The 106142-nt window shown below is 45.6% G+C and overlaps 1 protein-coding gene across 5 annotated transcripts; it reads left to right on the forward strand.

Annotated features, from left to right (window-relative positions):
- Positions 1–3131: 3131 nt before the first annotated feature.
- On the forward strand, positions 3132–94324 carry FAM163A (family with sequence similarity 163 member A). 5 transcript variants are annotated; one of them, XM_036836571.1, is made up of 5 exons: positions 3132–3227; positions 85776–85867; positions 89550–89570; positions 90387–90501; positions 91110–94324. In XM_036836571.1, exons 4-5 carry the CDS (start codon positions 90409–90411, stop codon positions 91518–91520), a joined length of 504 nt encoding a protein of 167 aa, XP_036692466.1. In that variant the 5' UTR covers positions 3132–3227; positions 85776–85867; positions 89550–89570; positions 90387–90408; the 3' UTR covers positions 91521–94324. The 5 variants fall into 5 exon arrangements, with proteins under 5 accessions (XP_036692466.1, XP_036692460.1, XP_036692476.1 ...); XM_036836565.1 differs by lacking the exon at positions 3132–3227 and adding an exon at positions 3356–3424; XM_036836574.1 differs by lacking the exon at positions 3132–3227 and adding an exon at positions 3688–3824.
- The last annotated feature ends 11818 nt before the right edge of the window (positions 94325–106142 follow it).

Raw genomic sequence — 106142 nt, forward strand, 5'->3', positions numbered from 1 at the left:
GGAACTAGAAGATCTAAAATGATTTTGAATAGGAAGAATAATGTGGGCAGAATCAGTCTGCCCAATTTCAAGATTTATTATATAGCTACAGTAATCAAGACCCATAATAGGAAAAACTGAAAAATCAGACCTTATCAAAATTTAAAACTTCCTCTGCAAAGGAAGAAAAGAAGTATTCATGTAAAGAGGATGAAAAGACAAGCTACAGACTGGGGAAAATATTTTCAAACCACACATGCACAAAAGGACTAGGAACTAGAATATATAAAGAACTCTCAAAACTCAACAGTAAAAAAACAAACAATCCATTTAGAAAATGGCCAAAAGATATAAACAGATATTTCACCAAAGAGAACATATAGATGGAAATATAGATGGCATATAAGTATGTGAAAAGATGTTCAACATCATTAGCCACTAGGGGAATGTAAATTAAAACCACCATGAGCTATCATTACAGATCTATCAAAATGGCTAAAATCTTAAAACCAGCGACAACACCAAAAGTTGGCAAGGACGTGGAGAAATGGGATCACTTATACATTGCTAGTGGAGTGGAAAAATGGTACAGCTACTCTGCAAAACAAGTTGGCAGTCTCTTAAAAAACTAAGCATGCAACTACCACACAATCTAGTGATCGCTCTCCTGGGTATTTATGTCAGCAATATGAAAACTTAACATTTACACAAAAACCTGTACATGAATGTTTACAGCAGCTTATTCATAATCTCTCAAAACTGGGGAAAAAAAACCCAGTGGTCTCTCAATGGGTGAATGGATAGTTAAGCAAGCCATGGTACATCCATACCACCCAATAAATAAACCTGGATGAATCTCCAAAGAATTACGCTGAGTAGGAAAAAAATCCAAAAGGTTATACACTGTATGATTTCATTTGTATAACATTTTTGAAATTACACAATTTTAGAAATGATAGACAAGTGGTTTCCAGGGGTTAGGGATGGGAAGGGGTGCCAAGGGGAAGCAGGTGTGGCTATAAAAGGGAAACCTGAGGGATTCTTGTGGTGAGTAAAGATCTGAAGAGGCGTTTCACAAAACAGAAAATTCGATTAGCCTATAAACACATGTAAAAGTGCACAACCTCATTAGTCATTAGGGATATAAAAAGAAGATCACAATTTTGATACCATTCCACAGCCATCAGATTGACAAAAATTAAGAAGTCTAACAATATTATGTTTTGGAAAGGATGTGGAACAGGTGGAACTATCATACATCTCTGGTGGGAGTGTAAACTTTATGACCACTTTGGAGAACAATCTGGCAATATCTGATAAAGTTAAATATAAGTATACCCTATAGCTTAGCAATTCCCCTCCAAGGTATATACACTAAAGAAGAGCTTGCCCTTGCACACCAGGAAATATATGTATATACAAGAATGTTATTAGCAATATTATTTGTAATAACCCCAACTACAACTACATGCAACAAAAATAGATGACCTCATAAACATAACCAAGTGAAAGAAGAGGCCAGACATACAACAAAATATTCATGCTACACTACTCCATTTACAGAAAGTTCAAAAACTACAGCGTTTAGAGATGTATAACAAGATGATAAAACTATAAAGATGTATAAGGAAATAATTACCATAAAGTTAGGATAGTTGTTGCTTTAGTGGGAAGGACTTGTGAAAGGGAATGGGATCTGGGTTGATGGCAATGAGCTGGGTGGTTATTACAAGGTTTAGTAAATCATGATTTCTTAGGCTGTATGTTGTCTTCATTTTCTCTGTGTATAACTGTTTATAACAAAATAACGCATCTCTTCATATTTCACTGCCTTGTCTTCAAGAAGAAATGAGGAGGGAAGAATGTAGGTGTGAGGTTTTGTGTGAGAAAAGGCAGCACAGGAAAATCTGAGGTCAAAATTTAAAACTTGTGAAGAGAGAGAGGGAATAAAAGTGGAGTCTTGAGGGAATGGCAAACCTGCTGGCATGATTAGGTGTGCCTATGGATGGGTTTTTTTTTTTTTTTAAGTGCTTTAGGAATAATAAGGTTTGCTCCAAGTACTAAATTTCTTACTCCCTTCCTTTACAACTAGGACCTGAGCTGAGGGACTATGGTTTTTCAGGTTTTGTTGTTGTTTGTTTGTTTGTTTTTCAAATTGATACTTCATTCACCTTTGCTTTGAATCCTCCAGACTATCCGGGGTATGAAGAGGAAAACATTTGATGTGGAGGAGAACCCTCCCTCCTTGAGCATTAACCTGGATGACTCCATCCCTCCCTCCTCCCCAGTCGTCAGTCCAACCAAGACTGGAGAGCAGGGTCAGGAGAAAGATAAACAGGCCAAAACAGGTAAAAGTTCCAAAAATTTGGAAGTTCTAGAAAGTGACAGAAAGATGAGTTTCCACCTCATCCTGTCAAGTTTTTCGAGCAGATCTTCTGAACTACTGATGTCAGACTATTTTTTGGGGTACAGCACATAAGCAACTTTAAAAACTTTAAAAAAACTTTACAAGAGGATGATTTAACAAGAAACCTAGAGCACCGTTAACGTTGTCTTCTTGTGTTGTGGGGTGGGGAAGAGCATTGCTTCTTCTTTCCTGCTTTTTCCTGCCAGATCTTGCCATCACAACTCTGATCTTACACTGACTCCCTGCCCCGCCACGAGGACCGGGTACCCCTCGACGGCGGGAACATCAGGTGTCACTGGACTTACAGGGACCACTGCGGGCCGGAAACAGATGAGCCTTTCAGGCGGCTCTCAAGGCAACGTCCAGTGGATAGCGACACACCCTGGTCCTTAAGACTCTCATTCTCCTGGGAGCTTCCGTGCTGGACCCAGTCTGTATGTAGCACGCCAAGTCCCCCGCGCGAGCGTTCCTAGAGCGCTCGACTCCAAGTTTACATTTTTTAGGCAAAAAGGCAGTGGAGCTAAGGGAAGCCTCTTTGGAAGGCAACAGCCTGCGCTGTTTTATCCCTTCCTTTCGCCCTGGAGCAGGCAGCCTCTCTCGCAGGGCATTCTCCCAGGACTGGGGCCAGCGCCAATCAGGACGCTCGGCACCTGCCCCCAGCCCCGGCACCTGGAGGGGCGACGAGGTTCTCGGCTCGGTGCAAAGCCAGTCCTCTGAGCGCCGGGGAGGGCGGAGGAGCCTCACGCGGGCCTCCCCAACCAGGGGCGCCCGGAAGGACGCGCGCAGACCCCGTGGGAACCGAACGCGGGAGTCGCCGCCGGAGCTGAGCCGCTCAGCTGAGGTAATGTGTAAGGCGCTGCTCCGCGCCGAGGTTCCCAGAAGGAGGGGGAGGGGAGAGGAGGGGAGGGGAAGGGAGCGGCGGGGGCGGGGGCGGGGGCGGGGCGGGGGAGGGGCGGGCCGAGGACCTCGCGGGGCGCCTGCCTTCGCGCGGGGATGTGTCGGGCCAGCGTGTACTTTCGAGGGCGCCTCTGCAGCCGGGTAAGCGCTCCCCGGGGCCGCCGCCCTCTGCCCACCCCTATCTTGGCCATGGCCGTGCCTGGCTGGCTCTGGGTCCGCGCTCGCCTCTCCTGCTCGGCCCCCGAGCCGTTCGCTCCGAGGGTGTGAGGGTGGACGTCTTGGGCCTCAAGGCCAGGCCGCGGGTCGCGCCGTCCCCGCCCCGGGGCGGGCCTTGCCGGGTCCCTGCCCCCGGCCGCACCGCTGCTGCTGCTGCTGCCGCCGCCGCCTCAGCGCCGCGTTGCCGACCTGCTCCCCGGCGCCTTCCGCCCGGCGGGACCCCACACGGACGCGGCTGCTGCGCCTCGGCGCCCGCGAGCTCCCGGGGACCATGCGGCTGCCCGGGCCCGCGACACGGCGGGCTGCAAGGGCTGGCCGGGCGCGAGTGAGTGAGCGGGGCGCCGGGCCGGGGCTGCTGACCCGGGGTGGGTGGGAGCGGTCGGACCGTGCGGCGGGGTGGGTCCGAGCGCGCGGGCGCCCCCGGGCCAGCCTTGCAATCTGGGCTGGGTGTGCTGGTGGTTTTCCTGAAGTTTTACAAAATAAGGCGGGCGGAGGTGCGTTCGCGGCGCCGGGTCGGCCTCTCAGGTCCAGGACCGCCGGGGGCTGACCGTCTGCCTCAGGGACAGAGAAACCGGACTCTCACCTGGGCCGCTGTCCGCTTCCTCCTGAGGCCCCGGGGCGGGCGTCCCGCACCCCATCCCCCAGGGCCGTGCGCTGACGGGCGGGCGCGGCGGGCTTGTCTTGAGGCGCCGGCCACATCGAAGCTCCGCTCAGCGGCCCGGAGGAGGGTTTGGCCGGGGTAGAGAGATCGGGAGGTGAGCGGAAAGCAGTGTTGGGGTGAAACCCGCATTCTGCTGCTCGAGTCCCCTTCACTCGGAGTCTGGCTGGGATGGGCGGGTGGAGTGCCCAGCGCGGCGCCCGGGAGACCGCCTGCAGGGGGGCTTCCTCGCTGCTCTGCGCCTCGGAAGGCAGCGAAGGAGGGCAGGGGTAGAGAGCTGTCTTCTCTGTCAGTGGCCCTGGGCTATTTACACCACCCGTGTTCTTGTGTCTCACGTGGGCATTGCTTTCCTCTGGTGGAATTGTGGGGCCCTGGAAGTTCGCTCTAACTAGTTTGATGGGGCGGGAATGTAGCCAACCCGCAGACTGGGGCCCCGCAGTCAGTTAAGGCACTTTCTCTCGTCCTTTCCAGTCTGCCCAGCTGCGGACCCTCCCCTAGCCCCAGGTCACGCTTGCGGCCTGGCTGGAGGACCCCGGTTGCGGGGAGGGTGGTTCTCACCGGCAGGCCTAGGGGTCCGATTCTGAGGAGGTAGCCGTGTAACTGTCAGGGGTCGACGTCTACGCAGTCTGGTATCTGTGCCCGGCCCGGCTCGCCCGTGTCTGAGGCAGACCCACGTTTTACACCTTGTGAGGGACTAACGATGGGGGACTTCAGATCCTGTATGTTCACTTTGCCTGCGGTTGGCTGAGATCTGGAGTCTTGCGGGGGAAAAGGCCACTTTCTTTCTGTAATAATGAAGTACTTGAAATTATGTTCAGATCTTGCCCGTTTCCTTCAAACTGGCAGAGGTGGACCAAGGGGAAGAAAGAGCAAAGGAACATTCTCTGAAAGCAATTATAATTTCTCAGACCTCTCCCAGGAGGTTCCAGCTCCCGTGCCTGAGAGGATCCAAACCCGCATATAGAATATAGAGATGGGGGTCGTGTTGGCACGCAGGGAGGAACTGAAATATGGCTTCCTGAGGTTCAGCCAGGGCATTCGATCAGCAGCAGCGCCCTCCCTCACTATCATAATTTCTGCCATCCTGGGGGATGAAATGAGACAGGACCATGTGTAAATGGGAAAAGCCTCAAGTTCTTTGGGAGGAGGGAGTGTTACATGCCTAGATAGAAGCCCTAGCACCACTGGCATTCCTGCCAAAACTAGAAATCTGCATTTAGTGACCTCATCAAAAATAGTGCTTGGGAAAGGAAAGATGGGCTCTGGTGCCGATGAGAGCAAGTCCTTCATGTTTTGCCCAAGGATCTCTGTTTTGCCTCTGACTTGCCCATCTGAAATTGGAAATGAGCTCTGCTTAGACCAGAGTGCCCTTAGTCTGAATACAAACATCATCTGGCAGCAGCGGAGGCTGGCACAGAAACAGCCCACCCCTCACCCAGAGGCCTTGGGTGGGATTTTAGTGAGCTCTCCTGCTAACTTTGGAAGGAGGGTGTGGTGACTTCAAGGAGGAGTTGGGAATCCTCTGGGTGGCCACTTAACAAAAGAGCCATTTGGCCCTGGCTGGGCTGTTCCAGGTCCTGTCAATTGTGAAAAGTGCCCTGAGGTTTAGAATCTGGCCTGATGATTATTAACACTAATGAAAGCTGCTACTATTTGTTAAGTACCTTCTATGTACCAGAGATAAAGCTTTGCAAAATCAGTATTATGATCCCCATATCTCATGTGAGGAGACTGAGTTTGGGAAAGGTTAAGTAATTTGCTAAGATTATAAAGCTAGTCAGTAGCAAAGCTGTGCCTGGAACCCAGGTCTGTCTCCTTCCACAGGGCAACTCTTCTCCCACTAAGAATAGACGCACATGTGGTAGCTGAAAATCTAGAACATTGTGAATAAAGACTGTTATTTGTAGGTCTGAGGGATGTTTGTGACCCCATTAGATTTCAGAGAAAGTGCTGGCCTAGTAAAACTGGATGCTGTTTTTTCCCAATAGGACTCAGGCATTTAATTCATACACAATGGATTAATTTCTTTAATATGTAAAGTGTAAGATGCAGTGACGTATTTATTTACCTTTCAGTTAGCAAACATCAAAAAGATTGATAAACTGTTGATGAGGTTCTGGAAAAATAGGCAGTTTCATATATTGCTGGTTGGAGAGTAAACTGGTACAACTCCTTTGGAGAGCATTTTAGAAAACTATATCAAAATTAGAAATGCCCATGCCATCTGACTCAGTGATTTCATTTTTAGGAATCTGATTTGCCATTGTTCTTGCATGTGGCCACAAAGACATGTGTATATTATAGCATTGTTTGAACTATGAAAGAACAACCTACATGCTCATCAAAGGGGGACTTGTGGTACTTCCAGATAGTTGAATACTGTTCTGTTCATCCATAAAAAAAGATTTAGGAAGCTTACTATATAACTGATATATGACAGTTTTCAAGATATAGGGCTGAGTGGAAAACATGCATAGGGTGTTTATAATATGCTATTCTTCGTGCTATAAAAGAGGAGGAAGAAGGAGCAGTCCAAGATATTTGCTTGCATTTGCATAACCATATACACAAAACCTAATAATACCTGTTGCTTCCAGGGAGAGTGGACCTGTAAACTCTTTTGTACATTTCTTAACATCTTTATTGGAGTATAATTGCTTTACAATGGTGCGTTAGTTTCTGCTGTATAACAGAGTGAATCAGCTATACATAAACATATATCCCCACAGCTCCTCCCTCTTGCGTCTCCCTCCCACCCTCCTCCCTATCCCACCCCTCTAGGTGGACACAAAGCACCGAGCTGATCTCCCTGTGCTATGCGGCTGCTTCCCACTAGCTATCTATTTTACATTTGGTAGTGTATATATGTCCATGCCACTCTCTCACTTCGTCTCAGCTTACCCTTCCCCCTCCCTGTGTTATCAAGTCCATTCTTTACGTCTGCATCTTTATTCCTGTCCTGCCCCTAGGTTCTTCAGAACCTTTTTTTTTTTTTTTAGATTCCATATATACGTGTTAGCATACAGTATTTGTTTTTCTCTTTCTGACTTACTTCACTCTGTATGACAGAGTAATATTCCATTATGTGCCACATCTTCTTTATCCATTCATCTGTCGGTGGACACTTAGGTTGCTTTCATGTCCTGGCTTTTGTAAATAGAGCTGCAATGAACACTGTGGTACATGACTGTTTAAGAGAGGACTGTAAGTTCCCTCTATGCCTACTTTCTGGAGAGGTTTTATCATAAATGGGTGTTGAATTTTGTCGAAAGCTTTTTCTGCATCTATTGAGATGATCATATGGTTTTTCTCCTTCAATTTGTTAATATGGTTTATCACTTGGATTGATTTGTGTATATTGAAGAATCCTTGCCTTCCTGGGATAAAACCCACTTGATCATGGTGTGTGATCCTTTTAATGTGCTGTTGGATTCTGTTTGCTAGTATTTTGTTGAGGATTTTTGCATCTATGTTCATCAGTGATATTGGTCTGTAGTTTTCTTTCTTTGTGACATCTTTGTCTGGTTTTGGTATCAGGGTGATGGTGGCCTTGTAGAATGAGTTTGGGAGTGTTCCTCCCTCTGCTATATTTTGGAAGAGTTTGAGAAGGATAGGTGTTAGCTCTGCTCTAAATGTTTGATAGAATTCGTCTGTGAAGCCATCTGGTCCTGGGCTTTTGTTTGTTGAAAGACTTTTAATCACAGTTTCAATTTCAGTGCTTGTGATTGGTCTGTTTATATTTTCTGTTTCTTCCTGGTTCAGTCTCGGGAGGTTGTGCTTTTCTAAGAAATTGTCCATTTCTTCCAGGTTGTCCATTTTATTGGCATATAGTTGCTTGTAGTAATCTCTCATGATCCTTTGTATTTCTGCAGTGTCAGTTGCTACTTCTTTTTCATTTCTAATTCTATTGATTTGAGTCTTCTCCCTTTTTTTCTTGATGAGTCTGGCTAATGGTGTATCAATTTTGTTTATCTTCTCAAAGAACCAGCTTTTAGTTTTATTGATCTTAGCTATGGTTTCCTTCATTTCTTTTTCATTTATTTCTGATCTGACCTTTATGATTTCTTTCCTTCTGCTAACTTTGGGGTTTTTTTGTTCTTTTTTCTCTAATTGCTTTGGGTGTAAGTTTAGGTTGTTTGAAATGTTTCTTGTTTCTTGAGGTAGGATTGTATTGTTATAAACTTCCCTCTTAGAACTGCTTTTGCTGCATCCCATAGGCTTTGGGTCATCGTGTTTTCATTGTCATTTGTTTCTAGGTATTTTTTGATTTCCTCTTTGATTTCTTCAGTGATCTCTTGGTTATTTAGTAGTGTATTGTTTAGCCTCCATGTGTTTGTATTTTTTACAGATTTTTTCCTGTAACTGATATCTAGTCTCATAGCGTTGTGGTCGGAAAAGATGCTTGATACGATTTCAGTTTTCTTAAATTTACCAAGGCTTGATTTGTGACCCAAGATATGATCTATCCTGAAGAATGTTCCATGAGCACTTGAGAAGAAAGTGTATTCTGTTGGTTTTGGATGGCGTGTCCTATAAATATCAATTAAGTCCATCTTGTTTAATGTATCATTTAAAGCTTGTGTTTCCTTATTTATTTTCATTTTGGTTGATCTGTCCATTGGTGAAAGTGGGGTGTTAAAGTCCCCTACTATGATTACGTTACTGTCGATTTACCCTTTTATGGTTGTTAGCATTTGCCTTATGTTTTGAGGTGCTCCTATGTTGGGTGCATATATATTTACAATTGTTATATCTTCTTCTTGGATTGATCCCTTGATCATTATGTAGTGTCCTTCTTTGTCTCTTGTAATAGTCTTTATTTTAAAGTCTATTTTATCTGATATGAGAATTGCTACTCCAGCTTTCTTTTGATTTCCAATTGCATGGAATATCTTTTTCCATCTCCTCACTTTCAGTCTGTACGTGTCCCTAAGTCTGAAGTGGGTCTCTTGTAGACAGCATATATACGGGTCTTGTTTTTGTATCCATTCAGCCAGTCTATGTCTTTTGGTTGGGGCATTTAATCCATTTACATTTAAGGTAGTTATTGATACGTGTTTTCCTGTTACCATTTTCTTAATTGTTTTGGGTTTGTTGTTGTAGGTCTTTTCCTTCTCTTTTGTTTCCTGCCTAGAGAAGTTCCTTTAGGATTTGTTGTAAAGCTGGTTTGGTGGTGCTGAATTCTCTTAGCTTTTGCTTGTCTGTAAAGGTTTTAATTTCTCTGTCGAATCTGAATGAGATCCTTGCTGGGTAGAGTAATCTTAGTTGCAGGTTTTTCCCCTTCATCACTTTAAATATGTCCTGCCACTCCCTTCTGGCTTGCAGAGTTTCTGCTGAAAGATCAGCTGTTAACCTTATGGGGATTCCCTTGTATGTTATTTTTTGCTTTACTGTTGTTGCTTTTAATATTTTTTCTTTGTATTTAATTTTTGATAGTTTGATGAATATGTGTCTTGGTGTGTTTCTCCTTGGATTTTTCCTGTATGGGACTCTCTGCGCTTCCTGGACTTGATTGACTATTTCCTTTCCCATATTAAGGAAGTTTTCAACTATAATCTTTTCAAATATTTTCTCAGTCCCTTTCTTTTTCTCTTCTTCTTCTGGGACCCCTATAATTCAAATGTTGGTGCGTTTAATGTTGTCCCAGAGGTCTCTGAGACTGTCCTCAATTCTTTTCAATCTTTTTTCTTTATTCTGCTCTGCAGTAGTTATTTCCACTATTTTATCTTCCAGGTCATTTACCCGTTCTTCTGCCTCAGTTATTCTGCTATTGATTCCTTCTAGAGAAGTTTTAATTTCATTTATTGTGTTGTTCATCATTGTTTGTTTGCTCTTTAGTTCTTCTAGTTCCTTGTTAAAGGTTTCTTGTATTTTCTCCATTCTATTTCCAAGATTTTCGATCATGTTTACTATCATTACTCTGAATTCTTTTTCAGGTAGACTGCCTATATCCTCTTCATTTGTTTGGTCTGGTCGGTTTTTACCTTGCTCCTTCATCTGCTGTGTATTTCTCTGTCTTCTCATTTTTCGTAACTTACTGTGTTTGGGGTCTCCTTTCTGCAGGCTGCAGGTTCGTAGTTCCCGTTGGTTTTGGTGTCTGCCCCCAGTGGGTAAGGTTGGTTCAGTGGGTTGTGTAGGCTTCCTGGTGGAGGGGACTGGTGCCTGTGTTCTGGTGGATGAGGCTGGATCATGTCTTTCTGTTGGGCAGGACCACGTCTGGTGGTGTGTTTTGGGGTGTCTGTGACCTTATTATGATTTTAGGCTGCCTCTCTGCTAATGGGTGGGGTTGTGTTCCTATTCTGCTAGTTGTTTGGCATAGGGTGTTCAGCACTGTAGCTTGCTGGTCATTGAGTGGAGTTGGATCCTAGTGTTGAGATGGAGATCTCAGAGAGAGCTTTCACCATTTGATATTACGTGGGGCCGGGAGGTTTCTGGTGGTCTAATGTCCTGAACTCGGCTTTCCCACCTCAGAGGCTCAGGCCTGACACCTGGCTGGACCACCAAGACTCTGTCAGTCACCCAGCTCAGAAGAAAAGGGAGAAAAAAGAAAGAAAGAAAGAAAAATAAAATAAAGTTATTGAAATAAAAAATTTAAAAAAATTATTAAAAATAAAAAAGTAATAAAAAAAATAAAGAAAGAAAGAGCAACCAAACCAAAGAACAAATCTACCAATGATAACAAGCGCTAAAAACTATATTAAAAAAAATAATGGACAGGCAGAACCATAGGACAAATTGTAAAAGCAAAGCTATACAGACAAAATCACACAAAGAAGCATACACATACACACTCACAAAAGAAGAAAAAGGGAAAACTATATATATATATATTAAAGAAAAAGGACGAGAGCAACCAAGTCAATAAACAAATCTACCAATGATAATAAGCTCTAAATACTAAACTAAGATAAACATAAAACCAGAAGCAAATTAGATGCAGAAAGCAAACCCCAAGTCTACAGTTGATCCCAAAGCCCACCTCCTCAATTTTGGGATGATTTGTTGTCTATTCAGGTATTCCAGAGATGCAGGGTACATCAGTTTGATTGTGGAGATTTAATCCACTGCTCCTGAGGCTGCATGGAGAGGTTTCCCTTTCTCTTCTTTGTTCGCACAGCTCCTGGGGTTCAGCTTTGGATTTGGCCCCCGCCTCTGCGTGTAGGTCACCTGAGGGCATCTGTTCCCTGCCCAGACAGGATGGGCTTAAAGTAGCAGCTGATCAGGGGGCTCTGGCTCACTCAGGCCGGGGGTAGGGAGGGGTACGGAATGCGGGGTGAGCCTGCAGCGGCAGAGGCTGGCATGAGGTTGCAACAGCCTGAGGCGAGCCGTGTGTTCTCCCGGGAACTTGTCCCTGCATCACGGGACCCTGGCAGTGGCGGGCTGCACAGGCTCCCAGGAGGGGAGGTGTGGGTATTGACCTGTGCTTGCACACAGGCTTCTTGGTGGCTGCAGCAGCAGCCTTAGCGTCTCATGCCCATCTCTGGGTTCCGCACTGATAGCTGCGGCTCGCGCCCATCTCTGGAGCTCATTTAGGCAGTGCTCTGAATCCCCTCTCCTCATGCACCCTGAAACAATGGTCTCTTGCCTCTTAGGCAGGTCCAGACTTTTTCCCAGACTCCCTCCCGGCTAGCTGTGGCTCACTAGCCCCCTTCAGGCTGTGTTCACGCAGCCAACCCCAGTCCTCTCTCTGGGATCTGACCTCCGAAGCCCGAGCCTCAGCTCCCAGCCCCCGCCGGCCCCGGCGGGTGAGCAGACAAGCCTCTCGGGCTGGTGAGTGCTGGTTGGCACCGAGCCTCTGTGCGGGAATCTCTCCGCTTTGCCCTCTGCACCCCTGTTGCTGTGCTCTCCTCCATGGCTCTGAACCTTCCCCCCCCCCGCCCATCCCCCCACTGTCTCTGCCAGTGAAGGGGCTTCCTAGCGTGTGGAAGCTTTTCCTCCTTCACAGCTCCTTCCCAGAGGTGCAGGTCCCATCCCTATTCTTTAGTCTCTGTTTTTCCTTTTTTCTTTTGCCCTACCCAGGTACGTGGGGAGTTTCTTGCCTTTTGGGAAGTCTGAGGTCTTCTGCCAGCGTTCAGTAGATGTTTTGTAGGAGCTGTTCCACATGTACATGTATTTTTGATGTATTTGTGGGGAGGAAGGTAATCTCGCATGTCTTACTCCTCCGCCATCTTGAAGCTATCCCCCATTAACTATTTTTAAAAAACCCTCTTTCCTTGCCCTGTGTCTGACATATTCCCTCAAGCTCTTCTCCAGCTGAACAGTGTGGGGCAATACTCCCCCTCAGGTTGCTTGAGAGGTTCCCTTTGGGATAAAAGCCAAAGGGCTGTGAGACCACACAGGGCTCATAGGCTCTGAACCATCTAAAATTCCTTTAAATTTAACTGTGCAAGTTTTCTTGGAAAGCTGGGGAGAGAGGTGTCTTTAGCCTCTCTGAGCTGGGTAGGCAAGATAGGATCCTCCAATCTTGAAAACAACATGAAGAAATAGACACTATCCTTCTTTTTACCACCCTACTGTTTCCCTGTACAGAATAAAGTGTCAGTGCCTGGACAGCACTAGGTAAGGGGGCAGGAGGAACATTGTGGTTGGGCATCAGAGAGGGCAGAAGAAGGTCTATTTCTGGTGTTGCATTTGGGCCTCAGAAAGGAGAGGAAGGGCAATACGCTTGAAAGAAAAGGTTTGAAAATTGCTCTGGGGTCTCTTGGGCTGTATTGCCCCAGAGGAGGAAGGAAGGTAGGTTATTGATGCAGTCGTCACCTGCATCAACCAGTATGTCCCTAGATGCCCCTTTGGCTGCTTCCCATCTGCACAGATGCCCAGTTCAGTTTTTCACCCCCCATGCAGCTTGGAAGCCAGCAGATGCACGAAGCGTATGGGGACAGGTATTAGGCACTGCCTTCCCTCCTTCAGGTAGGGCAGCTGTTGAATAGCAGAAGCAGTGGAAGAAAAACTTGCTTTTAATCACACGAGAAGGGGTCCTCCAGCACTGTTAGGTAGGAAGCCTTCATTGGGAGCTTTCTCTGTTCCCGTTACTCTGCTAAGCACTCTGCCTACATTATCTCATTTAACCACTTGATCAGGTACATGTGAGAACCCAGGCTGTTTGCCATCAAGCAACGACACCTTTATGCTCTCCTTTCAATGACTTTTCCGATCTCTGCACAGTAACCTGCAGCACAGGCACAGCGGCATCACAGAGGTGCTCGCATGCTCAGTTTGGGTTATAACAGCATGTGGCTGAGCTGGAACCTTTGCAGGCTGGATAGGTTTGTATAAGGCATGGTTCAGGGACAAAGCAGTCAGCGCTTTTGGTTTGGATTTCCATCTTTCTTGCTTCTGTCTCTGTGTGTGCATTAGGGCTGGGTTGAGTGGACTGCAAGTGTGATGTTCCCCAGGGACAGAGGGAGGAGGGGTTGTCCAGACACCAGTGGTGTGGAGGGCTGTGAGGATGTGCTCGGGAGGCCCGATGTCTGCCCCCAAGGAGGAAGATGAGCAGGGTGGCCCCTGAACGCCAGGTCTGTGCTGGGAGTCTGTCTGCTGTTTGAAACAAAACAGCCTGAGAACTGAGAGCCTTGCTCACTGCAAACCTTTCTTCTCCTATGCAGCTCACTGGCTAGGACTCACCTCTGACTCCCATTCCACTTAAAAAAAAAATAGCTTGAATTTTTCTCCAAATAAATTCTGGAGCACACAGGCAGGTGCTCCTTCTGTATGCTCTGTTGCCAGTAGAGGTGAGAGCAAGAAGCTAGACTGGGCTCTCAGCTAAGGCTGCCAGAACCTAGCCAGAAGCGGGAAAGCCAGATACCACAACTATTTTTTAAAAAGTCACCTTATGACACACACACAAATGATATTTACATACATACTAGTAGTAGATGATCAGCCTAACACACTTCAATTCAGAAAATGCCTATTGTTCAAGGCACTGGGAAGACAGAAAGATGAGCAAGGCCTGGTCCCTGGGTTTGAGTTGCCTGCAAGGCGGTGTGGGAGAGGAACAGTCATAACATCAGCAGGACTCTGCAGACTAAAGAAGTAAATGCCAAGTAGAGGTACAGGCAACGTGCGGTCACATGCAGAGGGGCTAAAGTGAATCAGGCTGGCCCCAGTAATTCTGGTAGATCATGAAGGTATTTTTGGAGGAGGTGATTTTTGAACTGAGCCTTGAAGGTTAAGTATGATTTTGATAGACAAGCTCAGGAGAAAGGGCAGATGTGGCTAAGAGAACAGCTTGGGCAAAGGCACAGGGTTACGATAGAATATGGAGTGTTTAAAGATATACTTGTATCAGTAAAATGTCATGATTTACCCAGCTTCTGCTACAGACATAATACATAGCATTTTTAGATACAGAATAAAACTTTCTCTCCCCATTAAGTAGGCAGTCACTATGATTTTTTTTGTGTGTGTGTGGTAAAATCAACAGGGCTTAATGATGGTTTAGATATTAGAAGTGAAGCTCACAAGGACTAGACCTGTAAAGTTATAATAGGTTTATATTGGATTCATTTTACTTTTAAAAATAACAGTGGATGGTATTTTCACATGTAAAATCTACGTTTCTGTTGTATCAAACCACTGTGTCACTGAGTTTTCCAGTTGGGAGGCAGCAGAGAATAGGAGGAGGAGTACTGAGGCTGAGGATTTAAGTTCTGTCTTCCTATTTTGTTCGGTCTTTTATTCACTCATGCATTTATTCCTGCATTCAACCAACATGATCCATGTGCCTGGGCCACGTGCTGGGCTCACTAGGGAGAGGGAGAGAAGGAAAAGCCACAGTCCCTGTACCCTCCAGGAACTTGCAGTACATGAAAGAGATCACAGGAGAAGGTGATAAATGCTATAGTAAAAATAGGGGCAAAGGGCAATGGGAAAACGTAATATTTTCTCAATAAATGCTGGTTGCTAGGGACTTACCTGGTGGCGTAGTGGTTAAGAATCCGCCTGCCAATTCAGGGGACACGGGTTCGAGCCCTGGTCTGGGAAGATCCCACATGCCTTGGAGCAACTAAGCCCGTGCACCACAACTACTGAGCCTGTGCTCTAGAGCCCACAAGCCACAACTACTGAGCCCATGTGCCACAACTACTGAAGCCCGCACACCTAGAGCCCCTGCTTGCTGCAACTAGAGAAAGCCCGCGTGCAGCAATGAAGACCCAACTCAGCCAAAAAAATTTTTAAATAAATAAATAATATTAAAAATAATTTTTAAAAAATGCCGGTTGCTATGAATAACCAATATGATAAATTGTACGAGACACCACCAAGAGAACAAATCAGAAAACTAAAAACTTTTCTTTGGATTTGGCCAGTAAGTCTCAAACACTTGTTCGTGTCATGAAACCCATGGGAATCATGGTGTTCTTTGGAGAACACCATGATATATTTATATATTAAAATGGATGAATTATAATTTTGAACTAAATCAGAGAGCATCCTATGCCAGATTCTACCACAGACATAGAAGAGTAGGTGTCACGTATCAAGAAAACTTTCTGAAACAAAATCTTTAAATTGAGAATGATCTGTCAGCTCATATTTTCCCCTAAGAATTGGGGAAAGACTGCCAGGTGTCTATTTTAGTGCAGGAAACCCTCAGTGCAGCTAGTAGAACATCAGGACTCCACAGGAGTACAGTTTTGGCAGTTTGAAGGTTGTTGACTTTAACAAGGGCAATTTCAGAGAAGTAATGAGGCCAGAAGCTAGTTAGAGTCAGGTTGAAAAGTGAGGATCGCATTTTCAAGATGTCAGCAAGTACTTATTGAGTATCACAGGGGATACAATGTTGAGGGGGACCAAAACCAAAACAGTCAAAGCCGCAGCCTTCATGGAGCTTGAAGTCGCTTGCGGGAAACAAATTTGTCGCAAGGGAAATGTAAAGTGACACTGTGAAAAAAGCTCTGAAGTAGAGAACATGGTACATTATAAGAGGGTTTAATGGGAGGTCTGGGGCCATCCAGGGAGCACCTGGGAAGTCATCCTGAGGGAGCGATGACTGAGCTGAAACCTGAAGAGTGAGCAGGAACGAAGGAGGTGAGGGGACTTTGGGAGCCGGGAGAGGATATTCCAGGAACGGGGAAGGTCCCTGGCTACAGGGAACATGGCATTTTGAGATGCCAAAGGCCTCTCAGTGGACTGAGGTGCAGAGAGTGAGAGGGAGAAACACACGAGATGAGCAGGAGAGGTAGAAAGGAGTTAGAACATGCAGAGTCTTATCAGCCACAGTAAGGATCTGATGTTGATTCTACAGCAGTGGGTAGTCACTGAAGTACTTAAGCAGGAGAGTGACATAGTCAGATTTTCCATTTCAAAGAGATCACATTGGTTGTATAGTGTGGACAGTCTATTTGAGGTGGTCAAGAGTGTATCCAGGGAGACCTATTAGGAGACTCACTTGATACTTCAAGTGAGTCCAGGTGAAAGATGACAGTTGTTTAGGCTTGGATGTGTATAGTGGAGATGGAAAGAAGTAGGCAGATTTGAGAGGTTTAGAGGATAAAATGGACGGGAAGTGATGGCTTGGATGTGAGAGTTGAGAAGGAAGTTTTGAGGATAAGTCCTAGGCTTCCAGCTTTGTGTGGTAGATGGTGGTACCATTCCCTGAGGCAGGAAATAATGAGGGAGAACAAGACTTTAGAGCAAACATCATGAGTTCAACCTCAGCCATGTTGTATTTGAGGAGCCTCTGAGCCATCTGAATGGGGAGATCAGGAGGGCAGGTGGATATATAGGCAGGAGTTTTGAGAAGTCTGGGCAGGAAATATGCCTCTGTAAGTCATCAACATCTAGGGGTAATTGAAGCCATGACATGGATGAAGCTGCCTATGGAGCAAGGATGGGCTTAGAAGAGAAGGCCTGGCACTAACTTCAAGTAGAGGAGGATGAGCCTGAAAAGTAACCAGAGAAGGATGATCCAGGGAGATAAGAGAAAAACCAGGAGGCGAAAACTTCATGAAAGCCAAGAGCAGAGGGTTTCCTGAAGAAGAGAAGAGAGAGCACAGGTGCTGCTGAGAGGTCAGTGAAAACAAGGACCAATAAAAGTCCATTGGCTTTCGCCACATGGAGATCACAAGTGATTTAAGCAAAAGCTTCAGTGATGTGATAGGCAAAAGTCAGATTGTAGTCGGTGGAGGAGAAAGTGGAAAGTGAGGAAATGGACACTGCATGTATAAATCTTTCCAGAGGTTTGGCTGTGATAGAGAGATAGGGTGGTTTAATTGTTTTAATGGGAGACAGCTGAGCACATTTAAATGCCAATGGAAAGGATCCAGTTGAATGGAGAAGTTATAGGTTAAAGGAAGGATAATTCACAATGTGAGGTTTCTAAGAAGATAGGAGGACAGCGTCAAACGTGCAGGTGGAGGGACTGGCCTTAGGGTGGAGAGGGACCACTCGTGGGGCTAACTGGAGAGGAGGAGGGCAGGGTTAGGGCGGATGTCAGTATGCTTGTAAGTGATGCTTGTAAGCGGTGGTGGCAAGATGAGGGTGTTGCCATCGATGAAGAAAAGGAAGGGTGAATAGAGGGGAGACAGGAGGAAGGGCATTATCTTAGAATGGGCATGGTGAGGACAGTGAAGAGAGAAGGGTGAAGAAGCTAGAGAAAGATGATATTGAAACACTTATTAGGTGTGTGACATTGAGCCCGTTTTCTTACCTGTAAGATGAGAATAATACCCATGATGCCTACTCTAAAGAGTTATGCCTGACACATAGAAAGTGATCAACAAATGCAGGCTCCGCTTTTAACTTTTATCCTCACCGTCAGTGGCTAGCTGTTGAACACATAATTGGTTTTAGTATGAAATAGTCATCAATACTCCCAGGAAGTTAGTAGCTAAGAAGTAGATGGACACCTCTCCATCTGCCACTTGTCTCATGTCCCATCTCTGAGGCACCAACCTCTTTTTTCTCCAAGCACTTGGAAGCTTTTCTACTACTTAAGCTGAGGGATTTGTACGTGGTGCTTAGCCAGGGCAGATTCTATTAGGGATTTAATCATACAGGCAGGGCACTGGGCCAGGGTGAAAAGAGAAGAGGTTCAATTAATTCAAGAGCCCAATCTCTTCTGACCTCATTCATATACGGAGGAACTCATTTCTTCATTCCTTTCATAATGTTAGTTGAAGACAACTTAGCATCAGGCCTGCATCCGGGGCTGAGATACAGAGATGAATAGGAATGGTTCCTACTCTCGTGGTATTAATCTGATCAGATAAATGTTGTAATGACTGTATCACATGCTAGGAGCATGGAAGAAGGAGACCCTGGCTGTGCCCAGACAAGGCAGGGAAGGCTTTCCAGAGCAGGTAGTGTTTGAGCTGGAACGTGAAGGTGAAAGTCTTTGCAGACAAGAAGGGAACATCTTTGCAGACAAGGAGGGAAGTCTCCTGGATCCTGCAGTCAGAGGGAGGCCCAGGAGGCTCAAGAAATGGCAGGAGGAACTGGAAACTGCATATAATCAGTGATGTCAGAGTAGGAAATGTTAGATTATGGAGAAGAAATGAGAGACTTGACAGAGCGTGGCATGCTGCCTCCCTGGCTAAGGACCTTGACTTGACCCTGTAGGAGATATGGAGCCACTGTAGATTTTTGAGTAGAGGCAGAGTGATGGGTCAGAAGACAGTGGTGGTAGTCTAAGTGAGGGTTGACCAGAGCACAGTTTCAGTGATATGGGTCGAAGCATGGCGATGGTAGTAGATGAGTAAAATGAAATTAAAAGCCATTGGTGTTAAGGAAGTCGTGGAAGTTTGAGGCTAGGGTGTTAGAGAGGTCATCTTTGTACATGTTGAAACTTTCTGGGATGATGGCAGAAGCTTAGGTGATGGGGAGACAATTGCTAAATCCTCAGTGAGTGAGGGAGCATCGGTTGTGGGGCAAGGGGTAGAGTGAAGAATACTCAAATAGCATGGACCTCAAAGGACTAAGGATTTTTGCTAGATAATGGAAATAAAACACTCTAGACTCTACTTCTGGAAAGCAGAATAGACTCATGAAAGACTGTTGCTTATGTCCAAGGTGAGGCAGCCACCATAAAACAGCACATATTTCCGAGATCTCAGGCCACTGAGGACTGCTTGAGGACACCATACAACATGACAGATGGGTACCCACAGATCTCAGAAATCAGCTGAGTCGTCCTGATAACTCCACAAGCCATGATGTTGTCCTTGGTGGAGTCCTTTTCCCAGTCAGTCAAAGAACCATTTCCAGCTTCTTTGCTGAGGTCTTGTCCTCTTACTATGGCAAAGGAGTTGGGCAAACAGCAGCCATCATCTCAGGCACTGGCTGTTCAACACCCGTTGTCTCTTGGCAGATGGGTCTCATTGCCGACTCACTTCTCTGTTGGTCATCCACTCTGTACCCAGTGCTGTTCTGGGCACACTGGAGGATTCAGAAAACTACCAGACATGGTCCATGGCCTCAAGGATCGCATTGTCTAATTAGAAAAGCTAGACTGGTACACCTGGAATAGTAAGAGGCAATAGTAAGAGGCCTTGTCCAGTTTAAGGGGTAGGTGGTTGGGTACAGACAGTCAGGAAAGGAGGTATGTGTATTCCTACTATCTAGTCAAGAGTTCAGGGGGATGGAAGAGAGAGCGTAAGGAATCTGAAAAGACCTTCAGATTTTTGGATGGGGGAAGGAGGCGTGGGAAGTGGTGGTGCCATTTGGAGAGACAGGAAGTACAATAGAAGAGATACTTGGAGGGGAGGTGAAGACCTCTGATTTGGAAATGGAGAGTTTGTAGGCTTATTTAGGTGGATGTGGGACTCATTCTTCTATGCTGATGCAATGGAAAGTTCTGAGCATGCATGAGGAATAAATGTCTTAACAAAAGGAAAAAAGAGTTAATGAGGCGCCAAATGAAGACAATGGCAATAAAAGGATGGAGAAAGCACATATTCTAGAAACAGTCAGGAGAAAAATGGGTAAGATTTGGTAATTGATCAGATGTTAGGGGACAGACTGGGATGACTCCAAGTTACTGGGCACGGGGACTGGGTGGATGGTGGTACCACTAATTAAGAGGAGGGAAAGCACTTTGCAGAGAAGAGCAGGTAAAATAATAAGGCCTGTTTTGGAACATTCGAATCGGAGATTACTGTGGGATAACTAAGTATACAGTGTCTAGGAGCCACTTGGTGGTGCAAGTCTGAAACTCAAGGAGTATTCAGCCCAGATATATAGCTTTGGGAATCATCCATAAACAGGTGAGTGCCTGAGGCAGGCATGGTGGAGCAAGGAGGGAACCTTGGCAAAAACTCATGTTTATGAGGGGAATGGTCTAGAGAGGGGTCCCCAACCCCCGGGCCTCGGACTGGTAGCGGTCCGTGGCCTGTTAGGAACCGGGCCGCGCAGCGGGCGAGCGGGTGAAGCTTCATCTGTGGCTCCCCATCGCTCCCCATCGCCCGCATTACCGCCTGCACCATCCCTCCTGCCCCCCCCACCCCCATGGAAAAATTGTCTTCCCGAAACTGGTCCCAGGTGCTAGAAAGGTTGGGGACCGCTGGTCTAGAGGAGACAGTCAAAGAAGGAATAGTCTGGATGGTGTGAGTTGAACCAGGAGAGGTAGGATCATGATGGTTGAAGAGGAGAAAAGTTAAGGACTAACGAGTGAGTAGTAGGAGTACTCACAAATAGCAGTGAGTAGTCAACAGTAGATTGTTTGGGAGGGGCAAGTGGGGCCATTGATGACCTACGTCAGAGCAATTTCAGAGTAGTGGTGGGAGTTGGGAACCAGTGAGTTCAGAATGAAGTTGTGAGAAAGTAGAGAAACAAATATTTGAGAAGTTTTGCCGCAAACAGGCAGAGACAGGCAGCAATAGCTGGATGAATATTATGAGGATGTGGAGACAGCAAGGGCAGATTTTTATTCCTAGTAGCTTTGTTGGGAAGAAGCAAGATTGTTGGGACAGTAACAAGCGGGGATGGTATCCTACAGGATACTGTAGTGTCCTGTAGTATCCTACAGGGGGATAGGAGAAGAAGCAATGGGTTGTTTTTAAGAGTGGAAGAAACTTGATCAGGCCCATGGGCTGAGGGGATAAAGCCAAGAGGACAAAAGGGGAAGGTCCAGGCAGAGAGAGTATTCAGTGGAGCCTGGACTGGGAGGAGAAGGAGGAGGTGGGATCTAGATCACGGGTAGGAGGCTGGACTGACCAACAGGAGGAGTCTTTCAGCCTTTGGATAGTCAGGAAAGAGGATGAGGGTTGGGGTCGGCCTGGATAAGATTTTGTGTTAGGCTGGGGATGGGGAAGAGAAGAGCAAGTGGTTCACCCTTGATGGAGTCAGTACCCTCCATGATGGAGACAAGGCTGTGTGCTGAGAGTGAAGAGCATGGGGGTCTGGTGGGAGCATGAGAAGGAGGGTGAAGGTTTAGAACAATCCCTAAGGGGAATGGAAGTACTATGGAGTAAAGGCTTCCGGTTATTAAGCCCAGACAACTGAACAATGATGATCACGTTGACAGAATTGGATTTGTTCAAGGGAAAATTGGGAGGAGAATGCTAAGGGTCTTTTGAGCATGTTAAATTCAGGGTGGTGGCAGGAAATCCACAAGAACAAGTCCTACGGGTGATGAGACTATCTCAGGGTACGTGACTACTAAAAGCCAGCATCCTCTCCAGCCTCCAGGCTCTGCCAGCAGAGCTGTTTAGCCCAGCCGCTGCACAGAATCTCCCCTCAGACAGAGGAAGTGGTGCAACCAGTGAGATGTTCAGTAACATGCTATGAGAGTGTCTCTGAGCACCAAGTGATATGGGCTCATAGATGTTGGTATTGCTATTGGATTCTTGATGCCTTGTTAACTGAAAGGTCATATGGGGAAAGATAGGTTGGGCGGGAATTCTTCTGGTAGCTTTTTTTTTTTCTTCTTCTGTCTCTATTAACAAAGCCTGAATCAGAGAACATGCTGCTCTCTCTGCCTTGGGAGAAAATGCTTATCTGGATGCCGGAGCTTTCCTCAATCCAGATCATCTTCCCAAATGATTCCCTACTGGCAGGCAAATGGTAACTGTATCTTCTGGATCTTTTAGAATCTAAAAGAAGGTATTTTACTACATACAATATTTGAGGACAAAAGGCTGCTGTTTCTCCGAAACAGGCTTTTAATGGTTTAGGAGAAAAACAACAGAAAAAAAAAGCGCTAATGTTTCCCCTAACCCTATCGCCCCTTCTCTCCACCCCATCTTCCTGTCTGCTCATGCTTCCACCAGTCTGCATGCCTCCTCTTACTAGGTGAGCTTGAGTAAGTGTGAAGGGTACAGGAATGTATGACTATGTAGATACTATAAATAGTTGCTCTAGTCCCTTTCCTTTCTTCAGCTCACTAGCTACTTCATTGGTGTTCCTGGCCTTTTGTCCACCCATCCATCTGACTTTTAGCAGGTATGTATTGGTAGGGCCATGCAGGTTATTACAATTTTTATATACTTTCCTATTGGATGGTAAATGGTCACTTTCTGGAGTTCTTTGAGTCTCCTACCCCTGGGGCTGCTCTAGCCCCTCGCTTAAGACTCCCAGATTTCCCCATTGTCCAGCAACCAGAAGGGTAATGCCTGGCACAGTGGGGGCCTCCTCTTCATAGCCTCAGTGCTGTGGTGGACATCAGTGCTGATTGGTCATGATGGGCCCTACCAGTTATTTTTCCATACTGAGGCTTACTGTGTATCAGATACCGGGCCAGGTGCTGGAGATACAACGGTAAACAAGGCAGGCAAAGCCCCTGCCTTTGTGAAACCCATAGTCTAGACCAATGTTTCTCAGCCTCATCACTTGATGAACTCAGGCCTGATAATCCTTTGTTGTGGGGCTGTCCTGTGCATTGTAGGGTGTTTAGCAGCACCCCTGGCCTCTACCTACTAGATGCTCGTAGCAACCTCTCCCCGCCCCCCGCCCCCCATCGTGACAACCAAAAATATGTCCAGATGTTGCCAAATGTCCCCTTGAGGGCAAAATACCGCCCCTTCCCCATTGAAAGGATAAAAAGTATTATCAAACAATTGATCACAAGGATAAAAATACAATGACCAAGTATAAAGATGCTCTGAAAAAAAATGAGCAGGTACCATGATAGAGAGTGAAAGGAGACTTACTTTAGGTTTGATTATGAAGCAAGGCCTCATTGATGAAGTAACACTTAAGCAGAGGCCCAGGGGAAGAGAAGGAGCCAGTCACATGAGGAATGAGGGGCTGAACAAAGGGCTTTTGCTGTTTGAAGACAAAAAAAAGGCCCTCGTTTACTGGGGCCTAGGGACCAAAGGGAAAAATGGTGCAAGATGAGTGTGGACAGGTAGACAGGGGCTAGATTATGCAGGGCCTTGTAAACCATGGTATTCTAAGAGTAATCCAAATACTTGTACCGTGTTTTAAGTAGGCAAGCAGTATGCACAGGTTGATGTTTGAAGAAGATCATCTGTCTGCTGAGTGGCAGCCAGTTGGGAAATGATTACAGCGGTCCAGGCAAGAGATTGAGGGTAGCCTGGGTCAGGGCAGTGGAGATGGAGAGATGTGGATGGATTTGGGATTTGCCTTGCTTGTTCCTGATGCCTCACACATTTTGGTCATATCCGAGGGTTGGCAGTACTGGTTTGGGGACTACCTTTACTTTATTCAGTAGCATTTATTGAGTGCCCACTGCATGCCCAATGAGTAAGACACTGATCCAGGCAGCTCAAAGTCTAGTAGGGAAACAAATACAATATGATGCCAGAGTGTGGAGGTGCCATGACTCTATAAGCATGAAGTGTTGTGGAAGTCTGTGGAGGGGAAGCTAACCCAGCCTGGGGGGAGGAGAAGAGTCAGGGGAGGACTGGAGGAGGTGGCACTTAAATTGATCTATAGAAAATAAGTTAACCAAGTGAAGTGGAGGAGAACAGGCATGCCAGGCCTAGCACAACCCAGCGGAGACCCAGAGGATGCAAAGAGCATGGCAGGGCAGAAGCATAAAAACCAGGGCAGGGGCAGATGAGAGAGGAGGCTGCAGGGGTCGGCAAGGGCCAGACCACGATGGCAAATGCAGCCTTTGGGTCTCAAGGGGCAACTGACAGCGAGGGGAAAACAGGAGCAGATGAGAGGTGTGGGGTCTCCAGCTCCCAGTCTTGTCTCCTCCAGTGCATCCCCCTCTTGCTACCAGAGGGTTCCCTCTGAGGTCTAGAACTACTTACGACCTCTCAGGGTTCCCCTCATCTTGTCTGTCCCACAAAGTTCCCCACAGTGGCTCCCAGTTGTCCTCATCGCACTCAGCTCCTGCCACACCAAGTGACACTTACCTTTGCAAACCCGCCACTCTCTTCCATGCCATGTGCCCTCTCTCATGCGGCTCCCTAACTCCCCCCCAAAAAAAAAACAGAAAGAGAAAGCACAAGATTGTCCTCACAGTTAAAGTAACTAGTATCGACAGAAATGTTTACTAATCAGGGATTTCTTTAGAAAACTAGCAGCCACTTAAAATGAAACATACTTTACACGAAAAGATTTACATGATCTGTAGCTAAATTATAAAGTGGCATGTACATAGTATAATCCAGTAATAAGCACGTGTGTATATGTGGGTGTGTGTACGAGAGTATAATAAAACGTTAACAGGGCTTATCTCCAAGTGAACAGTTACAGGTGATTTTAATTTTTATCTTTTGACTTACGTATTTTAAAAATTTTCTAATACACAATTATTACTTTTATGGTAAGAAACAAACAACGAACAAAGCTGCTCTAGAGATCTGGCTGGCAAAGTTCCCAAGAGTGACTGACCTCTGGCTGGCTACCCTGACTGCTCACTGTAGACACAGCAGTATTTTTCTCCAGGAGGACTGCAAGCAAGACTAATTCATTAAGTTCTTTCAGTCCTGAAGATGACAGGAGCCAGGAAAGCATAAAGTCTTGTTACTATGACAGCCGGTAGCCTTGATGTCTTTGTGTTTATTTATTAACAGGACTTTATGTATCCATCCTCCCACCAGTTCCAGGAGCTTCACAGCTGACTTTGATACAGATCACATTCTCAAAATGGTACAGCCCATCCGTCAGAAGAAAGACAAGGCCGGCTCACCGGAGAATTAAAACACCAAGAACACGGTCCTAGGAAGCAAAATGAACTTGAAAGATATTGACTAGGGCTGGTGAGGCGTTAGGAGAATAGCGTGTTGAGGAGCAAACTGGATTCTTGGGTCACTTTCTTGAAGCTAACAATTATTGAATGCCTTTATCGTGCAGGCATCGAGTGTAGTTCTGTATACACTTTTCTCCCTTTAAACTTTGCAACAGTTCTGTGAGGAATTACTCCCATTTTAGAGCTGTTGAAACTGAGACTCAGAGAGGATGAAGAATTAGTTAATAAGAGCTTAGGTTTTAACACAGCTATTTCTTCAACGAAACATACCTCCCCACACACACCCCTCCCTACTTAACGGATGTGGCCTAAAGGAAGGGAATTTTAAGGCTTGGAAGATGCCCTATTGATTTTGGCCTAGAAGTTACTCAGCATGGAGTAGATGCCAAATGCTCTTGTTGAATGACTGGTTGGATGGATGGATGGATGAACAAAGAAAGAATGATTTTTAAAAGGTCTTATAGGGCTTCCCTCGTGGCACAGTGGTTAAGAATCTGCCTGCCAATGCAAGGGACACGGGTTCAAGCCCTGGTCCGGGAAGATCCCACCTGCCGCGGAGCTTAGTAAGCCCACGCACCACAGCTACTGAGCCTGTGATCTAGAGCCCGCGAACCACAACTACTGAGCCCGCGCACCACAACTACTGAAGCCCACGCACCTAGAGCCCATGCTCTGCGACAAGAGAAGCCACCGCAGTGAGAAGCCTGTGCACCTCAACGAAGACCCAACGCAGCCCAAAAAGAAAAAAAAAGGGTCTTACAATCATACAAAGGCAGAGAGAAATAATCACATTAGAAACCTATCTCATAGACAGTTCTACAAACGGATGTGGCCAGGATTGTCTTTTCCCTACTAAAGACTTACAAGTGTATGCCTGTAATGGGAGTAAACATCAGGAGAGTCATTTTTCGAGTGCTGGAGAGAATTGGCATCATGCGGGGTATGTGGGTCAATCAGTCCTATCACAGTCTGGGGAGGAGAGGTGTTAGCTTGGTCGAGTTCCCATGCACAAAGCTTAGATGTCTCCTGTTCTCCTTTGCAAACTGGTTACCAAGGTCCTACCATGTCCTACCAGTTTGCCTGCATTGCTCTATTCTCGTGGTCCTGGGACACAAAGCAGCAAGGAGACCTAAACAGTGCTGCTTCCTGGGCTACTTGTGAGAGAAATGCTTTATTTCATTTTATTTTTGAAGGTTGTATCAAACTGACAGCTTTCTGTTGGCTCACATGAAGAGCAGTTTTTCTCCGTGTGTGCTGTCAACTTTAGGAATGCGGGAGATTGGTTATTGGGTCAGCAAATAGAAAATGAAGGAAGTGTTGGTTCACATCTCTTATCTCCTGAGTCATCTTCCTTGCTCTGCATAGAAGAGGTTCACATATTCCTTTTTCCAGCTCTGCCTTAGTCAGCCAGCAACAGGAATGAAGGCCATTGTGTCCAGACCACTGTGGGAGCCTAGAAGAGAAATACTTCGGGCAACGTGATGGTCCTTGTCTTCTAGGAGTTCACAGCTTCCTTGGAAAGAGAGTGTACACCAACTTTAGATCACAGAGCAGTGCCACTGAAGCAATGATGAAAAGTCTGTGAGTGAAGGGGCTGCAGAACACTGGACTGACTAGTTTCTTCTTATGAAAAAATGAGGGCAGTTTGGATGGACTCTACTTTTTCCTATTCTCTTTCTGCTTTAAGAATGTGTACTTCTTTAATCACAAGTCTAATGAGGTTAATCAGGGAAGACCCGAAGAAGCTAACTTCTGAGAAAGGGCATAGGACACTTGGAGAAATGCATCTCAGCCTGGGAGGAGACACATGGTCTCTGGTGGTAGGCTGTGGCAAGTCCCACTTTACAGATGTGGAAACTGAGGGCCAGACATCCCCCATACCCCCTGAAAGTGGCAGAGAAATCCTAATGCTTGGACCTGTGCAATGGCTGCAGGACAAATGCTTTCCCTTGTCTGAGAAGAAGAGGTACTTTCCCGGAGGCCTCAGCCAGGTGTGTGGAGGAGTCTGAATTCCTCTCCTTGATCTTCCCACAGACTTTTCCCCTGGTGCTTCCTCACCAGCCCCATCCAGTTTGGATTGGGGAACAGCTTTTCAAAATTATTTCTAAAAGATCACACACACACATACACACTGAGTGAACTCTTCCTTTGTATTTTATTCGGGAAATCATAAATGGCTCTCAGGCTAAATAGAAACCTGAACCAATCAAATGAGTTTTCCAGGGTCTCAAAAGAAACAAGATTCACAGAACTGGCTGGCAGTACTGCAGAAAATAGAGCTGATGGAGACCCCCACGTGGGTGTGGGGTGACCTTGACAAGGAAAATACTAGCTGGTATTTTTATCTGCCTTCTTTTTCTCAGGACATTGATGCTGTTGAATGCACCAGTAACAGGCTCCTGTTTGTTCTCATAACGTCTGGGCAGAAGGGATGGGGAAGACAGCGTATACTCATGTGCAGAGTAGGGAGGAGTAGTGAAACTGAGCCATAGATGGAGAACGAACCTTGTTTAAATTCCTGTGGACAGGATTTCGGGTTCCTCAACTAGAAACAGGTTACGCACACTCTGATTCAGTGCTCTAACAGCTCGAATTCTATAATCTCAAGTATTTCCTATTACATTTAATTTCCTTTCCTTCTATTTCTCTTCTGTTACTCTTCTGTGGGAGGTGAGGTATCAGGTATCGGTAAGGCAACCAACTTGCCCAAGACTCCCAGTTTTAGCACTGAAAGTCTCACATCCAGGGAACCCTCTCAGTCCCGGGCAAACCCAGATGGTTGGTCACTCTAAAGGTATGTCACTGCTTCAAAAGAAACTCCTGTGGAGCGAGATTGTTTCCCCAAGTTTCTTCTGGAGGTGGTCTCACATGGTAGCTAAAGTGTGGGCTCTGGGCACATGGCCAGGGTGCACATCCTGGCTCTGGCAGGCGTCCCTGCCAGACCTGGGGCAAGTCACTTGACCTCTCTGTGCCTCAGTTGCCTCATCTGTAAAATGGGGATAATGATCATCTGTACCTCAAGACGTTCCTATGTGAAACTATGTAAATCAGTACTTGTAAAGCACTTTTAAAAGTGACTGTTAGCTATAGTTATTATTTTGTTAATAAATTACAAAGGTCACAGGATCTCAGAATTGATGGGATGCCTTCTTAGATTTCATCTCAGTGACACCCAAATTTAAATGCACTTCACACATTGTAGTGAACCCATTCTGTGTCCACCTTCCCCCTTTTCTGTATCTCCCCACAGTGGTGACAGCTGCAGCTGGTGGAGGTTGGTTTGATCGGCCCCTGAGTGGATGCTACTCCACTTCACCTGGTGGCAGGGGTGTGATGGCTAAGTGTGGTACCTCTCAGATGTGAACGTGCACGCAAGTCACCTAGAGATCTTGTTTAAAGCTTGTTAAATGTGAATTCTGATTCAGCAGGTGTGGGTGAGGCCCAAGATTCTGTATTTCTTTTTTTTTTTTTTTTAAAGATTATTTTGATGTGGACCATTTTTAAAGTCTTTATTGAATTTGTTACAATACTGCTTCTGTTTTATGTTTTGGTTTTTTGGCCACGAGGCATGTGGGATCTTAGCTCCCCGACCAGGGATCGAACCCGCACCCACTGCATTGGAAGGCGAAGTCTTAACCACTGGACAGCCAGGGAAGTCCCAAGATTCTGTATTTCTAACAAGCTCCCAGGTGATGTTGCCGGTCCAAGGCCCACACTGTGAGACCAAGGCCACATCGTATGTCAGCCTGTGTGGGTCTGAGCAAAAGCCTGTGAAATTCATGCCCAACAAGTTCCTGAGATTAGAGAATTAGTCCTGGGGGCTGGGGTAGGAATTTTTGCTTATTTTCAGCATCAGAGCTGGTTCAAGACTATTGCTTTAATCTGACCTCCTCGCTCACTTGTGTCCATGGCTTTGCTCTCTTGAATGGTAGACAGAGGGGTGCAGTGCCCCACCAGTGCCCAGGAATCACACATGGTGAGTAGGGCTGCAGAAAGGTTCAGAGCTACTGGCCTGAAGAGACAGGAGCCCCCAAACCTAGGACTCTGGTGTCCCACCCCCTCAGTGACCTTGCCGGAGGGAGGTGTCTAACACTTCCTCAGCCACCTCAGAACATGAGTCCGGATCTTATACCTCTGCTTTGGATCGATGGACCCAGTTCTCCCAAACAATCTGAGTACCAAAATACGCATAAAGAGCAGACCCCTCACATTTGAGGAGTCTTTACTTCTTTTCCCAAACCTTGAGCAGGAGTTCTCTTGCCATCCATCTTCCCTCCGAGACCTTATCTGGCACCAAGATAATATCACCGTCTAGTGCAGTGAATCTGTTCTCTGCTCTCTGGCCTGTACAGATGCGGGAGGAAACTTTGCAAGAGAGGTCAAAGAAAAGGAGCTGGAAGACTAATTCTGCCTGCTGCTTCCTGGATTCCCTGAGGCCAGACTTGTGCTAATTTGAAAAATGGCCTTATGATGCTAAAGGCCTTAAATGGCCTTAAATGAGCGCTAAAAGCACTCTGCAGACCCTGGTGCCCTGGGGAGAGACTGGGGGACTCAGTCTTCCCAGCTCCCTTCCCTGCACGGCCCGCTCTCAGCGTCCGCGCACTTTTAATCTCCCACACGTCTGCCGAGTGTACTACACATTTGTATCTGTCACTTCAGATCCCCCCGCATGGCTGCTCCCGGCCAGCTGGGCTTTCTCCTTTCTTCCCAGAATGTTCCCCGAGGACAACCCAGCCCGTGATAAAGGCTTCCACTTTATTTTGTTTCTCTTACTTTGCTGAACCCCAGCCCCCAACTCCAACCGTACAGGACCTGCCCAGCCCCCTGGCGCCTCCTACCGGCAGCCTGCCTCCCGATGGATTTGGCGGAAGTTGAGAAGGTTCCGAATACAGCTTCCCTCCCACCCCATTTTCCCAAGTGGCTCCCTGAGGTAGTGGTGTTCTGAGGCGCCTCCCAACACAGATCAAACTAACAGCATCCTAGAACTGTATTATGCGCCTCCATTTCCTGTAACCAGAATAGACCTCAGAAGTTGTTTTTTTTTGTTTTTTATTGTGGTAAAAAAACATAACATAAAATTTACCGTCTTAGCCAGTTTTAAGTGTACAGTTCAGTAGTGTTGAGTATATTCACATTGTTGTGCAACAGATCTCTGTAGAACTTTTTCATCTTGCAAGACTCAAATTCTATACCCACTAAACACTAATTCCCCTTCTCCCTACCCCCAGCCCTTGACGACCACCTTTCTACTTTTTATGATTTTGACTACTTTGGATACTTCATAAGAGTGGAATCATGCAGTATTTGCCCTTTTGTGACTTGGCTTATTTCTCTTAGCATAATTTCCTTGAGGTTCATCCATGTTGTGGTATGTGAATGATTTCCTTTTTAAGGCTGCAAAATATTCCATTGGGTGTATCCACCATACTTTCTTTATCCGTTCATCTGTTGATAGACATTTGAGCTTCTTCCTCAGGTTTTTAACCCCTTATTTTGCAACTGGTCACCCACTTAAACTAAATGACTTGTCTAAGACCACACAGCCAATCAGATGTCAGTTTTTTTAGGATTTTATTGTTGTCTCCTGGGTTCCGGCATCAGCACTTGGGGAGCTCTGGTTCAACCTGAAGTTACTGGGATAGGCCCTCCAGGATTTTTGCAGGCTTCAGAGGCAAATGATGGCATCCAGGCAAGTCCTGATGACTGTGAGCCTATGAGAACATCCACCTTCGGCTTTGGTGTGGTCAAATGCCCTATGTGTATGGACACTGGATTTTTATGATATTAGGCAATTATTATTCATTTGTTTAGGGGTGCTAATGGTATTGTGTTATATGTTTCAAAAAGAACCGCTTTTAGAAATACGTACCAAAATGTTTATAAATTAACTGTGTGGTGCCTTCGGGTGTGCTGCAAAATAATCAGTAGAAGGCATGGCTGGAACAGGCTGGGGGCTCATTATACCATTCTCTCTACTTTTGTATATGTTTAAAGTTTTATCTAGTAAAAAGATTTTATTTATTAAAAAAATTTTTTTAATCTTACATTTGGTTAGGGTGACACATGCCCACTTTCCAGCAACTTAAATTATTGCTGAAATTGGAGCACTTTTGACAGTTATCAATGGTATATTATAGAGAATAAAGTACTGCCACCAATGGGCAAATAATGTAAAAACAAGCAAACAAACAAAAAACTCCCTGCAGGTTGTGGGGATGACACCAGCAAATAGGTGTGTAGCCCTTTGGCAGAGGGTCAGTGGCACGAAGGGCTCAGATTTCTCTACTGGAGCATCACAGGCTCTGGGCTCAGTTCTTTCATCCTGAACCTGGGGGGCTTCTCCACCAGACCCTCCTGTCAGCAGTCACCAGCTTCCTAGCTTTCAAATATTTGACCACAGTACGAAGCAAATATGTCAGTTTGTTGTTCATTTGTTTACATATTCATTCATCTGCCCATCCCCAATTCATCCCATTTTCTAACCACCCACATCCAAGCAACACTATCTGTGATTGAATTTGGCTTCTAAATATCTTGTATCTGCTCACTTTAACCCATAGCCATGGCCGCTACCCTAGTCCACCCCACTGTCATCCTTAGCTCTGTTATTCTAACACCTCTTAATTGCTCTCCTTATCACCACTCTTACCCTCTTCTACTCCTTTCCATCCATTCTTCTGATCTTTTCACTCATCCCTGCTTAATTAAAACCCAGAAGATCTTCCTACTGCCCTTGTGATGAAGTCCAAACTCTGGCGGTGCCTTACAGAGTCCTTGGGGACCTGACTCTCATTGCCTCTCCAGTCTCATTTCTCATCCCCACCCCGTCGTTCCCAGTGCCCCAGCCTCCCTGAAATTCTTTCATTTCCTCAAAACGCCATGCTCGTTCTCATTTCCAGGCCTTTGCACAAGCTGTTCTTTCTGCCTGGGATACTCTCCCTCCCCACCCCCTTCTCTGGGTAACTCTCATCCCACAGGTGTCAGCTAAATCTCACTGCCTCCTAGAAGTGTTCCTTGACCCAGTCAGTTGGTGTTCCAGCTCTGAGCTCATCACATAATTCTCTCATCGCAGCACTTAGACCCATTTGGAGGTGTTCTGTAAATATTTTTTGAATTGACAGAGTAAATTTGGTTTGAAAGAAAGGGAAAATATAAAAATGTATATTCCAACAAGCAGGTTTACAGTATCTCAGTCCTCAGATACCCCCTGATCTGTCAGTCAACCCACAAATATTCCCTGGTCACTGAAAGAAGTTTTCCAATTGCTGCTGAGTCCATTGTGCCGCCCTCTGCTGTAGGAACCTGCTTGTTCAATGGTGTGATCTCACCCTCTTCTGCCATTCATTCTGTTGAACTTGTCACTCCCCTCACTTCCACCCCACCACCATGCAGGACCAGCACGACACCTTCTGGCCACGCCCCCTTTCATCAGGGGAGCTGGGTGTTCCCAGCTAGTGGACGTTCCTGCCCAGATGCATCTCCTGTGCTTGCAGCCCCGCCACCTCTGCACCCACAGAGCCTCACCCAGCAGTGGGGTCCTCTCCTGCCCCTTAGATGCTCAGAATCCATCAGCCTTCACTCTAATATCTGGGCCTTTCTGTGCTGCTTCTACAAGAGCTGCTATCACTGTTAATCTCCCCTTTGCAAAGTTTCTGTCCTTCCCTCCTTCTCTCATCTTGTCTCTGAAGTGTCCCTCTGACCTGTACTTCCAACCCCATCCTCCCCTTCCTCGTCCAGGACCTTGTGCCACCATTGCCCCCTTTTTTCTAGTATCTAATCTGTCCCCCTCTTCCCTGTGTTCTTTCCTTCTGTCTACACCTGTGCTTGGACATCCATCTCTTATAAAATCCCCCCCACCCTTCTGACCCCCATAAGTTAACATCCTGGCTCTCTGCTCCCTCTTCTCACCAGAGGCATCTCACCACCTCTGTCATCACAGCTCCTCACCCCATATTGCCCCACCGCTGTCACCAAAGCCACCCGTGCCCATTTAGTCACAAATCCTAAGTGGTCTCCTTGACCTCTCTGCTGCCTTGGATGCCAATGACATCCTCTTCTCTCGGGCCCTCTCTTCAGGTTCCCTGGCACAGCATCAGCCTGCCTTGGCTTCTGTCCTTGTCCACACTTTGTGACTCATCTGCTGGCACATCCCCATCTTACCAACCTCTGAATGTAAGTTTTGTTGAGATTCTGACCTCGGCCTACACCAGCTACCCAGCTGCTCCGAAAGACCCCTCTAAGTGGACACAGTATCCAGGCCAAGCATCTCTCCTGCTCTTGTTTTGCATTTCAACTTGGCTGAATAAGGCTAAACTCAAACTGCTCTCCTCTAGATGGCAACTCTTCTGGACTTTCTCCTTCTGTCAGCAGTACTGTCATTCTCTGCTCCTCCAGGCTCAAAACCCACAGCCACCTTTGGCACCTTCCTCTGGCCACATCCACTCAGCCTCTGGGCCTGTCACTTATGCTCTCCCCAAGGTTCTCACATCTATCTCCTTTGAGTTTTTCCTACCCCGCCCTTAGTTTAAGTCTCACTGCCACTGGCAGAAACTGTTTGCCCCCTTTCCTCCTCCCCTAGGTCCTTTTATTCTGGCCTTTATGCCTCCAGTCCATTGTACACTCTGCTGCCAAGTCCATGCATGTGAAGATGTCGTTCTCAAGGTGCAGTCCTTGGACCAGCAGCTTCAGCATCGCATACTCTCAGGCTCCAGTCCAGTTTCTACTGGTTCAGAAACTCTCTGAGTGGGGCCCAGAAATCTGTGTGGGGTGATTCTGATGTATACAAACGTTGGAGAACCACTGACCTAAAACATAGCAATAGGCAAATTTCTCCTCTGCTGAAGAACCTAAACATTTTGTTTAGTTAGGACTCAGTTCAGCTGGATATAACTTTTAAAAGTGGCTTAAACAAGATAGAAATTTATATCTCTCTCACTTAAAAAATGTCGGGCCATGGATGGTGCAGGGATATAGCAGCTCCATGGTACCACCAAGAACCTAGCTTTCTATTTCAACTCCTGGAGCATGGCTGCAGTGGTCCAGGATGGCTGCTAGAGCTCTAGCTATCACATCTATCATTTTTGCTCCAATTCCAACATTTAGGGTTTGTTTGTTTTGGTTTTTTTTTTTTTTGCCACACCAAGCAATTCTCAGACACCAGCTAGGTGTCCTACAATTCGACCCAATTCTGACACTGTCTGTCCAGAGATAACATCAGATCCCACAGGGTAAGGGCTTAGTCTCACAAGACTGCCTCCCCCATTCTTCAGATGCCAATAGCAAGTCCAGGTTGTCACCTGTACTTCTGACTGATTGGCTGTAGGTTAGAGGTTCCAATGACCCCCTTCCTTGGGTTCGATTAATTTGCTACAGTGGCTCACAGAGCTCAGAGAAATGTTTTGCTTACTAGATCACCAATTTATCATAAAAGAATATAACTCAGGAAAGCCAGGTGTAAGAGATGCCTAAGGCAGTGTATGGGGAAAGGGCACAGAGCTTCCATGCCCTCTCCAAGTGCGCCACACTCCCCCAGTCGCCACATGTTCATCAACCCAGAAGCACTCCTAACTCTCTCCTTTTTGGGTTTTTATGGAGGCTTCATTTCATAGGCACGATTGATTAAATCATTGACCATTGCCGACTGAACTCAGTCTTCGGCCTCTCTCCCTTCCCAGGAAGTTGGAGGGTGGGACTGAAAGTTCCAATCCTCTAATCACAGGGTTGGTTCCCCTGGCAACCAGCCCCCATCCTGGGGGTTTTTGGTTTGGTTACGTAGGGGTTTTCCAAAAGTCACCCAATTAACAGAACCGAAGACACATTTATGCTCTCATCACTTAGGAAATCCCAAGGGTTTTAGGAGCTCTGTGCCAGGAATGGGACAATAATGCATTTCTTATTATAAATATCACAGTATCTCACATCCTAATACAGACCAAGAGGTTGGTTAAGCAAAAGAGCCAAAAGATGGACTCTTCCAGCTGAGTCAGCTCCCTTTAAGCAGCCACCTCAAAAGACCCAAATAACACTTCCACTTAAATCCAGTTGGTCAGAATTTGGTCACATGGCCATATTGGATACAAAAGAAGCTGGGAAATACAGTTTTTGTTCTGGGCGGCAAAATGCCCAGCTAAAAATTGAGGTTCTCTCAAAAAGTTACATACTGTATGATTCAATTTATATAAATTCTCAAAATGGCAGAATTACAGAAGTGGATAACAGATTAATGGTTGCCAGGGGTTGGAGAATGGGGAGGAAGGGAGTTGACTCTGGCTATCAAAGGGCCACAAGAGCCCATCCTTGTGATGGAGCAGTTCTGTGTCCTGACTGTGGTGGTGGTCACACGAATCTATACGTGTGATAAAATTGTATCGAGCTAAATATACATATGCAGACATGCATGTGTTCGTATAAAGCTGGTGAAATCTGAATCTGGATTGTATTAGTGTCAGTTTCCTGGTGTGATGCTGCACTATAGTTTTGCAGTGATCATTGGTGGAAACTAGGTGAAGGGCATATGGGATATCTCTTTATTATTTCTTATAAACTTTATATAAATCCACAATTATCTCAAAATTAAAAATTGAAGAAACAAAAAATATTGAGGTTCTATTTCTGATGAGAAAGGGGAGATGTTCTAAGCAACTAGCAGTTTCTGCCATAAACCTCACCCATTCTCCTGTTGTAATCAGTGCAAGCTTGTTAGCATAATCAAGACCTTAATAATCTAGCAGTAAGGAACCTCCCAAGCAACCCATACCTTATCACTGTAGGGGAGGGAAAACTCCCTGTACAGTCCTAGGTTCAATAGCTGGGTCTATGAAATCAATTGACAATATTCAGATTAACAGGATAAAACACATACAAATTTATTAATTTTTAATATTATGTGTATGGGGGCATCACAGGGGAAAAAAGATGACTATCCAAAACAGTGAGGGACTTCCCTGGTGGCGCAGTGGTTAAGAATCTGCCTGCCAATGCAGGGGACACGGGTTCAAGCCCTGGTCTGGGAAGATCCCACATGCCGTGGAGCAACTAAGCCCGTGCGCCACAACTACTGAGCCTGCGCTCTAGAGCCTGCGAGTCTCAACTACTGAGCTCACATGCCTAGAGCCTGTGCTCCGCAACAAAGAGAAGTCACCGCAATGAGAAGCCCACGCACCGCAATGAAGAGTAGTCCCTGCTCACTGCAACTAGAGAAGGCCTGCACGCAGCAACGAAGACCCAACACAGCCATAAATAAATAAATAAATAAATAAATAAATAAATAAATAAATAAATAAATAAATAAATAAATAAGAAAAAAAAAGGTTGTGAGATTTAAGAGCTTGTATATGGTCTTAACACGGGAAGGGGAGAGGGAATGTAGGAACTTAGGGGAGAGTAAATGATTTTTAGGAAGGATGAATGGGCCCTTAGGAGAATAGATGGAAGATATGACAGTTTGTGACAAAGTTTGTCTGCATGTGGTATTGACTTATAGTTTCCTCTCGTGATAGGAGTCAGTCTCTGTGAAGAAACTCTGGGGATTTATGACCACTGAGTTCCTTTTGGAGGAACTGTCCTTAGGCAGATAAGGGGAGTTAAGAGAAAGCCTCCATGCATTTGCTGTTTTTCAAGTGCCTTCAACTCAAAATAATCAATATGCCAAAGTGGCATTTTTTTAAATGGCATTTTAAAAAATTATAGTTGATTTACAATATATTAGTTTCAGGTTTACAACATAGTGATTCAATATTTTTATAGATTGTATTCCATTTAAAGTTATTATAAAATATTGGCTATAGTCCCTGTGATGTACAACATATCCTTGTAGCTTATTTATTTTATGCTTGGTAGTTTCTACCTGTTAATTCCCTATCCCTACCTTGCCCTTACCTCCTTCCCTCTCCCCTCTGGTAACCACTAGTTTGTTCTTGATATCTGTGAGTCTGTTTCTTGTTTGTTATATTTATTCCTTTGTTTTATTTTTTAGATTCCACATATAAGTGAAAACATACAGTATTTGTCTTTGTCTTATTTCAGTAAGCATAATACCCTCCAGGTTCATCTATATTGTTGCAAATGGCAAAATTTCATTCTTTTTTATGGCTAATATTCCATTGTATATATACACCACATCTCTATCGATTTATCTCTTGATGGACACTTAGGTTGCTTCCATATCTTGGCTATTGTAAATAATGCTGCTATGAACACTGGGTTGCATGTACCTTTTCAAATTAGTGTTTTTTTTTCTTCTTCAGATATATGCCCAGGGGTGGAATTGCTGGATCACATGTTAGTTCTATTTTTAGTCTTTTGAGGAACCTTCATAATGTTTTCCATAGTTTACATTCCCACCAACAGTGTACTAGCTTTCCGTTTTCTCTGCATCCTTGCTAACATTTGTTATTTGTGGTCTTTTTGACAGCAGCCATTCTGACAGGACAGGTGTGAGGTGGTATCTCATTGTGGTTCTGATTTCCATTTCCCTAATGATTAGTGATGTGATGTTGAGCATCTTTTCATGTGCCTGTTGGCCATCTGTATGTCTTCTTTGGAAAATTGTCTGTTTGGGTCTTCTGCCTATAATATAGCCAGGTTGTTTGGGTTTTTTATTTTTCATATTGAATTGTATGAGCTGTTTATATATTTTGGATATTAAACCTTCATTGGACATATCCTTTGCAAACATTTTCTCCCACTCAGTAGCTTGTCTTCTCATTTTGTTGGTGGTTTCTTTTGCTGTGCAAAAGCTTTTAAGTTTAATTAAGTCCCATTTGTTTATTTTTGCTTTTGTTTCCTTTGCTTGAGGAGACCAAGCCAAAATAATATTGCTACAATTTATGTCAAAGAGTGTTCCGCCTATGTTTTCTTTTAGGAGTTTTATGGTTTCTGACCTTGCATTTAGGTTTTTAATCCATTTTGAGTTTATTTTTGTATATGGTGTGAGGAAATGTTCTAATTTCATTATTTTACATGTAGCTGTCCAGTTTTCCCAGCACCACTTATTGAAGAGACTGTCTTTTCTCCATTGTATATTCTTGCCTCCTTTGTCATAGATTAATTGATCGTAAGTGCTTGGATTTATTTCTGGGTTCTCTATTCTGTTCCGTTGATCTATGTGTCTGTTTTTGGGCCAGTACCACACTGTTTTGATGACTGTAGCTTTGCAAAGTGGCATATTTTGGGGTGACATGTCCTGAACTCCGTCACCATGTCTATGTTGTTTGTGTTAAAGCATAAACCTCTAGAAGGCAGGCCCCAAGGGCATTTATGAAGCATTTATCTTTTCATTTACATGGCCCTGAATAGAGCCAATGAAACAGATATTTTTCTCCCCTTCAGGAGCTTCCATTCTGAGAAAGTACCAAGATTCTTAGGTGTGTTGCCAACCTAAAAGAGAATGAAAATGGCCGTTTTCCAATCAAAAGGGGCAGTGAGCAAAGAGGGACTTTCTTTAGATCCATATGTTGCTGTAGTGACTATAGTGAGAGCAGGAAGAACTGAAGCATATTTTAAAATGACTTTTAAAGAATTCCATCCTGTCATCTTTTTCCCTGTTCTGATGCTCTTTCCTGAAGGCATTACCCAGCACCAGCTGCTTTCTCACCCCTGGGCAGCTTTGCTGAACTTGACTGTGCCCCCACGGGAAGGAATTAAGCTGCTTGTTAGGAGCTACTGCTCAACCAGAATCCTGCCCAGAGGCTTCTCCCAACAGCTTTCTGAGCTGCTCCAAAAGGGGCAAAGAAGGTGCTGAGGAGGGAGTGAAGGAGGAGGGTACAGGACCTGGAATGGAGCCACACCATGGGAAAATGGTGCCTCGGTGGCAGAAAGATGCTGAAGAGAGAGAAGGGACAGACATCTGAAGAAAGAATAAAGGGATGTAGGCACAGACCTGGGAGAACGAGGAGGAAGGATGGAGTCAGGCAGAGCCAGCATTGAGGGGCCCGGAATGAGAACCTGGAGGCCTGCCTGGCAGAGCTGTCCTCGGCCCTGAGGGGCAAGCACGGTATGTGGCAGAGGCTGCCCGCTATGGAGAGGCCTTCTGGGCTATAGGTCAGGGCTTCCCAACCCTGAGCCACGGACTCCCAAGGGGGTTCAGGGATGGGCTTTGGCTATCCCATGAATTCCCTGAACTGGTAGACAGAATTCTGTGCATATATGCTTTTTCCTTTAGAAAGAGTGTCCATGGCTTACATCAGACTCTCAAAAAGATCCATATGCCCCTCAAAGCTGAGAATGCTAGTCAATAATGTAAAGGAAGGGAGCTTTGGAGGGAGGAGTGGTGAGGGAGTTGTAGGTAAGGGCCAGGTGGAACAGGGAAGTAGAAAAGCCTGTGAGAAAGTACTAAGCTGTGGCTTGTAGGCCAAGCTGGTACAGGCAACACTCATCCTCCCAGTTCCCTGTGAGGACAGATGTCCTGACCTACCCTCAGTCCAGGCAGAAGTCATGGCCAGGGCAGCAGGACAGCCTGCTGCCACTCCCAGGCCCTGGGCAGCCCCTCTTTATGCTGGCTCCTCCTGATCTAATCCTTTATCTCAGCTTAGTGAAGCCCTCAAGCTCAGGGAGAACTTCCCTGAGCCCCCAGACCTGTCTGTTCCACTGAAAGACACCCCCTAACCCCCACTGTGTTTCCTTGTCAAAGCCCCAGCACTTGTCACTGTGGCCAGTGTCTGTCGTTCCCTCTGTAGGGAGCCCTCCTCTCTTATTCACAGTTGTAGCCACCGCAATAGCCTGGCCTGGTGCCTGGTATATGATAGACATTCAATATTCAATAAATATTAATTGGGTGGATGGATGGATAAAAATATAAAAGAGTATGTTGCCTTACGGGTGAGGACATGACACCCAGGGAATAGTTTGAGGCCCCTCAGAAAAACAGCAGAGGCTGACCTTTAATCCAGCAGGGAAGAACAGGAGAAAGATGAGTCCAACTTTGTGAAGTAACTCCATTGAGGTAAAGCCTAATTCTACCTACAAGATATACCCCATGGGGTCCTTGGCAGGAAAGATTTATTCTCATTAATTCTTTGCTATAAATTCAAAAGCGGATGAGGCTGAATGAATTGATGGGGTGGGGAGACATTAGGGAAATAGTTACATTTGAGGGTGAGTGGAATAGCTGAGTCATGGATTCAAAACAAAAGCCTACTTATTTGTGGTCTAGTTAAGCAGTCCGCATTTTAGGAGTACTCATTGTGGGCCGGGTGCTGAAGAGATAAAAGCAGTATAAACCTGAGGCAGGACTCATGTGAAAGAGAAGGAACCTACAAGTTTACCACCCTCACATTCACTATCCCCTCAGCTCTGCCCTATAAGGAGGTGAGTGTTGGCCTTGGTGAAGCTCTCTCATTTCCACGAGGATGTCAGCCCTGCCCTCTGCTCAGTCAATTGTCAGGTTGTGAAATGGCCTTTAATTGGCAATGCTGATGATCTACCCTTCAAGTTTTTCTGTTTAATTTATTGAAGTGAAATTCACATAACATAAAATAACCATTTTGCAGTATAAAATTCAGTGGCATTTAGTACATTCACAGTATTGTGCAATCACCACTTCTATCTACTTCCACATTTCCATCACGCAAGTAATACCCAATAACCCACTAAGCAGTTTCTCCCCAGTCTGCACCCCGTCTCTATGGATTTGCCTATTTTGGAAATTTTATATAAATGGAATCATGCAATATGTGAACTTTTGTATCTGGCTTCGTTCACTTTACAGTGTTTTTGAGGTTCAGCCATATTGTAGCATGTATCAGAATGTCATTCCTTTTTATGGCTGAATAATATTCCATGTTATGTATATACCACAATTTTTTATCCATTCATCTGTTGATGAACATTTGGACTGTTTCCACTTTTTGGCCATTGTGAATAGTGCTGCTATGAACACATGTGCACTTGTATTTGTTTGAGTACCTGTTTTTATTTCTTCTGGGTATATACCTAGTAAAGGAAACCCTCTACGTTTTTACCCCAAAATTTAAAAATGAATTTAAATTCTGCTGGCAATTGCTTATCAAAAGCTCAGTGAAGAGAAATGTTACTCGTGACAGGTTTTTAAGCCTCAGTTTTTTGATGGAAAATCCTTTTGTCAAACAGCTGACCCCAACTCTAATAAAACTGAAAAGCAGAGATGCTCTGGGTGAGGCAGGTGAGGAGGTCAGAAGGCCTGTGAGATCAGCCTTCATACAGCACCACCCCCCTCATCCACTGCCCAAGACCCGAGGAAGCTCCCCAAACCTCCTAGGCTCTGGGCAGCAGCCGTCAGAACCGCTGCTCCAAAAACCCTAAGCCCCGGATCAAGCTCCCCTGTCAGAGAGCTGCAGATTTAAACACTGCCACCTTCAGGTACACTCCATTTCAGAGAGTTGTCCCTGGGTGTTAGGCCCTCAGACTGCCCTGGGAGATACAGTAAGAAGCTGCTTTTTTATATATGTAATGATGTAGTAACAAGTTTCCCCTATAGATCTCGTCCTCCCCTTTAAGAGGGTCCTTGGAAGAAACTCCTCTTAAGGCTTAGTGGAAACAAAAGCTGAGCTCCTCCTAACCTCTGATTTGTTTTAACTGACCCTATTTCCCTTTTTGCTTTGGTTGCTAAGAAGCTTAGAGTTAAATTTGCAGCCCACACATACCCAGCAATTCTGTGTATCGACTTTATGATTGGCCGGGCATTGTTATGCTACCCTCCTTGCTGTCTTTATTTAATTTTTACTCTACTGGATGGTATGCATTTCTGAAGCACCAATCCTTTTTGGGTTAAGGTAAAATATAAAGAATCATTTTTTCATCTTGGTAGTCATGAGTATAAATGTCCTCCCATCATTAGAACCCCAGGTGGCCTAGGTTAGATCGTGAGGCGGCCAGAACAGCCCCCTCACACCCTGCTGGCCCTGACTCCAAGGAGGAGACGCCCCCTGGGACAAATCAGGTGTAGGTGGGTGGGCCCAAGGCCTTACATCATCAGTTTCAGTTCAACCACCCCTGTGCACCTGCTTGTGACCAGCACTTTATGGAATAAAAGACAACATAAGGATGATCTCAGGCCACTAGGAACTCTAGAGGGCAAGACAGTGTGGGCATTAATGACTGTGGTTAGTGCACAGAAGTGGCGTGCATGCCCCAGGAGCAAGGGGAGAAGGAGATTTTTCTGACAATGGGATCTGAAAAAATGAAGATTTGTTCTGAGTTTTCAGACAAGTGGTGGTAGGAAGAATAGTAGCATTTCAGACAGCAAGAATCACTTGAGCAAAGACTTATAGGCAGATGTGGGGGGGAAGTACATAGATTAGTGTAGCTAGACACACAGGCTATAAACTCAAAGGCCTGCATGGGGTGTGCAGTTAACATACATGTATAAGGGGTGTGCATGTGCGTGCATGTGTGTGTGCGTGCGTGTGTGCGCGTGCACGCGCGTGTGTGTGTGTGGTAGTAAGTGCCAAGAGGCTCGTAGTGGAGCCAAGTACCACCCACCCCACCTCGTAACACAGTCCTTTCAAACGCTATGGGGCATCATGAACCAGCCCGTCAGACACATGTCTGATGGCTGCGTGACTCAGGCTGCAGGCTAGGGTCACAGGGTTTAGGAAGGAGGTTCATAAGGAGAGATTAGATGGACCCAGGAATTCAGGGAATGTTTAGGTTTTATCTTAGAAGCAGGAGGAGCCTTCAAAATATTTAGGCAGGAGAGCGATGTAGTTGTATTTTAGAAAGTAACTCACACTCAGCCATAAAAAGGAACGAAATTGGGTCATTTGTAGAGACATGGATGGACCTAGAGACTGTCATACAGAGTGAAGTAAGTCAGAAAGAAAGAAAACAAATATCGTATGTTAACACATATATGTGGAATCTAGAAAAATGGTACAGATGAACCAGTTTGCAAGGCATAAGTAGAGATACAGCTGTAGAGAACAAATGTATGGACACCAAGAGGGAGAAAGCAGCAGGGGGCGGGGGTGGTGGGATGAATTGGGAGATTGGGATTGACATATATACACTAATGTGTATAAACCAGATAACTAATAAGAATCTGCTGTATAAAAATAAATAAATAAAATTTAAAAAGAAAGAAACAAAACAGTGCTCTCAATATACACTCATGTGTTGAAAATGATAGAAAATATTAACAGTGATTATCCTAGATACTAAGAATCTGGGTGGTTTTTATTTTCCTTATACTTTTTGTCTTTACTCATTTTTATATGATTAGAAAAGGAGTCAATAAAAGTTATAGCAGGGGCTTCCCCGGTGGTGCAGTGGTTGAGAGTCTGCCTGCCAATGCAGGGGACACGGGTTCGAACCCTGGTCCGGGAGAATCCCACATGCCGCGGAGCAACTAGGCCCGTGAGCCACAATTACTGAGCCTGCGCGTCTGGAGCCTGTGCTCCGCAACAAGAGAGGCCGCGATAATGAGAGGCCCGCGCACCGCGATGAAGAGTGGCCCCCACTTGCTGCAACTAGAGAAAGCCCTCGCACAGAAACGAAGACCCAACACAGCCATAAATAACTAAATAAATAAAAACCCAAAAGTTAAAAAAAAAAAAATCTGACAATTGCATTAATAAATTCCCCTTTGGAGCTCCAGCTCATAGGACAGTGCCTAGCCTAGAATGGGTGCTCAATAAATATCTGTTAAAAAAAAAAGTTATATTTAAAATAAACATTTAAAATATTTTATATGGGCAGTAATCTGCGAGGGGTCATAAGGCTCTGAACCAGGACATTGGTAGCAGAAGTAGAAAGACGTGGGTGAATGTGAGGCTTTTTTGAAGTGGGAGTTAGCCTAGGCAGAGAGAGAGAAAGGTTGAACATGGGCTGGAGCAGTCAAGATCACACCTTTCCTTTGTGGTCAAGCAGCCCCTGGAGAGCCCAAGTGGCCCCCTGGCCCGTCAGTGTCCCTGCTCCCCTGCTACTTTAATGAGAATTAGTGAGGTTGGGGACTGTGGTGGCTCTTAGCTGGCACAGAGAGCTACTTCCTCCCAAAGGCCTTAAAAGCCCCAGTGGGACTTGGTTAGTGGGTCTCAGAGAAGAAGCCCAGGCAGTGACGAAATGATGTTTCAGCTAAATGAATAGACTGAAATGTTCCAGGGAACATGGTGCATTCCGGGCACTTGAGACTAAAAACTGAACACTAATGTGCATTCACATTTCCTGCTTGTCTGCGCCCACTGGTTTTTGCTGTCCACCTGTAGATAAACAAATTTATGTTGTTTTCAAGTGGAGGTCCCAAGGCCTTCATAATAACAGGTGGGGTTTTTAACTCTAGGAATCCATGTGAATGATAAAGTGGTAATATGTGGCCATGGCCTTGGTTAGAGGGCTGGCTTCACCTCTGGCTGGGGATCTCGGGAAAATCACCTCAGTAAACTGAGTTGCAGTTTATTTGTGTGTTAAATAGAATAATAATGCCATTCCTTGTGTCATAGGGTTGCTTGAGCTTTATAGTAGATGATGTGAACATGCTATATAAAGTATAAAGAGCCCTGTATGTGTGTGTGTGTGTGTGTGTGTGTGTGTAGTTACTGTTATGAATATTACTGTTTCTTCCCGGAAGAGATATGGTTGTTTTTACAAAGAGTACCTGCCCCTAAGAATGCCTGGCCATGACCCAAAGTCTCATGTTGGCTCCATCTCTGAAGCAAAACGCATGAGGGGCTGGGGCCAAGCAAGTTCATATGGATATTATGATACAAGCCATGACACACATGTTCAAAGTAGAGCCCTGTAGATGATGGAACAGAAGGGCCCAGGACTATGCGAATGTATATTTATGTTATGGGTAGACATCTCAAAGGTGACCGTAACTAGGAGGAGAATATAATCTGTAAATTCACGGTCACGCTTGTGTTCAGAAAGGAAATTATTTACTATTTGATCATGCCCTTTGCAAGCACATTAAGGAGTTGCTGATCTTGGATGCCTAGTGTGAAATGGAAAACTTTGACCATAAAACACACTTATGAAGATACAAGCAGTGTTATTTACCAATGACTATATTCAAGACAGTGTTATTTACCAATGACTATATTCAATGACTATATTCAAGACAACTTAATTAGCTTGAAGGAGTGACATCTAAATAAGCCAGATGCATGAGATGGGTGACTCTTCTTCTTTGCTGTGGCCATTAGTGGATACAGGGGTGGTAACCATGCATGTACTGTGTCAGTGGTTCTCCAAGCGTGGTCCCGGACCAGCAGCATCAGCATCACCTGGGAACTAATCAGAAATGCACGGTCTCAGGCCCCACCCCAGGCTTGCTGAATCAGAAACTCGGGGGCTGGGGCCAGCAATGCATTTTAACAAGCTGTCCAGGGGATTCTCATGTTGGCTAAAGGTTGCATGATTCCTGTACAGGTACTTGCCCCCCCTCCAAACAGTTGACATTAATTATCTTTGTGGTTTCTCATGTTTGCTTAAAATGCCTTATTCTAAATGCTAAAATAAGGTTCTTGACATTGGTTAAACTTCTAACACTAACTACTTATATCAGCTAGACTAGAACTATATTCCCAGACTTAAACCAAAGAACCAGGAGTGCAGTAGTGCGGGAACAGAGGGCACTTGTCCATCACAATGTGTGGCAGGAACCCAGGAACCTGCAGCATTTACGTGTTTGAGATCTCAGGAGTAAAAGCATCTGATGTGTCTCATGCAAAGGTCTCTTGGTACCCAGTTATGAAAAAATGTAGAGACGGGGAGGGGAGAAGTAGGTGTGCAGGATGGCTGTTAAATCCAGTGATTTAACTGATACAGAAAGTAGATTAGTGGTTTTCCAGGGCCTGGGGAAGAGAAGAGAATGGTATGGGGTTTCTTTTTGGGGTGACGAAAACGTTCTAGAATTAGAAAGTAGTGATGGTTGCACAACATTGTGACTATGCTAAAACACCGTTGAATTGTATAGTTTAAAATGGTTAAAATTTGAGTTTTGTTATGTGAATTTTATCTCAAAAAATGTTTTTGTTTTTTTAAATTTATTTTTGGCTGTGTTGGGTCTTTGTTGCTGCACGGGCTTTTCTCTAGTTGCGGTGAGCAGGGGCTACTCTTTGTTGGGGTGCGCAGGCTTCTCATTGTGGTGGCTTCTCTTGTTGCGGAGCACAGGCTCTAGGCGCACGGGCTTCAATAGTTGTGGCACGCGGGCTTCAGTAGTTGTGGCTCACGGGCTCTAGAGCTCTCTGTTAGTTGGCTGACTGCTCTGACCCCTGAGAAGGGGGTTCAAATGAGCAGGCACCTGGGGATTAACATGGTTGGACTGCGGTCCCTGAGGCAAGCGTACCTTTTCTTGGAATAAATCCTCACCTCTGGTTCGAGAGATTCCACTGGGATCATGGAGGGGAAAAGTGAATGCAGGTTAGAGAAAAATGACTTCTTGCTTTGAGAGCAAGTTGTTTCCAGTTCCCTGTGATGAGCACAAATCTGTTTATGCCATCAGAGGCAAAGCTTGGGAGGCCAGCTGCTGATCCTTGATGTGGAGAAGGCGCCTCTCCTGGGCTGACTCCTGCCAGCCGCAGACAGCCCCAGGGAACCTGGCGGGATGATCTCACGGTTCTGGGTCGAGCGAGCATCACGGACAAGGACCAGGCCCCTCTGCTCGCAGATATAATCAGCTTTGATGGGCAGAGGCTGAGGCATTTTTCCAATTAGGGCTGTTAGAGGATTCTGGCAGGGGCAGCAGTGGGCTTAATTTAACAGACCCGCACTCATTGAATTAGCCAGTGGAGAGGGGATGAGACGGGCGCTGGTGTGAGGGATGCTGGAGCAGAGACGGGGAAGGGACGATGGGGACCCGAAGGGTGGGTCAGCAGGGACACACAAGTAAGGCCTGGCCATGTGGTCAGGGGGCTGCCTTTCCATGCCTCCTCATTTGGCGAGGAAGCTCTGCAACCAGGTGTGGGGCGGAGCCTCTTCTGGTACCGATAGGGCTGCCTGGGAGTGCTCTGCTTGTGGGGAACTGGATTCTCAAAGGCCATTGCCAGGGTTCAGGACAGTGTCTTGTGCCCATCTGCCCTCCCAGGGACCTGCAGCTGCTGCTGTCTCCTCCCCCTTCCAGAACCTCCAGTTCTAGGCTGCCCCATCAGGCAGCCTCCTGTTTAGAGAACAAGGAACATGAGCACCATTCAGATCCTTAAAGGTCCTGAGTCCACACCTTCCTTTTGCAGAGGAGGAAACTGTTTCCTAGAGAAGTTTAGGAACTTGCCTGAGGCCACCTAGTTTATCAGAGGCAGTGGAGGGTTGCAATCCAGGCCTCCCTAAGTCTATCTTTCCTATCCCCCAACATTCCATTGAAATAATAGAAGAAATAGGAAGAGATAATCCTATTTTATATATGAGAAAAGCAGGGCACAGAAAGGTTTTAAAACTTGCCCAAGGTCACATAGGTATCAAGTATTAATATTAAGTAGCAAATCTAGAATCTGATCGTAAGTCTATATGAACCCTCAACCACTGTGAGGGACTGCCACATGCTTTGTACTTTTTTATACTTTCCAAATTTTCTACAATCGAGCATATAAAAAACCTAATTGTACTTCCTGATGGGCTAGGCTAGGTGGCTGTAAGGAACAGCCCTCTGATAATACTTCCCAACTCCAGAATTTGCTCAAACACTGGCCATTTTCACCCTCAAGGACACATTTGGAATAAAAGTCCCTAAGAAGAGATGTGCAAGTGAGCTTCCTTCCTCCTCTGGGCTTACTAAGGCCCGTCCATCTATGTAGGAGCCGGAGGTTGGCTCTGGTCTGCAGTGACCAGGCTGGAGGATTCCTGGAAGGCTGGGGCAGATCAGGGTTGGGCAGAGTTGGTTATATTTGAAGACAAGCCCGCTCTATACCCACCAGAACCTTGGGCCTTCCAGAACCTCCTGTCCTCTCCAAGAATGACCTGGCCACAACTACACTTACTTGTCCCTGTCCTCCCCTTGGGCCAGTGCCTCCTCTTTGAGAGTAGTGGCGGAAGAGGTGAGCATGGGATCCAAGCCACGCTGCTAAGTTCACAGCCCAGCTCGCTTCCCAGTGGAGTGACCTGGGCTGAAAGTTACTTTAATCTCTCTGAAATGCTTGTCTGAAAATAAAGACAATTTCGCATTATAGAATTTGTTGTGAGGATGAGCTAAATTTGCAGTTACCGCAGTGCCTGGCACATCGAGGCTATCCCTCTGCTGTAACCTTCCGCAGTTCCCTTCCTGTTCTGTGTCCAGCACTGCCCCAAATACCTACATACCCAAACCAGAGAAAACATGACATGGCATCGTCCCTTGAGGGGCTTATCATCTTGTGAAGGCAAAAACCCTGCACATATGAAACACAAACTTGGAAAGAAAAGTAGGCTAACATTTGCTGAATTCCTGTTATATGCAGAGAAAGAAAAAAGATACTGCATTGCTTTGATATAGAAGATAGCCCAGAATTGAGATACTCACAGTGTATGAGAGCTAGATGCTAGGGGTTTAGGACCTTCCTTCCAGTCACCTTTCCTTGTGATTATTGTATTTCACTGACTTAAGTGACCTGAATCCCCCCCATTCCTGTCCCTTCAATTCTGCCAAGCAAGCTGGACTCTTCTGTTGCTTGGCTACCAGGCAGGTGGTCTCAAATGTGGGAAGAAAAGCTGCCCAACCTTAGAAATAGGCCATGGACGTCACTGCGGGAGCACAAATAAATACAGAACGTGAAGGGATTATTCATTTAGAGCCCAGCTCCTCGAACATCTCCCTGCTGTGATTCACCAGATCAATTCAAGATGCCGTAATTCAGTGTGTCAGGGAGGCTGGGAAGAGAACAGATTCACCCTCTCCTGCTGTCCCCCCGTCCACATCCCCCTCCACTCGCCCCCAGCCCTCACCCCCGTCTCTGACCAGATTTGCTCCTCCCTTGCCTGGGATGTAAGTTACTACAGCTTGTTTCAAGAAAACCAATTAAGAAACCATACATTGCGGTGGACTCGAAAGGTCACTGCACAGGCTATAAATACAGGCGTTTCTAAACTGTGAATGGAAGTCTATCTGAAGCCCATTCTCTTCTCCACACCCACGTCTTCCAGCTGAGGCTTTCCTTTGATAAACGGAGAGCACATCCAGCCCGGGATCAGAAAGGCATTCCCTGGGTTTTCATTCTGCAGCCTGCCGTTTATAGTGTACCTGCGAATTCTGAACTCTGGTGGGACTGTAGGCCTTAGGCACCCCAGCCGGACTCCACGTTTTATTTTGTTTTTCTTCATAACAATCATTTCTTCACAATGCATAAAAGATATATGAGTTCAAGGTAAAAACTTAGAAAACACTGAAAAGCATAATGGGGGAATAAGAACCCATAATTCCACCCCTTAAAACAAATCTAACATTTTAGGATATATTATTCTAGCTTTTTTTCTCCCTAGGCTATATATATATCCATATTTGTTTTTCTTTACAAAAACATGTTTAAAGAGTATCATTTAGTGATACTGTTTTGGAGCCTGCTTACTCAGCAATATTTATGTTAATGTTATTTTTCCATAGTATTCTCTATGTTCCAGAATGTATTTAACTTTCTCCTGCTGTTAAGCATTTAGATTGCTTCCAGATTGTCCCTCATATATAATGCTGCAGTGAACATTACTGACTTAGAGTTTGCATATAGCCATAATTACTTCTTTTGGGTAAATATGCGAAGTGGAATTACTGGGCCCTTGATTTTTAAGACTGGTACATGTTGCCAAGTTGCCTTCTAGAAAGGTTGAACCTATTTCCGGTTCACCAGTGTATGCTTGTGACCATTTCCCCACACCCTTGCCAAAAACTGACTACTGTTATATATTTTTTAAATCTTGACCACTTTGTTGGGTTGAAAAAAAGATGTCATGTGGTTTTAATCTAAAAGCCACTTAGCATCTACTAACACATCACAGAGGCTCCCAGAACCACCAGGAACTTGACCTGGAGTGGATGCCCTTTCCTCCCACTCTTGGCTAGGCCTTCTGAGGTCCTCACCCTCAGGAGGGTGGCAGTGACGGCACTGGGGCCCCAGGTTCCCCCAGGGCAGATCCAGAGCCAGCACAACGGTCCCAGTCCTGATCATTCCACAGAAGAAGGACACTTCAGGGCCAGCCACCAACCTGGGCTGCAGGCCTGAGAGTCACGTACAAAGTGAAGCACAAATTTGGATGGGAACCTTACCTAGACTGTGGGCTCAGGCCCAGCGCCTGGCTTTTCTGCTTCCCCACCACAGCCTTCAGTTCAGCAACAAAGAGGGGTCTTGGGGCTCAGTCTCTTCAGCCACATGTGTGTGCAGCACATAACCACCTGCTAAGCCCTTTGACATAATTGTGTCATTTAATCCTCAAGACAACCCAGGAAGGAAGATACAAATATTATCCCCATTTACAAATGAAAATATCAAGGTTCAGAAAGATTGAGTAATTTTCCCAGGGTTGGAAGGAAAACCAGGATAAATCTAGACTTCAGACCCCAAATACTAAGCATTTCCAGCGTGACCTATAACATATCTGGCCCCTGGCATTTCTCAGCCCAGCAGTACTGTCCTCATCCTTACGTACTCTGTGTGAGTTTCAGGACCCAGGAACTCCTTCTCGAAGGTCCGGCTGTGGAACGTGCTGGCTGGGAAAGCCGGGTGCCTGAGCTGTCGCTGGCACCCCCTGCCAGTTCTGCCTGCACCCCGGCCACATCAGGCCAGCTGCCAGGAGAAGGGAGCGAGATCTCCTTAACCATCAGGGCTGTGGGAGGATTAAAGTCCATTAGGCAAACCTTGACATCCTTTGACTTACAAAGCAATATTATTAATAATGTTTGAAATGAGATTATTTCAGAAACATTAAGTGGTCATGGAACAAGTGGTATCAAACCCAAAGCAGAGTCTTCCAGTTCCTAAGCAATCTCTTTAGTCCAAGGCTCCTCTTAATTTGTAGTAAATACACCAAGCTATTTAGCTGTGCCATTAGGTCTTTGAGCAAGGAGAGCTCGTAAACATATCTATTCTTGAAACATGCTCGATCTAAAGTGAACATAAATGGCAGCTCGAGGTACCTGCATGCATGTATGCATTCATTCATTCAGCTGGTGTTTACAGAGCCCCTACCATGTGCCGGTCCCTAACCAGGCATGCAGGATTTGGAAATGAAAAGGCACAGCCCCCTGCACCGAGGGCTCCCTCCCCCAAATTCTTGTGCAGTTAAACGGATCTGTAATCCCTGAGAGCGGTGCTAATAGAAGACACACAGCACCTGCTACAGGCCTGGGGCGAAATCAGGAAACACTTCCCAGAGAAGCTTTGCAGGAGGAGTCGGGTGGAGGTGAGAGTGGGGTCTAGGCACACCACTCTATAGCTCCCCCAAAGCGCCAGGCTGTAGCCTGAGGGAGGCAGGGGAGGGATCAGATGTGTTTTAGGGAACTCGGCCTGGTGGCAGAGTGGAGAAGGGACTGGGAGGGGAATTACTGGGGACAGGAGCCCAGCGAGGAGCCCACTGCAGGGCCCAGGTGAGAGTGATGGGCGGCAGTGGACACTGGCCTGGCTGAGAGCAGCAGGGCTCAAACCCAGCTCCCCGTGGGAAGCCCCGTGGGAGCATTTAACCATACAGCTTCCACCTGCAGAATTCTGATTCCGTTGGTCTGGATGGAATCTGGGGACCTGGATGGTAACAAAACTCCCCAGATGATGCTAGTGCCAGCTTGGGAACTACTGGCCCATGTGTCCTCCAGCTTGGATATTCTAGGAGACGAGTTAATATATAGGCTTTGTAAGCTGTAAAATGTTATGCAAACATGAGTGATATGTTTCTCAGGATTTCCTGGGTGAAAGTAATTTTACCAAACACCACCTGATCACTTCTCTCAGTGTGTAATCAGTGGCAGGCTTGACCTTCAGTCTCTGACACTCTGCATCTGTTTCTCTGGTCCTCCAGCCTCTAATCATCCAGGCAAAACAGAATTCTTCTTCAGCCAAGGGAAACAAAAAGGGGATAATTTTGACAGTAAATAATCCTCTCTCTTTCCCACTACTCACTCACCTGTTCATATATTTGGGAAATCCAAATGATATTCCTCTGGTTTTAAATAAGACCATTTTATTCGCAGACTGCTCTTGTTAACCATCCAGAGTCCATTTGCCTCCTCCCGGGGGGCTTCCTTGACCTCAGCCTCACAGGCAAAGCCTGCTCTGGCCAAGACCTGCTCTTACACTGACCCTATTACCGTCTTGTACTGGCCAGAGCTTGCAAGATCTCTAATGGGCTGACTCCAGATAAACTCGTGGTGTGTGACACTTTGGGGCATGCAAATTTAGGTGCTGATCTTGGTCCTGCTTCTTACCAGTTGCATGGGTTTGGACAGGTAATTTAAATTTCTGAGCCTCAGTTTCACAACCTCTAGAATGGGGGAAATAAGACCTATATCCCAGGGATCTTATAAGATTGCAATGAAATGATGCATGTCATGTGCAGGGTATGGCATTGTGCAAGAATACTGAGTTGCCGAGCTGCACCTTTTGGGAGGAGAGATGTCACAAAAAGTGAAAGGGCTCAAGAAGTCTGCAAACAAGGCACTCTGGCTCTGTGAGTGCTTTCCCATGCAAGGCCTAACCCTCCAGCCTGCCTCACTTAGCAGGCTGTGTGCTCACCTGGCACAGAGAACTGCCCCTCTCTGGGCACTATGTTCAGGCCTCAGACCTTGTTGCCCTCCCATGTTCCCTAAAACAGTCTCCTTAGTTAGTACATATCAGCCTCCTACCTCCAGCCCCATGCTCATGCAGACAGCATGGTCTCCGTGTGGACACGTCTGTCACCAGACCCCCTTCTGTGAGCCCAAAGATGGTTCTGGTTAGTCATCAAATCAATTTAAAATAAGTGAAAATTTCTGGTTACTTCATCTCAAAATCTTCCAATGCATTCCTAGAAGAGATCAAATTCTTCTCTCTCCTCTTCTTCTACCATCCTCTTTTTTCTTTCTCCATCTTTTTCTCATTTTAAAATGTTGTTAAGTCCTGGCTTTGATCATCTAGCCAGGAGGAAGTTTGCTTTGAGATGTCCCTTAAAAGAGAAGGACAAAGAGTATCCTGGACCAGACCTGCAAGGACTAAAAATTTAATATTTGCAGAGTGATTTAAGCTTACAAAGTGCTGTCACATTATCTTAGTTGGTCCACACAACTGCCCTACGAGGAAGGTAAAGTCATTCTATAATAAAGTAGTATTACCACCCCCATTCTGCAGGATGAGAACACAGACTTGAAAACAATTAAGAGCCCTGTCCAGGGTCACACAACTAATAAATGGCACATACTGGATTTCAACCCAAGATACCTGACTGGCAGGATTCACAAATAGACCAATCTGGTTTGCACTGAAGACTCATTTCGGATGGTGGTGAAAAGGAGGACGAGGATTACATTTTGCAGGGCTGAACAGCCGAGTTCGTGTTTATGCAGTGGGCAATGGTGAGTCCCAGAATGTTTTAGAGGAGGGAAAGAACATGACCAAAAAATGATTTAGGAAGGTGAATGTAGCAGCACACAAAAAAGATGGAAGAAAAGATTAGTAGGAAAGGGGCAAACTATTTGATTTCTTGATTTTTAAAAAAAATTTATTGAAGTATATTTGAGTTACAATGTGTTAATTTCTGCTGTACAGCAAAGTGACTCAGTTACACATATATATATATTCTTTTTCATATTCTTTTCCATTATGGTTTATCACAGAATATTGAATATAGTTCCCTGTGCTATACAGTAAGACCTTGTTGTTTATCCATCCTATATATAATAGTTTGCATCTGCTAATCCCAAACTCCCAATCCTTCCCTCCCCCGTTCCCTCCCCCTTGGCAACCACAAGTCTGTTCTCTATGTCTGTGAGTCTGTTTATGTTTCATAGATATGTTCCTTTGTGGCGTATTTTAGATACCACATATAAGTGATATCATATGGTATTTGTCTTTCTCTTTCTGGCTTACTTTGCTTAGTATGATAATCTGTAGGTCCATCCATGTTGCTGCAAATGGGGGCAAACTATTTGAAATGTGACCCTCAACGCAGATGGTGGCAGTAGGCATAGAAAGGAAGAGACAGATTAAATGCAGGAGACAAGTAGAGGATGTCAGAGATAGTACCAAGGCGCCAAGCCTTGGCGTGGAAGGAATACCATCAACAGAAGTAGGAAGTATTATTAATAACAGCTGACATTTTTTTTGAGACGCTGTAATGTCCTAGCCACTGCAAAATTAAGAGCTTTTTGTGAATCTTTTCATTAAGTCCTCCTATTGGCCCTGAAACATAGCTAAAATTATCATCCCCATTTTAGAGATTTTAGAGATAGAAAATTGAGACCCAAAGTGATTACATGATTTGCTTAAGATTACAAAGCTAGTAAGCTGTGGACCAGTATTTCAACCCAAGTCTGGCTCACAGTCTCTAGAATCCACATTCTTAACCCAGCACTGAACAGCACTTTCAACCCACCTGCAGATAAAAGCTGGGATAAAGGGAGAGTTGGTTTGGTGAGCTAGGCAAACCTGGCCTCTGTAGCTGCTGTCACCCCTAAGAGACCAAGTTCACCCTTCCACTGATCTAGGTAGATGGCAGTCAGTTCTCATGGAAATTGGGATTTCTGTTTAAGATATTTGCTATAGAAAAGGTGTACTGTAGACTGGGGGGTGGGGTGGTGAGGGGAGAAGGCAACTTCAGTTCAGATTCTGGACAGACTTGGGAAGATAGTGGCCTTTGGAACATCAGAGAATAAGGAGAGGATGGAGCTAGAGATTATCATACTAAGTGAAGTAAGTCAGAAAGAGAAAGACAAATACCGTATTATATCACTTATATGTGGAATCTAAAATATTGCACAAATGAACCTTTCTACAAAACAGAAACAGACTCGTGGACATAGAGAACAGACTTGTGGTTGCCAAAGGCGAGAGGGGGAGGGAGAGGGATGTACTGGGAGTTTGGGGTTGGTAGATGCAAACTATTACATTTAGAATAGATAAACAACAAGGTCCTAATGTACATCACAGGGAACTATATTCAATATCCTGTGATAAACCATAATGGAAAAGAATATAAAGAAGAATCTATATATGTGTATAACTGAGTCACTTTGCTGTACAGCAGAGATTGTCACAGCATTGTAAATCAACTATACTTCAATAATAAAAAAAAGAAGAAAAGAATAAGGAGAGAGAAGAGATCAGTGGAAGAAAGTTGTGGGATAGAGGAGGAAAATTCCCCAAAGCCCAAAACATTCTTTTAAGTAAAGGACTTTGTATGGGCAGCCAGGCAGGGAGAAAAGAGCAAAAACAAAAGGAAATGAATTCATTTCCACCAGTTATTTTATCTGGGTTTCTCCAGCAATATTCCTTTTTAGGCCACTGCACCCAAAGTCTAACAGCCTAGTAAAGCTTCCCTAATGCCCAGCTCAGAATTATCCACTGTAGATGTCTTTGTCCCAGACAGAGGATTTTGGTCTTAAACTCAGATAATATAAACATCCAAAAGAAAGGAAAGACCCAAGGAACTTAACATCATGGAACTCTCATATTGGAAGTAGCCCTTAGACCCAGGCAAGAGAGGCCTCTGCCCTGGGTCTCCTTGGCCACACCCCTGCTCTGTGAGGACAAGTCTTTGGGGTCAAAAGGATGTGTCTGTGCCTTCTCTTTTAAACCATTCCTTTGCCCTGTCCAAACAGCCCTGAGCTGCTTCCAGGACCTGTTCAGACCTCTTCTCCCTTGGCTGTCCTTCCACGGGTACGCATACGTCTGTGCAGGGTGGCCAAGAGGCAATTCTTTGGGGATAGTGAATGGAGCCTGGACTTTTAGGCTGGAGTGTCCACACTCTGTGCACATGAGGTCCCTCATGCGTACAGGAGCAAGTCTGGAGTGGAAAGAGGAGGGGGGTGGGCTACAGGCTAACAACTAGGCCAGCTATCCCCATGCTGCCTCATTTCAGCATGGAGCTCCAAGTAGTCTTGGCATTCTAAAATTGAAACTGGATGTCCAGGTGTCCAAGTATATTTATCAAGGCAGGAGAGTAGGACACTTTTTATCTCACAGGTGCTAGCTTGATTTTTAACTTTGAGATATTTAGACATATGGTCTGTGGCCTCCATTTGTCATCTTGCCCTGGGCCCCACAGATGTTAGGAGGAAGAACTTGGATAAAAGAAACCATAAAAGTCATCTGCTTCAATCACCCAGCCAAGCTTGGGATCCCATTAAATGCTTAAACCCTCCAGTTATGATTGGCGTTGATCTCACTGCCCCCTGAGTCACTAGACTACTCTGTCTCAGCAGCTTCTCACTTCTAAAAAGTGCTCCTTTCTTTTGAGTGAAAGTCCATCTTCCTGTTCCGGAAATAACATTTAGTAGTACTAACTGAAGGCTTACTCTGCCAAGTAATAGGGTGCTGAGGTTAATGAGCTTCGGTGTCACATAGACCAGAATCCAAGCCCTGACTCTGCCGCTTACTAGATGTGTGCTTTGGGCGAGTTTCTTAATCTCTCTCACGTTCAGTTCCTTCATTTGTGAAATGGAAATAATAATTCCCACTTCAAAGGATTGTCCTGGTTAATAAATATCTATGATCGACACTATTCATTCCTTTTTTTAAGGTAAAATTAACATATAACATTATATTAGTTTCAGGTGTATAACATAATGATTCCATGTTTGTATACATTGCGAAATGATCACCACAGTAAGTCTGGTTAACATCCGTTACCACACATAGCTAGTGGGAACCTGCTGTACAGCTCAGGGAGCTCAGCTTGGTGCTCTGTGGTGGCCTAGATGGGTGGGATGGGGGAGGGTGGGAGGGAAGTCCAAGAGGGAGGGGATATATGTATACATATAGCTGATTCACTATGTTGTACAGCAGAAACTAACAACATTGTAAAGCAACTATACCCCAATTAAAAAAAAAAAAGATCCACTCTCTCTTAGCAACTTTTGAATATGCAATACAGTATTATTAACTGGTAGTCACCATGCTGTATGTTACATCCCCACAACTTATTTATTTTGTATCTGGAAGTATGTACCTTTTAACCACCTTTCCCCATTTCTCCCACCCCCCAACCCCTGCCACTGGCAACCACCAATCTGTTCTTTGTTTCTATGAGGACAGTATCCAGCCTTGATATCTTAGGAGAAGGTCCAGTCCCAGTGAGGAGGGACATAGTTAGTGCCAATAAATAGCGGCTTGCTTGTTATTGTTGCCTAGGTGCTCTTACACTTTTTCTCATGGGTGAGAAATTGATATTTGACCTAGAAGACCAGAGAAACAGTCTGCAGCACCACTTACTAGTTGTGTGACCTTAGAGGAGTCACCTGTTCTCCATGAGCCTCATTTACCTCATCAACGAAATGGAGTTGATGATGACTCCATCACCTCACAGAGCTCTTATATTAAAAAGCTCCTACCCAAACAGTCATTTTTCAGTTTTTCATTCTGTAAACATGCATGAAAGGTCTACTCTGTATTAGGTGCTGAAACAGGAAAGTGTGCCCCAGCTCCTGCCCTCAAGGGCCTTACACTCTAGTGAATGAGACAAAGAGATAATAATAATTTTTTAAAAAAGAATACAGTGTGATAAATGCTGGCAGCCTGATGGAGGGGACAACTGGCTCTGTCTCGGCAGGGTTTCACGGAGGAAGTTGCGCTTGAAAGAGGTGGAGGCAGTGGGGAGGGGAATATTATGAAAAAGAAAGCATGGAGTCACATCATTTAATGGAGCAGAAATACAGCATAAAAACAAGTCTTTCTTTTAAGAGACAGGTCTTCAGATATTTGACAAAAGTTATCATAGCTCTCCTCCCATCCTTTCTCCAACATCTTCTCTTACACAAGCTCAACAAGCCCAGTTTCTTCAACCATTGTTCCCTTGACTGGCTGTGAACATGGTCCATTCCCTATATGCCCCAATGGCAGGGAATACTTAAAGGTCTACATATATCACATAATCACCATAACCAGTTTATTAGCTATAGCATAATTAAAACCTTATTTTAAAGCCATTTATACTTTCCAAAATTCTAGGAGTCTGTAAGCTACACTACATATCCGGAGGCTCATCATCTATTCACATAGTGGTGTATGGGCTTGTCTCATGGACATAGAAAAATTATGTGTGTGAAGAGAGTATAAGGCATATAGAAAAGAGGAAAAGAATGTGTACACACTCATGCAGAGATTCTGTGGACTGCTGGCTTAATGCTATTAGGAGACAATGAAAACCTCAGTTCTAGATGGTGTCTTATTAAATCTCAAGGGATCTTGGTGGAATAGGTCAGAGACTAGGTCAGGTGTCATTTTTTAACTCTCTTAGGCTCAAAGGTCTTAGAATTGGCTTTGATGGAACTGGGTGCTTTTCCATGATTGTAAATTAAAAGGAAAAGCAAAATGAACAGAAGGAAAGTTCCCCTGGAAGGAAACAACAGCCCAGCCACAGGAGCTGGAGGCCCTGCTGCTGTCTTAAATATCACACTGGGCATCGGGCAGATGGCAGAGCCCCACCACAAGCTAGGTGGCTGTTTTTGGCCCCGGGCTGTCTGACTTAACACAGGTGTTCATTCTCACTGTTGAATATAGGGCATTATTTGTGTAAATGAAGTCCCCTTTAAAGCCCCATCTCTGGGTGAAAAGAGCCTGGTCCTTGAAGGATAGCTGGAAGGGTACACTGGCACCAGTCCTGTCAGTTTCATTCACAGTGGCCACAGCCAGCATCTCTCAAGGTAGCAGGAGGCCATTGTGGGACAAGATCTACCTAGGACAGTAGCTGTCCTTGCTCACACTCTCAGCCATCTTCTGCTTCTGTCTACCCCAATGGTAGTACTGTAGCTGCCTGCTCAGCCTGTCAGTTCAGGGCCTTGTCCTTGCTGTGGCCTACTAGGGAATTAAAGGAGGGAAGACACCTGGTTTCCATCATGAAAGAATTAGAACCTTGGGCAGTGGTTCTCACACTTCACTGTAAAAGGAAATACTTGAAATGAGGGTGACTATCCTGGTTTATGCCAGTTGTCCCAGCATAATTATTTACTCAAAAGTGTTCCAGTTTGGGCCATAAATTGAACAATCACCCTACTTAAATTCAGATAACCAGACCTCACCCACAGAGAGTGGTTTACTAGGTCTAGGGGTTGCCAGGAATCTGGATTTTAACCTAGCACACTCAGTGTTTCTGTCGCATGCTTTAAGAAATTCTCATAGTGAGGTAAAAGCGAGTAGAAACAGAAAGAAACTATTAAAACAGCCAGAAGACAATTAACAAAATGGCAACAAGTACATATTTATCAATAATTACTTTAAATGTAAATGGACTAAATTCTCCACTCAAAAGACATGGAATGGCTGAATATTTTTTTAAAAACAAGACTCATCTATATGCTGCCTCACTTTAGATGTGAGGACACGCACAGACTTAAAGTGAAGGAATGGAAAAAGATATTCCATGCAACTGGGAAACAAAAGAAAGCTGCAGTAGCTATACTTATATCAGACAAAATAGACTTTAAAACAAGACTATAATAAGAGACAAAGAAGGGCATTTATGACAGACATAATGATGTAGGGTCAATCCAACAGGTTGGTATAACATTTGTAAATATTTATACACCCAATGTAGGAACAACTGATATATAAAGCAGGTATTAACTGACCTAAAGGGAGAAATAGACAGCAATACAATAGGAGTCGGGGACTTTAATACCCCCACTTACATCAATGGATAGATCATCCAGACAGAAAATCAATAAGAAAACATCAGCTTTAAACAACATGTTAGAACAGTTGAGACTTAACAGATATTTACAGAACATTCCACCCAAAAGCAATAGAATATACATTCTTCTCAAGTGCACATGGAACATTTTCCAAGATAGGTCATGTTAGGCTACAAAACAAGTCTTAATAAATTTAAGATGATTGAAATCATATCAAGCATATTTTCCTACCACAATGGTATGAAATGAGAAATTAATTACAGAAATAAAACTGGAAAACTCATAAATATATGGCATTTAGACAGCATGCTACTGAACAACTGTTGGGTCAAAGAAGAAACCAAAAGATAAATTAAAAAATTACCTTGACACAAATGAAAATGGAAATGTAACATACCCAAATTTGTGGGATGCAACAAAAGCAGTTCTAAGAGGGAAGTTTATAGCAATAAATGCCTACCTCAAGAAACAAGAAAAGTCTTAAATAAACAGTGAAGGTTTACACCTCAAGAACCTAAAAAAAGAACAAATAAGGCCCAAAGTTAGTAGAAGGAGGGAAATAACAAAGATTAGAGCAGAAATAAATGAAACAGAGACTAAAGAGATAAGAGAAAAGATCAATGAAACTAAGAGCTGGTTCTTTGAAAAAAATCAAGAAAATTGACAAACCTTTAGCTAGATTCACAAAGAAAAAAAGAGAGAGGACTCAAATAAATAAATCAGACATGAAAGAGGAGATGTTACAACTGATACCCCAGAAATACAAAGGATCATGAGAGACCACTGTGAAATTATTGCCAACAAATTGGATGACCTAGAAGAAATGGATAAATTCCTAGAAATATACAACCTACCAAGACTGAATCATGATGAAACAGAAAATCTGAACGGACTAATTGCTAGTAAGAAGATTGAATCAGTAATCAAAAACCTCCTAACAAACAAAAGCCCAGACCAGACAGCTTCATTGGTGAATTCTTACAGTCAAAGAAGAATTGATACCAATCCTCTTCAAACTCTTCCAAAAAAAAAAAAAAAAAGAAGAGGAAGGAACTCTCCCATACTCATTTTATGAGGCCATCATTACCCATATACCCAAACCAGACAAGAATGCCACGAGAAAAAAAATTACAGGCCCTATCCCTAATGAATATAGATGTCCTCAACAAAATATTGACAAACTGAATTCAACATTTAAAGGATTTAATTAAAGTACATTAAAAGGGGCTTCCCTGGTGGCGCAGTGGTTGAGAATCTGCCTGCAAATGCAGGGGACACGGGTTCGAGCCTGGTCTGGGAAGATCCCACATGCCAAGGAGCAACTGGGCCCGTGAGCCACAACTACTGAGCCTGCGCATCTGGAGCTTGTGCTCCGCAACAAGAGAGGCCGCGATAGTGAGAGGCCCGTGCACCGCGATGAAGAGTGGCCCCCGCTTGCCGCAACTAGAGAAAGCCCTTGCACAGAAACGAAGACCCAACACAGCCAAAAATAAATAAATAAATAAATAAATAATAAAAATAAAGGAATTCCTTTTAAAAAAAAAAGTACATTAAAAGGATTATACACCATGATCAAGTGGGATTCAGAGATGCAAGGATAGTTCCAACATCTGCAAATCAGTCAATGTGATACACCACATTAACAAAATTAAGGATAAAACTCATATGATCACAATATCAATAGGTGCAGAACATTTGACAGACTTCACCATCCATTTATGATTTAAAACTCTCAACAAAGCAAGTACAGTGGGCACATACCTGAACATAATAAAAGGCCATATATGGTAAGCCCACAGCTAACATCATACTCAACGGTGTAAAGTTGAAATCCTTTCCTCTAAAATCAGGAACAAGATAAGAATGCCCACTCTTGCCACTTTTATTCAACATAGTATTGGAAGTCCTAGCCAGAGCAATTTGGTAAGAAAAAGAAATATAAGGCATCCAAATTGGAAGGGAAGAAGTAAAGCTCTCACTATCTGCAGATGACATGATATTATATATAGAAAACCCTAAAGATTCCATCAAAAAAAAAAACTGTTAGAACTAATAAATGAATTCAGTAAAGTTGTAGGATGCAAAATCAATACACAAAAATCTGTTGTGTTTCTGTACACTAATAACAAACTATCAGAAAGAGAAATGAAGAAAACAATCTCATTTATAATTGCTTCAAAAAGAATAAAATACTTAGGAATAAATTTAACCAAGGAGGTGAAAGACCTGTATATTAAAAACTACAAGACACTAATGAAAAAATTGAAGACACAAATAAATGGAAAGATATTTCATGCTCATAGAATGGAAGAATTAATATTGTTAATATGTCCATACTACCCAAAGTAATCTACACATTCAGTGCAATCCCTGTCAAAATTCCAGCAGCGTTTTCCACAGAAATAGAACAATCTTAAAATTTATATGGAACCACGAAAGACCCCAAATAGCCAAAGATATCTTAAGAAAGAAGAAAAAAGCTGGAGACATCATGTACTCTGATTTTAAACTATACTGCAAACCTGTAGTAATTAAAACAGCATGGTACTGGCATAAAAACAGACACATAGATCAATGGCACAGAATAGAGAGCCCAGGAAAAAACCCCACATATATATGGTCAATTAATTCACAACAAAGGAGACAAGAATATACAATGGAGAAAGGACAGTCTCTTCAATAAATGGTGTTGGGAAAATTGGACAACCACATGCAAAAAAAACCCAAAAAACAAAAACTGGACCACTATCATACAACATACACAAAAAATAACTCAAAATGGATTAAAGACAAATGTAAGACCTGAAACCACAAAACTCCTAAAGTAAATAGGCAGTAAACTCCTTGACATAGGTCTCAGTGATGATTTTTTTTGAATCTGACGCCAAAAGCAAAGGCAACAAAAGGAAAAATAAGTGGGACTACATCAAACTAAAAAGCTTCTGCACGGCAAAGAAAGCCACTAACAAAATGAAAGGACAACCTACTGAATGGGAGAAAATATTTTAAAATCATTTATCAGATAAGGGGCTAATATCCAAAATATATAAAGAACTTATACAACTCAATAGCAAAACAACAACAATCTGATTAAAAGATGGGCAGAAGATCTGAATAGACATTATTACAAGAAGACATACAGATGGCCAACAGATACATGAAAGTATGCTCAGCATCATTAATCGTCAGGGAAATGAAAATCAAAACCACAATGAGATATTACCTCACACCTGTTAGAATGGCTATTATCAAAAAACAAGAAATAACAAGTCTTGGTGAGGATGTGGAGAAACAGGAACACTTGTAGCCTGTTGGTGGGAATGTAAATTGGTGCAGCCACTATGGAAAATAGGATGGCGGTTCCTCAAAAAATTAAAAATAGAACTACCATATGAGCCAGCAATTCCAGTTTCTGGCTATTTATCCCAAAAAAGTGAAAACACTAACTTGAAAAGATATATGCACTCCTATGTTCATTGCAGCACTTTTTTTCAATAGCCAAGATATGGAAACAGGTGCTCATCAATGGATGAATGGATAAAGAAATTATGATAGATAGATAGAGAGGGGGAGAGAGAGAGAGGTTATTCATCTATAAAAAAGAATGAAATCTTGCCATTTGCCACATGGATGGACATTGAGGGCATTATTCTAAGTGAAATAAGTCAGACAGAGAAAGACAAATACCCTATGATTTCTCTTATATGTGGAATCTAAAACAAACAAAACCAAGCTCAGATTGGTGGTTGCCAGAGGTTGGGGACGGGAGGGTGGAGAAATAGGTAAACTGTTTTGTTCTGTTTTTTTAATTTAAATAAGTTGAATAATTTATAATTTAAATTCTGCAAAATTAATAATAAATAAACAAACAGTAATTCTTTGCTTTTACGAAGGGCTTATATTGTGCTTTTATACATGTGACTCTAACAAATATGAGTACCCACGATGTACAGAGCCCTTTCTAGGTGCTGTGGGAAATACAAGGTAAATAAGACAGTTCCCTTATTTATTTGGACAGGCATCAAAGGAATTTATATCTGGAAAGGAATTCAGACAGATACATGGGGGTAAACTCCAAGTAACAAGGAAATGCTGAAGGGGAACGTTTACACAACAATGTAACAGTGTAAGTAGGAAGGGCTTTACTATAAGGAAATGGGAAATGGGAATTTCAGAGAGGCTGAGTGACTTATCTAGTTTCATTGAACCAGGAATCAAACCTGGGCCCTCTAGCTCAGGTCTGGGCTCCTTCCCCACATACTCACCATGTGTAACCATGGGCACCATCCTGCAGCCCCAAAGAAAAGCATGCACATGGTAAACACTTGGTGAAGTGGCAAGAAGGGGACATGGGAGAGGGTTATCAGAGTGACCAGAATTACTGGAAAACATAAGAATTAATCTAAAGAGGATTTATAGAAAAGGGAGTTTATTAAAAATGTATTATAGGGCCTCCCTGGTGGCGCAGTGGTTGGGAATCCGCCTGCCAATGCAGGGGACACGGGTTCGAGCCCTGGTCTGGGAGGATCCCGCATGCCGCGGAGCAACTGGGCCCGTGAGCCACAATTACTGAGCCTGCGCGTCTGGAGCCTGTGCTCTGCAACGGGAGAGGCCGCGATAGTGAGAGGCCCGCGCACCGCGATGAAGAGTGGCCCCCGCTTGCCACAGCTAGAGAGAGCCCTCGCACAGAAACGAAGACCCAACACAGCCATAAATAAATAAATAAATAAATAAAATTTAAAAATAATAATAATAAAAAAAAAAAAAAAATGTATTATAAAACAACATTACAGAAAGTGATAAAAAATAAAGGAGAAAATCATCTATAATCCTCAACACAACTTCCACTCCCAGTCAAGAACTGTATAGACCATTTCTTTTTTCCTTTACATTCAATTTTTTGCCTGGTTGTTATCATATTTTACATGAATTTATGTCCAGGTTTGTCCACTTAAATGTTTTTCCATAATAGGATAAAGTCTTCATAATTATAACTTTATAATTATACAATGTGTCATTGAGTCCCTGTATTATGAATAAACTAATGATTTCTGTATCATTAGCTATTTACTTGTTCCCAATTTTTTCTGTTATAAATAACACTACAGTGAATCTTTTCTCTGATTCTTTTTCCTTATTTTGTATAATTTCCTTCTGAATATATTTCCAGAAATAGGAATATTGGATTAAACAAATGAATATTTTTTAGGTGTTAATCTCATACACACAAGTTTTAATACAAATGGAATCTTACTCTACCTCATTCTTTTTAACAACTACATGGTATTCCATTGAAGAATTGAAATTCATTTAACATTTCCTCTATTAATGGATATTTATCAAATTTTTGCAATTACAAGTATTACTACAAGGAATATACTTGTAACTGTGCACGTGTGTATTTCTATACAATGGGTTCCTTAGAAGTAGAATTGGTTGGGGCAAAGTGTATGTACCTTTCCGATTTTGGCACATACTATCAAATTGCTCTCAAATTGACTCTGCCAGCTTACACCCTTACCAACAGTGCATGAAAGGGCCAGTAACCCCCTACCTTCAACAGCACTGGATATTATCCAGTCTTTTATATTTTAGTCAATCAGATGGGCAAATAATGCTGCTTCATTGTTGTTTCAATTTATATTTCCTGATTACTAGGAAACAATAAGTTTACTGACTTCTGGGCTTGGAGGCTGTCCATCCCTCTTGATCACTGGGACACTGCTTTTCTTTTTTTTTTTTTTTTTTAATTAATTATTTATTTACTTATTTATGGCTGTGTTGGGTCTTTGTTTCTGTGTGAGGGCTTTCTCTAGTTGTGGCAAGTGGGGGCCACTCTTCATCGCGGTGCGCGGGCCTCTCACTATTGCGGCCTCTCTTGTTGCAGAGCACAGGCTCCAGACGCGCAGGCTCAGTAATTGTGGCTCACGGGCCCAGTTGCTCCGCGGCATGTGGGATCTTCCCAGACCAGGGCTCGAACCCGTGTCCCCTGCATTGGCAGGCAGATTCTCAACCACTGCGCCACCAGGGAAGCCCGACACTGCTTTTCTTATCCAACTTTAGTGTCCATCCTGGGAGTTTCTTGTGGTGAAATTCCTCCTCCAGAGAGCCTTAAACTTGAACTTTATCCTGCAGGCAAATGCCCAAGTCATCAGCTCAAACAGGCTGGCTTAGCTAGTTTGTCTGAAGGCCCAAGTTCAAAGCCCAAGTCTATCTCCTTTCCCAAGGTCCAATGCCTCTGGTATCTGGATTATGCCAGAGTTCTGGTAGGAAAACCTCTTGATTTGGATGTCCTTTCTGCCATCTGTTATGGGGTCATGCGTTCTTAGTGTTCACTATCAATCTGCTCCCAACATCTTCATCTCATCCAGAAATTCCCAGTTGGAGGCACAATGTTCTGGTTTTTCAGGACTGCTGTAAATGTATTTATTTTTTCATATGTCTTCTGTTTTTTCAGTGGGATGTTGGGAGGTAGGAAAGATAAATATAGACTTTGGTCAGCCATTTAAAACTAGAAGCCTTTGTTATATACATTTCTAAAATAAATATTGCCAAATATTTTCCCAAAGAGTTTTACAGATTTTCACCTAACAACATAGAGTATTAAACCCCAACTTGATCAACACTAGGTATTATAATTTCCCGTAATTTAGTAGAAAAAAGAAATATGTCTCAATTTGCATTTCTTTGACTGTTAGTGAGGTTGGATAATTCTATATATGTTTATTAATTCATTTCATCCTTTGTAAATCATCCATTTCTATACTTTGCCCATTTACCTATTTGGTCTTAATATATTCCTTTATTATCTAAATAAGTTCTCCTATTTATTGCAGGTACTTTCCCAATGTATTATTTACCTTTTAATTAATTTTTCTCCTGGGTTCCTTTACACGTAGAGTTTTAACTTTGAATATGGTTAGGTTTTTCTTTTGTGCCTATAACTTGGATGACCCACTTCATCAGCTTGGGGTACAAAAAAGTTCATAACTCTTATTTCTCCAACTAATTGTTCAACTCCTCAAATGTTCCTATTAGCAAAAAGTTCAATATCTCCCTCTTGAGACCACTTTATCCTCTCCCTCCAAACCCTAAGGATCTTATTCAGTCCAGAATAAGATCCAGGTACAAAAATGAGAAAGAAACTTAGAAATTCTGGTCAGTCTATTTGCGTTTGGTTGATGCTACATGGTGTACTATTGAATGCTAGCTCTGGCACTATCCAATGGACATATTTGTCCACGGCTGTGGCAAAGTCCTCCCTGCTGACATGGTCCCTGAACAGGCCATGCTGCCAGGTTAAATATCTCTTGGTTCTCATGCAGCCGTTGCTCCCCAAAGCCCCATGCTATGCCAAAGTAGCTGAATAAGAAGAGGCTTCTGGCCTGAGCCACATGACAAGTCAGAACCAGCCATCCCCCCGCAACTGTTAAGCCCTGTGTTAAGCCTGGATCACCTTCACAGGTACCCACTGCCCCCCCTGGAGTTCTTTACTTCCAGCAGATCTTGGTCAGGGCCACTCCCCAGGATTCCCTAACTTAAGATCTTAGGAAGGATTTGAAGTCTTGGGTTCTGTCCTCTCAGAAGGATCTTGGGATTCTTATACAAATTCATACACTTGTTTTTCAGCTCTGTGCCTACAAATGGTACAGTTTTCATCAAGCCACAAAAGCTTTGGGTCACCTTTCCTGGAGGTCAGTGAGTGCCTACTCATATTGGTCAAGTTACAGATAACAAAAGTCACTCTAGCTATTTAAAAAAATTTTTTTTCTAGTTGTCTTTATTTTTGTTTTATTTCATTTCAGCTATTTTAAGAGAAGTGTATTTAATACAGGAGATTAGGTGCTTACAAGTCATTGGAAGATCTCAGGGGCAGGCTCTAGGCTGAGCTCCTACAAATGACCCCTGGAACAATAGCACCTTATCAGGAAGCTGAGGGATCACAAAGCTAAGGCTATGGCTGATGGCCATAGGAACACATGGCCTTAGCTGTAATCCAGAGGTCAGGAAGCTGCCACCACAATGATTGGCTCCAGCGCCACACAGATCCTGCTAGATCCACCACTGCAAAAAATAGATGCCACTAGCCCTGCCTCCTGAGTCACTGAGACTTCTGCTAACCCTGCTACAGAAAACTCATTGTCTCAATAACCCTACTTGCCAGCAGAAGCAGCAGAAAAGCAGCTTCTGCTTTACTTCCACATTCCAGATCTCGTGTGAGTGCATCTGATTGGCCACCCTTAAATCACGTCCGGAACCCTAGCTGCAAGGGAGTCTGGAAAATGTCACTTTTAGAGTTCTAGCCTCTGCCATGTAGTAAGACAGGCAAGAGGAGGATGAGCAAGATGTACTCCAACCCACCATACCAATTGTTTATATTTACATGACAAAAAGAGGCTACCCAAGTGATTGAGTAGGAAAGAAAGAAAAGTCTGAGGCCCAGTGACTGCCCCTGTTTATGGACGTAGAAGCATCTGGCATAATTTTCAAAACCCCACATAACCCAGCAATACCTTGCACATCTAAACTTAACACCCTTCCCCTAAGGTTTTTAAAATGTCCTACCAGAAGGGATGATCCTTGAGTGGAATATTAGATGTGCATGGCTGGGGGAAAGTATTCTGAGAGGAAAGAAGGGTCTATCACCATAGCTGAGGCTCTGTCCCACACCTGCTGTGAATTTTACCATTGAATGAGGGGGCAAAGCCAGCCCAGTGAATCCAGCACCAATCAGTTCAAACCCAGAATGCCCTAATTAGATCTGGGGTTCTACATTTGATGATGGATTAGACAAATTAGAGTTCATTCTGAAGACAGAGAAAAGGATGATGAAGAGACTGGAGGCCATGATACTTGGGGAAAGGTAGAAGGAAATGAGAACATTTAGCCTGGGAAAAAAACCAGGGGAGATGTTCTGTCTTTTGTTCATTCAATCAGTAAGTGTTTACTGAGTCCTTTTTGCCCCAGGCACTCTGCTAAGCAGGTGCCATTCCTGCCAGCACTGGGCTTGCAGTTTAGCAAAGGAGATAGGCCCATCTCAAAACAATTAGAAATTATGCTACAAAGTGCTACAAAGGAGGGATCCATAAGGTACAGAATGAGGAAGTGAGAAGTCTGCCTAGAGGAGTCACGGGATGCCTAAAAGGGGCAGGAGGGGTTCTTGAGCTGATTCCTAAAGGAGTAATAAAAATTTGCCAAATACAGATACGGGTGGAGAGAAAGTGGCCTAAGATGAAGGAACAGTATATATAAGGATGAAGAGACATGAGAGAGGATGGCTTATCTGGGGGACAACATGCATTTCAGTATTACTGGAGCAAAAGTGCAAAGAGAGAATGCTAAAGACTAAGGATGCACTAGAAGGTAGGGACCGTGGCAGAGATGATTCTGCTCTACAAAATTCAGTCCTCCTTCTTCCTGGGCACTCGGCCCTTTACAGCTCCCAGTCTCCCTTGCACTTAGGCGTGGCCTGTGTCTGGACTCTGGCTAATGGCATGTGAGTGGAAGTGATGTGCACCACCCCCAGGTGTGGCCCGTGGAACTGCTCCTCCCGTGATCCTCCACTCGTCCTCTGTCTGATGGCTGGAGGCAAAGAGGCACAAAATGGGAGGATCCTGGGTCCCCTCATCACCACATGGAAGGCTACCTGCCCAATACCCAGGCCCCAGATTTGGGGGCTTCTCTTTTACAGCAGCTAGCTAAGCGTGGATGTACGGCATGCTATCTGTCTTGAGATGTTGAGAAGACAGTCTTTTTTTTAATTAATTTTTTATTTATTTATGGCTGTGTTGGGTCTTCATTTCTGTGCGAGGGCTTTCTCTAGTTGTGGCGAGCGGGGGCCACTCTTCATCGCGGTGCACGGGCCTCTCACTATCGCGGCCTCTCTCGTTGCGGAGCACAGGCTCCAGACGCGCAGGCTCAGTAATTGTGGCTCACGGGCCCAGTTGCTCCGCGGCATGTGGGATCTTCCCAGACCAGGGCTCGAACCCGCGTCCTCTGCATTGGCAGGCAGATTCTCAACCACTGCGCCACCAGGGAAGCCCAGAAGACTGTCTTTTGAAGAGCGAGGATCTATCAGAAATGACCCTTGAGGGCAAACCAGCTTGAACAGGTGAAAGTCACACAGAGGCAGCTTTCAGCTCATTTATTCCTTTATTGTTACCCAGGTGTCATCTTTCTGCCTCTCCCCCTTTCCCCCCTCACACCGTCTCCAGAAAGTTTAAGAAAACAAGGAAGCAGGCCGCATCCGACCACAAGTCCGCTGCAGGCATCAGCATGTCCGCACAGTATGCGCCTTCTCTTCCTCTCCCTGCCGCTCTCGGCAGCACTTTGGTTGTTCTACAGCTGGGAGTCGCTTGCTTTCTGATTGGATGCTGCGTCTGCTGCAGTAGCCTCCATGGAGCAGTGGGATAGAGAAATCACACTTGCTTTCAGTGGCCCATCTCTCCAACCTCATGCCCCCAAAACTTGTGCATGTGACAGTTTTGACTGGCAGGTTGGGAATAATTAGAGGGACGTATTCTGCAAGAAGGAAAAAAATTAATTGGATGTTGAGCCTGGCCAGTCCCATACCATCATCCAAGGGGACAGAAAGCAAGTTATCTCCCTTTTCCTCTTCCTCTTTCTCTCTTTCTCAGAGGGAACCATTCTTTGGTCCATGACCCACAGGATTTGATCGTCCCTTAGGATCTGCCCGCCTTGTCCCTCCAAGGCAATGCAAGGACACGGTATGCCAGCAGTCCATTTCCCAGCATCTGAGCTAGCTGATCTAGAATCACATCGGGCATCTGTGGGAGGGAGAGGCTTCACCAGCACAGGCCAGTCCAAGCTGGGCTTTGGCCCTCCAGGTCTGTCTGTCTGTGTCTCTCTGTCTCTGTCAGGTAATGTGACGTGCAGGGATGCCTACTGCAGTTCTCTAGAGGGTCGGTGTTGGTTCGAGCATGTGCGTGCACACACACATTCATATAGCATGTCTCCCAAGGTCAAATAATTCTCAGAGACAGTTCATTCTAAACCCAAATTAAGGAGAAATTTTCCTAAACACAGCATCACCCGTAAAGATTTCCCTGTCCACAGAAGAGAAATCGCTTTACAATATTACCCAGAGCAGCTTCGATTTGGGGCTGGATGTCCTCCCCTGAGGCCTCTGCACAGAGAAAGGAGGCAGCCCCACTCCACCCCTACCTCCCAAGGGGACTGTGTCCCACATACTCCCAGTCCCACCACCTGGGTAGTGGAGTTTGAAAAGGGACTGGCTCAGCTCTTCCTGCTGTTGATAAGAAGAAACTGAGAGGCTTCAGGCTTCAGTTGCTTTTCCTCTTTGCTCATTTACAGATGACACGGTTCAGTGCCCTTTCCAAGTGGGAAAGCTCTGGGGCAGAAGTTCACATTTTTCTCCTCATCTTAGTCCAGCCGCAACAATCTTCCCGGCCTTGGCTTCTTGTTATGAGGCCCGGAGCCCCTGCGTAAGAAGCTATGGCCCAAGAGCTAGGGGCAAAGGGGCTAGTGGCAGCAAGAAAGTCTGCACTCACTTGCCAGCCAGCAGAGCTCTGCCTGGAAGTAAAAACGGACCCATAAGCCAGAGCCCCAAGGAAGCCTTCTAGGGAGCAGGTTACATGGATGTTTTCAATGTGGGAAAATTCATCAAGATGCTTATTTATGGGACTTACCTGGTGGTCCACTAGGTAAGACTCTGAACTCCCAATGCAGGGGGTCCGGGTTCGATCCCTGGTCGGGGAACTAGATCCCGCATGCATGCCACAACTAAGAGTCTGCATGCCACAACTAAGAAGTCCGCATGCCGCAACTAAGAAGTCCGCATGCCGCAACTAAGAAGTCTGCATGCTGCAACGAAGATCCTGCATGCCGCAACTAAGACCCGGCACAGCCAAAATAAATAAATAAATAAATATATTTTTTAAAAAAATAAGCTTATTTATGATTTGTGTACTTTCTATATGTTACGCAGAAATGAAAAGTTAAAATACAGTCTTACATTATGGAAGCAACCTAAGTGTCCACCCACGGATGAATGGATAAAGATGTGGTATATATATACAATGGAATACTATTCAGCTAAAAAAAATGAAATTTTGCCATTTGCAACAACACGGATGGACTTGGAAGGTGTTATGCTAAGCGAAATAAGTCAGACAGAGAAAGACAAATACTGCATGATATCACTTATATGTGGAGTCTAAAAAATAAGACAAATTAGTGAATATAACAAAAAAGAAACAGACTCACAAATATAGAGAACAAACTAATGGTTACCAGTGGGGAGAGTGGAGGGGCAAGATAGGGGTAGGGGACTAAGGGGTACAAATTACTATGTATAAAATAGATAAGCTGCAAGAATATATAGTACAACACAGGGAATGTAGCCAGTATTTTATAATGACTATGATTGGAATGTAAGCTTTAAAAATTGTGAATCACTATGTTGTACACCTGAAACTTATATAATATTGTACATCAACTATAACTCAATAAGAAATATATCTTACCAGCCATTAAAATTTATGATGAATCAAGTTAATAAAAACAGTAGGGTATAGGAATAGTTGTAGGCTAATAGGTAAATAGAACTGAATGGGGATTTCAGAAATAGATCTGTACATAAATAGATCTGAAATTAATATGTACTAAAGTTGATAATTTAGCTCTAAGAAAATGGGCTCACCTGGCAGAATTGGCTCTCTATCTAAGAAAAGAAACCAACTAAAACAGAAACCCTAGGAGTATAAAAACAGATCCCCGCAAGATGAATAATTAAATTTTAAAAATGAAAAGTTCCTTACATAACCCTGTGTGCAAGAAAACTTCCTAAATAGCAAAGAAAAAGTGATGAAAGATTTAGCTCCCTAAAAGTTTAAAACTTTTACAGGGAACAGGAATTCATATTGGGAAAAATAGTTACAGTATTTATGACACTGCAAGTGTTAATATACCTAATTGGTAATAGTCAAAGAGATCGATAAGAAAAGCACAAAGTAACAAGTAGGAAAAATGTATGAAATTAAGAAGTGGTCATTCAAATAAGAGGAGAGTTTTTAAAAATATCCTCCTGATCCCCCTGGGTCAGAGACCCACATGCAGGCTGTGCCTTGGCTGTAGACTGGGGCTTATGTTGGCTGGTCCCAGAGGGGCTACTTACTAGGAACATCTTGAGGAACTGTTTATCATTCATGTTTCCTACCAAATCCCTATCTTCTTTGTGTCTTTCTGTTTAGGAAGTTCATAAATGCTAATCTCTCTGTCTCTTTTCAGCTTTACCTAAATTGGCATCCTCCCATCTCTGAGAGTTACTGGTAATTTCTACCGATCATTTTTCTTTGGACAAGTCATCCTCCTTTATGATGATAACCCTTGAAAGAACAGGAAAAGTTGCCTGTGGGCTCAGTCTCTTCAAGGTGTCTTATTTAAAGAAACTCACATCCAAAATGCAAAACATATGTGGAAAGCAGTTTAAACCATTATTTAAGATTTTGGGGAAGTCCCAATGGGATAAATTTCATTCATAATATACAAAAAAACTTAAAAAGTCTCTTTCCCATTTCCATCTCTCCCAATATCTCACGCACACGGCAGCCACCTCGAGTCTCCTCCCTGCAGTCTCTCCAGAATGTTTTTCAAGTACCTTTCATGCCAGCTCTTGAACTTCTCCTTTTCTCCTTTCATTGTCTAAGTGTATTCAGGTCAGGTCATATCAGTTCAAACAGCATGGTATCTCCCGACTTATCTTTTATTCTCCCCAGTCCAGGAGATGAGCTGGTAGGCAGAGTTTAGCAGAAAGCAGAGGATATAAACATTATATGTTTCCCTATTACACAATATGTTTTCCTATTGCACCAAAAAGTGTAAAGTTGCTCTCTTTTAACCTGTTTTTTGAGAAAGCATGGCTTATCTGGATCAGCCTATTCTGGAGGCTTCCCTGATGGGTAATCTGGCCACATGCAGTTTTCACCCGCTTCAGCCCTCAGGGGCCAGTGGATGAAATGGGACTCCTGTCTCCATCTTCACTTCTGGGGGGCAGTTGGAAACTCAATTTAGAATCAGCACAAGCCTCCCCACCGCATCTACAGGGTGCAAAGTGAGAGATTCAGCTGGAAGAGCCATCACAGGCCCCTCCCACGGCCAGAGAAATTAGAGCATGTAATGCAGATAGAATTACGATTCATCGAGATATAACTACTGTTTGCTTAGTTTTGCTCCCTCTGCACGACAATATATTGATAAGTAGGTCAATTTTTAGAAAAGTTTAACTTGGAACTTCACGAAGACACCCAAGGCATTAGTTGAGAATTAGCAAACCCAGAATGTGGAATAGGAACCATATATATTGTGGGATGCAGTTGACTTGAGTGTGTGTGTGTGTGTCAACTATTAAGAATAGGGGGCGGGGCTTCCCTGGTGGCGCAGTGGTTGAGAATCCGCCTGCCAATGCAGGGGACACGGGTTCGAGCCCTGGTCTGGGAAGATCCCACATGCCGCGGAGCGGCTGGGCCTGTGAGCCACAGTTGCTGAGCCTGCGCGTCTGGAGCCTGTGCTCCGCAACGAGAGAGGCCGCGATAGTGAGAGGCCCGCGCACCGCGATGAAGAGTGGCCCCCACTTGCCACAACTAGAGAAAGCCCTCACACAGAAACAAAGACCCAACACAGCCATAAATAAAATAAATTAAAAAAAAAAAAAATAGGGGGCGTATTTGGATGTGAATTTCCCATTCTGCTCACTAAGCCCACGGGGTTCTGCCGGGAGCTCTCCCGTGGTTTTCGTGGGGCCCCGCGCCCACCTGCACAGGTAGCAAAAGGTCTGCTGCCTGCATCACTTCATCACCTGCAAGTGGACTTTTGAGAGTCCTCCTCAGGGCCCTCTTGCCCATTTTAGAATGTTTTCATTGAAGTGATTAAGGATACTGAATAAATCCTGGTGCAATTGTTAAGGCCCCCAAACCCTGTAGCTGCCTTGTCACACCCTCATCCTGCCCTCAGCCTGGTTCCATCGGACCCGACTGGCAGGATGAATGGGCCAGGTCTCTGGGCTGGAGGACAGGAGAGGGGGCAGCTCAGTAATGCTTCCCACACCTCCCTGTACCACATGGGTTGACAGTTTTCCAATCTCCCTGCTACATTTGTTTGTGCCCTGTGAGATTTGCCTTAGATTTGGTCTAAATTTTCCTTGGTCTACTTTTATCCCATTACTTCAAATCCTGTCCCCTTGGAGCACGTTGAGCAAGCCTCCCCTTTCCTGCTACTCTGAGTTAGATGACTCTAGGGTCCTGTGACCAGTCCCTCACAGGCTAGCTCCCTCTGGCCCACTCATTAGCCTAATGCCTTGCCCCTCCTTATCTCCATCTGGCCTCAGAAATCAAACTTTCTGTCCCTTCAGTGGCCTGGGTTCTTATGTGGATCTCTTCCAGTCTCCTGACATCTTGCCAGCAAGGAGAAACAAACCCCATAGATGCTTCTGCCTTTCCTAACAAGCCTGTTCAGTAGTCATCAGGCTGGAGGCCTGCTGCCTGGGGATCTCAGAACACCTTCCAAACAATAGTAGAGATCAAATACAGATGGAGAGAAATCCAAGCGTGTGGTGCAGAACAACGCACCTCGTGGAAAGGAAAAGTGAACCCCTTCCCAACACACAGGCCATGGTGCCCCTGAGCCTCCTGCAAATGGTCAGGTCAGGAAATAGAACGTGGAGTCAGAACTGGGGTGGGACAGAGATGGGACCCATGGCACAGGGCACATGTTCCCTGCAGAGCTAGAACTATGCTAGTCATGGAAGAATGGTGTGGGCAGGGTGTCCCAGCTCTTCCCAAAATAGCTGTGTGACCTTGGCCAAGCCACTTGGCCTTTCTGAACTTTATGCTTTCTGTGAAATAAGAGAAATCAAAAAACTGCCATGCCTGAACATCAAACAAGATGAACATAAGAAAGCTATCAGCAGTAATGAACGTTGTTTTGAAAGGCAGAAAGGGAAAGAGAGCCAAGTCCAAGGTGAACAAAGCCCTTGATACTTTTACTGGCTTCTGCACCCATCTCTCTGAAGCAGAGAGAACAGACCCATGATCAGGAACCCTGACCCCAAGAGCTGCAGGGACAAGTGTCATCTGCACAAAATAGCCCACACCCATCTAAAATGACACATAATTTAGTCCCTCCGTGCCCTCTAGACTATTAGCACAGTGGGAGTTTGCAGGCAGAGAGCTCAGGGAAGGCTGCGAAGTGGGGCAGGTGGGGCTGGAGGTGCCTGTGAGATGCTCTGTGGCAGGGGCGGTGGGCAGTGGGCAGTGGGGGGAGTGGCGAGGAAGACTTCCCACAAACCTGGCGTGTGTCTATTCACTAGTCTCTTTGTTTGACAAACATGTATTGAGCATCTATTACGTTCTAGGGCTGGGGATTTGCTGGCAGACACAAAGCAGCGTGCTTACTGGGTTTTAGATCAAAGTCACACCCCCTCCCCAGCCTGAGGGGTCCGTAACCAGGTTCTTAGGCTCTGAAGGTTTGAGGGCTCCTACGCACATGCACCCACTGTTCTTCCATGATCGGCATGGTTTTTATTGGGGGACCACACAGGGCAGCCCATCTTTGGGACACCCTCGGCAGGGAGGAGGTGAGCTCAGCCTCACCTCTGACAGAGGCATCAAGGACACAGGCAGCACCTCTGGGGTGACCCTGGGCTTTGAGGAGCAGGGCTGTCTCCTCTTTGCTGTTTCTCTGCAGCAAATATTCGCTGAAAACCCCAAGCACTGGCTGAGCAGCTCTTCCTGCTCCAGGGAGTTTGCAGGCTCACGCACTGTGATAGGCTGATGGGGACTGCAGAGTCACCCCCAGGCCTTGCATCTGGGGGTCCTGGGGCCTGAGGACAGGCTGTGCCCACTACTGTTTACTAGTCTCCCATCCCGTGAGCTCCTTGAGAGCACTCTGCCTGTTCATCTTTGTGTCCCTGGAGCGGAGCTCAACGCCAGGCACTTACTTAGTGCTCAGTAAATAGCAGATAAAGAATAAGTGAGGGGAATAGCACAGTTTCCACGAGTATCATGCTGAGACAACAAGGTCCCAGCCAGAACACTAGTCAAGGTCATGATCAGGAGCCTTAGGGACACATTTAATCTGAGAGTTAGGTCTAGGCTAGAACAAAAGAGGAATGACCATCTATTTTCACATGCAATACCTCAGGCATAACTCATATATCAGCTGGGATCATGTGTTCTAAGGATCTAGATAGGACTTGCTCTAACCCTTGTTCCAGGGCTCATAGGAAGCCAAAATCTGTCCCAAGGGCCATCGTTCTCATGGTGACCTCTGGCTCTAAACTGCACACACCGAATTAGTTCTTGTTGTATCATCTGCGTTCCACGGATATGCACCCAGGTCTGAGCTCAGTGCCTTCACTGGATTGCCACAAACAAGGAAAATATCCCTCACATTTGTGAGTTACCAACAGTTTGTGAAGACAATACAAAAAACTTAGAGACCTCCCAAATCTTAAAAGGCTTTCTCACAAACTAACTGCTGGGGTTTTATCTGGCCAAGAGACTCAGCAGGGTCTGGGCCATTCTTTCTGGCTCCTCTCTCTTCCTCATGCTGCCCTCCCTGCTCTTCCTGCCACCCTACACCCCAATAAATTCTTCTCACTGTCTTATGCCGAGTGGTCCAGCTCTTACCAGGGTCTGCTCCCAAAACTTGGCATAGCCAATTCATCAAGGGATGAGTGAGCACAAAGGGCCATCTCTCCTGTTAGCAGCACAGAGGACTTCAGGGACCCTGAGTCCTTGGAACAACACCTACCCTCCTTAGAAGGCTGCAGCATTTTAAATAACGACACCCTTTCCCATAATCCTCACCCCGTAAGGGAAGATACATCATTTACCTTCGTTTTGTAGATGAACCTCAAGGAGATCATTAATTGTCCAAAATCGCCCAAGCAATGAGCGTAGAAAACAGAATTTAAACCAAAATCTTGGGACTCTTAGCCTCTTTCCACTACATGCAGCAGGTGAGACCAGAATGGAAGGCTGTGTGTTGGGACAGCACTCTGCATGCAAAGCAGCTTCCCCATTTGACCTGCCATCCCACTGTCTAGAATGTGCAGAACACCAGGCAGTGGGAATGGAGCTTTATGAAGACACAAGATTCCAAGTCTGTGCCCTTAAATGGTCTGGAATTTAAGAAGAAAGCAAAATACAGCCACTTGACACCAGTGTGTCAACAATACAGTTACCTGAGAACAAGTAGGAAGGTCAAATAGAAATGCGCAGCATTAAGTCAATCATGGAAGACCTCCTGGGGGTGGTGAGAGACCCCTTCTTTTTTGTTTGAGTTGGACCTCAGACATAGAAGGTTAAGTTAATTATACTCCTCAGTGTTACTTCTCAGGTAGTCTACATTATTATTCATCATTGGTCTTGGCAAGGCCCCTCTGCTCTATTATTTATTTTTTTCTCTTTTATTCTTATTCCTGTTCTCATTTTCCTCCTTCCACAGTCAGCCATTCTAGCATATTTAATGTGTATGCATTTTGGGGTATGTGTTTTCAGTTTTGTTTTGTTTATTGAGGTATAATTGACATATAACAGTGTATTAATTTCAGGTATACCACATAGTGATTCCGTATTTGTATACACTGCAAAGTGATCACCACAATAAGTCTAGTTATCATCTGTCACCACACATAGTTGCCAAAAAATGTTTTTCTTGTGATGATAACTTTTAAGATCTACTCTCGCAGCAACTTTCAAATATACAATAGAGTATTATTAACTATAGTCGCCATGCTGTACATTACTTCTCCATGACTTATTTATTTTATAACTGGTAGTTTGCATCTTTTGACCCCCCTTCGCCCATTTCTCCCACCTCCACTCCCACCCTCACCCCTACCGCTGGCAACCACCAACCTGTTCTCTGTATCTATGAACTTGGGGGTTTTTTTGTCTTTGTTGTTTTTGTTTTGGTATGTGTTTTTTGTTTGTTTGTTTGTTTGTTTGGTATGTGTTCTTGAAAATGTAAATTGTTGGTCTGTGTGCCTGTATTTTAAATTTATATAAGCAGTATTATACATCTTTATACATCTAATTCTGGGTTTTTGTTTTTTTTTTTCACTTAGCCTTCTGCTAAGATTTATCCTTGTTGCTCTGTGTTTCTATGGTCCACTTGGTCCATTGCTTTCAGCAGTTGCATTATCCTCTGAGGTGTGCATCTACCTGACTTTACCTCTCCACTCTCTAGTGATGATCACTGAGCTTGCTTCCAATTCCCTGCCGCCATAAAACACAGTGATGAACGTCTCCACACATGGCCCCTTATGAATATATTGAGAAATTTGGGGGATACAGACCCAGGAGCAGAGTTGCTGTTTCATGGGGTCTGAACTTAATGTGACCAAGTAGTGCCAGGTCTCTCCCTCAACAGTTGTCGTAACTACACTCCACCAGCAGTGCCCTTAAATTCCCACATCTGCTCCAACATGTGACATTATCCAGCATCCTAATTTTTGTCAGTCTACCAGTGTAGAGTGATAGCTCACTGTGGTTTCAATTTGCGTTTCCCAGATTACTAATGAGTTTGGGCATCTCTTCATTTTCTTGTTAGCCTTTTGGATTACCTTTTTTATAAACCACCTGTCTATTACCCGTTATTATATTGAGGGTCTCTTTTTTTCCCTTGATGATTTGCAGAGGTTCCTTGTATCTCTTAAAGAGGCCCCTTCTCAAACAGCACAGGCCTCTCTTTGCTGCTGTAGTACCTCATCTGGAGCAAAGGAACCGATGTGACCACCAACTCTTCCCACCCTCATCCCGGGGGTCAGGGCTTGGTGATGGCCATAAGTACAGTCAGAGTGAAAAGAGCCCCTTCCTCTGATTCCCTCTGCCAGCCATGCCTGAGCATTGATGTCCCACAAGACAGGGAACAAGGAAATAAACTGTTCCTCTTCTCCAGGGCTGCTAACCTGCTGTGTCAATTTCATGAGTTAATAAATGACTGGAGAAGGCTTAATTGCATCGGAGGAAATTGAGATCAGCCGGTGCTTAGGCCCCACTCAATTAACTTGTGCTCCTAAGGGGGCCAAGCAGGGTGCAGGGGGCAGCCAATCGTTAATTACATGTGCTAGGGCCAGCTACAGCAGGCGTTCTGCCACTGTTGGTCCAGGCAGTGAGGGAGGTGACCCTGCCTCTGGGCGCTGAAGTCACTGAGGGCAGGGGCCCTTCAGAGAGAACATAGACCCCTGGCCTTATGGGGAATGGGAAACCCATTTCCAACACATTCTATCAGGGTGGCTTTTAATGCTCCCCCAGCCCCGTTCTTCCCCTAGAAGAATGGCCTTAAGGTTCCACATCCTGACCTCTTTATTGGCTCCAACCCACCCAGAGACACCATGTACTTTTGGTTCTCCTCGCACTCCCTTCCTCCTCCTTCTGGCCTGCTTGGCCCGAGGACACAGAATCCAGAGACAGTCTTGTTATGGGCAGCAGATGATGCCACAAACTCTGCAAGGTCACCCATCTCCCCTGCTGCCTCCAGCCACCTCCCCTGCTGCCTCCAGCCACCTCCCCTGCTGCCTCCAGCCACCTCCCCTGCTGCCTCCAGCCTGAAATCCTCCCGAAGACCTTCATTCCTGCATCATTTCCCGAAAGGGCCAGATAGTAAGACTCAAACCTGTTAAAGACACAGATTCCGGGCCCCTCCCCTGGAGATGCTGCTTCAGTAGGTCTGGAGTCTCTGCTTTAACATGTGGCTCAGGTGATTGTTACCATCAAGCCAATTTGAGAAACCCTACTTCAGGGGACACCTTAGCTCCTGGGGAGACAAGTGCAGATGTTCTAGGAGGAGAGATAGCATCCTAATGGCAGGGCCCTGGACTGGGGCCAGGAGGCTTTGCTCCCAGCACCTCTCCAGCTCCATCTCTATCGTGTTGTGTGTGGTTAAGCAAGTCACTTGTCCTCTCTGAACTCGGTTTCTTCATCTAGAAAAGTAAAGATATTGGGCCAGATCTCTTAGAGTCCTTCTATTTCCATGGACCATTTTTGTATAAGTAACTGGTTTGTTAAACAAGCATATTGCATGGTTTATGCTCAAAAAGCAACTTTGATTTTTTTTCTTCTAGTATCCCTTTATTTTTTAATTTTAATTTTTTTAGTATACCCCTCCGTTTATTTAGGAACCTTTAAAAGTTTTTATAAAAGTAAAATTTTATAGATTTCTACATAAAGTCTCTGTATAGCTTGTGTTATGTATATACCTAGGACCTAATAATTTTATCATCATTTTATATGATGTCTTTAAAATTACATTTTCTTACTGTTTTTTGCTAGTGAAAAATGATAATAAGATGACTTAGAATGTTTCTTCTTTTTCTGTTATTGGAATGCTTTGTGTAAGATAGAATGATTTCTTTATTAAATGTTTGGTAGGTGTTTCTGGTGAAGCCCTCTGGGCCTAGGTGTTTTCTTTTTCTTCTTTTTTTTTGAAAGTCAATTTTTGATGATTTGATTCTTCACATTATAATATGTTTCGAGTAATTTACTTCTTGAGGAGATGTTAGTAGGTTACATTATTCCATAAATGCATTCATTTCATCTGTATTTTTAGATTATTGGCATAAGGTTGTTTTTAATACCCTTTAGTTTCCTTATGTTTGCAGCATATGTGGTAATATCCATTTTCATTTCTCCTAGTCTGTAGTTGTGTTTTCCCTCACTTTTATTGATCAGAATCTCTCTTAAGTTCTATCACTTTATTTTTAAAAAATTTTTATTGACATATAGTTGATTTACAATGTTGTGTTAGCTTCTGCTGTACAGCAAAGTTATACATACACACATATCCACTCTTTTTTTTTTTTTAATAAATTTATTTATTTATTTATTTTGGCTGCGTTGGGTTTTTGTTGCTGGGTGCGGGCTTTCTCTAGTTGCGGCGAGCGGGGGCTACTCTTCATTGCGGTGTGCAGGCTTCTCATTGCGGTGGCTTCTCTTGTTGTAGAGCATGGGCTCTAGGCATGCGGGCTTCAGTAGTTGTGGCACACGGGCTGTAGAGCTCAGGCTCAGTAGTTGTGGCGCACGGGCTCAGTTGCTCCACGGCATGTGGGAACTTCCCGGACCAGGGCTCAAACCCATGTCCCCTGCATTGGCAGGCGGATTCTTAACCACTGTGCCACCAGGGAAGTCCTGTCCACTCTTTTTTAGATTCTTATCCCATATGGGTCATTACAGAGTATGGAGTAAATTTCCCTGTGCTATACAGTAAGTCCTTATTATTTACCTATTTCATATATAGTAATGTGTATATGTCAATCCCAAATCTCCCAATTTATCCACCCCCCCTTATCCCCTGGTGACCATAAGTTTGTTTTCTACATTCGTGACTCTACTTCTGTTTTGTAAATAAGTTCATTTGTACCTTTTTTTTTTTAGATTCCACATATAAGTGATATCATACGATATTTGTCTTTCTATGTCTGACTGACTTCACTCAATATGACAATCTCTAGGTCCATCCATGTTGCTGCAAATGGCATTATTTTGTTCTTTTTTATGGCTGAGTAATATTCCATTGTATGTATGTACCACATCTTCTTTATCCATTCCTCTGTTGATGGACATTTAGGTTGCTTCCATGAGCTGGCTATTGTAAATAGTGCTGCAGTGAATATTGGGGTGCATGTATCTTTTTGAATTATGGTTTTCTCCAGGTATATGCCCAGGAGTGGGATTGCTGGGTCATATGGTAGTTCTGTTTTTAGTGTTTTAAGGAATTTCCATACTGTTCTCCATAGTGGATGTACCAATTTACATTCCTACCAACAGTGTAGGAGAGTTTCCTTTTCTCAGCACCATCTCCAGCATTTATCGTTTGTGAATTTTTTGATGATGGCTATTCTGACCAGTGTGAGGTGATACCTCATTGTAGTTTTGATTTGCATTTCTCTAATAATTAGTGATGTTGAGCATCTTATCATGTGCTTTTTGGCCATCTGTATGTCTTCTTTGGAGAAATGTCTATTTAGATCTTCCACCCATTTTTTTGATTGGGTTATTTTTCTTTTTATATTGAGCTGCATGAGCTGTTTGTATATTTTGGAGATTAATCCCTTGTTGGTCAATTCATTTGCAAATATTTTCTCCCATTCTGTGGGTTGTCTTTTCATTTTGTTTATGTTTTCCTTTGCTGTGCAAAAGCTTTTAATTAGGTCCCATTTGTTTATTTTTGTTTTTATTTTCATTACTGTAGGAGGTGGATCAAAAAAGATCTTGCTGCGCTTTATGTCAAAGAGTGTTCTGCCTATGTTTTCCTCTAAGAGTTTTATAGTAGCCAGCCTTACATTTAGATCTTTAATCCGTTTTGAGTTTATTTTTGTGTATGGTGTTAGGGAGTGTTCTAATTTCATTCTTTTACATGTAGCTGTCCAGTTTTCCCAGCACCACTTATTGAAGAGACTTTTTTCTCCACTGTATAGTCTTGACTCCTTTGTCATAGATTAGGTGACCATAGGTGCATGGGTTTGTCTCTGGACTTTCTATCCTGTTCCATTGATCTATATTTCTGTTTTTGTGCAAGTACCATACTGTTTTGATTACTGTAGCTTTGTAGTATAGTCTGAAGTCAGGGTGCCTGATTCCTCCAGCTCCATTTTTCTTCCTCAAGATTGCTTTGGCTATCCGGGGTTTTTCATGTTTCCATACAAATTGTAAAATTTTTTGTTCTAATTCTGTGAAAAATGCTATTGGTAATTTGATGGGGATTGCATTCAATCTGTAGATTGCTTTGGGTAGTATAGTCATTTTCACAATATTGGTTCTTCCAGTCCAAGGACATGATATATCTCTCCATATGTTTTTGTCATCTTTTATTTCTTTCATCAGTATCCTACAGTTTTCTGAGTACAGGTCTTTTGTCTCCTTAGGTAGGTTTATTCCTAGATATTTTATTCTTTTTGAGGCAGTGGTAAATGGAATTGTTTCCTTAATTTCTCTTTCTGATCTTTTGTTGTTAGTGTATAGGAATGCGAGAGATTTCTGTGTATTAATTTTGTATCCTGCAACTTTACTGAATCCATTGATGAGCTCTGGTAGTTTTCTGCTAGCATTTTTAGGATTCTCTATGTATAGTATCATGTCATGTGCAAACAGTGACAGTTTTACTTCTTCTTTTCCAATTTGGATTCCTTTTATTTCTTTTTCTTCTCTGATTGCCATGGCTAGGGCTTCCAAAACTATGTTGAATAAAAGTGGCGAGGGTAGACATCCTTGTCTTGTTCCTGATCTTAGAGGAAATGCTTTCAGTTTTTCACCATTGAGAATGATGTTTGCTGTGGGTTTGTCATATATGGCCTTTATTATGTTGAGATATGTTCCCTCTATGCCCACTTTCTGGAGAGTTCTTATCATAAATGGGTGTTGAATTTTGTCAAAAGCTTTTTCTGGATCTATTGAGATGATCATATGGTTTTTATTCTTCAATTTGTTAATGTGGTGTATCACATTGATTGATTTACATATATTGAAGAATCCTTGCATCCCTGGGATAAATCCCACTTGATCATGATGTATGATCCAAGTATCCCTTTACTTTAAAATGTATTTAGTGAGAGAAATCTGCCCCTGCCCCTAGATTAAAACTTGTGCCAGCCCCATTGCTTTTTTTAAAATTTATTTATTTAATTTATTTATTTTTGGCTGCATTGGGTCTTCGTTGCTGCACGCGGGCTTTCTCTAGTTGCAGCGAGCGGGGGCTACTCTTCGTTGCAGTGTGCGGGCTTCTCATTGCGGTGGCTTCTCTTTGTTGCAGAGCATGGGCTCTAGGCACACAGGCTTCAGTAGTTGTGGCTCACGGGCTCAGTAGTTGTGGCTCGCAGGCTCTAGAGCACAGGCTCAGTAGTTGTGGTGCCAGTCCTTGAGGCATGAAAATGTCTGTCCTTTGACCTCCAGCTTCTGGCTGAGGCAGAGAACCTGGAAGTGGTTGGCCCTGCCCTTGTGGAGAGTGGCTCAGTGCATCCCGTTAATGGTTGAGTTCCTTCCCCAATACAGATACACCCAGTGGGGCGCGTCCTCCTCAGGACAGTGAGCAGGGGCCCAGCGTCACCACCAGGGGATGTCCTTCCTCCCTCCACCCCACCCCCACCCCATTCCCAGTGTAGGGCCTAGACACTCCTCTAAATAATGTTGAGTGGGTAAAGAATTTTGGCTTGAAGGGACCCTCCAGTAATTAGACTACACTGGATTCCTCAGTAGGGTCTCATCTCCCCCTCCTCCATCAGCACATCAGCGTGAACTTACCCATCCAACTGTCTGGTTGGTGGGTTGGCCTGAGGAAGTCTGGATATTGGAGTAAGAGAAAGGAGTGATCAGCTCTGGGCGCTGGGAATACGGACAGGCCCAGGAAAGAATGGGGAAGGAGATGGGAAAGAGGTGTGTGGGGCCAGAGAGAGGGGGATCGGCCATGCAGCCAACAAGGACACATCCGCCAGGGGACAGGTCAGCATTCTCCAGTGGAGCATGAAAGAGGCAGCTGGACTCCCTTCCCCCATTGAGCCTCGCTTCCCAGAGCAGGGAGAGGCTCTTGTCCTGATGGTGCATTGGGCAAGGGTTCCGGACAGCGACACTGAGGGAAGGAAACAAGGACGGGATAGGATGTGGCCTTAGAGGTCTGACCTCAGGTTCTTAGGCTCGGGGACCTCAGACCAAGGCAGCCGTGGAGGTCAGGAAACAAGCCCCCTTGGGGATGTCCACTCCAGAGTCTTGGGGTCACAACCAGGTGCCAGTGTGTGTCCGTCTGTCCTCTCAGCCTCCCTTTCCAGCTCTCACTGACCTTCCCCTCTCTCCTCTGTCAGGGACTGACACCCTTGGCCATGACGTGCCCCCAGCTGCTGTCTGCTCAGGCACAGCCTGCGTGACTGGGCTGTCGCCGCTCCAGCTGTTTCACGTAAGTGTGAGGCACAGGAGAAGGTGCCCGGATGCTGGGTAGAGAGAGGTGTTGGTGGAGAGGGAGCTCCAGAAAGTCCTGGTCACAGAGGGCGGGCCCCGGGGCTCTGCAGTTGGCAACAGGTTTGTCCTCGTTGGCTGCCCTCAGCCCCTGAGTTGGTCGCTACTGAATCCATTCTGTTCAGAGCTCCTAGGCCCTGTGAGGGAACATAGGGACCTTGTTCTCAAGGCCTCAGGAAATTAATCAGGCAACTGGTGTGACAGAAACTCCACAGCACTGGCCCTTGGGTCCTGACTCAGACACTTGCTATTGTATGACTTTAGGCAAATCGTATAAAGGTCTGACTTTCCCTCCTGTGAGTGGGGTTTTTGTATGGTTCAAAGGAGGTGTGTTAGTTATCTTTCGCTGTATGACAAACTACCACAATTTAGCAGCTTGCAAGAACACACATCGATTATCTCACAGTTTCTGTGAGTTAGGAATCCAAGCATCGTCAGCTGGTTCACTGTTTCAGGGTTGGTCATGAGGCTGCATTTAAGGTGTCCACTGGGATTACAGTTTAATCTGAAAGCTCAACTGGGTAGGGATTCACTTCCACTCTCACTTATGTGGTCGTTCGGTTCCTTTTGGGCCATTGGATTGATGGCTTTAACACCCTGCTGTCCATTGGACTGAGGGCCAGAGGCCATCCTCAGTTCCTTGCTACATGGGCCTCCCCAGAATCCAACTTGCTGCATCAAAAGCAGCCAGGGCGAGAGCTGGCTCACAAGAGGGAAGTCAGAATCTTTGAGAAGCTACTCACAAAGTGACATCCCATCCCCTTTGCTGTATTCTGTTAGTTAGAGGCAAGTCACAGGTGGCACCCCTCCTCGAGGGGAGGGGAGTACACAAGGTATGACTGCCAGGGGAGAGGCTCATTTGGGGCCATCTTAGAACCTGCCCATCATAAATGGGGACAGAAATGGAAACACGTTGTAAACTGTACAATGAATGCTGTTTAGGTTCAGGGAGTTATCGTGATCATTTGCATCTAGTTGCAAAGAGAAAATAAGCACCCCTGAAATCATAGAGAGCCACTGGGTGTGGGAATTTAAATGCTAAGTTGCACCACCAGGACTGGGCCCTCTGGGAAGCTGGCTGGGACCTGGCTAGTTGACCACATGCACTTCACATGTGCCTTCTTGGTTTATGACTGTCAGGCCAGACTTAAGTGATCACAGAATGTCTGGGCCTTCCTTCTCCCCACAAATAACCATGTTTGAAGGATATCTTAGAGGTTACAAGGGGCCCTCACATACATGAATCTTTTTCCTGAGTTTTTTGGTAATCTCTCTTTTACCATGAGAAAGAAGGTCAGTTTCCAAGATGGGATGTCCGCTAAGCGGCACAGTTGGGCGCTGAATGGGCCTTCAGCCCTGTGGCTCTGCCTGCACTGCAGTGCTCCCCATTTCCAGGCCACTTCTGCTGTGCAGTCTTCATGGTACTGAAAGAGGGAGGCCAGGCATGGAAGGCAAAGAAGGGAGGGCACTGTTCTTGTATGGCTTCATAATTCCCCGTTCCCTAAAACAGCCTGGACACATCCCAGGGGACTAGGCCAAGACTTTCAGTAGGGTGGACCACTGCTGCCCCCTCCAACTTCAGGTCACTAGGCCTCTCTGTCTCCTGTGCAGCCCTCAGGGGTGAGCATGCAGGGGAAGCAGGGGAGGGTGGAGTGGTGTGGCTGTGATGGTGTGTAAGTCCTCCCAAGGCTGAGGTTCACCTGCCCGCCTCCAACAAATACCCCAGTGAACCCTGAAGCATGGCTCCCCGTGCATTTGGGCAAAGTCAAACTGGTCTTGAACAAGGATGCTCTGGTCTGCAGATCAGATGTGAGCGGAGAGATACAACTTGCTGCCCTCTGGTGGCAGATCAGCGTCATTACTGCCAGGCCTGTGAAAGAAACGCTGTATGGTGAGATGATTACCAAACTTTTAAGTACCCGCTGTGTGCCAGGCACTGTGTATAATGCTGCAGGAGGATAGGATACAGTATAAGATGCAACTCCTGATCCCAGAGGACTCATAATTTAGCACAGGAGTCAAGATGTTCCCACATGAAAGTTGACAAGCATCATACCAAGACAGGATTTGAAAAGTGGCACATGGAAAGGCATTACAGTAGAATTCCAGCAGGAGAGAGTGCATCACGATGAGGCAGTCAGGGAAGGCTTCTCAGAGCCTTGAAGGATGGGCAGAATTTAAATAGATGGAGAGAGTGAGAGCATGCTCTCCCCTACTGAAACCCTTCAGGAACCCCCATTGTCTTCAAGAGAGTTAAATCCCAATTCCTTGCCTGCCTTACAGCCTCTCCAGCTTCATTCCTACCCCCAGCCTTCCCAGATTCCTTACGGTTCCCGGAGCCTCTGTGTTCTTTCACACTCCTGGACCGTGCATTCTGACCTCTCCACCTGGTCTACCGGACAAGCCCCCATTCAGCCTTTAGGAGTCAGCTCAAATATAACATGTTCCATGGAACTTTTCCCCAAGTAGTTAGCTGCCCCTTCCTCTGTGTTCCCACAGCCCCTGGTCTGTGCATCTCTGGTTCATAAGGTATATTAAATGTCTTTTCATCACTTGGCTATATGCTTCTTAAGAACTGAGACTACCTGATGGGCAGAGGATTCATGCAGGGGGGACAATGGGCGGTGAGGGAGAAAAGATAATTGGTGGTGAGCATGCAGGGAAGTGGGAGAGGGCAAAGCCTCTGAAGCTCAGTCTAAAAGTCTGCGCCCAGATAAATGTGTCCTGCAAGCAGTGTGGTGCCACAAAGTCTCCAGAGTAAGAGGGGTGCAGGGGCATGACGAAGGGCTAACTGTGGGTGATGTGAAGGGTGCTCAGGGACAAAACCAGCAAGATCTGTTAGGAAACCTTTGCACCAGTGCAGGTATGCGGTGCAGAGTCATGATTGGTGTGAAGAACAGAATACTGGAAGAAGCCAAAGAAGAATTTGAGGATTTGAAAGTCTGGGCATCTAGGGGAACACGCCACAGCTTTGTCAAACTCTAATATGCCAGTAATCACCTGGGACCTTGTTAAAACACAGGTTCTGACTCATTAGGCCTGTGGTGGGGCCTGAGGTGCTACATTTCTAACCAGCTTCCAGGTGCTGCCAGGCTGTGGTCCACAGACCACCCTGTGAGCACTTTGAGTGATTTAGAAGCGGAGCCAGGTGCACACAGGGCTCCAGGAGCACAGTGGTGAGGGGCAGTTGGTGTCTTTGGGTGAAGACAGGTGCCCCTTCCCCAGGTGAGCACAGCAGGGTACCTGGCTTCCTGAGCAGCCGGCGTTCCAGCCTCACTTACCCTTCGAGTAACCAACAGCCTGCAAAACCCTTTGTGGCAGCCCTGGTGGAACCACTAACAGAGGGGTTGGAGGCGGGGAGCCCACTTGGAGAGAGGGTGATGACAGCCTGTCATAATTGGGTTCGAGGTGCCAGTGGGCATCTGAGGGACAAGTCTGTCCACTAGCAGCTGGAGACACAGCTGGAGCTGCAGATTTGGGACCTCTAGGCCTGTCGATGACAGAGCACATGGTGAGAGAGCAGGGTGAGGTGAGGTGGAGCTCAGGGATTAATCTAACCCTTGGGGCCTTTTTCAGGCTAACACTCTTCTAACATCATCTCCGTCCCTTTCATTGTCTTGCAGGTCACCGTTCCCTTTATGAACGTAAGTGCTCACGGTCATTCTGTCCTCAAGATGCCAAGTCTCCTCACACGTTCCTGCTCCGTTGACACAGCCCACCTTGGTCCCTGTGTGCCTTGGGGGTCGGGAGTCCCCGTTCAGTGGCCTGAAAGGGGAGTCGGCCCTCAGACAGCCTCACATCCGGAGCGCGCCTCCCTTTTACATACGGACGGCTGACATGGTGCCCAATGGGGGTGGAGGCGAGAGGCTCTCCTTTGCTCCCACATACTACAAGGAGGGGGGACCCCCATCCCTCCAAGTGGCAGCGCCCCAGAGTTACCCGGTGACATGGCCAGGCTCTGGCCGTGAGGTTATTTTTTTTTTCAAAAGGTTATTTTGAGGGTTAACTGAGATAACCAGGAGAGTGCTTAACACAGTGCCTCACACAGACTAAGGCCTCAGTGAACAGAAGTTGTTATTCTCTGTGTCTTGGCCCCGTGGGGTAGGGGAAGGGGTGAAGGTTAAGCCTGATGTGAACAGAGGGGAGAGGAGAGGGAGAAGAGAATTAAAGCAGAAAGACAGCAAGAACCTTTGAAAGTGGATGGAAACAGGGAGCAGAGTCACACCTTCAGTTAGCTCTGTGCCGCCTCTCTTCCCTTCTGCAGCTATAAGCCCCCCAGGTTAGGCTGGCCCAGGCCACAGCTACCCTCTGTCTTCAGGAAGCCCCTGGTGTTCCAGTGCCCAGGGCCCTCCCTGCTCTCGGGTCCCCCACGCCTTCAGCTGAGAGAGTTCCAGGAGGGCTCCCGGCCCCAGGCCCAGGGGGGGCAGCTGCCCCTCACCTCTCCGCACACGTCTTTGCAGAGTTTGATGGGGCGTCGGGCGGATGACAGCGGGAACGGTTGTGATCACTGGCGGAATCCTAGCTGCGGTCATTCTCCTCTGCATCATCGCCGTCCTGTGCTACTGTAGGCTCCAGGTCAGTCCCCTGGGCCTGTGGCCAGAGGCCACCAGCAAACCACTTCCCCGTCATGGGGGCAGAGCCTGGAGGCCCACTGCGGGCGTGACAAAGCCCAAAGCCGTGGAATGTGGGAGGCGTAAGTCAAGGGGGCTGGGAGTTGGGGGCGCTGTCAGAAGGGAGCTACATTCCCCTCACGCCCTGCACACTTCGGGCACCCAAGAGAGTGAGCTGGGAAAATACCGGGTCGCTGTGTTGTGTCTCCTGCGCGTCTGAGATTTCAGGAGTGGTGGGAAGGGCACCGTGTGGGGAGACTCTGAAAGCAGCTCCCTGCACCCCAGCCTGTGCTTAGTAGGATCTGTATGCCCCCCCCTCTCTGCCTCCCCGCCTCTCTCAGCCTCCGCCTGCGGTTAATGCGCTAGGAAGTAGGGGGAGGAAGAGGGAAAGAACTGGTCTTGCAGGGCTGGGAGGACATCGCTGTGGACCGTGGGCCTCTGGTGTTGAGTTTTCTCTCCAGGGCCAGCCGAGCGCCCGGCGCAGGGTCCCGAGCGGAGCAGGGCCGTGGGCACCTGTGCACACCCCGAGGGGGGCACTCAGCCCTCAGGCAGCCCTCCCCACTCTCCCCTCAGTATTACTGCTGCAAGAGGAGCGGAGCCGGGGATGCACGCGAGGAAGAGGAGGAGGAGCACGACCTGCCCGCACACCGCAGACGCCCCACCTGCAATGCCTGCAGCTCCCAGGCCCTGGACGGCCGAGGCGGCCTGGCGCCTCTCACCAGCGAGCCCTGCGGCCAGCCGTGCGGGGTGGCGGCCAGCCACTGCACCGCCTGCTCCCCATACAGCTCTCCCTTTTACATACGGACGGCTGACATGGTGCCCAACGGGGGCGGAGGCGAGAGGCTCTCCTTTGCTCCCACATACTACAAGGAGGGGACACCCCCATCCCTCCAAGTGGCAGCGCCCCAGAGTTACCCGGTGACGTGGCCAGGCTCTGGCCGTGAGGCCTTCACCAATCCAAGGGCTATTAGTACAGACGTGTAACCCCTTCCACCCCCGCCATGCACCAACGCTGCCGCCCCAGCAGGAGCGATGGGGACAGCGGACGACACCCCCCAGCACGGCCCACAAGGACTGTCTCAGTGTTTCTGGCTTTCCTTTCCCCACAGTGGAGGGCTCACCCGGATTCAGGCTATTGAGGGCATTGAGAACCAGGCCAGGGCCTGGCCCCGCGGCCCACAGGTGGCGGCCTGACAGGTCCTGTTGGCAGCTCAGCCAGTTTCTCTGTTGGGACTGTCCTCTGGCCAGTGCCGGCACTGCCACCACCCTCTCACTTCCCTCAGCCCCCTGGCTTTGCCGGACTCTGAGGAGAGGAGCGGGAGCACCGGGGGAAGCTAAGCAAAGGCTCCGGAGTCCTTGGGGGATGAAAGGAGAAAGGGGGTGTAGGGCAAAGGGAGAGGCCAGAGCTGAGGCATTGGCAGAACTCGAGAAGGGAGAGGAAGGGGTTAAAGGGACTCTTCAGGACTTGCTTGCTGACATGAATCCAAGAGCTAGTTCACAGTCTAGTTTTGTACTTCGCCCGTTCTAGAGACCGCACTCCCTGTAGCTGTTCCAACACGGGTATTGCTTCCTGAACACATCACATCTGCATCTGCCTCTGTCTTCACAGAACACGTCGACTGGACTTTAAAGGCTGTGGCATAAGGTTATTTGTGAGGAATGCACCCACAATGGATGTCTAGCCTTGTCTCCCCACAAATCCTCTTTCTCTGCCTCGGGAACCAGCTGCCCTGGCTGGAGAACCTTTTGCAAGTTTTGTTACTAGAGTTTGAGTAGCTTAGCAAAGGAAAGCCTGCTGATGGTCTCTGGGGCCCTGGTCCGCCACGCCGAGCGCTGTGCGTGGATGCAGCCCTGCGAGGACGTGTGCATTCCCAGGTGTGTGCACACAGGCCTGTCACCAACAGCGCACACCAGGACTTTGCCACCTTCAGGAGCCGCAGGGCAGAAGGGTCTCTGATGTACCAACTAGAAAGAAAAATCTGACTCCAGACAGCAGGAACGAAAGGTGATCAAGGTGGCGGCCAATCCCCACGGCAGCCGGCTGGCTGGTACAGGAAGAGCCTGCAGAGCCTCCCCTGGGATAATGCTGCCGCGTGGAAGCCACGGAAGCCCCTCCAGAGACCTGGTGTCCTCCCTGGGCATCCAGCCATGAGGCCACAGAGCAGGACCCCTTCGTTTCACCACGGATGGCAGCCCTCGCTCTGAGGATGGGAGGGACTTGACTTAGCAATCAGATTCCGTGCTGGCTGCCCTCCCTCGGCTGCCCCACCCCCCAGTCACAGGACAAGGGCCTGTTTATTGCTGTGTCACTCTAGCCCCCAGTCCAACTCCCAGTTATAACTCAGCTGTGGCCTTATGCTGCTTGAGTGAATGCATCTGATGAGTTTCCCAGTTGCCTCTGCAGTAAGGGGTGTCTGTCCCCCCACCTCCTAAGGGCATTAGTAACCCCCAGACTCTCTTGCGTCACCGAATGCTGCAGAGCGTGGGGCAGGGGGGGAGCTGGCCCCTCTGCTGAGATCTTGATTTTTGCATTTGCGACAGGGAGGATGAAGCTGGGGAAGGGGAAGAGAATTTGCCGCACCTTTTGCATCGCTCTGGGCACTGGTCACCTTGCATCTCAGTCTGTAATCGAGGCTCACAGGGTTGAGAATCAGAGGACCTGGCGTCTGGTCACACTTCGGTCACTCATTAGCTCTAGGACCAGTCTCTTATCTCCTCTGAGATTCCATTTTTTCCAGGGAAATGAGACTTGCCCAGGGGGACTCTGAGGACCCTTTAATGCTCCATGAAGCCAGCGCTCCCTGAAAAGTTCTGCCAGCCAGACCACTCTTCCTTGCCCCAGTCCTGGCAGGGGCTGGATGCACTTGCCGACTGCCTGATCCTGTGTGCAGGGATGTGTGTTAATGGATGAAAGACCACGGTAAAACACAGGATTCGCAGGCAAAACCATTTTAATTGTCAGTGGAAAGCAGACATGTTTGACCATCCTACTGAGTGACCTCAAATGATAACATTTCTCTGCTACCAGGAGACAGCTCTAGGTGGGGTAATGAGCTCTGTCTCAGAGCCGGGAGGGACCAGCTGAGGACAGCAGCTTTTCATGCCCGTCCCACTGCCAGCCCTTACTGGGCTAAGCACGCCCCCTTGACACGAGCTGCTGGGTCTGGGCGTCCTCGCCGCTTCCTGATGACCAGCCCCAGTGCCTTGCTTGCCGCCCTGGGATTCCACAGTCACACAACCACAGCAGGGGGCTGCCCCTCCTCACCCAGAAATTCCAGTACCGCCCACCTTGGGAGCAATCAAGATCCAGTCAACTCTCACCCGCTTCTTGGCCCTGATCTGTTGGGGTCCCTGAGTGAAAAGCATCTCGTGCAATCCCGTCTCCTCCTAGAGCTTTCCCAGCCTAAATCAACCCACATTTCAAAATCATGAGTTTGGGGCATTGGAGAGATGGTGGCCACGGCTCTCCCCACACAGCCCCACGTTGCTCAGGGCACAGGCTCAAGGTTGCCTGCCCGCCTCCCTGCAGCCACGAGGGCCCTGCCTGTGGAAGAGGAAGCTCACCCCACTCAACCACACTGTACTTTTTAGCTGCCGAGTCTGTGCTCTGGGACACTATTTGGACACTTTTCAAACTGCACCCTAAACAAGAAGAGGAGAGGCAGGGAACCCCCTGCTCTCTCCGCCTTTTCGCTCCACCTCCACTTCACTGCTCCTGCTACAGATTTCTTGCCCTGCATCTTTGATAACTTGGAGTCACAGCTAAGTGAATGTCAAAATAAAGGAGGAATTTGACATAGAAATCCCACAGGGTCCTCTGTTCTTTACCTGGGGAAGGGGCAGCTGGGCGTGGATTTAAGAGTGAATGCTCCTTCTTATCGCCCAGGATGTCCTTTTGCAGCACTGAGGTCTACCAGCTTCCTCTCCCTTCCTGCTTCCCTCTGCCATGTACACCGTGTCCTCCACCCGCCCCCACCCCCCATCCCTTTCCTTGCCTCAGTGAGAGCTCTCACCCAGGAAGGATGTGTCATTTGTTGGGAAAGGGGATTGAAGTGTAGCCACTGCTGTCCCTGAGGTGGAAGGAGCTCAGTCAATGACGCGGAGCCCTGGGGAGCAACCTGCCTCCACCCCACCCTCACTGTCCAGGCCCCTGGGGTCCCACCTGTAATTCGGGTCAAGGTCCCCGCTCTAAAGTCCGAGGAGGGAAGAGAAGAGATTTTGGGGACCAGCTGCTCAGCTCAGGCCCCAGCAGAGATGGGAGAAACGGGAGCAGTGTGGAGTGAGGACCAGAGAACCAGGACATAGGTTCCGAGTGAAAGGGAGGCTTCAGGGGGGATGAGGGTGAAGATGGGGCTGTGTGTGTGCCCATGAGTGAGTGTGGGAAAGAGACACTCTCCCCGTCTCCGGACCTCCACAGCTGGCTGGGCAGCCCGCAGCCTGGCCTGAGCCGTGCGGCACCCAGGCCCCCTGGAGTCAGAGCCCGGCAGGCCTTTCACCCTCAGCTGGGGGGGCAGCTGGCGGCAGCTCTGTCACCAGTTGTCCCCTGGAAACAAAAGCCCTGAGGCAAACCTCTCTCATCACTGCTGCACCTACCCCTGCCCTAAGCATCCCCCCGCCCCCCCAGTGGCCACGCCCATGCCAGCCTCTCACCCAGCGCCTCAGGCCATGCGGTGGGGTTACAGCCCTGCCCCAGCTCTTCTCTCTGACAGCCCCGAGCACACCCAGCCATTTTCTACCCTCGCGCTTAGAAGTGCTGCTCAGAGACTACTGATCATTTCCAGGGCAAGAAGACCAAACCATAAATATCTTCTTTATAAAAAAAAATATATATATTTATTTATTTATTTATTTATTCCGGCCGCGCCAGGTCTTAGTTGCGGCACACGGGCTCTTCACTGCGGCACGCGGACTCAGCTGCGGCATGCGTGTGGGATCTAGTTCCCTGACCAGGGATTGAACCCGGGCCCCCTGCATTGGGAGCACGGAGCCTTACCCCCTGGACCACCAGGGAAGTCCCCAAACCATAGATATCTAAGGCCAGGGTTCTTGAACAATGCAGCAGCAAGAACAGGCAGGACCAAGAGCTCTCCCCCCAGCTCTACTTGCTCAGAATGGAAATGGCCCAACCTTGGGCCCGACCTAGTCTCAGACACTAGTAACCTCTCCCTCCCTCCTCAGCCTGGTGTAGACTGCTCTTCTCCCCTCTCGGTTGGCCTCTCTCTCCCCCTTAGTCCCCCAGCCCCAGTGGCCATCCCTCCTCCACCGCCTAGCATCTCCCTCCCAAGTAGCATGCGAGCCTCTGAAAGACGCTGTCTGCCCCTCAGGCCTCTGGGTGTCTCAGGGTGCCCAGCACACAGCACCGTCCAGCCCCTCATCCCCCAGCCACAGCTGGTGTTGTGCTGAGCACCGCAGGAATCAGGGAAGGAAGAGCTGCTGGGTCACAAAGCCATCACTTCCTCTCTCCCTGTGACCTAACATCCCAGCAATCTAGTCCTGGTGGTCAGAGGGTGGAGTTTTGTGTTAGACTTCACTTTGAACTCTGTTTCCACCACTTACCGTGTGACTTTAGGCAACTTTTTGGACCTCTCTGTGTCTCAGTTTCCTCATCTGTAAAATTGGGCTCATGACGCCTACTTTATTCCATTGCTGTGAAAATTACGTGAGCCTGGCGCACACGGTAGCCATTGTCGTTAGTAGGATTTGGTGGGGACTCAAGTCTGAGCTGTGGAGGCAGCTGGGATTGCTCAGGCATCAGGGTGGAAGCCTCCTCTGGGCTCTTTTTCATCTCTCCCCCAAGCCTTCTGGAGCCTCTCCTCCCTCACCACTTCTCCCTGCCTGTTCCAGACGCTGCCAGGACCACCTCTCTGCCCATTACTGCCTCCACCTTCATTTGGAAGCTCTGTCATAACTGCTTGTGACTCTTTGAGAGACCAAGGGTCCTATCAACCTAGAACTGAATTTTGGCCTCACATTTGCCCCAGTAAATTGTACAAATGAGGGAGAGAATATTCATACATACAACAGATCAGCTCTCAGCTTGGCGCCGTGCATATTTCACTGGTTTCCAAGTTCAAGGCTTGGGTTTGAAAGTCAGGTCAGAAGGGGTCCAGAGGACATCCAGCTCCTCCTCTTGAGCCTGGACTCCCCAGATTGTCCATCCCTGGCCCTGCTGAGCCTCACTCAGAACTTGCTAGACATTCTGGCTGCTCTGCTCCCAGGTGTTAGTGGGGAGGTGAGAGCGGGAGAAGGAGCAGGAGGGAGGGAGTCCCAGTGTCTGGCTGGGAGGGATGGGAATGTGCTTCTGTGGGCCACCATCTGCATCTTCACAGAGTTAGGAAACCAGAGGAGAACTAGACCTGCCACATCCCCATTGCCTCTCCCCGTGCTGGCGCCACGGGACCCACCTTCACTCGGCCCTGAACCCCCCCCCCCCCGCCTGGATCCACGGAGAACAAAGAGAAATGATGGCTGAGCGCTACACCCTAACCCACAGGCCCCAGGGGGCTCCATTTCCCTGGCTAACCACTGTATCATCACTTCCATCCCTCCTATCTGCGGGTGTAGACTTCCTAAGAAATAAAATCAAAGTCCTCTTTCTCTATTCAGTTTACAAAAGGCCAAGCCAACTCTGCAACCCTGCTGTGTGCCTATTCGTCTGTTTTTGTCACAATACTTAAAGTGTGACTTTAGGCAAGTTTTCTAAATAATTCTAAGTTATTTGGGGAAATGTATCCACAGACTCGTTTCCACTTCAAGATGGGCTAAGGCAGCTGGTGCTAGGAAACTGAGATCTGGGAAATAAGACACTGGGGCCTATTTCTGCTAGTTCTGTAAAAGAGGATCCAACCATTCCCATGGCCCCCTCCACAGGCGCCCCTAGACAGGGACGGCCAGCCGGGACCAGACCGCCACCAAGCTTCACCCACCGACCTCCTGCCCTGTCTGCCTTCATCCCTTGTCTGTGTCTTGCTGTGGGTGGGAAGGGGCTTCATCGGGCCAGGTCATACTGCCTCTGCCTTTCCCCCTTTTCCCTTTGCTTAGAGGGTTTACAGGGTACTTTTTAGATGGGAGGAAAGAGAACCTGTAAGTATAATGTTGACACTTTGATCATGAGTTTTGTTCTGGATCTAACTACACAACTCAAGGTTAAACAGAGGCCTGAACGTCTTCACAAAGTCCTCTGAACTCTTCTCGAACATAGGGTCCAACCAAAGGGAGAGGCCATCTCCAGACAACCCACTGTCACCCACAATAACAGTGTAGCTGAGGGGGTCATGACTCAACCCCCAGGGAGGGTTCTCTCGAACTCTTCCTCAGGCAGGACTCCTGAGCGGGTCAGGGTCCTGGGTGAGGGTGGGAGGAGAATGACACCTCCACCTTCTAATCTCTAAAAGGCAAGATCATCAAAGGCAACCACACACAGGCTCTGAAAAATCTCAACGTTCTCCAAATCTGTGAAAGCATTGTCCAACAAACAAATTCAAATACATTCAGGAATAACAGACTTATCATGAATATTCTTAAGGGGTAATATTTTCTGCCTTTTAACCCATTCGTTGGGCAGCCCTGAACTCTTCCTGAAGCTTAGGAGATGAACATTCACCCGGGGCCCCTGCCCTAATCAAGGCGGAAGTCCCCCTTTCTCAAGCAAACTACCCCCCACAGTCCCAGGCAAACCTGCTTCCCCAGGATGTCCTTTTCCAAGGGTGGCTGGTCTCTTGGGGACAATCTGCCCAGGCCTCCAGGGAAGTACTTGGCTCCCAACTTCTTCTCCATCCTGTCATCCCCCCCACCTCCTTCCTACACACACACACTACCATCACCACCACTACCCCCAGCAAGGAACCACAGCCACAGCCAGGAGTTGGCAGGTAGATGAGGCAGCGTTCTCCCTGAGCTCACTGGCCCCCAGTGGGCAAGACAGTTCCAGTCTTCACAGGGGTGGACATCCAGAAGCCGGGTGGCTGGATCGCATTGGGCATCTGAGATCACCTTCCCCTCCAGGTCTCAACAGAAGATGACACAGCTCATACGGCGCCAGCCATGGGCACCTGAGGCCCTGGAGGCACACAGGGCTCCTGTGCTGGCCTGCCTGCAGGTACAAGCCAGGCCCCACATCCGCGCCAACCCGTCCCAATATCTGCATATCCTCCTGGGCTGCGTTTTGCCTTGGGCCAGAGGTTTTCTTTCTACCCATTGGGAATTCCATCCTTATTTCTATCAAAAGATCATTCCCCTGAGATCTGTGTTCCGGGTCTAATCAAACATCCTGAAATTATAGCAGAGGCCTGACCCTCCTCACCACATACTCTGAATTCTTTCTCCAAACATATAGGGCCCAACCAAAGGAATCCAGAATGGTCAGAAGACCCCAAAGCCCAGGCCCCTGCATAGACACCGAGGGTCTCACCAGACCCTCACCCTCCTCTTGCCTCCTTCCCACCGTATGTGGCCTCGGTACCCCCATGTGAGGAGGAGCCATGAGCTGGTGACAACGAATGAGGAGGAGCCCAAAAGAGAAAAATTAAGAATTGAGAATTTCCAATGAGGTCAAAAAGTGGTAATATAAAATGTTGGACATCAGAAGGATACATTAAAAAACAAATAAAAATGGCTTCCTATTGGGAGGGAGTGGAGAATCAATAAGATGAAGGTAGAAACAAAGCTTTTCAGTGTATGCCTGGTTATATTATTTTGACTTTGTTAACTCTACATTTTGAAAAGTTTTTTTGTCTGTTAAATTATACCAAACTGTGCGTGAGAGTAAGCGCGTACCTTCGCGGCAGTCACATGCAGGTGCGTACCCAGCTGTGAGCAGAGCCCGGGGGGGAAGCCTGCTGAGGCCTGTGCTCAGATGCCTACCTGAAGAGAGGCTGAGTCTCCTAAGACGCTGCCGCATTTGGATCCTCCCAGGCCTGGGGCTGGGTCACGGCTTCTGCCTGGGGACCCGTGAGTGCGCACTCTCCGCAGGCAAAGAGGCTTCTGTGCTGCAAGTAGGGAGCAGTTTTCTCCCCACAACGCCAGCAGGCGGAAGGCTAGAGGGAGAAACAGTGTCAGCCAGCATAGGTTCCTATCAGATAAATACTTTTTGAATGTTTTTTGTTGTGGTAAAATATCTGTAACATAAAAATTTACAATTTTAACCATTTCGAGGTGTATGATTCCGTGGCATTAGTTCAGCAGTGGACTGATTTATTTGAGCTACAATTGACATATGACATTGTATTAATTTTAGGTGTACAACATAATTTAATATCTGTATATATTGCAAGATGATCACCACAATAAGTTTAAAGGCCATTAGCACATATAGGTACACATTTGCAGTTGTTTTGTGATGAGACTTTTAAGATCTATTCTCTTAGCTACTTTCCCATATACAATATATATATATTTTTTAATACAGTATTGTTAACTATAGTCACCATGCTGTACATTACGTCTCCAGGACTTTTTACCTTATAACTGCAAGTTTTACTTTTTTAAATTTGATAACAACTTAAGTTCAAACGCATTCTAAAGCTACTTTTTTACCCTTACCGCCCCGCCATGCTATGTTTTTGATGTCACAGTAGGTTCTTTTAATACTGTGCTTCTCCAGTTCACTTGCTAGCTTTCTCCAGTAGAGAAGGCAGTGGCCAAGGGCTCAGGATCTAGGCTCTGGTCTCAGTTTTGCACTAATAACCACATGGCCTTAGATGGTCACTAAGTCCCTCAGTTTCCCCATCTGTAAAATGAGGGATTTAGACTATACAGCTATTCCAATCATTTCATTTTGGTATTTTACACCCCCTTTTTTTAGAAGCTTCTAGGCAACAAAACTCAAAGCCAAAGTGTAAGGAGCCTATTGATTATCTAAGTCCAATCAAATGATGTCAGAACATTTCAGTAAAGACAAAACAACCTGGTTGTCAGAAACCTGACTCGTTTGTAACTTTCAGGAATTGATGTGTTGCAGAAAGTTATAAATGAAGTTCAGGGGCCAGAAACCATCATTCCCTTGGTGACCCAAGTGGCTCCCTCTGCAGCCGTGTCCACAGCTTTGAGCCATGTGACCCAATTCTAAGGGTGAACGAAAGTGCTCCCAAGCTGAGCTAGGCAGGAAGGCCAAAGGGCACAAATTGCCAAAGGGCACAAGCTGAGCTAGGCAGCAAAATAGCCATGAGAGAGAAGGGCTAACATAGGCAAAACTGTTCATTCAACTAACATTTGCTGGGGATGCAACACTAGGTAACAAACATTGTGCTAGGAGCTGGAGAAATATAACTGAAAAATACCACCCCTGCCCTCAAGAGGTTTATACTCCAGGGTGGAAAATTAACACATATTTCACAGGTGAAATACTAAACCCGCCAGGTATTTACTTGCCCTGGACTAAAACAGAGACTGGAGACTCAAAGGGTAGAAGATGTAGTTCATTGTCCTCAGACTGGCATGGTCTAAGACGGGAAGGGGCAGGGTTCATCGGCTGCCAGATGTGGCACCATTACTTTAGGAAGTTGATACCAGCCTCAGCACTTCTTTCCTGCCAGACTTTGTCCTCATGTTAGAAAGAGCGAAATTGCTAAGTCAGCTCAGGCTGACAAATTACCATAGATAGGTGCCTTAAGCAACAAACATTTATTTCTCACAGTTCTGGAGGCTGGGAAGTCAAGATCAAGGTATTTTCAAATTTGGCATCTGGTGAGGGCCCACTTCCCAGTTCATAGATGGCCATCTTCTCACTGTGTCCTCATATGGTGGAAGGGACGAGAGAGCTCTCTGGGGCCTCTTTTATAAGGGTGCTATCCTATTCATGAGGGCTCCACCCTCATGACCTAATCACTGCCCCCCCAAAGACCCCACCTTCTAATACCATCACGTTGTGGGGTAGGATTTCAATACATAAATCTTGGGGAGACACAAGCATTCAATCCATTACAGATGGGTCTCAGGTCACTAAGACAGGAAACCATTGATCAAGGCAATTTGTAGACAACGAAGACAGACTGAAATTCAAGCAGAGACAGGTACAGACATGCAGAGGATGTGCTAGGTTAAAGGCCTTGAGAAGGTGAAGATACATAATGTGGTGAATTAAAGAGACACAAGAAGAAAGAAGGTAGACTCTAAGACTCGATCCCAGCTGTCAGGATCACAGAGTCCTAAGGCTAGAAGACAGTCAGAGGTCACATAGTCACCCTCACCTCAATGCACTGTCAATGCAAATAATCGATAACCAATCTAAAAATAGAGGGGAGTTTTACTCAAGCCAAACTGAGAACTATAGCCCTGGAGACAGCCTCTCAGTAGCTCTGAGGAATTGCTCCAGAAAGCATGGTTTTCAGCACAGTTTTATATCTTATCATAACGAAGAACATCAAACATGACAGGGGTACATTCCTTCAAGTTTTCCAAAAAAACAGATTAGCAAGTACACAGTGAGTCAGTATGGCCTTGGCGCCTGGGAAGGGAGCCTTATCATCAAAGGATGTCCCAGGAAGGGAGGCATTTATCTTTATCTTCAAAACGGACATTCTTTACTTCTGCACAGTGCACCCTTTTCTTTAATGGTTAGGGCAGATGTACAATGTATGTGTGACGGGCCACAGACAGACTGTCCTAGTTGACATAAAGTTCAAGCCAAATCATGTACAAGCTGGAATGACTTCCCCATACCTCAATATGAGAAAATTTCTTCCATCAGCCATTAGAAACCATCTGACAGGGGAAAAACGTGTCCTGTTTTGAGGGATAACCAGACAACTTTGGAGTCTAAGGTGATTGTTACAGAGCAAAGCCAGCCCTGGCAGAGCATGACCCGACGGTGCTTGGCAACTATGATTGAGTCAATCACAGGTATATGTTCAAGGGCAAGAGCTTGAATTTGTCTTCTCATTCTCAGAAAACTTAAGCCCCTGCTGCTTCTCTACCAAAGGGAAGAAAAGGACTGAGCTACAGAAAATATCTAGGTGGGAGGCACTTAAAAATAAAAAGGGAGTCATAATTCTCCCTTGAGTGTCAGTTTCTTAGACACTGGAGCCACAAGTACCAAACTAGGAAAGCCAGGAGCGGCTCCAGCAAGGGCAAGAAGGAAATGGAGGATCCAGGACTTGCTACAGATTTGTGGTTCTACAAGAAAGTATGTTTACAACTTCTGGGTCAAATGTAACAGGCTTTGGTCATGCATGCATTTGTGTCTGTTCCCCACGTGGCTGACAGAGCCAAAGCCCTGTCATTTCATCGCCTCAGCAATGGTGGTGGCCAGGTCACAACCAGCCCTCGGCAGCTTTGAGGAGGAGGGGAATGTGGAATTTGGTAGACCTCGGCAGGGCAGTCGTGATGGGGATGATCAAACCTGGCAGGCACCGCTCAGCAAGCCTCCCTTGCCCCACAGGATATCCGCAGCGTCACCTGATGAATGGAACCAGTGCTCACTCCACTTTTCAATATTTTAAGAATGTTAAACTAGAGCAAATTTTAAATTACAATGCCTAGTTGTGTTTTTTCCCACAGGGGCATTTCTACTCCTCCCATAGACATCTGCTCTAAACTTTAGACAGAACATGGGATCCCAAGACCACTGGGAATTAGAAAACAGAGTGAAAATGGTAAGCAAAGGTCATTTACTCATTTTTCCCAAGTATATCTGTGAACTCAGAAAACTGTCTATTTTTGCTTTTTAATATAGTGTGTTTTTGCTATATGACTGTGAAAAGTCCTGACAGCTGATGCTACCAGGTGGGGTTGGTGTATGGAGAGTTATTTAAAACACTAAACAACATAAATCTAGACGTTTGCATCCTTCCTCTGCAAAAGGCCATCCATGGACTTGAACAAGCATCCCACTAGTCTTTATTTAGTGTTCTGTGTGCCGTAAACTTAGGCTCGATGCTGCCCGCCAGGATGTAGGGAACCAGGATGTAGGGAGGGACAAATTATGGGGACCGAGTGCTGTCTGGACCATACCCGTGCATGCTCTGCACCCAGTCTGCTCTCCCCGTTAGATCATATCTCTTCAAGACCTTTCTGAAGGGCAGCTGTCACCTTTCCACTGGGCCTGATAGGGTCACCCCCTCAGAGGAACACTTGCATTTTCTTTCTGTGTTTTGTGTTTGGGTGCTGTCAGATGAAACCCTGTCAGGGAATAACCAGCCCCAAAACACAACTGGGAAGATAGTCTGCTGCAATGAGTGATTTGCAGGCTCTGGTGGGGTCAATCATCTCTAATTCAGGGCTGGTGACCCCTCCTGTAGCCTCTTGAAAGCACGATGCTATTAAGCCCCCCAGTATCAATCTCCTTCTTTCAGACTTTGGACAGTATGTTGTTTATGGGTATGTGACTGTCAGCAAAAAGGACATTCTGCCAAATACAAATTCTTAGTCATACTTCCCACAGATAGAAGAAGCAAGATCCTATTCAAGATTACCAACTTTTGGGGTGGAAGGAAATATTCTCCCAAACCAGGTGAAAGTTTTGATTTTTCCTAAGTCATTGAGATAGCCAATATTCTGTTCAGTTCTCTGCACACGGTGGGCACTTGGGAAATATTCACTGAACTGGAGGTAGCCTCACGCCTAAGATTACAGAAAGCAAAATCAGGGGAGGAGACAAGAGCATTACAGGATGGGGGGTACTAGGAGAAGACTTAAAGACCACCAGTAGCCTTGGTAAGAGGGCATTTACATCCTTAGCCCAGGAATAAATATTTTCATAGAACTTCTATTATTCATCATTATTTGCAAAATAATCAGAATTCCACGGGAGAGGGGCTTCATTTCACCGAGAACCATGGTAGTTAGGGAGCACCACAGGCAGTATTGTTTTCTGTGAAGATCTTCAGTGAATTGAGTGATTCCAAAGATGAATAAACTCTCCCACTATTGGGGGTTGGGTGGGGAGGAACGGAGGGAGGGAGGGATCACTCTTATCTTATATTTGAGTATGAATAAAATTGATGTTTTCATAGCGCAAAAGTTAAGAACTTCACCATGTGGTAGGTTTTTAGATTTGAGAAGCACATTTTCCAGCCTCCTCTAGCTACGGTGTAATCAAAAAAACAAGGCTCCCCAAACTAAGCAGTTTCTTTGCTTCTTGGATATGCAGAGTCAATGTCAGGAAGATGCCAATTTCCCACCAGATCATTAAAAATTGTAATACAATCCCTATGAAAAATACTAATCTTTTTTAGACAAGGTGATTTTAAAGTTCATTTGAAAAAATAAGCAATAATGGTAGGAACTTTCTAAAAATAAATAAATGAGCCACCACCAGTATTAAATCTCCAATAATTAAAACTGTGGTATTTATGCCTAATGACCAGCTCAATGGATCAGAAAAGAAAATTCAGAAACAGGCACAAAAACATATGGGAACTAAATTTGTGACAAAGTGGCACTTCAAATCAGTGGGGGAAAGATAGATTCTCAGTAAATGATGTTTGAACAGCTACAGTAATTCAGTGAAGTAGGTCACTCAGACTTTTTGTTAAATGTGAATATTCACTTTCAAATATGTAAACGAAGTCTATAATGTAACTCAAAGTTAAAATCACCATATGTGATAGGTTTGAAAAATCTATCATTTAATTTAATAAACAGTTATCATTGTAAGAGTAAAATACTGAATCATTTATGTTTGTTAATTTTATGTAAAAAAATATGAACTTGAAAACACTTAATAGGGAAATAAATTGACAGTTGATATGAATATCAAGAAAGATACATTTGGGAGAATAACATTACATTCTTTTTGAGATAAACACCACTTATTAAAATGTAAATAATAATAAGGAGATGTTGGTCAAAACTTTCAGCTGTAAGTTCTGGAAATCTAAGGTACAGCATGGTGACTGCAGCTAATACTGTATTGTATACTTGCAATTTGCTAAGAGAGTAAATCTTGTGTTCTCACCACAAAAAAGGGTAACTATGTAAGTTGATGAATATGTTAATTAACTTGATTGTGGTGATTATTTCACAACATACGTATATCAAATCATCATGTTGTACACCTGAAATATATATTAGTTTATTTGCCAATCATACCTCAATAAACCTGGAAAAATGTAAATAATTCAAAGCAGATAAGAGATTAGATATCATAATTTTAATCTTCCTATGATTATTTGGGGTGCTATTACTTAACAAAATAGTCTTTAAAAAAACTGTATTTAATTTTTTTAAGTATGTAATAGGGAAGAACCTTCGTATTCTATTAAAGGTTAATCACTAAAGGGATGTTGCCTATAAGCTTAAATTATACATAATGGCCCATCTCTGGGAACCCTGCCTTCCAGGTAATGAGCGTTAAGCTAAAATGCTTCGCAGGAATCATCCTGACCAGGCCCACCTGTGAATGACTCCAGGCGGAAAGAAATTAACACATCCTCCCAGAGGCTGATGGGAACCAGGAAATGCTTGACTCTGCTCCCTCCCCTTTTAGTATAAAAAAAGTCTGAATTCTAACTCAGGCAGGATGGTTCTTTGCGACGACACCGGTTCACCATTTTCTTGGTCTGCTGGCTTTCGGCATAAAGTTGCTATTCTTTGCCCCATCAACTCGTCTCTCCACTTACTGGCCTGTCGTGCGGTGAGCAGTACGAGCTTGGACTCGGTAACAGGTAT

Source organism: Balaenoptera musculus, chromosome 1 (assembly GCF_009873245.2).
Source record: "Balaenoptera musculus isolate JJ_BM4_2016_0621 chromosome 1, mBalMus1.pri.v3, whole genome shotgun sequence".
NCBI classification, from domain to species: Eukaryota; Metazoa; Chordata; class Mammalia; order Artiodactyla; family Balaenopteridae; genus Balaenoptera; species Balaenoptera musculus.

Coding starts and splice junctions, on each gene's coding strand:
- FAM163A (XM_036836571.1), top strand. CDS start 90,409: ATGACAGCGGGAACGGTTGTGATCACTGGCGGAATCCTAGCTGCGGTC. Junction 90,502..91,109: donor TGTGCTACTGTAGGCTCCAG/GTCAGTCCCCTG, acceptor CTCTCCCCTCAG/TATTACTGCTGCAAGAGGAG.